Below are 144179 nucleotides of genomic sequence, written 5' to 3'. Positions count from 1 at the left end.
ACTATTAGAGATAAAATTCAGTAGATGCTTCCTATACCTGCAATAAATGAATCTTCTACTACAGTAGCTCTTGAATCAATCTGTAGGACCTCAGTTATGTTTAGACTGCTTCTCTCCCATAGATCTCTCTGAATTTACATCAGTAGTTGCTTCATCGAAATCATCAATGTGTCTCTTGGACCCCATCCCGACTAGACTGCTTAAAGGCACCCTGCCATTAATAAACTCATCTTTATTGGACTTGGTAAATTTATCTCTAGTATCAGACTACATACCACAGGCCTTTAAGACTGCAGTAATCAAACCTTTACTCAAAAAGCCTAGTCTTGATCCAGGAGTCTTGGCTAATTATAGACCAATATCCAACCTGCCATTTATTTCTAAAATCCTAGAAAAGCTGTTGCTAAGCAGCTATCAGACCACTTACACAGGAATGAACTATTTGAAGATTTTCAATCAGGATTTAGAGCACATCATAGTACAGAAACAGCACTGTTGAAAGTTACCAATGATCTTCTCTTAGCCTCAGATAATGGACTTGTTTCAATACTTGTCCTCCTAGACCTTAGTGCAGCATTCAACACCATTGACCACAACATCTTATTACAGAGACTGGAGCATGTGACTGGTATCAGAGGAACAGCGTTAAAATGGTTCCAATCCTATTTATCGGACAGATTCCAGTTTGTTCATGTCCATGATGAACCTTCCACTCGAACAAAAGTTAGTTATGGAGTTCCACAAGGCTCTGTGTTAGGACCGATTCTGTTCACCCTGTACATGCTTCCTTTAGGATATGTCATTAGGAAGCACTCTATTAATTACCACTGCTATGCAGATGACACTCAGTTATATCTATCTATTAAACCTGTTAACACAAACCAGTTAACCAGACTTCAGGCCTGTCTAACTGACATAAAGGCCTGGATGACCAGTAACTTTTTACTTTTAAACTCGGAGAAAACAGAAGTCATTATATTTGGGCCAAAAAATCTCAGAAATAACTTTTCTCAAATTATAGCTACTCTAGATGGCATAACCCTGGCATTCTTTCACCTGCGCAACATTTCCAAAATTAGGAACATCCTGTCTCAAAATGATGAAGAAAAACTAGTCCATGCATTTGTTACCTCAAGGCTAGATTACTGTAACTCATTACTATCTGGATGTCCCAATATCTCCATAAAACACCTCCAATTAATCCAGAATGCCGCAGCCAGAGTCCTGACAGGAACTAGCAAGAGAGATCATATTTCTCCTATATTGGCTTCTCTTCACTGGCTCCCTGTAAAATATAGAATAGAATTTAAAATCCTTCTTCTCACATACAAATCCCTTTATAATCAAGCTACTTCATACCTTAAAGACCTCATAGTACCATATTATCCCAATAGACCACTTCGCTCTCAGAGTGCAGGTCTACTTGTGGTTCCCAGAGTTTCCAGAAGCAGACTGGGAGGCAGAGCCTTTAGTTATCAAGCTCCTCTCCTGTGGAACCAGCTCCCAGCCTGGGAGCTTCAGGAGGAAGACACTCTCTGTACTTTTAAGGCTAGACATAAAACTTTCCTCTTTGACAAAGCATATAGTTAGGGCTGGCTTCAGGCAACCCTGAACCATCCCTTAGTTATGCTGCTATAGGCCTAGACTACCCGAGGACCATTGGTGCACTGAGCTCCCCTCCCCTCTCTTCCTCTCCTCCCACCTCATGTATATTCCACCATTGAATGTCACTAACCTTGTGCTCTCTCTCTCTCCCCTAGTTTGTGCTCTCTCCCTCTCTCTCTGTTCTCTCTGTACCTTCTGCAGGTGTCCCTGGTCCTGGAGCTGTATATCGCTGATGTGCAGTTACTGGTCCCACCAACCTGCAGTGTTTATCTGTTGTTTATTGTTGCTGTTCTTTTCTCTCTACTCTATCCACTCACCCCAACCGGTCGAGGCAGATGGCTGCCCAAACTGAGCCCGGTTCTGCTGGAGGTTTTTTTCTTCCGTTAAAGGGAGTTTTTTCCTCTCCACTGTCGCCAAGTGCTTGCTCATAAGGGAATTGTTGGGTTTTTAGTTTTTGTTTTTGTAAAGTGCCTTGAGATGATTTGTATTGTGATTTGGCGCTATACAAATAAAATTGAATTGAATTGAATTGAATTTAAGGTATGAAGGAGCTTGATCATGAAGGGATTTGTATGTGAGAAGAACGATTTTAAATTCTATTCTGGATTTTACAGGGAGCCAATGAAGAGAAGCCAATATAGGAGAAATATGATCTCTCTTGCTAGTTCCTATCAAGACTCTAGCTGCAGCATTCTGGATTAACTGGAGACTTTTTATGGAGATAGTGGGACATCCATATAGTATTGAGTTACAGTAATCTAGCCTTGAAGTAACAAATGCATGGACTAGTTTTTCTGCGTCATTTTGAGACAGGATGTTCCTAATTTTGGCAATGTTGCACAGGTGAAAGAATGCAGTTCTAGAGATTTCTTTTATTTGTGAATTAAAGGACATGTCCTGGTCAAAAATAACTCCAAGGTTTTTCACAGTAGTGCTGGAGGCCAAGGCCATGCCATCTAAAGTAGCTATAATTTTAGAAAAGTTATATCTGAGGTTTTTAGGCACAACTACAATAACTTCTGTTTTCTCTGAATTTAAAAGTACAAAGTTACTGGTCATCCAGGCCTTGATGTGAATTAGGATGGTTAACTGGTTTGTGTTAACGGGTTTCATAGATAGATACAGCTGAGTGTCATTTGCATAGTAGTGCTATGCAATACAATACAATGCAATACAAAAGAGTGCTTCCTAATAACATTGTCTAAAGGAAGCATGTACAGCGTGAACAGAATCGGTCCTGGCACAGAGCCTTGCAGAACTCCATAACTAACTTTTATGTGCGTGGAAGGTTCATCATGGACATGAACAAACTGGAATCTGTCCGATAAATAGGATTGGAACCATTTTAATGCTGTTTCTCTGATACCAATCACATGCTCCAGTCTCTGTAATAAGATGTGGTCAATAGTGTCAAATGCAGGTCTAGGAGGACAAGTATAGAAACAAGTCCATTATCTGAGGCTAAGAGAAGATCGTTGGTGACTTTTAAGAGTGCTGTTTCTGTACTATATGTTCTAAATCCTGATTGAAAATCCTCCAATAGTTCATTCATGTGTAAGTGGTCTGATAGCTGCTTAGCAACGGCTTTTTCAAGGATTTTAGAAATAAATGGTAGGTTGGATATTGGTCTATAATTAGCAAAGACTCCTGGATCAAGACTAGGCTTTTTGAGTAAAGGTTTGATTACTGCAGTCTTAAAGGTCTGTGGTACGTAGCCTGATACTACAGATAAGTCTAAAAAGATGAGTTCATTAATGGCAGGGTGTCTTTAAGCAGTCTAGTCGGGATGGGGTCTAAGAGACACGATGATTTAGATGAAGCAACTAATGATGTAAATTCAGAGAGATCTATGGGAGAGAAGCAGTCTGTACATAACTGAGATCTTACAGATGATTCAAGAGCTACTGTAGTAGGAGATTCATTTATTGAAGGTATAGGAAGCATCTGCTGAATTTTGAGTAAAACCAGTTGAATCTAATATTGAATTAAATGCAGTGCGGAGACTATTATTTTCAACATCTACATGAATATTAAAGTCTCCCACTATAATGACTTTATCTGAACTAAGCACTAAATCAGATAGGATGTCTGGAAATTCAGTTTGAGTAAGGGACTCTGAGTAAGGGACAGGTGGATGGTACACAATGACAAGAAGAACTGGTTTTTGTGTTTTCCAGTTTGGATGTGAGAGACTAAGAGTGAGGCTCTCAAATATAATATAAAACAATATAATTATTCTGAGGATGAAAGGTTAATAATAAGTTTGAGTGGAAGATTGCAGCTACTCTTCCACCTCAACCTGTGCTTCGAGGAACATGACAGTTTTGTGACCGAGTGGGGTTGATTCATTTAGACTGACATATTCATCCTACTGTAGCCAGGTTTCAGCAAGGCAGAGTAAGTCAATTTGGTGATGAGTTTTCAAATCATTTACTAACAGAGATTTAGATGAAAGAAACCTAATATTTAATAATCCACATCTGACTGTTCTGTTTTTCTGTTCAGTAAGATGAGTGGTCTTAATTTTTATTAGGTTTTAATGAATAACTCCTCTTCTGTTAACATCTGATTTATTTGATTTATATGTTCGAGGGGCAGACACAGTCTCTATGTGGTTTGAGGGGGGTGACGGCTCTAAGGAAACTGCAGAGAGGCGTTTTGGACTCAGTCTCTGCGTCCCGGTCCCCACTCTGGATTGTCAAATTTTAGGGTGGCTAATAAACTCAGTCAAATTTCTAGAGATGAGAGCTGCACCATTCAAAGTGGGATGGATGACATCCCTCGCTACCAGACCGGGTTTTCCCCAGAAAGTGGCCCAATTATGTATTGTTGAATACGCATATAACTTACCCAGGTCCGTTTGTTGAGGAAGTACACAAAGACGTCTGGAGTGGTTCAGCTGATTACAGGTTATATTTAAAACTATACAGAGCGCTCTGGAGATCAACCCTCATGGGACACACGGAGAGATCTGAGCTATACGGGAAAACTATAGGATAGATATAGCTGATGGCCACCGCCCCACATATCAGTACTTTTCCACAAAAGGAATTCGGACCATTACCTTATATGGTGTTGTTATTCCCTTTTGTCTCCCCTCAGAGTGAAGACATAGTGAAGAGCGGTGACCCTGTCACGTGTCTAAAACATACAGGAGTACACTTTACACACTATGCTGCATACTAGTCACACAAAGTGTGTCTGCATTCCCACAATTCCCCCTTTTGGGCTCTCCTAAGAGCCCACCCCCACTATGTAAATGTCAAAATTTGATATCCCCCTTTTGATCTCCCCTAGGAGATCACACATCAATAGGCCTCAGTATGGCAACACCACTATTTACATCATCAGGATCAGTAGCCAATAAAGGCATGAGGACCTTCGGGTCCTGCCTCTCTATGGCGGATGAAATTACCCGAAGCGCCAGGGATCTCATACAGGGAATGCAATAACCCCACATGTGACCAGTATGCCTACAAAGACAGAAACCGAAACCAATAATGACATAATAAGATTTTTCCACTGACCGAACATACCCGTCATCCATTCCTCCAGGGGATTATTGATACCCGAGTGTTCATGCATAGTTTGTGAAAGCGTGCGCAGCCCCTCCAGAGCCTTAGAAACCGACCCATCTGGTGCCGTACTGTTGGGAATGAAAGTGCAACACATGTCACCGAACATTGCGTATACACCTCCCTTCTCAGCCAACAACATATCCAGCGCCATACGATTTTGAACTGACATCAGGGAGGTAGGACCGGCTTGCTCCGCCAACCCCTCTACCGCATCCCTGGTCAGATTAGCCAAATGCACATAATGCGGTCAACGTTTTTACTCGGAGTTATAGAAAAAAGAGCTGAAATAATCGGGAGATTTTCAAAACCTGCTGAAATTTGGTCCACCAATTTATATTCGTTGGGAACCCCTCGGGGCACTCCGATCGCATCAATATACGTAGGAAAACCGACAGAAAGGTCAAAATATTGAGAGGTCACCTCCCGTTTAGACAAAACATAGCGTCGGCGTCGCGCAGTCAATGCTGGTGGGCTAACCCCCGGCCCTGAAGTTTCCCACCAGCACCAATGGCGCACGAAGTCGCACCATAGCACATATCCCTACACCAGCAGGGGGAAGACGAACAAGAAGACGTCGACCACCACAATAGTAATATAAACCTGCTCGTGCCCATGAACCGAGGACAGATCCACTCAGGGTATGGTTACACCAATCCCATGGGATCTGTCCCAGAGCAACGGAGGGACTCGGGTGCGTGATGGTAAAACATACATAAGAACCGTTCCCCTTATCCGGTGTAAAGGGGCCAGTTTTAGTCTTATTGTCAATCGGCGGAAAAATACTAGCCAAGGTAGTACAATTGGCGGGGGTGGCAGCTTGAGTTAACCCTATCATACACCCATAACCCCATTTGTCCTCTGGGAAAAGTGGAGCTGGTTCAGTTCTTAAGTGGGGGCGTGCGGAGGCACAGGCCACACAGTCCCCTACATGTTGTTCTTTGGCATTTTGTACCATCCAAGACAACCACAGGTTCTCCTCTGAATATCCAGTAGCGAATTCCATGATGTCTAGGGGTTTGAGAGTGGAATAATCAACTGCTATCACTTTATCTGTAATAGTCGAATTAGGCTCACTGGACGGAGCAGGCACAGGGAGGGATAAAAGACTTGTATTCTTGTTGGGAGGAGGATCTAGGAAGTTCACCCTGATTAACTCTAGGGGGTCCTTTCCGGTGATATCTACTCCCAAGAAGAAATACGCAACAGACCAATTATATGACGAGTTACTCAATTGGCCAAAAGAAAGGGACAGAGGGTTACTACTAGGACTAAAATCTCTTTGAAAGTTGACTTTGGACCACCACTGCCTGCGGGTCGAATCCAAATAGGAGAATGCCACCGTAGTGGGGTCCCAAAGAGCCTGTATACTTAGTCATCTGTCCCCAATCACAGGGTCCTCCTGTGATTCGCACGCCTCTCTCCTCGTAATCTGGCACTATGGTAGGAGGGGCACATAAATAGACATCGTATTCCCGCCAACTACTCGGATATCCGCCACAATTTATGACAGCGCACAGGTCAAATTTGAATAGCGTCTCAGACTGTCGCGTATAATTGAGGGTCAACTTAGGTACGCAATGATACCCTGTCGCAAACCTACGGCGATCCCTGTGAATGATAGTTAGGTCAGTGGAAGAAGAAAATATAACCAAACCCCAATACCTTCCCAAATCCAAACATCTTTGCTTTAACTCCCCAGTTGTTAACTAAACTATCTAATAATGGCTAAACATCCACAATAAACTAAATAAATCTAAAACTACCACACAAAAACACAACCAACAATCCCTTAACGCTGCCTCCCTCGGCGCTCTTATTCGTTGGCTGGAGGCTTGGCACGCCCCTTGTCAGAGAGGGGCGCTCTTTCTCACCCCCTCCCTTTTCGTACAGTTTCTTCTTTCTTCGGACTGAGGGTGGACTACCTCAGAACCTGACTCGCTCCCTGGGGATTATTCTGCCCCTTTCTGAGGAGGGTCCTTCTCTGCCTCAGCCGAGACAGAGGTATGTTGTTGCAGGTCCTCCTGAACCTTGGTCAACGATCTGGATGGCGGTTCTCCTGGTGCACACTGCGACCAGTGGTACCAGGTATCTCCTTTCCCCTTTAACCTCACTGCGTGGGATGTTCTCTCTGTCACCTGATAGGGTCCTGTCCACCGTGGCTCTGACCACTTCCTTTTTATCACCTTCAGCAGCACCCAGTCGGCGTCGGGTGAAGTTTGTGTTCCGTCGCCCTGCTGGTCCGCCACCTGATGGGAGAAAGCTGAAACGAGAGCTTGCAGAAAGTTAAAATATGCTTTGGCTGACAGACCCTCATTCTCTACTGTGGTTACTGGGCTAATGGTATGGGGCCCTGGAAAAGGTCTCCCTGTTTGGAGTTCGAAAGGTGTAAACCCAGTGGATTGGTTAACAGAACAGCGGATGGACATAAGTGCCAATGGTAATGCATCAATCCAGTTCAATTTGGTCTGTGCACAGATTTTTGCCAATTTGGTTTTTACAGTTTGATTCATCCTTTCCACCTTTCCTTGAGACTGTGGATGATACACCGTTCCAAACCCATGTTTCAACCCCATCATGGCCTCCACTTTCTGCAAATCCTGATTCTTAAAATGCGTCCCATTATCTGACCTAATTTTCTCTGGGAAGCCATGGTTGGGGATATAATAATTTATCAGGCATTTAATAACCGTGTTACTGTCTTCCCTCTTGGCGGGCCACGCTTCTGGCCACCCTGAATACACATCCACACACATCAGTACGTACCTGTACCCTCGAACGGTGGTGCCCATTTCTGTAAAATCAATAACAATCTCTCGTCCAGGCCTGGTGATAAGTGGATACCTACCAATCTCTGGTTTCACTGTGGGTCTGGTGTTGTACTTAGTACAGATGTCACATTCCCTGACCAACTCTCTGGCCATATCTTTGAGATATGGATGCCACCATTGCTCTAGGTTCTTCAACATTTGGGCTGTCCCAACATGCCCCACCCCGTGAGCTTCCAAAAGGGCTATCCTCCTGATTCCGGGAGGAAGTATGGGACGACCATCCGGCCCCCTCCATAACCCTTCTACCTCTGTAGCCCCTCTCTCTTTCCAAAGACTTCTCTCCTGCGGGGATGCCCCCTTTTGCAGTCTCTTGAGTTCCTCCAAATTAGGTCTTTCTTTCATCTCTTGTGTCACATCCAGGAGCATTAATTTAACTTGTTACCCGCTGCTTCCTTGGCTGCTTGGTCTGCAGCCCGATTTCCTTTTGCTATAGGGCTGTTGGACTGATCGTGTCCCTTACACTTGATCACTGCCACAGCTAATGGTTCCAACAGGGCATCTGCTAGCTCTCTCATCTCTTTCTCATGTTTAATGGGCCGATTAGACGCTGTTAGGAACCCTGCTCTAAGCCATTGTCCTAACTCAACATGTACAGCTCCTGCCGCATATGCTGAGTCAGTGTAAATGTTAACTCTTTGTCCCTTCCCTAGTTTCAAGGCTGCTATTACTGCCATCACCTCAGCTCTCTGGGCCGCCTGTTGTCCCTCCAATCTCTCGGCCACTCTTATTTCCCAGCCGTCCCCTGTATCCTCCACCACCGAGTATGCTGCTTTCAGTCCTTCCTTCTCGTCTCTATAACAGCAGCCATCCGTATAGAGATCTCGGGCCTCCAACAGGGGGTCGCTTGTAGGTCTGGTCGCACCCTCTCCTCCTTCAGGACCTTTTCCACACACTGATGTGGTTGTCCTGTTGCAATTCTATCTGCCATATTAATTCCCTCATGGGTGTACGAAATATGTGGTTCCTCCAGAACCTTGCTCAACCTTTGTTGCCTAAGTGGCGACAGAGTGAATGTTTGAGAATTCACATATGCCACAACACTGTGTGTCGTGAGGACTCGAAGTGCGTGTCCCATCACGATATGAGCGGTTTTTTTGATAATCTTTGCCACGGCTGCTGCATGTTCTGTACAGGCGTGATGTCTTTTCTCCATTGTATCCAGCATTACACTATATATCACTATACTACACTACATATATCAAAATTCTCCTCTCTCCCCCTTTTTTCTGGAACAGGACGCCATTGGCCACGGCGTCTGTGACAGAAACATCCAAAAAGAATGGAAGTGAATAGTCCGGAATGGCCAAATCAGCTGCTGTAGCCAATTCTTGTTTAAGGCGGATGAAGTTTTGCTCTGCCTCCGTCGTCCACACAAGGTGGGCAGAGAGGTTCCTCAGACCTTGGTCTTTCACCATCCGTCGGAGGGGGCTCGCGAGGTTGGTGTAATCCAGGACGTAGGAGCGGCTGTACCCTGTAAGGCCAAGGAAGGAGAGCATGTCCTTTACCAGCAGGGGTTTGGGGTGATGCAGTATGGTGGATCTATGGGCAGGGGACAATCCTGCCCCCTTTTGAGAGATCAAACGCCCCAGAAAGGAGACTTGTCTTCTGCAAGTTTGAAGTTTCTGTTTACTAACCTTGAAACCCCTCTCTGCCAGAAGCATCGAGACTGTCTTAGTGGCCTGTATGCAGACAGTCGCAGATGGTGCCACCAACAAGAGATCGTCTACATACTGAATAAGGGTGGTCTGGTCTGGCAATTGACAAGTGGAGAGCGCCTGCTTCAGTACCTGGTTAAATACGCTGGGTGAAAGAGCAAAGCCCTGAGGTAATCTAGTATACCGCAACTGGACTCCCTGATACGTGAAGGAAAAGATATCCCTACAACTCTCTGCCAATGGCAGACAGAAAAAAGCATTGGCCAGGTCAATACAGGTGAACCAATTCTGTGCTGGGTCGAGATTAGCCAGAGCAACGTAGGGGTTCGGCACCGGCACTTTAATCGTGAGCAGAATATCATTTATTGCTCTCAAGTCGTGGGCCATGCGATATTTACCGGTACCTTTCTTCTCAACCGGGAGAATAGGAGTATTCCAATTGGAATAGGAGGGTTCCAAGACGCCTGCCTGTAAGAGGCCTTCAATGGTGTCCCGGATCCCCTCTGCTGCCTGCTGTTTATGGGTGTACTGGCGGACCCACAAAGGGGGCCCTTCCCGTACCTGGAAAGTGACTGGCGCACAATCTGTCAATCCCACATCTGTGGGCGAATGCGCCCAGAGTGAGTCCGGCAGAGTGGCAAGCATGCTGGCAGCCAAATGATGGTCTGTTTTTTCTCTCCTGTGATACCTAGAAACCTCACAATGCTCCAATATCGCCGTGTCGGGAATAGCTGGATGCAAAAAGTCTGTATAGTGGGAGTGTATGAGACCTGCGGTATTGGGGTAGGCTTCCAATCTGAGTGAGTCAATGCCCTCTTAACGATACCTCCCAATTCTTTGGCCTCATGACTCGGGTGTAGTGCGAGAAACACATGGGGTGCAGAGTCCTCCTCCATTTGATACCACTGTTGTTGTTCCGGGAGCAGCTTCACCGCTGCCGCCACACCTTCTGGTGCCACATAAATATTTTCCGTATCGATGCTCCAAGAATCTCCTACGACCTGATCAAACTCTTCCCTGTACCAATCGGTTTGGAGCCTGTCATAGAAGAGGGTAACATGGAGAGGGTCCGGGGGAGGGACGTAGGGGTCAAGGAGCGAGATCCAGGGGCGCCACCTTTGATATGCTGACCAGATGCCTCCCTGGTCTGGTGGTTAAGGGCAAAGTATAGCCCAGTAAATATCTGCTCCCTCTTCCTCAGGGGGTCTAAGTAGGAACTGCGCACATTCCCCGGTAGAATACCGGATACAAGGCAAGCATGTGCCATCTGGTAGAGTCACACTCAGTCCTTCAAGGGAGCAGAGAATAGTAGCCCCCAGTTTGATCAGTAAGTCCCTGCCCAGGAGGTTGACAGGAGTGCCCGGAGAGTAGATGTAAGTGTGGCGGACGCACTGGTGGCCCACTTGTGTGAGTAGTGGCAGTGTCACCGGCAGAGTCTGTACACCCTGGACAGGTCACCAGTCCATCACAGGGCCACATATAGACACACAAAGACAGACAACCTCACACTCCCGAGAAGCCCATAACTGTGGTAATCTGTGTCGACAGCATAGATTCTGAGGTGGTGTTCAAAGTGGAGCATGTTGCCCCAGTGTCGACCAAAAACGACAACTTCATGTAATTGACCATCACGGGCAGCAGCGGATCTGCCGTAGTTTTACTGCTGTCCGGGCCTCTCGATGGGGTGTATCATTCTTGGTAGGGATCATCCCAGGCCGTCACTGGCATGTTGTAGGATCGAGGGCCACCTCGTCCACGATACGAACCGGCACCCTGTCCCCCCCGGGCTCTTCCTCGGGCGAAGTAACCTCTGTGAGGACAGTCTTTTACCCAATGTTCTGTGTCCCCACATAGGAAGCTTTCATTTGAAGTGCCTTGAGGTGGGCCCCCACGCCCCCCGCATCCTCTCCATCCATTTCCCCCCGTCGGAGCTCCCCTGTAGCCCCCCTTATTCACCGCTAGACGGCGATTCGGCTCCCAGGGCGGTATGGGAAACAGGTCCGGGGATTCCAGAGCATCCATTCCCCATTGCCACATCAATTTCTTTGGTTCCTCGTTTTTCTCCTTCTTTTTTTCTGAATTAACCCTTTGCCAGGCCTCTGACAGCTGTATTTTTAAAAGCTGAGTTTGGAGGCCCTTATTCTGCACGTCTTCCTTTTGCAATTGTTGCTGAACACGAGTCAGATGGTGCACCAGATGTCTCTCCCACACTACAGAGTCGGCCCCCTGTAAATCAGGATTGTCACACATAGCAGTTTTTAACTTCTCCGGTACTCCCTCCAACACCGCCTGTCTATACCACTCCCTCTGGGGCCCTGGTTTGCCAGGATGACACCCAGTATGACGCACCCACAGTTCCTTAGTCTGATCCAAGAAGGTCCTTGGATTTTCTTTCGAGTTCCATGCCAGTTTGGGCACGGCGGATGAAGTGGGTAATGGATATTTTTCTCTAATCACCCTGCTCAGGTCACCAGCCCATTACGCAAACGGCTTCTCATCCTGCCGTCACAAAGTCCCTGCTGCCCTCTCAAGGCCTCGTGCATCTATACTGGTCAGGCACCTCTGAATAACCGCCCTAAAGTCTCCCAATGCCAATCTCTGCCCTGCGGTCAGCTTGTCCAATTTGCCAAGCCACAAACCTCCTCCCTCTGCCACTGGGGGAAGTTGATCAACCAACGCCTGCACATCCCAGAGCCCTTACGGCCGATACTTCACACTTCCTCCCAAAGCCAACAAGGGTGCTTGAAAAGAATGATGCTGGTTTACCTCCCCGTCCTCCAGTCGGTCCTTTTCATCCTCACTGCCCTCAATGGATTGGGTGGACCGATTGGGGGGAGGTGGGGGACCCTTGGGGGGTCCCCATGATCTGAGCTTTTGGCAGTAGTTCTCACTAGGACCTGGATCCTCTAGTTTACCAGTCACCTTTCCAGCTGAGCTGTTCATTTCTTCTTCATCAGCCTCCTTTATCTCTGGACGCCATGTTCCTTCTGCCCAGAGGACTATCTGTCCTGTCTTTGGTTGTCTTTGTGGGGTGAACTTCAGCAAAACTTCCTGGTCTAATATCTGTGGGTCCATCCACCTATCAGTACTTACCTTTGTCTCAGGAGGCGTTTGAATATGAACGTTCCTGAGGCCTCCCTCTCTATGTGCTCTGTCTGCAAAAGGAACAGGTTCTACCGCGTGATCCGGGGAACTTCGTCCACTTCCAGAGGGAGTTAACTTCAAAGTTTCCCAATCAATATACTCTTTATAGCCTGATTTCTGTGGGTGGGCCTGTGGACTAGGCTGAGGCAGATCAGGCACTTGCAGTTCTCCTTTTTTGATCTCTATTACTGTATATAGAGTAGGAACCGAGGGTGCCGATGGACTACTTACGAAATAAGGTGGCGGCAAAGTCTTATCCTTGTGTAGATGCTGAGTACTCTGCCACAGCAGGGCTATATTAATCCAGGTACTGGCCTCTGTCTCCTCTTTCTGTTTTTTCTGTCTGAACTTACCTTTACGAAACATGGAAGCTTTTTCTCCTTCCATTCCTGCTTCCTTGGCCCGCTTCTTGTGTCCATGTGCCTTTTCTCATATCCATGGGATCAGGGCAGCTCGATCCTGTGGGTTTCTTCCTTTTTCCTTAATCAAATCCATTAACTTCTTCCTATATTGTTCTTCCATTTCTTCTTTTGTATTCTTCTGCCCCTGCTTCAGCCGACCTGCCGCCAGGGTTGATGCCACCTGAATTTCCAGTTTCACCCATTTTTCAGGCAGGCCCCATTCCTCATCACTTACCTGTTGGTCAAGGTGTCTTTCCATTGTTGTATTCGAATCTGCCTTCCAAATTAATGCGTGGTCTATCTTTATTTTATATATTTTTACTATTATTATTATTTATTATTCTTCTTATATTTATTTATTATCATTTATTCTTATATTATATATTTATTGTATTTTTTATTTATTTATTGTTTTTTATTATTGTTGTTGTTATTATTATTTATTTATTTTATTCTATCTTATTTTATTTATCTATTTATTTATTTTATTTTATTTTATGTTTTATTTTATTTTATGTTCTGTGGCGCCAAGTATATTGTCAATGCGTTCCTCAGGCAGTCAGTCCAATTTTCCTCATCCCCATACGGGCCACCAAATTGTTGAATACGCATATAACTTACCCAGGTCCGTTTGATGAGGAAGTACACAAAGACGTCTGGAGTGGTTCAGCTGATTACAGGTTTTATTTAAAACTATACAGAGCGCTCTGGAGATCAACCCTCATGGGACACACGGAGAGAACTATAGGATAGATATAGCTGATGGCCACCGCCCCACATACCAGTACTTTTCCACAAAAGGAATTCGGACCATTACCTTATATGGTGTTGTTATTCCCTTTTGTCTCCCCTCATAGTGAAGACATAGTGAAGAGCGGTGACCCTGTCACGTGTCTAAAACATACAGGAGTACACTTTACACACTATGCTGCATACTAGTCACACAAAGTGTGTCTGCATTCCCACACTATGAAGCCCATATCGTTTGCTGGACACCACCTAGACAGCCTGACATGCGGCTAAACATGTCATTGCTGGTCAGATTGGGGAGGGGTCCAGAGAAAATTATGGAGTCCGACATTAATTTGTCATTGCTTTCGACGTGAATAACAATTTTTCCATATTTACGATTAGCCTTAGCCAGCAGCTTCAGATTTGACTTGATGTTGCCCGCTCTGGCCCCAGGAATACATTTGACTATGGTCACTGGTGTCTCTAGCTTCACGTTTCTGACTATGGAATCGCCGATTATCAGAGTCTGTTTCTCAGCGGGTGTGTCACTGAGTGGGGAAAATCTATTAGAAACGTGAACAAGCAGGTGATGAGCCATGGGCTTCTGCTTAGGAGTATGTTTCCGTCGGACCGACACCCCGGCTAATTCTCCGGACCGCTAACAGACCCTGAGCTCGGTGGCTCCACACCTTCTAACAGGGCCAGGCTAGCTGGCTTTTGTTCAAAGGTGTGGAGCTGCACTTCCAAATCAGTGATCCTCACCTCCAAAGCTACCAGAACCTTGCACTTATTACAAGTATCATTATCCCTAAAGGAGGCAGGCAGAGGAATAACTAAACATGTGGCACACTGAGCAGGAAAGAGAGGGAGAGGGAGAAACCATGTTACTAGCTAGCTAAGCTAACTGGTAGGCTAACGAACGCTGAATCTGGAAATAGCAATAAATACCAGTGAAAATAGAAAGGTACTTGACTAGTACCAGAATGTGTAGCGGTTAATGAATTGTTTAGAGAGTTTAGTTAGTTTTTAGGTGTGTTAGACTAAAGCTAGTCTGTTGCTAATCTGCACACAAACTATTCAGCAGACATGGCATGGCACGCTTGCAATAGGAAGTGATTCACTTACCCGGAAACAGTTCCTCTGTCTGCTAAAGATGCACACACCCACAAATAGAATAAGATAACATGTATTAAGAAAATAGAAGAACATTAAGAAAACAAAGATGAGCAATTATGAGAACGCAGCAATAAACAACAGTGTTTCCAGGCCTGATTTAAATGAGGTGACAGTTTGAGCAGACCTCAGGTATTTGGGAAGTTTTTTCCACAGGTGAGGAGCATGTAATTGAATGCTGCTTCACTTTGTTTGGTTCTGGTTCTGGGAACACACAGTAGACCTGTCCTTGATGACCTGAGGGGCCTGGATGCTTTGACTTTAAGTCCTGCTAGATATGCTAAGTGGACACCATTAATAATCGACTTAAAATGATGGTCAAAATGGCTGTCAGTGACATAAGTGATAGTCCCTGGCTGTATGCAACATAGGTAAGTAGATATTAAATGTGAATGTATGTGTTGAGAATGAACAAGCACCGGCTATGAATGCATTCATGAGCGGTGAGTGAAGGAAGCAGGTACGTATGTAGAGCAAATGAGCATCAAATGTGAATGTGTGGATGTGTGAGAATGTTGGATGTAATGTGTTGCAAATAAGTGTGCGTTAGGTATGAATGGCAAGAATGTGTGTGTATGTGTGTCGGTTCACAGTGACAGGCCTACTCCGTCACATTGGGACACTCCATTAAATGGACTAAGGTGTTTGCTCATCTAAAATCAATGTTTTATGATGTGGTTTACCTGCAGGAAACACATAAACCATCTGAACAAGCCCACCTACACTGCAGTTGGGCAGGACACATTTATTATTATTTATTATTGTGATATTCGATTGGCATGTGGACAGAGCTTCAAAAAAAACAGTCAAGCCTATCAAATACCTCAGAGGTTTTAAATAACTTAATTTCCTCCACCAACCTTGTAAATATTTGGTACTTGCAACAGGGGGAGTTCCACAAGGCTCTGTGCTAGGACCAATTCTGTTCACCCTGTACATGCTTCCCTTTAGGCAATGTTATTAGGAAACACTCTATTAATTAGCACTGCTATGCAGATGACACTCAACTGTATCTATCTATGACTGTTACATACTGTGTGGAAGTGTGGGGTAACACATATAAAACTAATATAATGCCGTGTTTATTGCAGAAACGAGTCATTCGAATAATACATAAAGTTGGATATAGGGAAAATACAAATGCATTATTTATCAAGTCTGGCTTACTGAAGCTTGAATATTTGATAGAACAACAAACCTTATTAAGCATGTTTAAAATTAAAAATAGAGCAGTGCCAGAGAGTATACAAAAGCTATTTGTTTTTAGTTCTGAAGATTTAAATCATAGAAGGAGATATAATTTTAAGTATCAAGTTGCACGCACCGCTTTAAAACAAATGTGTTTTTCTTTTACTGGTGTTAAGCTTTGGAATTTACAACAAAATGATTTGAAAAGATGTACACATATTCTTCAGTTTAAAAAAACAAATCAACAGATCAAATTTGAGAGTTAGGTTAAATGTAATTAGTGTTATGTTGTTTTATTTTTCATTTTCTGATTGTGTGGGTAGTGAATGGCTAATGGTGGGGCTACCTAAGATATACTGTATATTCTTCTCAATTACAGTGGGTACGGAAAGTATTCAGACCCCTTTAAATTTTTCACTCTTTGTGTCATTGCAGCCATTTGCCAAAATCAAAAAAGTTCATTTTATTTCTCATTAATGTACACTCAGCACCCCATCTTGACAGAAAAAAACAGAAATGTAGAAATTTTTGCAAATTTATTAAAAAAGAAAAACTGAAATATCACATGGTCATAAGTATTCAGACCCTTTGCAGTGACACTCATATTTAACTCACATGCTGTCCATTTCTTCTGATCCTCCTTGAGATGGTTCTGCTCCTTCATTGTAGTCCAGCTGTGTTTAATTAAACTGATTGGACTCGATTAGGAAAGGCACACACCTGTCTATATAAGACCTTACAGCTCACAGTGCATGTCAGAGCAAATGAGACTCATGAGGTCGAAGGAACTGCCCAAGGAGCTCAGAGACAGAACTGTGGCAAGGCACAGATCTGGCCAAGGTTACAAAAGAATTTCTGCAGCACTCAAGGTTCCTAAGAGCACAGTGGCCTCCATAATCCTCAAATGGAAAAAGTTTGGGACGACCAGAACTCTTCCTAGACCTGGCCATGCAGCCAAACTGATCAATAGTGGGAGAAGAGCCTTGGTGAGAGAGGTAAAGAAGAACCCAAAGATCACTGTGGCTGAGCTCCAGAGATGCAGTAGGGAGATGGGAGAAAGTTCCACAAAGTCAACTATCACTGCAGCCCTCCACCAGTCGGGGCTTTATGGCAGAGGGGCCCGACGGAAGCCTCTCCTCAGTGCAAGACACATGAAAGCCCGCATAGAGTTTGCCAAAAAACACCTGAAGGACTCCCAGACTATGAGAAATAAGATTCTCTGGTCTGATGAGACCAAGATTGAACTTTTTGGCATTAATTGTAAGCGGTATGTGTGGAGAAAACCAGGCACTGCTCATCACCTGCCCAATACAATCCCTACAGTGAAACATGGTGATGGGAGCATCATGTTGTGGGGGTGTTTTTCAGCTGCAGGGACAGGACGACTGGTTACAATTGAAGGAAAGATAAATGTGGCCAAGTACAGAGATATCCTGGAAGAAAACCTCTTCCAGAGTGCTCAGGACCTCAGACTGGGCCGAAGGTTCACCTTTCAACAGGACAATGATCCTAAGCACACAGCTAAAATAACAAAGGAGGGGCTTCGGAACAACTCTGTGACCGTTCTTGTCTGGCCCAGCCAGAGCCCTGACCTAAACCCAATTGAGCATCTCTGGAGAGACCTGAAAATGGCTGTCCACCAACGTTCACCATCCAACCTGACAGAACTAGAGAGGATCTGCAAGGAAGAATGACAGAGGATCCCCAAATCCAGGTGTGAAAAACTTGTTGCATCATTCCCAAGAAGACTCATGGCTGTACTAGCTCAAAAGGGTGCTTCTACTCAATACTGAGCACAGGGTCTGAATACTTATGACCATGTGATATTTCAGTTTTTCTTTTTTAATAAATTTGCAAAAATTTCTATATTTCTGGTTTTTTTCTGTCAAGATGGGGTGCTGAGTGTACATTAATGAGAAATAAAATGAACTTTTTTGATTTTGGCAAATGGCTGCAATGACACAAAGAGTGAAAATTTTAAAGGGGTCTGAATACTTTCCGTACCCACTGTAAGCAAAGGGGCAGATAAGAATGTTATTCTTCTAACTGCTCCATTCCAGTCATGAAGTTGTAAAACAAATATGTTGTATATGGCATATGGCTTTGTATTTTCTGTTGCTTCATGAAAGAAACCTGTTAACACAAACCAGTTAACCACACTTCAAGCGTGTCTAACTGACATAAAGGCCCGGATGACCAGTAACTTTCTACTTTTAAATTCAGAGAAAACAGAAGTTATTGTATTTGGGCCTAAAAACCTCAGATATAACTTTTCTACCCCTCCTTGAACCTTATCGTGGTGTAGGGGTTTGAGTGCCTGTATGATCCTAGGAGCTATGTCGTTCGGGGCTATATGCCCCTGGCAGGGTCTCCCAAGGCAAACAGGTCCTAGGTGACGGACCACACTAAGAGCGGTTCAGTGACCCCTTATGGAGCGACAATCGAGGACCGTGATGTCGCCCGGCATGGCGAAGCCGGGGCCCCACCCTGGAGCCAGGCCTGGGGTTCGGGCTCGTAGGTGAGCGCCTGGTGGCTGGGTCTTCCCCCATGGGGCCCAGCCAGGCAAAGCCCGAGAGAGTGATGTGGGGCCACCCTTCTGTGGACCCACCACTGGGGGGGAAGGAGCCTGAGCTTGTGCGGGAGGTTGAGCGGTACTGACTAGAGATAGTCGAGCTCACCTCTACGCACAGCCTGGGCTCTGGAACCCAGCTCCTTGAGACAGGCTGGACTCTCTTCTACTCTGGAGTTGCTGGTGTGGGCTTGCTCATAGCTCCCCAGCTCAGCCGCCACGTGTTGAGTTTTCCCCCCAGAGTGAAAGGGTCGTTTCCCTGCGCCTTCGGGTTGGGGATAGGTCTCTCACTGTTGTTTCGGCCTATGGGCCGAACAACAGTGCAGAGTACCCGGCCTTTTTGGAGTCTCTCGGGCCTCCAGCACTACTGTGAAAAACCTTGGAGTTATTTTTGACCATGACATGTCCTTTAACTCACACATAAAACAAATCTCTAGAACTGCCTTCTTTCACCTGTGCAACATTGCCAAAATTAGGAACATCCTGTCACAAAATGACGCAGAAAAACTAGTCCATGCATTTGTTACTTCAAGGCTAGATTACTGTAACTCATTACTATCTGGATGTCCCACTATCTCCATAAAAAGTCTCCAGTTAATCCAGAATGCTGCAGCCAGAGTCTTGACAGGAACTAGCAAAAGAGATCATATTTCTCCTATATTAGCTTCTCTTCATTGGCTCCCTGTAAAATCCAGAATAGAATTTAAAATCGTTCTTCTCACATACAAATCCCTTCATGATCAAGCTCCTTCATACCTTAAAGACCTCATAGTACCATATTATCCCAATAGACCACTTCGCTTCCAGAGTGCAGGTCTACTTGTGGTTCCCAGAGTTTCCAAAAGTAGAATGGGAGGCAGAGCCTTTAGCTATCAAGCTCCTCTCCTGTGGAACCAGCTCCCAGTCTGGGTTCAGGAGGCAGACACTCCCTGTACTTTTAAGGCTAGACTTAAAACCTTCCTCTTTAACAAAGCGTACAGCTCGGGCTGGCTTCAGGTAACCCTGAACCATCCCATCGGTGCACTGAGCTCCCCTACCCTAACCCCCCCCCTTCCCCTCTCCTCCTCTTTTTAATAGGTGGAGGGAGGTGGATTCAATACAAACTGCATTTCCTGTCTTGCTGTCAAACCATGTTTCTGTTAAAAACATAAAATCAAGATTATAAGAGGAAATGAAAATATTTGTTAAAAATTTATTACATAAAGATCTGACTTTAAACCGCAAGTTTCAAATCCTTTGCCTAGGACCTGAAACTGTTTGTTTGCAAGAAATTTGAATTTGATTTCTCTGATTGGACAGTCTAACTGTCACTCTCTTATCTATTCTGCCACTTTTGACTGGAGCTATAGCACTAGGGGAGAGTGCTTCCTCCCTGGGCCTCAGGCCAATAAGTGGTTTATTATGGCTATAACTCTTGGAACAGTAGAGATGACTAGTAGCGGCATTGATGCTAGTGAGGGCCTTTGGAAGGGAACAGGTGGGGGAGGTGTGCGTGTGGGGGAGGGGGGTTAATGGGATGCTCTGAGGAAGGACAGATGTAGGTGTTCGGTGTTGCCCGAGGTGGTGGAGGTGGTGGAGTTTTAGTTGGTTGAGGGACAGAGGTCATGCTCTTTGGTGGCAAAGGGGGTGGTGTTTGCTGGGGGGATGAATTCAGTCATATTGATGATAGTACCCATGACCTTGCCAGGTTAGGAGTGAGGGGTACAATTTTAATTCCTGATTTGGCAATCCCATTGGTGAAGCTGGGGATGGAATGGACAATGACGAGTCAGCAGAGGGTGTGGACGCAGCTGGGGGGCCCACCAGTGGAAGTGCTGTCAAGGGGGGATCCTTGGCTGGTGAGGTGTGAGTGCTTTCCCTATTCTTCTCTTCTCTCAGAGGAGCCCTTGGCTGTTCAGTCAGCCATCCACCCATGTGCTCAGTGCAAGCAGCTAAATGAATTTATTAATCCTCCTGTCGATGTTTGGGAGAAGTCTATTGACAAATGACTGGATTTTCAGTTCATCAAGTTTCTCTAATAATTTAGAGAAGTCCTGTTTTAAAACTTCTGATTCTCCCTCTCTGGTGTCCACTGCACCCACATGCAGGATCAGCTGTTTGATTCCTTGGTGTTTTGAGATGACCTGGGGGAGGAGTGCTGCTTTATCAGTGACCATGGCACTTGGGTAGCTGCATGTAATAATTCTGCTGTTGTTTATGTCACTGATAGCAGTGTCTCAAAGCAGTAGGATATCTCTGTCCTTCACATTTGGCACAGACTCTTTGTCTCTCTCTCTCTCTCTCTCTCTCTCTGCCTAGTTTCATGGCTCCCATTTTTCATAAAATTACTATGTTTTGTGCTTGTTTCTCAGTCACAGCAGACATATCTTGCTCATCAGAATTTAGATCAGACAGTGGTTGAAACCTGTTACTGAGCTGTGTTTGATGATGCTATATATGCTCCTGGGGTGCCAGCATTCTTCCCTTCAATTCTGTGATGCTTTGGCTTGGCACCAAGTTTATGCCAGGTGGCTTCATTCTGATCAGTTCTCACTTGCGAAAGTTTTGGGAAAGACATTTTGTCACCACAGCATTTATTATTGATAGTAGGTTTTGCCTTTTTACCACTGGGTCTGAACAGGAGTGTGTCGTAAAGTCATTTTTCAGATTCCACAGGAAAAATCTTTGTTTGTAACACACTGATTTCCTGAAGATATTTCTGGCAGTAGGGCAGCATGGTGGCTGAGTGGTTAGCACTGTTCCCTCACAACGAGAAGGTCCTGGGTTCGCAATCCGGCCTTTGTGTGGAGTTTGCATGTTCTCCCCATGCTTGGGTGGGTTTACTCCGGGTACTCGTTTCCTCCCACAGTCTAAAAACATGCATGTCAGGTTGATAGAAGTGAGTGTGAGTGTTTGTGGATGTTTATCTCTGTGTGTCTACATGTGGCCCTGCGATGGACTGGTGACCTGTACAGAGTGTACCCCTGACCTTCCACCTGAAAGAGAGCTGGGAAAGGCTCCAGCAGATCCCCGTGACCCTGGTTAAGGATTGAGCGGCTATATATAATGGATGGATGGATGGACATCTGGCAGTTTTATGTGCCTTTCTCTGGTTGTAGCATTAGCTCAGTACAGGCTTTGAACATATTCTCCTCATGACACATCTCGTTTGGCACCTCAAGTTAATCTCCCTTTCTCTGCTGTCAGACCTCTCACTGTTCCTGCTGTTTCCCACGCTACAGTTCAAACTTGCACGTTCACGAACAGCTGCTGCCTTTTGCTTTCTCCTTCCGGTCCCGTCATGCGTTCTGTGGAGTCTCTCGCTGTCTTCAAGACTCTCGTGCTCTTCCCGTGTTTGGCCTCTCTGTTGTGAGCTCTGTTGGTTCATGACTACCAATCAGTCGGCATTTTCTATTTTAATCCATACTGTTTGCACAACAAAAGCACAGCAACATATTAAAAACACTGCAATAAAAATCAATAAACAAAATGCATGCAATAAATAGGACTATGTGAAAACAAAATTTTAAAAAAGGCTCTAAAAGGGTCATTCTCTGACAATAACTTAAGCTTTCTTGAATGTTGAGTGCTTGGCACAAAAGCCACCACAACTTCTCTCATTGTCCATCACCAATAACAGTCCCTCTGCAGGTAAGAGCAACTGGATACAACAGGCAAGCAAAATGTGAACAAACTTAACATCAGTTATAATTAGTGGCCATGGCTGTTTCTGTAAGGCTTACAGAAAGTAGCATAGTGATTTTGGCACAGGCATATGTGGAAATTGTGCCACTATGTATACAGAGGTCAAGAATGTCTGCTGCATCGAGATATGACAGTTAGCATAATAACTACTTAATGTATAGATATCAAAGTATTTACAGTCATATTATCATCTTGCCTTTAGTAACATGTTTTTCTAAACTAGGTCAGCAAAGAGTCAAGCAGTGTAAGCAACCAGCATCACTTACTTCAGGCACTCTCTCCTGTAGTTTGTGGTCTCGCTCTCTCTCTCTCTCTGTACCTCCTACTGGTGTCCATGGTCCTGGAGCTGTATATTGCTGATGTGCAGTTACTCGCCCCACCAACCTGCACAGCGTTCATTTGTCATTTGTTGGTATTGTTCTTTTCTTTTCTCCTCTATCCACTCACTCCAAGGTGGTCACGGCAGATGGCCACCCAAACTGTGCCCAGTTGTGTTGGAGGTTTCTTCTGTTAATGGGAGTTTTTCCTCTCCACTGTCACCAAGTGCTGCTCATAACAAATTTTTTTTTTTTTTTTTTGTAAAATGCCTTGAGATGATTCTATTGTAATTTGGTGCTACACAAATAAATTGAATTGGACCATCCTCAAATTCGTGTGTTTAAATGTCTTCTCCCTGTACAATGCATTCAGTATGTATAGAACTGACTATGAGCTGTTGCAGCTTTGGGGAATAGAGCAGTAATTATTTCCCATATTATTCTTTTACCATTTATTGTAAATGTCTATGAAAAACTTATAGACAAATTGAAGGGATAAATAGGAAATAAGAGGTTGATTGTAGAATATAAAAGCACACAAGGAAAGCAGCAGCAATCACTAATACTTAGTTGTTGGAAAACTAATTCAAGCAATTGTTTCCGGGTGTTTCTCTGGCCTTTCAAACTGAACACAGAGAGGCTTGGTGATGGGGTTCTTCATAACTGCCTCTGCATGGGGCTTGGTCCAGACACACCTTCTCAAAGATCCATAAAGTCATCTTCATACTCTGCAATAAAATGATTTGTTAGACCATTGTGTTGTTTACATGCTAACTGATTGTATGTGCACATCTTTTTATAAATGTTCTTTCACTGTGTATTTGTGCAGAGGTTTTTGGCATTTTAGTTATTTTACATTTTTATCACAACATCAGGTGTCTGATTGATCCCTCATTGTGCAGCCCATTGTGTTTTGTTCTCTTTACTTCACTTTGTTAGAACTTAACTGGTAAATATAAAACTATTTATTATTTATTAAATATGATCTCTCTTGCTAGTTCCTGTCAGGACTCTGGCTGCGGCATTCTGGATTAACTGGAGTCTTTTTATGGAGTTACTTGGACATCCAGATAGTAATGAGTTACAGTAATCTAGCCTTGAGGTAACAAATGCATGGACTAGTTTTTCTACATCATTTTGAGACAGGATGTTCCTAATTTTGGAAATATTGTGCAAGTGAAAGAAGGCAGTTCTGTTTTATGTGTGAATTAAAGGACATATCCTGGTCAAAAATAACTCCAAGGTTTATCACAGTAGTGCTGGAGGCATGGGCTATGCCATCTAAAGTATATACACTTACACACTGAAGCAACTTATAGATATTTTTTCTGTTTGACAAGGCTGTTTTTGCTAAAAGCTACTTATACTCTGGTGTGACTTATAGCCCGAACAGATGCTCAAGCCACCTCAGCTGGCTCCTCCTGATGTGGAAGAGCAGTGGCTCTACTCCGAGCTCCTCACCCTATCTCTATCCCTGTCACCCTGCGAAAAAAGCTCCTTTCAGCCGCTTGTATCCAAGATCTTGTCCTTTCGGTCATGACCCAAAGCTCACAACCATAGGCGAGAGTAGGACCGTAGATTGACCAGTAAATCAAGAGCTTCACATTTCAGCTCAGCTCCTTCTTCACCACAACAGACTGGTGCATCGGAAGCAGCAGTGCGGTCGACCCATCTGTCAATCTCCTGGTCCATCTTTCCCTCACTCATGAACAAGATCCCAAGATACTTAAACTCCTCCACCTGAGGCTCATCCCAGCCACTTCACACTCTGCCCCACTCTCTGCAAACTGCCCCAGTGCGCGCTGATGAAGGTCCTGGCTCAATGAAGCCAACAGGACAGCATCATCTGCAAAAAGCAGAGATGGAATCCTGTGGTCCCCAAACTGGACTCCCTCTCGCTCCTGGTTGCACCTAGAAATTCTGTCCATAAAAATAATGAACAGAACCGGTGACAAAGGGGAGCCCTGCCAGAGTACAACATGCACTGGGAACAGGTCTGACTTACTGCCGGCAATGTGAACCAAGTTTCAAGATCCCATACTCAGGGATCCGCCCTGAGTATCTCAAAGCCTTCTTGGCATCTGAGAGGGGGAGTATGGAGTGTGAATGATGTCCAAAAGCCTTCTGACATTAGAGAAAGAATTCCTTCCCTTTATGATTACTTTTTATTCTTATTTGTTGTATTTTTATACCTTTTCTCATTTCACTTTTTTAAACTCTCAATTCCCTTTTATAATACAGACAGTTGTATTTCACTGCATGTTGTACTCTGTGATTGTATATGTCAAATTTGAATTTAATCACAAGCAGGGTGAGTGTCCATGTAGTTAATGTTAGCTGAAACATCAGGCCAACACAGTCACTAATAGCCTAGCTACCACCAAGCTTTGTCTTTAACATTTGTAGTTCAGCGCTAAATGTGCTGCACAAACAGTAGTCTAAGATACTGGAACTAATGAGATAATTTAGATGTGCTTTTCTGGTGTGGTAAATAAAAATTGATAGAACTTTATTTAATAATCCATTGCATGCCTGTTTTGCTCAGCAATGATAGTGTGTGGGAAGTGTATGAGCATATACAAACAGTGGCCTACCTGTTTTACACATTTAAATATGAAAGATGAAAGACTTGGAGATTCTGTTGTCCTGGGCATGAGCAAGACACAAAGCAGGCCTGCTCATACTTATACTTGGTGTTCACTATTGGTGCCTTGCTAGTTTGAAGGGGCTCTAGGCAATCGTGGTGTCTGAATTACTGATTGGCACTCCTGCACTTTGGGGCTTTTAGTACTAGTGGGCTTTCTCCTTCCTCTCTGTTTCTACATTTACATCATATGAGCTGGTTGTGAATGTTTTTCATGGAGAGTCTGTGGTCTTTTGGGATGGTGTGGCAGGACATATTTCTCAGCAAGTCCTTTCTTTGGTGAAGGTTCTTCTGACGATGTCTCTTCATCTATCCATCTATTTACTGTGACTTTTAACTGTGTGTAATAAAACTTATGCACTTTGGCTGGCTTGCACTTATACACAGGAGTACAGAGTAGGAGTAGAAAGTAGCACAAAAAGTATGTGTGGACAGTGTATTTAAATTCCACAACAGTTTTTCTGCAAAAGTTAAAAAGAAAACATGATCACACCTGTATGAGTGCAACTCTATTTTCTAACTGTATCCAGGTTTAAAACTGAGGGTAACAGTTAGCGTACATAATTGTGCTGACTGGATAAAACACTAAATTTTGCTTTCTGGCCTACCTGACTATCTCTACAGGCTGTCAGTTCCAACCCTGCTAGCTTACTGAGTGTTGTGTAGCAATATTTCAAAATTCTACAGTGAGGCAAATACACAAAACCCTGTGTACAGGTCACAGCAAAAGCTACAAATTAACACCACACAGACCAATGGGGTTGGCCTACATTAACTAAACATATCTTACTAGACAGTAACTGGCCATTAATGATAGCAAGTAGCACTTTCAGTCGTCTGCTTATTGTTCATGTGTTGGCATCTTTGTCATCATTAATAAAATGAGGGGGTTTTGGCTTTCCCATGAATAAGGATCAAAGTCTTTTTCTGTCATTTATACTTATACTTATTTATACTTATTTATAGCAAAAAAGGACATTACTTCCTTCTCCTGCCTACTTAATTGCCAGCAATTTAAGTGAAATCATTACAACCTTGAGTAGTGTAAACTCACTTGAATGCAACAAAGATGAGCTTTCTTTAAACAGTGCTGACAGTTACTGGCTGAATAATGTTTTCCCCACTGGGTTTTACACTAGCTGTATGTATTTGCTTCTGAAAACATTTGATACTACAAACCTATACACTCCACTCAAGTTGACCTGGCTACTGCTAATACCATCTCTTGCAGCCTTTGGCATGTCCTGTACATGCTGAACTGCACCGCATATGTCAAAGAACACTTTAGGCTTGCCAGATTCATTTCTCTAGCAGAGTCAGATATTAGACTTAGCGCTTATTAGCTTGTTAGACTGTAAATATTATTCCTGAATCCTGTAGACTTTGAAAAAACTCACTGTCACAGTTACACAACCTTTCTTGCCTGTAAGTAATAATCAAAGTAATTGTTTTTCATATTGGCACTTTTAGTGTCAGGTTATTTTATACTTTTCCTTCTGCCACAATATAATATACATATGTGTTGATAAAGTGTTACTATTCATTCATTCATTATCTATACCTCCTTATTCCTAATTAGGGTCATGGGGATCTGCTGGAGCCTATCCCAGCTTTGCTTTGGGTCAGTGACATTTTACTTGTGGAACAAGAAGACATGATGACTAAAGGGGAGATGTACTAAATGGGTGACACACTAAGCCATTGACAGCAGGTCCCTAAAACTTTCTCTATCTGATAATTCATAGTTCTAAATGTAATTGCCCCCCCCCCCATTTAAGGCTCAGTGATTTCCCAAAACAGCTTGCCATTGTGTTTTTTAATAAAGGTCACTCAAACAGAAGGAAACTACTTTTGTTGGGGTCTGTTATCAGTGGAGGAGTTATCCACATTTGGTGCTACTATGAGTATCTCAGGCAGCTAATGGTGTGTTAGTATGCACAATGGCTCATAATAAACTTCTGTGTATGTTCAGTGTTATTGAGGAGCATCCCAAGCAGTGTATTGTTGTGGTTTTAACACTTTCTGAGCAGTTGAGCTCTGTGGCACAGAAAAAGAATATATATCAGGCTTTACATACATACTTGTTAGTAGGACAGACACATTTAACAAACCTCCCATACACCTGGATATACCTAATAGAATGCATATTAATATAAGCTTCTGTCACTATCACACTGGAAGATACCTGTCCTTTGATCAGGACCCGCAGGCCTTATATAAATGCTATGCTTTCAAATGCTGATGTCTTCTGTTGCAGAAACATGTCCAAGGAGAAGAATTTCAATCTGGGTTGTGCATTCAGACATCGAGAAAAATGATGTGCAGTACATCCAATGTGACAAACAATTTATCCAGTACTGTTTGCTCAAAAATCATTACAAATATTTCTCTATATGTCAGTGGGAAAATGCTTACATTTTTAGGCAAAAGTGCGACATTATCATCTCCCCGATGTTTTTTAGCACACAGCTTTATTAGATAGTGATAGGAGAGACACGGATTGACATTGTAAAAGCTGTGCTTTCACTCTCCATCCTCCATCCCCACCCCTACCTCTCAGTTCAAAGTTGCCATCAGAGGCATTATTTAAGATAAAAGACTGTCCCCTGACATATATTATTGGCATGGAACCCCGTTATGGAAAGTGCAAACTTAATTTTTACTGTCCACACTTTTTCTCTCCATCTGTGCCAATCACTTTGTCTGTTTTTCTTTGTGTCTGTCTCCCAACGGGTAGAAAAAAGGCAATGAGAGGGAAAGGAGAAGAGTGAGCTCTGTCAATTGGAATGAGTGCACAACTAAGACTGGCTACACTACAAAGGTTAGTAGATCTGACTGTCAATAGCGTCTTGTGGGTGGGGGGTGGAGGAGGTGAGGCAGTGGAGGCGTGTGGGGGGATGGGGCGATCGCTTTGAGAGAAAGAGATACTTTGATATTTCGGAATGTTAGAAGGGTGAATGTGGAGAACTGGAGGTTGGGGATCTAATTACCGGGCCATAATTGGGGGCTGGGGAATAGGTTGCCGTCCTCTCAACTCGCTGCAGATCAATTATGTTAAGAGAACATCTGTAAGTAGAGCTTAATGAGGTCCATTAGAGCAACATGCGCTGCCTTCCCTAACGGTGCTTGTCAGCTTCTTGGATGAGCTGGAGTGTGGTGCTGACTGGGGACCTGATGGAGGGGCTTAAATAGGAGAGGAGGCTCGTATCTCGACCGTTTTTCCCTGCCAGAGAACCAGAGAGACAGAGACAGACCGGGGTGGGAGAAAGTGAGGAAAGCAGCAAGGAAGAGAGAGACGCCTTCTGAGCCAGGTTCAGGACGCTCAGAAACAACAGGGTAGCCGAGTTTTAGGAGGATCTGACTTGTTAACAACTTATGCAGATAAACAACTGATCTTTAACGCCTATCACCAGGTTTTCGTTAGACTTTTTGGAGTAGAACGGGCTCTGAGAAAGTTGTCCTGAAGACACTTTGATTCAAAGTCAAGAGAACACAGAAGATACAAACCGCTGCAGTATCCCCGGCTGTGTACTTCACGGTACGTGTTTTTAGGTTGTGAGTTTTCGCTTTCAGCAGAATGAAGGCATGCGTTAAGTGTCGAGCGAGCTCTGTTCTTCTGTTTGAAGCATAGCATGTGAGGCCGTAACATCAAAGTACAATAAGCTTCTCCTGTAAAAAGACTCATCCTCTTGACCAGCCAGTCTGGTGGTTAAAACGAAGCTGCCGCCGGTGGACGAGCTGTGGAGTATCGCTGTAGGTCCTTTGTCATTTCGTTTTTTCAATGGAGACAGAATTGGAAGGCTGGGGTCACGCACAAACATAACAAGCTTATTCTCTCTTGTATGCGGGTATAGGGGAGTATTATTCCCATTCAACGAAGAAATGTTATCTATGCCACGTGACGCTCGCCTCCATTCTCTACCTTAACCGCTGCCTTCTGTCTCCTTATTCCATTCATATGGAGGATGAATAATTAGCGGAACACTGTGAGTGAAAGGAGGGTGGAAGGGCACTGGATAAAAGGTGGCTGTCTCACACACGCTTTACACACTCTACAGCAAATTACATGATTACAAGATAGGCCGCCTTGAAATAATTCAATCCATGACAAAACCTAATTACTGCCAGGTATTACTCTGTCCGCTATAATGCATCTCATCAGTCAAGACAATGGCGCATAGATCATTTTATGACCTATCCTATTATCGCTGAATTTAAGGCTGGAATGCCAACTATTGAGTTGTGTCTGCTCCTTCCACACAACCCCTACCCCACGATATTTAAGGCAATAACATATACTTGTCAGACAGAGATAGAACACTGTGAGGTGTGTGCTTGTTTGAAATAGGGAGTCATGAGGTAGTAGTGGGGAAACGAACATGCGAGGGCACCGTGCCATTACGCGCGGCCCTCTTCATTGTCTCCTCCAGTCAAAACAGGCCTGGTAATTGATGCAGCCAGCGCAATAACTAGCGGAAGAATAATTCCATTCTTTAATTACGTGAATGAAATAAATAGGCTAAAGATTCTGGACAGGAGCGCATACGTCCATAGCAGAGCTCGGGACCCTACAAGTCATGTGCGTGTAGAAAGAATTCCAAAAAAAGTAGAATGAGTGACCCGAGTGAAAATTCATGTCATTAGATCTGCTTTTTTGTTCTCTAAGATCTTGTTTTCTCAGGTAGTCACAGACTGGAATGCAAAATGGTAGACTATGCTTTACATTATTTTGCTCAAAAATAATGTTCTGGGCGAGGATGGACGAACAAAATCCATCCACCCATTATCTATACCCGCTAATTCCACTTTAGGGTCACGGGGATCTGCTGGAACCTATCCCAGCTCTTTTTGGGTAAAAGGCAGGGGTACACCCTGGACAGGTCTGGACGAACTAATTTCGTGATTTAAATCATGTCATTGTACGGTTGATGCGTTCTCATGTAGATTTGGAGGCCTGCTGTTTTGGCTATATTTGGCCTGAAACCCTCTCTCATACAACAGTCCTGGATTGTTAACGGATGTAAATAATCTGCTATGTTGTTTGTGATGGTCACATATCAATCAAATGTCAGAAGGAAAGCTGTTTTTAGTGCAATGTGGGGCCCTTTAAATCCATCTTAAATTAAGAAATTCCGATGACAGCTTGTCCCGATGTTGTCTCTATAATGTGCGCCATGCGTCTGCGCGCACCTACGACTCCAAGATTGAAGGACGCTGGAAGAAAAAGCAAGCATCCGAGAAGCGCGTACGCGATGTATGTTCTATTTGATTATCTCTGTTATTCCACTGTTATAGTGGAGCGGCTTGCAAAAGGTGAATTACCTCATCGTGGTAATCGGTGTAATGTCTCCCCGGAAGTTTGGAGATTTTAAGACTAGACTTCCCACATATGTTGTCACTCAGTTGCAGATATATGGGGACACCGGCCTGAACCCCACACACACTCGGCGTGCTCTACGACGGGCGGATAGACACCTGTAGCTGGGTAGTATCCTACAGACTGGCCGCTCTGATCCATATATTGCTCATTATTAATATCTTGAAAATCGGAGTTTATCAATGCGGGATGTCAGGTCCGTAAACTTTTTCTGCTCGTAGAGATCTGTAGCTGTAATTCCCTTCCAAAGTTTCTGGCTTCTGCTTAATGGTTGACTAAGGTGAGGCTTTGGCATATATTTACATTTTAAACAATGATCTTTGCTTGTAGGGTAAATCCTCCTAAAAACAAGACTGAAACAGAATTACAAGGATACAGCAGCCTATAACATTTGAATGTATTTCGGAGAGTTTTAGGAGAGCAGATTAAATGTCCTGATAGTGAGATAGTGATCCTGGGATAACGGATTGAGGAAGCGTCCCTGCAGTCGTTGTGTGTGCACAATTCCCGGTGACACGTCAAAGCGCTCATTAGTGAAGCAGTGTACAGCAGGATCCGCTGTGATTAGATGGCCAGTAGGATTTGGTGGTCGATGCGCCGCGGAAGAGAATCTTTTTCTTCCTGTCATTCGCTGCCTGGTTCTCTCTGCACTCACATCTGTGTACGACTAAACGTGCCCTTACACTGCGTGTGACGCCCGACAGCAACGAACTGCTCGCTATAGCACCTCCGCCTGTGTTTTGTTGGTCGGTGTTTTCCTCCTCTTTTCATTCCTCACTGGTCGTCGTGCTGGATTGTTCCCTCTCTAACAAAGCCTGATCCCAGTCTGCCTGAAGACAGCTGCTCTCCAGATCAGGCGGCTTCGGGTTGCATGGTGTTGCTTCGGCTGCTCCAGTGGCTAAACAAATGCAGAAAAGGGAGAAAAGTTTCGGTAAGACGCTTTCTTTGCGCTTTATTAGGGAACGTTTTCTTGTGTCTGTGTGCGCTGCGGCGGCAAGTTACAGCATCTTTCGGCGTCGAAGGCTTCCTGTCCAGATCAGACCTGCCGACGCGCTTAGCTGGTTGATTATCTGTTATTTCACTGATAGGCATTCATTAAACCATTAAAGGGATATGTTGTAGTGGTAAGATCATAGAGCTGATATGTGGCCACGCTAATAACGGCTCCAGTGTGTGTTATTTGTATGTCAAAACTGCATGGTATCTGTTAAATCCCTTACTGGCCTATGCCAGCACTCTGCTGCCATGGCAACAGTAATTAAACGGATAGGATGCAATGTGAGCATCTCGTTGCCGAACAGCTAGGTCTGAAATAGCAGGCTCTTCTGTGTCCCATTCCTCCATCATTCTCCATCCGCCCTGAGTTCAGATAATACATGTGGCCGAGGACGCACAGCGGCAGCAACCTGCAAGCTCACGGTGGAAGAGTGGAAATGAAGGATACGTACCAGTGAGCAAACGAAACGAGGGAGCCTGTCATTAGTGCATCTGTGAGTTCCCTTATTTGAAGGAAAACGAAGCTTTTATTCACCACACCCCATACTGAGTTAAGTGGCTAATTATTGCCACGCTTTCCCCCTTATCTCCTGAGTTTATTTCACAGTACAAGGGGAGAAACTCTTCCTTCCTTCGGTGTGGTAATCACTAGTGTTTGTAGTGTTAAAGAGGCTGGACGGATCAGTGCCGCTTAACAGGCGCAGCGGAGAGCAGCCGTGCAAAGGGCTCTCTAAATCCAGCCAATTAACAAATCAACAGCTCCAGTGCACTGGAACAGCTGAGCTGAGCTGAGCTGCTCACCACATTGCAACCTGTTTGATACTGACAGATTATTGCTTCAGCCTATTCGTTTTAATAGACTACAGTACAGGAGGAAAACGTGTAGGCCTAGTGACTGATTTTCAGTTAAAGGACCATACCAGGGTTTTACGTGTTTTAAGCCTTTTTAATAGCCTACAACATTTTCATTTACAAAGTCTAAGTACAAAACCCCAGAGGTGTAACCTGCTTGACGTGCATAGTTCATCCCAGTAGACAGCAGGGTTTCATAGCTGTGGGATAAAGAGGCCACAAACGGTTCAAATTGTTCCAAACTTTGTATTCACACACAATAACACAACAATAATAGACAGCACAGTGAGATGGGACAACTTTTAAGTCCCTGGACTGTAACCGTAGTGAAATTCATGGAAACTATTAGATTACAGGAAGAAAGAATAAACATTCAAAACAGTGAAAGACTAGCATCCTTTTACCATGCTCAGCACTGTTAGTAATTAGTAGTAAATGGGCTTAAGAAAAAAGGAACATTTAGACTAAAGTGTTGACTGTGTAATTATACAGATTAAAACTGTTACTGAATGAAACAAAAAACAAAAAACGTTACGGCATTTGAAAAGTTAAGACAAAACTAAATTTAAAAAATGCTGAGCGTGTGTGTGGTAAGTGGTGGACAAAGGAGAGTGGGGGTGTGGTTTTCCTTGGAGAATAGCAGGAGAATACCAATTCTAGCCTGGTGCAACGCCACATTTCCCTAACCACCCCTCCATTCCCCCCACACCCACCCCCACCCTGCTCCCCCAAATCCCCATTCCTCATCCCTTAGCGCCCAGTGGGCCAACAAAGCCTCGCCACAGTCCGCTCAGGCCAAACAATACTGGCTGCTACAAAGCTCCCTGCTTATAGCCACACCCCTTTAAACATAGGGGAGGTCAGTAAGAAAAAAAAAGAGTGCAGGAAGTGTGAAACTGTGGCATTGTGGCTGTGCAGTCTCACTTCGCATAAACAGAACTGTTGTTACTGGTTGATTTGTAGTGACTTTACTAGTCATAGCCCAATCTGTTGACCACCAAATAGCCCACATTCATTTCTTCTGTTTTTTTCTTTATATTAGTCCTTTGCTGTTATTTTAGAGACTAGTAGCCAAAAGACCATTTGATCACAACTGTTAAATTTACCTCATTACTTTTAAATTGTATTAATGGCAATTCTTCAAGTAACAATGAAATTACTTCTACATCTGTTTTGTGAAACCTAAGTTAATATATAGACCAAACATTTTACCAGAGCCAAACAAGACATGTGTCCCTTTTTTCTTTTTTCCACAGTGCGGAATGCAATGAACGTCTTTTCTTCATAGACAAAACTCTATGTCTAAATGAAATGCAAAAGTAGTGAAATAGTATTTGTTATAGCAAATTTATCTTGCTGTTAGTGTGCAGACAATAACCATACTTTGGCAACACAAAATGATATGTTACATAGATGCCTTTTTGGAGTTGTCTCATTATCATTTGCAATTTATTTACATTTTCAACTATGAGAAGTTCGTCTATTTTTCATGGCATTGCACCATTCTTGCACTCAACAATCTAATAATGTTTGGTGTACATACTGACCTCTTTATTACATTTAAAAATACTTACACTTGTACAAAAATACTTTATACAGTAGTTACACTGGACTAAATTTTTGCAGTTTCTTTTACTTTGCATAAAAATTTAGTCTGCTTACTGACTGAGAATACTTACTTTTGTTCCTTTTCTTCACTCGTTGAACTTTTTTTTTTTTTACTATTTAGACATATAGGAAGGTCATAGTCTGTGAATGTCATTTTGACTTTTGTAATTTAATTTTATCATTATTTCAAATTACTGTTAAACACATGCATATTGTACTTACACCACCACTGCTGCTTAAAAATCAAGAAGCATAATGAAAGTGAGAAATTGTATTTTGCTTGACATTTCAGGTGTATTTGTCCTCATTTTACTTTGTTCACAATTTTACTCTTTCAATGTTTTTCTTTTATTTCACCAAAATAATGTCACCATTATGATAATCTTCACCTCCTACTCAATCAGTGCACCAGTGTTCAAAAAATGTATAAAGTCTCTCTGTGCTTCTCCCAGGTATACAAATGCTCTCCGTCCAGCCGGACACCAAGCCAAAAGGCTGTGCTGGCTGCAACCGGAAGATCAAAGACCGCTATCTCCTGAAGGCTCTCGATAAGTACTGGCACGAAGACTGCCTCAAGTGTGCCTGCTGTGACTGCAGGCTGGGAGAGGTAGGCTCCACGCTCTACACTAAAGCCAACCTCATCCTGTGCCGGAGAGACTACCTACGGTAAGGAAGACTGCTGGCATTTTTGCAGTATTTGTTACTATGCTGTGTATATTTACTAAAGGAAGACCTTTAGATATTGGCCCATGACCTTATTTTAAGGCCTAATTTACCATAACCCAGCAATTTGACAGTGGGAAATTTAACATCTTATCATTTCATCAGTAGGGTATAGCATTTGTTTACCATTTACAGTTTAAGTTTTTTATAGGTACAATTTATCATTTTTTAGTTTTTCACTTTTGGCAAAAGTCAGTATAGACTAACCCTAATGTGACCCAATTTCCATAAATTGCATTTTTATATATTTTTTTCCTTTTATCCACCCCACAGTGTCTAATTTTCAAATATGGTTGTTATGGCACTTTTTCACCAAGATAACCAGAAAAAATTGTTGTACTTGCATTGAAGATTTTAAATGGATTATATATATCTTTAGGTTAGGATAATTCCAGTTTATTTCAACATGGTATATTTCCCATAAATGTGACTATTTTGCCTTTATTGGTTCTGCTAATTTTGTACTTGCCCACTTCTGTTTTAGAGATTATAGGAGGCACTGAAGCAACTTTTATAAGCCCTGTACAGCTTTTTAAATTAGTCATTTTAAACACTTAGATTTTGACTGAACATAAACACAGACAGAAGCCATCTGGAAAGGCTATTATACTAACTTCAGGCGATCTATATCTAGGTCAACTTTTAATTTTTCTCTTGGCTTGTATAGGGTCCAGGAATATAAACGAATATTTGCTAGTATTTATTGCTGAGGAGATACACATATTGTAATCTTCACATAGTGTTTTCCATTCGGTAATTGCTTTTCTTCAGTTAATTTTAAGGAGGTGAAATGAAAGTCTTAGAATGACAATGTTCACTAAACACTGAAAAAAATAATTTAATTTCTTTTACTTATTCTGCTTAAAATGATCATCCATGGATGATTTTTAAGAGTTTGCAATCAACAGATCTTTGCAGTAAAAAGTTTTCTTCTCACTTGGCTGGAGAGAGCAGTAACTGCAAGATCAGCATCCTTTGCATATCCTCTTTCATTTGATTTAGCTCCTGAACTGTTTACTCTGGTTTGGATATATATGATCAGTGATCAACGTGAAATAACTCATCCTCATATTTGTCCATGATCTACCGTTACATTTAGGTTTTTGTGTTTACTCATTTCCTACACACGTGAAGAAACTAGAAAATGCAGGGTGACAGGGTCAGCTGGCAGAATGTCAGCCCCTCAAAGTGTACATAATAGCCATTTTAGAATGCTACTTTAGGTGTTTACTATTGGGCAGATTCAGAGACAAGTGTTAGACATGATTCAAGTAAAAATCTTGAAAAGCTGTATGAGGGTTGCACTGGTAGCCCCAGTATACTGTACGCTGCAAGTCTGGATTTCTTGAAATCTCTGCAACCAGAGCATAGCTATATCAGAAACAGTAATCTTAATTATTTAACATACACAGAGTCTGACTTGCTTCATTTGCCAGTGTGCCAGCAGCCAACAAAGTCCTGTGTGTCAGGAGATGGAGGAGTAATGTTACAGCTGCTGCGGACTTCACCATACCATTACTCTGTGTAAAGAAAGGCTCAAAGATTTACTCTTCTTCTGACTTGCTGGGACTACTTTTGTTGGCTTCAGTGGTTAACCTTATGATTGGAGTTAGCCAATCAGAGGCAGAGCAGATACAGGCACGGACCCACCTTGACAAGAAGGTGACCATTTGCATTTCAATTTGAATTTTGACACTAAAACAGCAGGGTGACAATATAATGAAAATGCAAATGACTGGGGGCGCTGTTTCACTGGCACATTTTAATAAGGAGATAAAAATCCCATGGCAATATGACATGCAATTGGTTTAGCTTACCAGTGAATTGAGTATTTAATTGCCACTTTGCACATTTGCCAATTGCAAAATACATTTTCAAATTTGAATGACCAAATGGTACATTGAATTGCCAATTGCAAAATGAATAAATAATAAAATAAAAAAATTAAGTCTTAAAGTCAAAAAAACTTCCATAGCTGTAGGCCCTTGATTTAATTTCAACATTGTGGTGAAAGAGTTACTGATTGGTGCTGTAGACTAACAGGCTTTGATGAGAAGCAGCTGTGTAAGGGAAAACCAACACTGTGGGTGTATCTAGTGGGATTATTGTTTTATTATAAAGCAAAGATTGTATCCACTTACCTTATACATTTTCACATAGAAAAACGTGACTGAAAAAAATTGTTAAAGTAAGGATTGACACCTGGCTCCCCTGTCGATGTGAATATGTTTCCCTGAATTAATGAAATTATTAAACCCCAAATTGCTCACAGTGGGCATAAAGGGGTAAAAAGTAAGCTGTTTTTAAACGAAGCATTATTCACAGGCCTTTCAGGTAGCTATTTTGTATCAAACCTTTACAACAGAACTGTAAAAATAATCAGTTGATATGGGTACTGTTTGTCCAACACCAAACTGTAGTGCTACTGTTTGTAGTAGCTGGGAGTAGTCAAGTATTTCTGAAAAGGCTAAAAGGATTCCAATTCCAACATTTTTTTTTTTATTTTTATTTTATGGGGCGGCTGTGGCCCCAGGTAGAGCAGGTCACGCATGAACCAGAGGGTTGGTGGTTTGATCTTTGGCTTCACTGGTCCACAGGTCCAAGTGTCCGTGGGCAAGACACTCAAGCCCACGTAGCTGTTCCTGGGTGTATGAATGTGTGAGCGAGTGGGTGAATGGACAAATAATGTAAAAGCGCTTTGAGTACACTTGAGTTTAAAAAAGTGCTATACAAGTATAAGACCATTTACCATTAAGTCATCTTAAGGTGACTGAATTGATTTGATGCTCACTATCCCGTGAGTGGCCAATCCCAATGCGATTTACAAATTCAGTTCAATTCAATTTATTTCCATGGCACCAAATCACAATGAAATAATCTCAAGGAACTTTACATACAACCCAGCAAATCCCTTATGAGCAAGCACTTGGCGACAGTGGAACCGGGCTCAGTTTGCGCAGCCACCTGCCTTGACGTGTTGGGGTGAGTGGATAGAGTAGAGAGAAAAGAACAGCAACAATAAACAACAAATAGACACTGCAGGTTGGTGGGGCCAGTAACTGCACATCAGCAATATACAGCTCCAGGGATTCCTGTAGAAAATGCATATAGAGAGAGGTCAGAGAGAGCACAAATTGTCACCAAGTGCTTGCTATGTAAAATGCATTGAGATGATTGTATTGTGATTGGAAAATATGGAAATAAATTGAATTGGTGGCTGGTTCAACAGCAGTCTATTCCTCCCATTCTAATTTTGGAAATTCTAAGAATGACAAGTAGACCTGCTCTCTAAGAGCAAAGTGCTCTATTGGGATGATCATCTCAGAAACCTAATTTAGCATGTTGCGATTAACAACTTAACCTAACATTTGGGATAACTTTTTAATAAAACACAAAGTGGCAAAATATAGTTTTATGAAATAAACTCAGGCTCCAGCTTCAGATGACATATACACCATTACTGGATCCACTTTATTGATTCAGATAGAAAAACTTGCACCTAATTTTATTTTATTAACAAATTTTATTTTTTTATTTAGTTGACTTATATTGCTTCACTGGGGGGTAAATGAGACATGTTTTTGTTATTATTTTCACATTTTCTCCCTCTCGTTCTCCTTCTCCTTTAACATTGAAACATGTTAAACAGGCTAAATATGTGTTCTGATTTAAGTCTGTGAAGATTCTCAGTTGTCCAGGGATAGTTATCTAAAGGTTGAGTCATAGCAACTGGCCTTTCAACTGGAACCTCCAATTTATCTTCCAGGTTGGTTTCACTCCACCCCTAGTCCCATAGGCTCATTAGGTGAGCTATGTAAATCAAGTGAGATTTGTTAGTCCCACACTCCTGAGTTGGTTTCATTTCACACCTGGCCTGAATAGGCTCGTAAGGTAAACATAAGGAGTGAGCTCAGGTGAGGGTCGTTAGGATCTAATGGTAGATTCATGTGTCCTCCCTGGAAAACATTTACAGTGGTGTGAAAAAGTGTTGGCCCTCTTGCTGATTTCTTATGTTTTTGCATATTTATCACACTTTAATGTTTCAGATCATCAAACAAATTTAAATATTAGTCAAACATGAGTAACACAAGTATCATGCAGTTTTTAAATGAAAGTTTTTATTATTAAGGGGACAATGCTTCAGGACCTGGAAGACTTGCTGTGATAAATGGAACCATGAATTCTGCTGTCTACCAAAAAATCCTGAAGGAGAATGTCCGGCCATCTGTTCGTGACCTCAAGCTAAAGTGAACTTGGGTTCTGCAGCAGGACAATGATCCAAAACACACCAGCAAGTCCACCTCTGAATGGCTGAAGAAAAAGACCTGACCTGACCTGAATCCAATTGAGATGCTGTGGCATGACCTTAAAAAGGCGGTTCATGCTCGAAAACCCTCCAATGTGGCTGAATTACAACAATTCTGCAAAGATGAGTGGGCCAAAATTCCTCCACAGCGCTGTAACAGACTCACTGCAAGTTATCGCAAACGCTTGATTGCAGTTGTTGCTGCTAAGGGGGCCAGATGGATGGTGTTTGGATGGCGTTTGGATGGATAAACCAGTTATTAGGTTTAGTGGGAAAACACTTTTTCACACAGGGCCATGTAGTTTTGGATTTTGTTTTCACTTAATAATAAAAACCTTAATTGAAAAACTGCATGATGTGTTTACTTGTGTTATCTTTGACTAATATTTGAATTTGTTTGATGATCAGAAACATTAAAGATTAGATTAGATTAGATTCAACTTTATTGTCATTTAGCAGAGTACAGGTACAGAGCCAATGAAATGCAGTGGACATCCAACCAGAAGTGCAAAGAAGCATTAAGTACCAAGTGCAGGTAGAGTATGGTTGTGTAGACAATAGAGATGAATAATGTACAGTGTATAGATGAATAAATACAGGTTTTCCATGTAACTAATATATGCATGCAATATATATGTACAATATATTGCCCAGGTATATGGGCAGGCTATGGAATATAAAAAAATAAATATATCTATATATGTATATAAATATAATGTATAGTATGGGGTGTTAGCAGTGCAAGTCCTGGGTAAAAAGTAAACAGGTAACTAGTAATTGCTTAAAGTGCAAATGTTAGACAGGAGGTGAAGTTTTGTTCAGCAGTGCTACAGCCTCTGGAAAGAAGCTGTACCTGAGCCTGCTGGTGCGGGAGCGCAGGCTCCTGTATCACCTGCCAGATGGGAGTAGGCTGAAAAGACCATGATTTGGGTGGGTGGCGTGCTTGACAATGGATTTGGCTTTTGTTTGTACAGCGTTTATGATATGTGTCATGGATGGAGGGGAGTTGGGAGCCAATAATCCTTTGAGCAGATTTCACTACTCTTTGCAGTGCCTTGCGATCAGCAGCGTTGCAGTTGCCGTACCAAACAGAGATGCAGTTAGTGAGTATGCTCTCAGTGGTACAATAGTAGTAGTAGTAGTAGAAGTCTGTTAGAATCCTAGAGCATAGGTGAGCTTTCTTCAGGGTACGTAGGAAGTGAAGGCGCTGATGCGCCTTCTTTACCAGACTGGAGGAGTTGAAGGACCAAGAAAGATTTTCAGTGATGTGTACTCCAAGGAACTTAAAGCTAGACACACGTTCCACCTCAGCACCGCTGATGTGGAGGGGGATGTGTGCCCTGCTCTTGGCTCTCCTGAAATCCACAATGATCTCCTTGGTCTTCTGGATATTGAGTGCCAGGTTATTGTTTTTGTACCACCACAAAGCTAGTTGCTGAACCTCATCTCTATATGCTGTTTCATCTTCCTCTCTGATCAGGCCCACCACTGTGGTGTCATCTGCGAACTTGATTATAGCATTGGAGCCATAAACAGGGGCGCAGTCGTGGGTGAACAGAGAGTAGAGCAGAGGGCTCAACACACAGCCCTGCAGCATGCCAGTATTCAGGGTAATGGTGGAGGAGGAGAGACATCCTATTTTAACAGTCTGGGGTCTGTTAGTGAGGAAGTCCATAATCCAGCTGCAAAGTGAGTTGCTGATGCCAAGCTGGCTGAGCTTGGAGATCAGCTTGAAGGGGATCACCGTGTTGAATGCTGAACTAAAGTCAATGAACAGCATTCTGACATATGTATTGGGACTGTCTAGGTGGGTGAGTGCCAGATGGAGCACTGTGGAGATGGCATCCTCTGTTGATCTGTTGCGTCGGTAGGCAAATTGATATGGGTCCAGTGTAGCAGGCAGATATGACTTCAGTTTGGAGAGGACCAGCCTCTCAAAACACTTTGCAATTATGGGTGTCAGTGCAACCAGGTGGAAGTCATTCAGTTCTTTGGCTGTAGACTTTTTAGGCACCGGCACAATAGTGGCAGATTTGAAACTGTGGGGGACTGTTAAGTGGGCCAGAGACATGTTAAAGATGTTGGTGAAGACACCAGACAACTGCTCCGAGCAGGCTCGCAATACACGTCCGGGTACTCCATCATGTCCAGCAGCTTTCCGAGCATTCACCCTACCCAGAATGTCGCAGACCTCTGAGGTGGAAAATTGGAGTATGTCCTCATCTGGTGAAACGGCTGGCTTGAAGGCTGTCTCCTTGTCAAATCGAGCATAAAAGTGGTTCAGCTCGTCTGGGATGGAAGTAGAGGAGGCTAGGGGAGAGTTGCAGAGGGAATTGTTGGTGATTGTATGTAGGCCTTGCCACATACACCAGGGGTCAGAGGAGTTGAAGTGCTCTTCAATCCTTTCCCTGTAGGAGTGTTTGGCCCTGGATATTCCTTTCCTCAGGTTGGATCTGGCTGAGCTGTACGCCTCCTGGTCTCCCGACCTGAAGGCTGCATCCCTAGCCTTGAGGAGAAGGCGAACTTCTTTGTTCATCCAGGGTTTCTGATTAGGGAATAGTTTCACTGTTTTATGTGTAGTCACTCCCTTTACACACTTGTTGATATAATCCAGGACAGAGTTGGTGTATGTGTGAATGTTTGTTTGGGAGTCCATGGTGGCGTCAGAAGCAAACACATTCCAGTCAGTGTACTGGAACAGTTGTTGTAGAGTGGAGTCTGCATCTTCCATCCAGACCTTAACAGCTTTTGTTGTTGGTTTCACACGTTTAATGACTGGAGTGTACTTAGGCAGGAGAAACAAAGAGAGGTGGTCGGACTGACCAATGTGGGGGAGGGGTATGACTTTGTAGGCACCAGGCACATTAGTATAAACATGGTCCAAGGTTTTATTGTCTCTAGTGAAGCATGAGATGTTTTGGTGAAATTTAGGTTGAACAGTTTTTAGGTTGCAATGGTTAAAGTCCCCAGTGACAATAAAAGCCCCATCTGGGTGTTGAGTCTGAAGCTTGTTAATGGCAATGGAAAGTTCTTTCATTGCTGCTTTCACAGCAATAGCAACAATGCAGCTGAACTCACGTGGAAGATAGAAGGGCCTGCATTTGATGGCTAAATATTCCAGTTCAGCAGAGCAGTGGGTACTAACAGTGACGCAGTCCGTGCACCAAGTCTTGTTTACATAAATGCATAAACCGCCTCCCCTGCTCTTACCCGAAGCCTCTGCCGTCCTGTCCGCCCTGAAGACAGAACGGCCTTCTAGTTCAACCACGGAGGTTGGGATGTCTTTGTTAAGCAAAGTTTCAGTGAAAAACATGATGTTACAGTCCATAAGTCTTTTCTGTGTGAGGGTCCAGATCTTAAGTTCGTCCAGCTTGTTCAACAAAGAACGCACGTTGGCAAGAAATATGCTGGGGAGTGCAGTTCGGTGCGGGTTGAGCCTTAACCTAGCTCGCACTCCACCACGCTTACCCCGACGCTGTTTGTGGTCATGTCGCCGGCAGCGAGCATACCCGGTCGGGATGAGTTGTTCATTAGGTCGTGGCTGTCTGATCAACTCCGGAGGTAGATGGTCGAAGTTGAATGGGTCATCCAAAACAAAGTTCTTGCAGCTTTTATGAATATCCAATAGTGTATATCTGTCGTAGGTACGGTTCGCTCGAATGTTTCGAGTGAGAACAAGCAGAATAGCCAGGTAAATGAACGCTAGATTGCAAAAGCTGGAGAGACGTCAAGCCTCACATTGTGCACGCGCCGTAATTTTTTTTTTTTTTTTTTTTTTTTGACAAACATGCAAAAAAATAAGAAATCAGGAAGGAAGCCAAAACTTATTCACATCCCTGTAATTTGTTCCTTAATTTTCTGGGAACAGATGAAAGAGCAGCCTGGTAAATTGAAGACAGGTTATGTCTGAGCCCTCCACCCCTGTTAAGGGAAGGTTTTTCCACTTGGACTTTAGACAGCTTCCCTGACCCCTCTCTCAAACGACTTATCTTCTTTGTCCAAAATATGTACCTCACTGTCTTCAAATGAGTGTCCTGTTTCCTTTAAATGGAGGTGCACTGCTGACTGTGGTCCTGAGGAGTAATACCTCACATTACTGCTGATCTAAAGCATGTAGTTGTGTTACAATTGTGTGTTTCCTACCTTATGTAATATACGTATCAGATGATTATGCAGTGAAGGAGGTTGTTGGGCACTGCTTTTTTATGTAGAAAAGTAGAGTTTACATCCTGTGAACTGTAACTATGTTTTTTATTACTGAATATTAACCATTTCATAACTACAATCTGTTTACTGTTAGCCTATTTTTCTACCCACAGACCCTTACCGGTCACCGTCCTGCCTTTTGGATGCTTTGCACTGTGTAATGCTATTTCTGTCTGTACTGGACTTCATCTGAACACAATTTTGACATGCTAGCCACAGCTGTTTGAAAGCTTTCATTTTTATGATTTTCGCTATCTAAATATTTCTAGGTGCCCATATCACTGCAAGAGCTGCATTTCATTTTGCAGGGAAAGCACAGTGTAGCACACAATAACTGCACCACTGTTTTTGTAGGTTCAGCTTGAACGCCAGTGGTTTCACATTTCTATGTATGTTTCCATATAAAAATTAAAAAAATATAAGTGAGGAAAAACATCTTCAGTCATCTGTAAGTTGGTTTCAGCATACGCTGATACTGAATGACTGATAGTAATCCATAGGATCTGAGATCAGTAACAATTTGGTATGGCACTTTTGGGCCTGTGCACAGAACCCCTCTAAACATCTGGATAAAAAATATTCTGTCACCCATTTGTGAATCACAAGATGTGCCTCTTTTTGTGTGTGTGTGTGCACTTAAAAATTTGAGTGACAAGCTGCTGGAAAATGGTTAGAAATCATTTTTATCAAGCACTGGACAAATATTATTTTCATCCAAATGGTGGGAGTTTTTGAGGATTCTTAATACCATTGCTGGTAATCTTTTAAACAGGTTTTCAAAGATTGCCCCCTAGCTAAAGCCAATGGATGGCTTAACCATAATTTAGCCACATCACATAACACCAATGCCCAGTGGCTGGCGTACCTGAGAGCAGACCACAGGAACCTCCCTGAACAGGAACCAGTAACTATCACAATGGCAGATATCCAAGGAAGGGTCTCAAACATGAAGAACTGGATAGCACTGGGACCTGGCATGATCCACACCTACTGGCTAAAGAAGCCAACTGCAACTGCTAATGGATGGGACTCACCCAGAGTGGCTAACAGGACAGTCTTGATTCTAAAGAACCCCCAAAAGGGAGCAGCCCCATCCAACTACCTCCCGATAACCTGCCTCTGCACAACATGGAAGCTTTCTGTCAGGCATCATAAGATGAGTAAACACATGGCTCAACACATGAGCGGGGCCCAGAAAGGAATGGGTAAGGACACCAGGGGAGCAAAACATCAACTACTGGTAGATAAAGCAGTCATTTTAGACTGTAAGACCAGACAGACCAACCTGTGCACCATCTGGATTGACTACAAGAAAGCCTACGACTGAATGCCTCACACATGGATCCTGGAATGCTTGGATCTGTACAACATCAATACGACTCTAAGAACCTTCACAAGGAACTCAATGGGACTGTGGGAAACAACCCTAGTGGTCAACCTCAAGCTGATTGCACAAGTCTCCATCAAGTGTGGCATCTACCAAGGAGATGCTCTGTCCCCACTGCTGTTCTGCATAGGCCTGAACCCCCTCAGCCAGATCATCACTAAGACTGGCTTCGGATACTGACTATGAAATGGAGCAACCATCAGCCACCTCTGGGACATGGATGGCATCAAGCTGTACGCCAGGAGTGAGCAAGACATCGACTCACTGATCCACACCACCAGGATATACAGGAACGACATTGGAATGTCATTCGGACTGGACAAGTGTGGTCGAATGATAAAGAGATGGAAAGTTGTCAGGACTGAAGGAGATGAACTTCCAGAAGGCAGCATAGCAGATGTTGAGGAAAGCTACAAGTACCTTGGAATCCCACAGGCAAATGGGAGCCAAGAAGCTGCAAGGAAAGCAGCAACAGCCAAATATCTACAGAGAGTAAGGCAAGTCCTAAGAAGTCAGCTAAATGGGAAGAACAAGGCCCAAGCCATCAACACCTACACCCTGCCGGTCATCAGATACCCCGCTGGCATAATAAGCTGGCCAAAAGAGGACATTGCAGCCACCGATGTCAAGACAAGGAAGCTCCTCACAATGCTTAGAGGATTTCACCCCAAATCCAGCACCCTGAGACTGTGCACTAAGAGGAAGGAAGGAGGCCGAGAACTGGTGAGCATCAGCGCCACCATCCAAGATGAAACAGCAAAGATTCATGAGTACATTATGATGTAGTTGTAACAAACAATCACTATCATTTTAAAATAGTGCAACATTGGCACATACTTGTTTGACAGTCACACCTGATCACTTATATCAATTTTTGTGTTAGTAATAACTGTACTGTTCATATTGTATCACAAAATACTGAAATTTAGGAAGGTTAGTCAAACTGTCGTTTGTAAACACCAATCAAACTTTCCAGAACCACTTCCTAGCTGAACCTAGACCTCCTGTACTTACTATAATCATTTACTCACAGTTTTCCTATGAAAAAAATGTTTCCATTAAAATAGGTGTGCAAACAAGTTATTGTTACCAAAGCAAAAAAAACAAAAAAAACAAAAACAAATCTAATGATTAGACCACACTACTACAAAGCATCTTTCTTATAGGAACAGAAAAATAGTGCTAATTTTCTAATTGGTGACATAAGCGTATTTCTCAAAGCAGTCAGCATTAGTTATAGTGGAGCCTTCTGTCAGGCATAGTATAGGTCCAATAGACAGCATATTCAAGAAAGCATGAAAAAAAAGCATGTACCATTCGTCCAAACTGACCATATTTCTCTGCCTGCTGAGATCCCATTAGGCTGTTGCTTTTTGTATGGCCCTGAGGGCTGGCTAATAAAAAGCCTCAATGGGCTTATCTAATTCAGTATCCCAAACATATCAACCAGGGTAATGAAAAATTCATTGAGTAAGATACTTTGTGCAATTGAGCACACCCTTCATATCCTGATACTTTGTAATATTGTAAATCATGCCCCTCTGACCAGGCAGACGTCTTTGTAATGAATATTGACTTGTAATGGATTAAGTTTGTTCAAGCAATTTGAAATGTCAGAAACCCACTGTGCCCCATTCTGGTCATGGACACAAAAGTGTTAGCATCAAGCTACATTTAATTTTTAAGAAGTGTAGAAGTTGATGTTGGTAATTCCATTACCGGTTAAATTGACTCAGGCTAAATTTAACTTCCCTGCTCAGTGGTAGTTTATTTGTTTTCTTCTAATCCCAACTATTAAATACCCCGTCTTCATTGAATTTAACCTATATGATTTAACCTTAAATTGTCACTATTGACACTGCAAGGATGGAAAGATGTCCAGTTCCCTTCTCACCTAACAGTAATTGTGCCTGTCCGATTTGAAAGATGCTCTACTTTGTATTTTTAATTAAACACAAGTGTTAACTCAGTTTGGAGGATATTAGACCTTTTCTGCCTCTTTATGCTGACTGCCCTAGGTCATTTCCATGCATACACTATATTAATGGCCTTTTTCCTCTTAGGGAATAAACCGCAAGACATTACCAACTAAGGAGAAGTTTGGGTCTATGGTGCCAGAATGATGACAAAACCATAACTGAAAAATAAAGATTAGTATTGAAGCATTAATCCCTGCCTAGGCTCCAGGAGATCCCCGCGACCCTTCAGGGGGTATAGATAATGCATGGATGGCTATAGATAATGGAAGGATGGATGGATTTTTTCTCTCTCCTCTATCCACTCACCCCAACCGATCGAGGCAGATTTTTCCTCTCCACTGTCACCAAGTGCTTGCTCATAAGGGATTTGTTGGTTGTTTTTTTTTTTATAAAGTGCCTTGAAATTATTGTATTGTGAAATACAAATAAAATTGAATTTAATTGAATTTAATTTAGATGTAACATTTAGATTTAGAGTTACAGTTAAGATTTAGATTAAAAATTGAGATTTAGATTTAACATTTAGATTCAGAGTTAAGACTTAGATTTAACATTTAGATTAAGAGTTAAGATTTTGATTTGATTTCTGTTGTGGTGAAGAAGGAGCTGAGCCGGAAGGCGAAGCTCTCGATTTACCGGTCAATCTACGTTCCTACTCTCACCTATGGTCATGAGCTCTGGGTCTGTCTCCCGGCTGGCCTGGGAACGCCTCGGTGTCCCCCCGGAAGAGCTGGAAGAAGTGTCCAGGGAGAAAGAAGTCTGGGTATCCCTGATTCGGCTACTGCCCCCGCGACCCGGCCTCGGATAAGCGGTAGAAGATGGATGGATGGATGGATTTTGATTTGGACTTAAAGTTGAGATTTAGATTTAATACTTAGATTTAGACCTAAGATTTAGATTTAACATTTAGATTTAGAGTTAGGATTTAGATTTGAAGTTGAGATTTATATTTAACATTTAGATTTAGTTAAGATTTAGATTTAACATTTTGATTTAGAGTTAAGATGTAGTTTAAGTGACTTAAAAAAATCAGTCTACATTTATAACATGGTTTGACTATAAATGTGGTGAAATTAATCTATTGATCTGTTGATATGATCATGTGCTATTTTACGATTGGTGCCCCATGGTCACACTGACCTCTGACCTGAAGCTAAGTCTCCACAGGATGTGAGACTTAGCTAATGTTAACCAGAGATTAGCTATCTAGCTAAAACCTAGAATTAAGATACATGCCTACCTTACACTTGCTCCAGCAGACCACCACCAAACCAGTAAAATGTTATCAAGCTATCCTACCTACTTAAACTAACTTCAAACCAACTCAGTTCTGTGTGGAAAAAGTGCAACAGGACAGAGACAGACTTAGTTGTGGCTTGGGAGCTCCACCTGATCTCATGGAAGCCAATACCAGATGTCTACGGTCATGTGATATCCATCAGACTGGACAGCAGTATAGGGCCAGTCATCCTCTCCTTGCTGGGCAGATTGCTGCTCAGAGCCCTTCCTTCCAAAATAATGACAAAAACCAAACAAAAATAAATTAATTACTTTTTGGCATCAAAAAATGCTGAAAATTAGAACACGGGGAAAAAACAACTTTGGCATTGAAAAGGACATCAACAAAAATTATGGTCTTATTTTACAGTATTATTACTTTGTTAATGTAATTTTATTTACAGTTCTGGTTTTCAGTGTTTTATTTTTCAGTTCTGGTTTTGATTTCAGTGCCAAGTGTCATTTTTCACCTGCTGTGTGGAAAGCTCTTTGAGAGAGAAATAAGTTATAGATTTTAGTTAAAATACAAATACAAATACAATTAGTTTTGTTGATGTTGTCAGTTAACCAAGATAAAGAAATCTGAAGAGAGAAAAGGAATAAGATTTGGTCATTTAATGCAATTTCAAAATATGTCACAAAAACAAACAGAAATATAAAGGAACATATGAATAACAGTATACATAACAATACAAATAGACAAATTCAGGGGCACATTGGACACATTTTTAAAATAAATACCATGAATGATGAGAGTTTAGTGCACTGCTTTAATTAATGCTTTTGATAAAATGTACAGAATACAACAGGATTTGCAGTGTGCAATATACAAGAATTGGATGCAGTCAAAGAATCTTGATATGGATTCAGCTGTTCCACTGTATTTTCTGTAAATTTGATCTACCTAAAAAGCAAAGCTTTAACAAGTATTAATTATACTTCAGTTTTAGTTAAATTGCTATTTTGTATTTTAATGCAATAACATTTTAATGAATTTAGCTTAAAAACCTGTTTTTTTAATCTTTGAAAACAGTAAGGACATATGTGCTATTAGTTGTTACACTTGTGTGCTCATAATTTGATTTTTTGGAAGAAAACGAAGGAATCAGTGGTGAATTCTACAGTTTACACTTGCACCATGTGTGCTGTCCCGGCAGCACAGACCCTATGCATTGCCTAGAACACACTGCTGGCTGCAGCGCTGCCACATATTTGGCTGCCACCTCTCCTTTGCAGGCATGTGAGCGCATGATAACAGCCCCTTTGTTAGACACACAGTGATATGTAGCACACCCTCCCCTCCTCAGCCTTAGAGGCTTTGGCACACATTGGTTGTATTTGTCTTAGTGCTGTGTTTGGGAAGCATCCACTGTTTTCATTCTGTGTACGGTCACACATTTGTAGTTGGTCCAAAATTGGTAGAGATGAGGTGCAACTTGTCTGCCTGAGATGGTATACAGAACTCTCCCCTGTGACCATGCAGTTCGTTCTTTTTAATAATTGATGCTAAATACCTCCAAGTCACAAAAACAAATATGTTGCGGTGGATAGAAACAAGTGCAGTCGTGATTAATGTGGTCTGCCATGAGCAGATGAAGAGAGGCAGGGTTTATGTCTATCAGAGGACTGAGAGAGAAGATGGAGCAAAGAATGAAAACTTCGAGATAGACTACCTATTAGTCCACACCTAGTTTGACTTTTAAACTGTATGTGTGCAGTAGTGTAGTTACCAGATGAATGAAGGTCCAACTAGATGTGGTTTGGTCAAGGACAAGTGACTGTAGCCAGAGAATTCCATCTCTTGTGCCCATCCATTGTGCTAGAGGATCTGTAAATAACTAATCACTGGTGGTGCTCCACTGAGTGGGGGCCAAAACTTCATTAGGACCTGGGTTAGTTTGAACTCTGTATATGTATCAGAATATTATATATAAAAAATACCACACAAAGTTTAAATACGTTATAATTATTATTTGTGAAACATTTTATTGGCGTATTGTTACACTGTGGTAATGCTATTTTTAATTATTTCAGTAAAAGTAGCAATACTGCACAAACTAATATGAAATACTTTACCACCAGTGTACTGTATGGCACTAGTTTCAGAAAATGCACTAAATAAAACCAGTCTGAAAACATACACACCAGTCTATCCTGCACCCTGCTTGTGTCAGAGGTAGTGTTTCACCATATTAATGGAAATGTTTGAGGTTGTGTCAAGCTCTGTTACGGAAGCCTGAAAGCAGAATGTCTGCATGCATTACACTAAACCAAAGCTGCAATCAGTTAGCCGAGCTTACTAGCATTCGTGTGTGCTGCTGTATATGTACACTGTGGCACGTGTATATGTTGTAGGCTTCTGTTAGGACTTATGTGCTACCCCTGGTTAAAGAGGCCTACACGGAGATAACGTGTACAGGTAGGAGGATGAAGACAAGAATACTAGCTTGCGCAGCTGGGAGTGCAGCAGAACAGGGGGCAGTACTGTGGAAAACAGATTTCAAAATGCTGATTGGTTGGGGTCAGCCCCATTTACAGGTGCTTTTTGGATGGTATAGGCAGAGGTGTGGGCCTATGCTGAATCTATGAGCGAATTCTCAAATAGGGGATGGCCTTGTGGAACTGCCAGCCACTATTGTGCAGCCCATCATTAAGCCTGATCCAGCCACAGCCCAGGCCACACAGCAGCCAGATCTATCTAGTTAGATAGATAGATAGATAGATAGATAGATACTTTATTCATCCTCCATGGGAGGAAATCAAATTGTCCAGCAGCTCTTATATATATTTTACACAGAAATTTTACTATATGCAATAAACAGATAAAGGCACCCAGTCAATAACACATAGCATAAATATCATATCAATAGTTACTATTAAAAAGTCTGATGGCTGTGGGGACAAAGGATCTCCTCAACCTCTCAGTTCTACAGCACAGTGAGCTCCTACTGCAACTGCTACTCTATTTAATCAGGATATTGTAGAGGGGGTGTTTATTATTGTCCATTATAACAAACAGCTTCCTCCACATCTGTTGCTCCATCACAGGTCTTAGAGGGTCCAGCCCCCTGCCTAGCACAGAACTGCCCTTTTTCACCAGTTTGTCCAGTCGCCTACAGTTCCTGTCTATAATGTCACTCCCCCAACAGACTGCAGCATAGGCACAGTGTACTTGCCATGACAGTGTGGTAGAACACGCATAATATGTCACTGCAGACATTGTAAAAACTGAGCCGTCTCAAGAAGAAGAGGCGGCTCTACCCTTTCCTGTACAGTGCATCCACATTGGCAGACCCAGCCTGTTTTTCATCCTGGACAGTCTGCACAGTATTGTACAGTCTCTATGTCCTGTCCATCAATGCAGACTGACCAGCATGGTGCTTTTGATCTCCTGAAATCAAACACCCAGCTCCTTAGTCTCGGTGGTATTCAGGAGAATAGTTCAATAGTTCTTTTTGCTCCAGTCAGAGAAAACTTTTGTAAATGATATTTTTGGTAAACCATCAAATGGGAGAACACTGAAAAGCATTGCTGGACTTTTTTTTGTTTTTATAATGCAAAACATAATACAGTGTTTTGTTCTGTTCTTCATTCTGTGCTCAGAATATAGAAGTGTGAGAACTGAACCAGTTATAGTGCTATCCTTGTGTAAAATGAGATGTGACTGCAGGGGGTCTGCTGCTCTAATGATTGCACCTTCTACTGGTTTCCATACACTTTTAATCTGCAAAATGCTAAAGTGGTGCTCAAAGTGATACGTATGCTGTCAGAACAGCGTCTACATGTCAGTCTGGTGATTTTGCAGCTACAGCCATTGCGTTAAGCTGGCCTGATCAAGGGGTTGCAAGGCCTTCTACTGCACAGACACATCATCCTGCCAGTTACAGAAATCATTCTGCTAGCTGACTTCACAACATATCATACAGGCGGCAAATAAAACTCTGCTTACAACTATGGTGCAAGGATTTGGCATAATCACGTTAATTACTGTCTTCATTGATCATCACTGATGAGGTGATCATATTTTACAGCTTTGTTGTTAGATTTCTTGGTAAAACAATTTTCTGACATTAAAAATTAAAGAATATGACAATGAAGACAATGCAGCATGAACAAACCCATTAAGATATGGTAATATAATAATAGTAATAATAAAAACATCACAGCATTGGTCAAAGCAAGTCAGAGACACCAAGGAAACTGCTCACCCACCTAACACACACAGTCCAAATTAAGCTACATCAGTGCTATACAATGCTTCTTAGAACTGAATTGGTCAAGGTGTTTTAGCCTTCATTAATTTAATTGGCTGGCTTCAGTCCATTCATTGTCTAGATCTTTTTTATGCCATGGCTTGCCTGGCTTTTTTTCCCATCGCATTACAGCCACTATGCCCCAAGAAATTAGGTGTTTATGTCCATAATGGGCTTACTGTGATAGACAGATGTACTCGGTCAATAAGTCTGGGATCTTTTGAGATGTTGAAGAAAAATAAAATGAAAGTTGAAACTACTTTTGTCATTTCTCACCTTTTTTTCTTCGTGTTAGGAACATTTTTATCTCGGAGAGGTGACAGTGTGTCATTTAAACTGTGTCAATAAATGACTTATTTTTAAAGAAAAAATATCATCAAGATCATCAAACAAATTTTAATATTACATAAAGATAGCCCAAGTAAATATAGCTAGTTTAAATGCTATATTTGTGTTTTTGTTTTTTTTAGCTATTGTGTGGTGGAATTACTGGTGTGTTTTGGATCATTGTCCTGCTTAACCCAAGTGTGCTTGAGCTTGAGGTCATGAACTGATGGCCAGACCTTCTCCTTCAGGATTTTCTGGTAGAATGCAAAACAAAAGTTATACAATAAGAAAATAATAAATAAATTCTTATATGATATGAAAATAAAATGTATGTTAAAAGATATTGCTGCTGACAGCTTATCAGTGGAAGGAATGTTTATAATATTAATTTAAAGGTTTTAACAGTGTGTCATTCAACCAGAGTTGAATATTTGCCTGATCGACCATGTGTCATTCCAGATGCTAATTTGCAAGTATAATAACATCCTTTACCACCAGTGTTTAGGAGTGGAATTGCACTACATTTATATTCTATCAAAGGTATTTTTTAAGAAAAAATAACTTATATTTTTAGTATAGCCTTCCCTTGAAATGGAATAAGTGTAACGTTTGTGAACACATCACTCTTCAAAATTCTCTACTTGTCCTGTGTCTCTACTTGTCCTGACACAGGTTCAATTTGAAGAAAATATAATACAAAGAAAGGTGTGTGCCACCTCTGCAGCCTCCACCTCAGTTTGCAATTTAATGAGGTGACACATAGATGTTAATAGCTCCGAAAGCACCCAATAATTGTTTTGTTGTGTTTGGGAAAGCTTGCCTTCCATTAACCTCCCAATGCTCTGATTCTCTGCATGTCTAGCAATTACCTCACCAGTAATTCCTCACAGGCTTACAAATGCATCTGTTCTGAAGTTTCTGTAATTAAACAGAGCAGAGCTTTTCACATATAATCTGAAAATGCTAAAGGGTAAAATTTGGTGTGAGTGATAGAGTCTCAAAGAGCGTCGTGCATACTGGAAGGTCTTTTTCCATCCAGCACTTAATTGTCATGATGTGAAGGGTCACATCTCCCTGAGGAGAAGTCAAGAGTGTGGTGCCCTTGTTTTGTTTTAAAAATGACCATATCATCTAGCCTGTATTTGAAGTACAGCCTTTATCAGTTTTGGAGAAAGCTGTTAACCAAGGCGCAGTGGTCTTAGATCATTCACTATATCTAAATAAAGCAGCTCTGCTGTTAACAAATAGCAAAACCACATTCAAAGTGATGAACAGTGCTAACTAATCCCAAAAAATAAAGCCAGAATTCTGGTAAAAATGTGTAAAAGTTGATTCCTGACTTTTTTTAACGCATCAGATTTAAACTGTCAGCTTTTCGTTCAAATGAGGGAGATCTCAGGATAGGGTCATTTTACAGTTTGAACACAATGTTTTGGGTTTACATATCAGCTCTCATTTGTTTTTCATTCCCCATGGCAAATTTTTGTTTTCTTCCTTACATACTTTGATTAATAAAGCCACCATTTTGTTTCCTGCATATAATTTTTTGGATCATCCCTTCTAGTTGAGATTAGTTAAATTAGCTGTGAAGTACAGTGACTCATGGGACTGTGCATGTTTGGTGCAGATAATTGCAGAGCTACTCTGCTACAGTTTGGCATGCAGTTTGAGATTGCCTGGTGGGTTGGCGTAGGGAAGTGTCTATTGGACTACACATTTGGCCCCTGCAGGGGTCATAATCTTTCATTGCACCCTTTTCAAAATGGACCCAACAACTGCACTGCCAAAACTGATCTAAAATACTTTACTGGTGATTTCACATTCAAAGACAAAGAACGTGGGTTAACTCTGACCAGGGAAGGGATCCTTAGGAGAGGGGATTGGAGGTTAAAGATAAAGGATAATCTCTTAATGGGCGAGAGTATGATTTGCTTTTGAAAATAAAAAGTTCTAAAAGATTTTTTGATGCAGTATCTTTGAATAGAGCTAATATTTGACTCTATTTAAATATTTCATGACAACCAGTAGTTTATCGCGTCTCTTTTCTGTTTCAGAGTTGCATGATGTTTAATGACAAATGTTTTTCAGCTTTTTCAAGCTGTGTGGCTGCTCTTCACGTTGCCAGTTTCTCTATATGGTTGGCAGTCTCTCAGAAAGCAGGCCATAAATTATCATTAGGATATCAGAGTCCAGGTGCATATGAGAACTGATGGAGCCAGTAGCCAGGCAGGTCTGGGCACTCAAGGAGGAAAATCTTATCCCAGGGACAATTCCCAGGTCATGCCCACAGTAATTGAAATAAGTTTGCCCACAGAGTTGTTTAATCAAAGATAATCACACATGCAATGGGTGCTAAATTGAGCAATGCACAACAGTGATTACATGTGCCACTCTTGACTCTTTCCCCTCCCCCAACTGCCACAGTTTACATCACCACCTCCAGTTTCTAAAGCCTCACCTGGGTTCTTCAGCCCTTGTCAAGATGAGGCACTGATCATCAAATCATATCAATTATTTCTTGGCTGTATTGTCATTTTAATGGAGGGGCTACTAATATTGAAATATGAAGCTTCTTCTCAGTGTGATTCAACTCCAAGTGTGACCCCAGCATGGCTTCAGCCAGGATGGATCACAAAATGGACATAGCACACTGGCATTAAAAAAGCCTATGCTGAAATGCAACAAATCATTTTTCTGTTATTAACCCTGAGCCTGTAATTATGCAGATTGCCATAGATTTTCCCTGGGTGCCTGGAAGTGAGATCCAAGGGTTGCTTTCAGTGTGGCAGGCAGACGAGGGAATGGCTGTGCATTACTGAACTTGTCACATTCATCATGTTGACTGATGGCACAGGGACTCAGGCCCGGGTCCCAGTGGTTAATGTAGTGGGTAATTAACTGTCATTTGCCTAGTAATAGGCCGATGATCAATGGTTTGTGAGGAAACAAATTCTAATGAATGCATGCCGAGGCTAGAGCAATTCAAATGGTGGGAGAGATGGAAGAGATGGGGGTCAGAGGAGGAAAGAGGAGAGCAAAGCATTTTAAATGACTACTGGAAACAGTGATGTCACACCCTTGAAATCCTTGACAGCATGTGATGATGCATCCTCTTGACCAAAGTTTGTTCATTAAGCAGCCTGTCTTTGGGTGTGAGTGATAGAGTCTCAAAGAGCGTCATGCGTACTGGAAGGTCTTTTTCCATCCAGCACTTAATTGTCATGATGTGAAGGGTCACATCTCCCTGAGGAGAAGTCAAGAGTGTGGTGCCCTTGTTTTGTTTTAAAAATGACCATATCATCTAGCCTGTATTTGAAGTACAGCCTTTATCAGTTTTGGAGAAAGCTGTTAACCAAGGCACAGTGGTCTTAGATCATTCACTATATCTAAATAAAGCAGCTCTGCTGTTAACAAATAGCAAAACCACATTCAAAGTGATGAACAGTGCTAACTAATCCCAAAAAATAAAGCCAGAATTCTGGTAAAAATGTGTAAAAGTTGATTCCTGACTTTTTTTAACACATCAGATTTAAACTGTCAGCTTTCTGTCCATTCTTTAGTAAGACGTAATCACCATAGGGGTCAGTGTGTTTTAGATTTAGCTTGACAAAGCAGAGGAAAAGCTTAGGCATGACACCACTCCTCTAATTTCCACAGTGCCTTCACACTCGAATTATGTTTTGGTGTCCATTGGACAAAAGCGTGGAATAGTTTAAGTGACGTCTGTTATTCTCTCATCAAATAAGTATCACTAGGTCATACTGGGCTGTAATGCCCAGTGAATGAATGCCTTTTGATTGAAACAAGTTATTGGCCACTAACTGTCTTTTTCTCTTTCAAATTCAGATTTGTGCAAAGCATGAATTTTAATTTCAAGTCAGACCTTCAATCTTTGTAAAGATACATGCTACTATCTTATCAGCCATGGATATAACTTGTATGTCAGACACCATTAAATTCCTTTTTTTTTCAGCGCACCCATACTTTAGTTGCTTTCTACATATGGCAGCTGTACTGTGAGAGATGCGTTAGAAATATATTGCATATATTTATAACCAATTATAATTCACTGTTAAAGCCACTGAGTCGCAGGTGCTTGGTTTTGCACCCAGGGCCTCTAAATCATCATGCTTGTATTATGTTTGAGCCAGTTCTATTAAATTCATTACAACTAAATCACGCCTAATTTTCTCCTTCCTTGAGAACTATTAGAATCCTTGGCATCACACTGGTCCATCCATCTTCCTTTCCCATAGGGTGAGCCAGGGCTTTTTGTGTGCTGTCGATTGGAAGAATGTTTGCCACACAAGAGCATAGTGAGTCTGACTGGTTAGATGCTCTTGCTGCCTCAGATGCATTTTGGATAACTCTCTAAAGACATCAGAATTTCAGTAATTCAGCTTATCAGATACACAAGAAAGGTTGTTTGATTTGAAGAGGGGATGAATGTACTATTCTGATTAGTCAGCACATATGAGATGGTATTTAAAGATGTGTTTTTTTTAAAGAAGTTAAAGTTGCTCAGGAAGGTAGGGGATGAATTATGCAGCACAAAAATGGATAAGAAACAGCACAAAGTTTGGATGTTTTGTTTGGGATTCCTAGGGGTTGTTGGGATCTTTTTTACTAACTTGCATCTTATTGTGTGGGTCCTTTACATGAATTCCCTTTCTTTAGTAAAAAAAAAATAATACATTGGCTAAAAATATATAATTTATATTTAATACAGTTTCCTCTATGAGAAATTCCGTTAGATTTTTGTGCTTATTTCTATGTAATTTTTACTTTCAGTGATACTATAAATGTCCCAGATGGTTCATTCTGAATGTAATAACTGCTCAAATAATTCGTCAATCAACTAGATTCAATTCAATTCAATTCAATTCAATTTTATTTGTATAGCGCCAAATCACAATACAAATCATCTCAAGGCACTTTACAAAAACTAAAACTAAAAACCCAACAATTCCCTTATGAGCAAGCACTTGGCGACAGTGGAGAGGAAAAACTCCCTTTAACGGAAGAAAAAACCTCCAGCAGAACCGGGCTCAGTTTGGGCGGCCATCTGCCTCGACCATTTGGGGTGAGTGGATAGACCTGCACTCTGAGAGCGAAGTGGTCTATTGGGATAATATGGTACTATGAGGTCTTTAAGGTATGAAGGAGCTTGATTATGAAGGGATTTGTATGTGAGAAGAAGGATTTTAAATTCTATTCTATATTTTACAGGGAGCCAATGAAGAGAAGCCAATATAGGAGAAATATGATCTCTCTTGCTAGTTCCTGTCAGGACTCTGGCTGCGGCATTCTGGATTAATTGGAGGCTTTTTATGGAGATATTGGGACATCCAGATAGTAATGAGTTACAGTAATCTAGCCTTGAGGTAACAAATGCATGGACTAGTTATTCTGCATCATTTTGAGACAGGATGTTCCTAAGTTTGGAAATGTTGGGCAGGTGAAAGAATGCAGTTCTAGAGATTTGTTTTATGTGTGAGTTAAAGGACATGTCCTGGTCAAAAATAACTCCAAGGTTTTTTACAGTAGTGCTGGAGGCCAGGGTTATGCCATCTAGAGTAGCTATAATTTGAGAAAAGTTATTTCTGAGATTTTTTTGGCCAAAATATAATGACTTCTGTTTTCTCAGAGTTTAAAAGTAAAAAGTTACTGGTCATCCAGGCCTTTATGTCAGTTAGACAGGCCTGAAGTCTGGTTAACTGGTTTGTGTTAACAGGTTTAATAGATAGATATAACTGAGTGTCATCTGCATAGCAGTGGTAATTAATAGAGTGCTTCCTAATGACATATCCTAAAGGAAGCATGTACAGGGTGAACAGAATCGGTCCTAGCACGGAGCCCATAAAACTAGAGTCCATAAAAATAGCGGTGTTGTTGTTCAGTGGTGTGGTTGAGTATGACATGTGCCCTATCAGGAAAATTACAATTAGTGCAAAATATAGCTGCACAACTTGTTCTGACCTGTGATATAAGACCAAATATCCTGAGAATTTATGTAATATTGGATTGGCCCTGGTTAATCACAGGATTCTGGTTAGAGCTGGAGACTGGAGGCTGAAGCAGATTATCTTGGGTGAGGGGACAGATGAGTTAAACCAGATACTGACCAGGAGCAGACTGGAAAAGTGAAATGAGGCAGGCTGGTTCAAGGACATGCAAACAGGTCTACGTTGAGCTCAGTGAGTGATCAGGACTAGATTATGTAGACAGATTCTGGTGTAGGTAGGCAGCTAGGGGAGCTGAGTTGGGATGTGGATGGGATTTCGGGGCAGGGCAGACAGTTTACATGGAGTCAAGCAGGTAAGCTTATTGACTGGGACTTGATAGGAGGACTGGGTGGAGAAAGACCAATTCTGGTGCACATAGACAGGCATGGAGCTGAGTTACTGACTGGGAGAGACAAGGGACAGGAGTTCACCCAGCGTAATGGCAGAGGACCAGAAATGAGCTGAGATCCTGACTAGTATACTAGTGGAGTATATGGATCATTATTTTTGTCTTTTATTTTGTTTATTGGTAACTTGATTTTTTGTTTGTCTTTTTTAAAGTTATTTCAATTTGATGTAATTTGATGTAGTATTAAGATGAAGGGGACTCCAGGAAGAGTGATAGGGATCCAAATAAACTACAAAGGCACTGTTCCAGGCTAGGACACTGGAAGATAGGTAGCATTAGTACCTGGTTGTCTGCTATTTGAGCTATATGATTACATATTCATGTTGAAAACCTAGTTGGTTTTGAGTGTGAGTTCATCCTTTGTTTAGTCGACCCTAACATCAATGTGCTGTGCTCATTATTAGGTTTCAATATACTCAAATCTGTCTTCCACTGTCTCTTTCAGCTAATGCGCTACACCAACATTGAGATCTCAGTGTTAAGACTGAGTTAAAAAAGGAAATCTGCTTAAAGACTTGGGTCAGAAACCTAAACAATCTGCCCAATCTCATATTTTTTATTGTTCACATGCTCTGAGTTCTGCTACCTTTTTATATGTGTGGGTTAGCAGTTACTTAGCAGTCCTGCACATGTGCTTAGTTAGGGTTAGGCGGTCAGGCTTAGAGTAAGGAGCAGGCCCAGCATGTGCCCTGCTCATGCCTGGGAAAAATAATCTCCAATGTAAAAGTTAATGAGGTATTTTGGGCCTTCCCTTGACCCAGGGTGCGGATCAACTGACCTGGTTTTCTGCCTACAGTGGTGGCCTTGGTAAGGAGACAGCTCAGGTCTATTTGCCTCACCCCAACCGGTCGAGGCAGATGGCCGCCCAAACTGAGCCTGGTTCTGCTGGAGGTTTCTTCCGTTAAAGGGAGTTTTTCCTCTCCACTGTCACCAAGTGCTTGCTCATAAGGGATTTGTTGCCTTTTTCTTTTTTGTGAAGTGCCTTCAGATGATTGAATTGTAATTTGGCACTATACAAATAAACTGAATTGAATTTAATTATTTGTGATAACATAGCACAACTCAACATAGCAGCGCAACGGTGCATTATGCTTGGGCTCATTTTGCATATAACCGAGTAAGCATGAATCATGGAATGCACAATGAAGTTGAATTGAGATGCATTTTCAGGATGTTTTGTTAGAAGATATATTTTTCATAGCAGAGTATTCTTATATTCCTTAAGACATCTATGCAGGGAATCCTTAAAATGTTGAATTCCATCATCTACAATCCAGAGCCTTGAATCCATGCTATCTGAAAAAGATTCTGTTTAAACTCTCATCCTCATTATCTCACATTAACTCTATTATTACTTTTGATGGATTTTGATTCTCTTTTAATTTTTTTTAAATCAAGTATTCTGCTTTGTAATGTGTGAAGCCCTTCTAGCAATGCACATTAGTGGAGAAAAGAGAAAGGACAACAGCAAATACAGTGTATCTTAATTTGGATTGTGCAAAAGAAAAGGCATAAATCTTTTAATTAAGCCAGTGCTAATCCATTGAATGGGCACTCTGTTTTCGCCCATATATTAAGAGATAGCGTTCATTGTCTCAAGGTATGCTGACATTGGCCCTTAATTTTGTAGGTATTCATGAGGCCACACTCTATCTGCTTCCTTTGCCTCAGGGAAACATACTTTCTGAAGGTTAATAAACAACCCTGTGTGTCCCAAGCCCTGCGATCATTTATCAGATTGCGATGTCTTACAGACTGAGAGTGGCATGTCATTTTATCATTTTAACAATGATGGCTAAAAGTGCCTCTAGAAGTCTGCCTAATAGGTTATTTTGTTATATGATTTTGTTATCAGATATTTTTTTTCTTGGCTGGCCTGGTCTAGGTCACTGTGTAGTAACAGCTCAGAATCCCTAATGAATACTCCCATTAATATCCCTGGAGCAGCCAAAGAAATAATAGGGTCCTCAGCGAGGGCAGTAGTGATAGCCATGTCCCATTTATTTTTATGGCACAAGCTGTGGCTCTGCTATGTTGTATTGTGGTACTGAAGCCCAGCTCTGTCAAACCTATTTTTGCAATTGATTTAGAGACCCTATTTGTCTCAGCCGCTCTTGCTAGTGTATTTATCACTATCTCTCTGACAGCTGTCACTTTCATTCTCAAGGTCCCCAGTAAGCAGCAGAAGCAGTCATACTGTACTCCTATTTGGTGTGCTTCCAAAAACAAAGGCAACTCATAGTGACTCTGCCATTCTACTATTTAGGGTAGACTGTTCCAGAGTCAGGTAATAGCAGCAGCAAAGGCTCTGGGCACATCCAAGAGCAGCTGATTTGTTGAACTTAATATTGTGGAAGGAAAGTGTAGAGACAACAGTTCTGTCAGGTACAAGGGGGCCAGGCCATTTAAACATTTAAAAACAATCAATAAAATCTTAAAGTGAATCCTGTAGCTGACAGGGAGCCAGTGCAATGAGGCCAATACAGGTGTGATATGCTCATATTTCCTGGTACCTGTGAGCAGACGAGCAGCTGCATTCTGGACCATCTGCAGTCGATTTAAAATGGACTGGTCCAAACCATAATATAAAGAATTTCAGTAGTCCAAATGAGAGGTTATGAACGTGTGAAACGACTCTCTCAATTTCATTCAAAGGAAGGTAAGACTTTACCTTGCTTAGAAGGCACAATTGTTGGCCTGTTTTGACTACTGAATTTATTTGTTTTTCAAATTTAAAAGAACTATCCAGGATCACACCAAGATTCTTGACCAATGTGTGAGCGTAGGGAGTTACTGAACCAAGGACACGACCATCTAGAGAACTTGTTACCAAATATAATAATATTCTTTTCATTTAGGTTCAAAACGTTTTGTGCCAAACAATTTTTAACATCCTGTAGGCAGTTCTGCAAGGTTTGGATGGAGAGGATGATTTTAGCGGCAGATAGACTTGAAGGTCATCTGCAAAGCAAAGAAACAATATTCTATGTTTATTAAAAATAGATCCCAGTGGCAACATATACAAAGAAAAGAGGACAGGACCTAAGATAGATCCTTGAGGAACCCCACGAGTAAATGGAGCCTTTCCTGAGTGTGGGGCTAGATGAACAGAGAAGAACCTGTTTGTAAGATAAGAACAGAACCCTTTAAAAACATGTAAGAGTACTGTTTCTGTGCTATGAAAAGACTAAAACAACAAAAAACTATTTTAAAAAGCTGACTTAATGTCTTGACCATTTCATAGTTCAGCAATTCATGGCAAAAAAAACTATTGGGGCGGAGCCATAAAACAAATAATATAAAAAAAATTTGAGATTAGATTCAAATATAACTGCAAGGAACCTTAATGTCACCCATAGTCTTGGTTGTTATATTTGTTTTCCTTTAATATTGAGTAAATATAGAACATGTAAATTAGGATTCTTCCAGACTTACTACTGTGTACTTACATCACCACGTCTCTCCATTTTGTGCGTGTTTGTGTGTGTGTGTGTGTGTGTGTGTGTGGGGGGTGGGGGGGTGGTGGTGGTGGTGGTGGCTCAGTTTGTTTGGTGTAACAGGGAACTGCGCAGCCTGCAGCAAGCTAATTCCAGCCTTCGAGATGGTCATGAGGGCCAAGGAAAATGTCTACCACTTGGACTGCTTTGCATGTCAGCTCTGCAATCAGAGGTGAGTGATTGGACCACAATCCTGCCCCTGTCCTATGTCCGCATCCAAGCTGGTCACAGAACCAAAGCTGCATCTTAGTGAAGAGCAACAGTGTCACATGAATGACACATCCAGGCAGCAGCATCTATACATAGTGAACGCAAATGCCCATCTAAATGACCAAATAACCCAAATAGAATTTTCTTCATAGCAACCTCCTGGCTGCAACCCACTTCCTTCCATTCTCTGTCCAAGACTTCCTGGGTGCATGTGTCTATAAACTTAATAATTGTATGTATGGGGATAACAAAGCATACTTTTAGAGACTCTCACATAAAAAACATTGATAGTGATGCAAGCAGTAACAGGAAAAGTTGTGTTATCCACAAAGAATAAATACTAAATCTTACATAGAAATTTATATACAAAAAAATGTATTCCCTTTGGCTGGTAAAAAGTTTTCTTGTCATACTGTATTAAAAGCACTCCTGTACATATCTTCCAGGAACATTTTCCAGGCATTCTGGAGAGTCCTACAGGATACATGTTGTCAGTTAGTAGTCATGTTGGAATGGATGGATGGAATGCTAGGAAATTTTCTGAGCTCATTCTTGATGCTAACGAACAAACGAGCATGAAGCTTTTATGGAGCTCACAAGAAACACTGTCAGACAGAAAAACATAGGATAATATTAGGAAGGTTAAGTTTAGGCTTGGTTCCAGTGTTTCTCTCAACTTTTTTCCCCAAACTGGATATGTACCCATACACACACACACAAACCAGACACATTCTCATGCTAAAGGCAAAGAACCTGGTTGTGCACAATTAGCATGCGGTTATTGTCTTGCCACTTCAGCCGGCTGCACCAGTGAGCCCCTCCTAATGGAAGAAGTCAGCTAATTTTCATCAGTCAGAGCCAGGCAGGTCCGCCCTGCTCTCCTACATTAAAAACCATTTAAGTGTGAGTAAATCTTTCTTTTTAAATTAGGGCAGCTGTTGAACTGGTCAATAAAATTGACAATATTGTGTTTCACATGGCCTGTGGTGGCTTTGCAGGCACCGTTCAGATGTCCATCATAATTTTACCATGATTTGGCCAAGATTTATGGTGTCGCATCGGCTTTAATTGAAGTCATACCTCACCTCTGAAGTGTTTTCCATCTTGTTTCTTTACATTGGTAGAGCAGTTGAAGGACAGATATCTGTGCATTAACATACATTTAGAGGATAACCCCGTTTGCCTCAGTTCACATCCAAGAGGTACACCATTGCCAGAGTACCTGAAATAACTAATAACAATTATTTAGTAGAGATCTAAACTATGAAATCAAACTCTGATGTGCAAATCAGCCTACTGGCAGGCTGTTGATTTGAGAAGCACAGTTCTGACGTTTTATGCCACAATAATGATAAACACACCATTGTTGAGCCAATAGAATTTGGACTCTCTACTGACAATTAGCAGATCAAATTGTATGGTAATGAATTTTTAAAAAAATATTTCATATTTGCAATTGATGAGTCTCCATCCAGCAGCATGGTGGATTGGTGGTTCAAAACTGTTGCCTTACAGCATGAAGGTTCTTGGTTCATAACCTGTCACCTTTCTGTGTGGAGTTTGCATGTTCTCTCGGTGCTTGTGTGGGTTTACTCTGCGTACTCTGTTTGTCTCTATGTGGCACTGTGCTGGACTGGTGACCTGTCCAGGGTGTATCCCTGCCTTTCACCCAAAGAGAGCTCGGATAGGCTCCAGCAGATCCCCGTGGAATAAGTAGTTAGGGATAATGGATGGATGGAGTCTCCATCCAGGATTTTATACAAACTTCACAATTTTTCTGCTTTATTTATGTCAGCATGTATGTACTGCATATAAACTAAGCTGATGGTTATTGTCTGTATTTGTTTTGGTAGAATAAGTTAAGAAATTTGGAGCACTTGCAGAATTTGGAGGTTACCACAAACCTCCACTCGCTACCAGACATTGTTAAATGTGTTGTCCACAGCATTTAATCAGTTTTAATGTGTGTCCCTTCCTAAGTGTCAAGGACACAAAATCTGGCAAATTGGTGTAAATAATATTTAAGTATGGCTTGTCTAGTGTGTGTAGCTTTCAGCTAGCTAGGTTTTCTGTGTTGCTGCCTGAACATTTAATCAACATAACATCTCTGACATTTCTAATAACTATTATTTTTAATAAGATTTTGGGTTCAGACCAGGTTTAAGGTATGATGACTAGATTACTTAATAAGTCTACTTTAAAATTATTTCTTCACGTCTGTACTTATTAATTATTAATTAATATATTAATTATTATATTATTAATTATTATTATTGAATTACCTTTTTCACATTTTTCAGCCACAGCCTGACTTCTATCGGGAGATCTCACTTAAGATTCCCCAAATAGTTTCTCAATGTCTTGTTGCAACCAGCCTGAAAAAAAATTCTTCTGTTCTTTGTCTGGCATACCAATCTGCTGCCTTCTTCCTGTACAATATAACAGCTCTGGCCCCTTGTTTCACATCCTCAAACAAACATCAAAGTCTCCATCAACCCCCTCTTTCCACAGACCTGTTAAAACCATCTAATCCATCTCACAAGTGACCCAGAGATTTCTCTAGCCCTTAGAAGTCTAGGCCTATTTTGGCCATTTTTTAATATTTTTGATTAAACCTTTATATGTCCATATGTTTATATGGTATCCTTTTTTTCAGCACATGACCTACAGTGTGGCATGCAAGTGCCTGATAGCATCTGCTCTCAAAAGCTAAGCAGGGCCATGCCTGGTTAGTACTTGGATAGGAGACCAACTTGAAAGATCAGAGGCCACTATCCTCAGCTACTGAGGTGGTGTCAGAAAGGACATCCGGCATAAAACTTGTGTCAAATGCCAAATTGATCCACTGTGGTGACCCAAAATGGGAGAAGCCAAAAGAAAAAAAGGCCTATATCACCAAATATGTCTTATGTCAGATATGTTGTTACTGTATGTTGATACAGTACATCAAAATGAAAAAAATATTGTATAGGCCTTTTTGAACCCAAGAACCACATAAAAACACAAAATCCGATTTGGAAAATTATGTTTTTTTATATATATATATATAAAAACCATAAATATTCTCAACAAATCTTATTAACAGATGAAAATGTTATAAATAAATAAATTAAATTAATAAATAGACCAAACGATGGTAAAACTGAAAAAACAAAGCTGTATGTAAGTATTAATTTGTTTGTTTGTTTGTTTTGGTTGGCCATTCTTCACATCTTTGTATCTCAGCAATTATACAGAGAACTACAATACAGGCTTTGCAAACACAATATATAGAAGGTAACATTGAGACAAAAATTGACTATTTTCAAGAGTTTACAGCAAAAAACTACTGTGGTCATAGGTGTTTTTTTCTTTTTTACCTCTGCCACTCCTCAAGACAGTCTATGTAACCAGTAAGACCTAAAACACTGGTCTGATATTCCAAGTGTTTTCGTGCAAAAATACTAAATGAACAGGTAAAGCTGGGCTAAAATACAACTACATACAAGTATTTACAACAAAAATCAGGTACAGCCACAGACGTATTTTTGTTTTGTTTTTTTCATCTGTGACACTCCTCAAAAGAATTCCTGTCCAAAAGGATACAGAGGGCCACATCACAAGCCTTACATTTCCGTGATGTGAGGTTCCTTTTTTTATCCACTTGGTGGCAGCATTTGCAGGTCCTCCTGCCTTTTGTGTTTTTTTTCCCTGGGATCTTTCACCTTAGAAATGGCAACATGAACATGGTCAGTGCTCCTGTGGACAGTAACTCCTTTCTTGTCCAGTTCACACAGCTGGGACACCAGTTCAACAAGACAGTTCTTGTGTGTCATGTGCTCTTTCTGCTGTGCATTGCTGATCTCACAGTCTATGATGTATGAATTTGTTGGAGTGGTGTCAACAAAATGCTGAAAGAGTATGGTACCACCGAGCAGTTCTGCGGTGGGTTGAGTAGTACTGGATCAGCTGGTCAGACAGGTCAACCCCACCCATATTCTTGTTGTACCACCTAACCAGAAATGAATGGGTGGATTGTGGTGCACATTTCCACCTCCCATGTCTCCATCCACTTCACGAAGACCTGGGGCCCCTCTCTAATCCAGTTTACCGTCCCTCTTTTAGCCTTTCTGGTGAGGGCATTTGGTCTTTATGCGGGACATCCCTGTAGGTGCCACATTCAACAGACCTCTTTCAATTCAATTCAATTCAATTTTATTTGTATAGCGCCAAATCACAATACAAATCATCTCAAGGCACTTTACAAAAACTAAAACTAAAAACCCAACAATTCCCTTATGAGCAAGCAATTCAATTCAATTTTATTTGTATAGCGCCAAATCACAATACAAATCATCTCAAGGCACTTTACAAAAACTAAAACTAAAAACCCAACAATTCCCTTATGAGCAAGCACTTGGCGACAGTGGAGAGGAAAAAACTCCCTTTAACGGAAGAAAAAAACCTCCAGCAGAACCGGGCTCAGTTTGGGCGGCCATCTGCCTCGACCGGTTGGGGTGAGTGGATAGAGCAGAGAGAAAAGAACAGCAACAATAAACAACAAATAGACACTGCAAGTTGGTGGGGCCAGTAACTGCACATCAGCGATAAACAGCTCCAGGACCAGGGACACCTGCAGAAGGTACAGAGAGAGAGAGAGAGAGAGGGAGGGAGAGAGCACAAACTAGGGGAGAGAGAGAGCACAAGGTTAGTAACATTCAATGGTGGAATATACATGAGGTGGGAGAGAAGGGGGGGGGGGGGGGGGGGGGTAGGGTAGGGGAGCTCAGTGCACCAATGGTCCTCGGGCAGTCTAGGCCTATAGCAGCATAACTAACTAAGGGATGGTTCAGGGTTGCCTGAAGCCAGCCCTAACTATATGCTTTGTCAAAGAGGAAGGTTTTAAGTCTAGCCTTAAAAGTACAGAGAGTGTCTGCCTCCTGAACACAGGCTGAGAGCTGGTTCCACAGGAGAGGAGCTTGATAGCTAAAGGCTCTGCCTCCCATTCTGCTTTTGAGAACTCTGGGAACCACAAGTAGGCCTGCACTCTGAGAGCGAAGTGGTCTATTGGGATAATATGGTACTATGAGGTCTTTAAGGTATGAAGGAGCTTGATTATGAAGGGATTTGTATGTGAGAAGAAGGATTTTAAATTCTATTCTATATTTTACAGGGAGCCAATGAAGAGAAGCCAATATAGGAGAAATATGATCTCTCTTGCTAGTTCCTGTCAGGACTCTGGCTGCGGCATTCTGGATTAATGGGAGGCTTTTTATTAAGATATTAGGACATCCAGATAGTAATGAGTTACAGTAATCTAGCCTTGAGGAAACAAACGCATGGACTAGTTTTTCTGCATCATTTTGAGACAGGATGTTCCTAATTTTGGAAATGTTGCGCAGGTGAAAGAATGCAGTTCTAGAAATTTGTTTTATGTGTGAGTTAAAGGACATGTCCTGGTCAAAAATAACTCCGTTTTTTACAGTAGTGCTGGAGGCCAGGGCTATGCCATCTAGAGTAGCTATAATTTTAGAAAAGTTATTTCTGAGATTTTTAGGCCCAAATATAATGACTTCTGTTTTCTCCGAGTTTAAAAGTAAAAAGTTACTGGTCATCCAAGCCTTTATGTCAGTTAGACAGGCTTGAAGTCTGGTTAACTGGTTTGTGTTAACAGGTTTAATAGATAGATATAACTGAGTGTCATCCGCATAGCAGTGGTAATTAATAGAGTGCTTCCTAATGACATATCCTAAAGGAAGCATGTACAGGGTGAACAGAATCGGTCCTAGCACAGAACCTTGTGGAACTCCATAACTAACTTTTGTTCGTGTGGAAGGTTCATCATGGACATGAACAAACTGGAATCTGTCCGATAAATAGGATTGGAACCACTTTAACGCTTTTCCTCTGATACCAATCACATGCTCCAGTCTCTGTAATAAGATGTTGTGGTCAATGGTGTCGAATGCTGCACTAAGGTCTAGGAGGACAAGTATCGAAACAAGTCCATTATCTGAGGCTAAGAGAAGATCGTTGGTAACTTTCAACAGTGCTGTTTCTGTACTATGATGTGCTCTAAATCCTGATTGGAAATCTTCAAATAGTTCATTCCTGTGTAAGTGGTCTGATAGCTGCTTAGCAACAGCTTTTTCTAGGATTTTAGAAATAAATGGCAGGTTGGATATTGGTCTGTAATTAGCCAAGACACCTGGATCAAGACTAGGCTTTTTGAGTAAAGGTTTGATTACTGCAGTCTTAAAGGCCTGTGGTACGTAGCCTGATACTAGAGATAAATTTACCAAGTCCAATAAAGATGAGTTCATTAATGGCAGGGTGCCTTTAAGCAGTCTAGTCGGGATGGGGTCCAAGAGACACGTTGATGATTTCGATGAAGCAACTACTGATGTAAATTCAGAGAGATCTATAGGAGAGAAGCAGTCTAAACATAACTGAGGTCCTACAGATGATTCAAGAGCTACTGTAGTAAAAGATTCATTTATTGCAGGTATAGGAAGCATCTGCTGAATTTTATCTCTAATAGTTGTGATTTTATTTGTAAAGAAACTCATAAATTCATCACTGCTGAGAGCTAAGGGAACACTGGGCTCAACGGAGCTGTGACTTTTTGTCAGCCTGGCTACAGTGCTGAAAAGAAACCTGGGATTGTTCTTATTTTCCTCTATTAGTGATGAATAGTATGCAGTTCTGGCTTTACGGAGAGCTTTTTTATATGTTAATAGACTGTTTTTCCAGGCTAGAAAAATTTCCTCTAAGTTTGTGGAACGCCACTTCCTTTCCAGCCTTCGTGATGCCTGCTTTAAGGTACGAACATGTAAATTATACCATGGGGCTAGTCTTCTCTGAATCACTAACTTCTTTTTCAGAGGGGCTACAGAATCAAGCGTTTCACGCAGTGAGGTTACAGCGCTGTCAACAACATGATCAATTTGGTAGGGAGTAGGATTAAGGCAGCTGCCCTCCATTATGTTTATACTTGGCATAGATGCAAATAAAGATGGAATCATTTTCTTAAATTTATTAACAGCGTTGTCGGATAAACATCTGCTGTAGTGGAATTTTCTTCCAGACGCTGCATGATCCATCATTTTAAATTCGAAAGTTATTAAAGAATGATCTGACAAAACAGGATTTGGGGGGAAAATTATTAGATGTTCAATTTCGATGCCATAGGTCAGAACAAGATCAAGGGTGTGATTAAAACAGTGGGTGGGTTTATTAACGTTTTGAATGAAACCAATTGAATCTAATATAGAATTAAATGCAATGCTGAGGCTGTTATTTTCAACATCTACATGAATGTTAAAATCTCCCACTATAATGACTTTATCTGATCTAAGCACTAAATCAGACAGGAAGTCAGGGAATTCAGTTAAAAACTCTGAGTAAGGAACAGGTGGACGGTACAAAATGACAAGTAGAACTGGTTTTTGTGTTTTCCAGTTTGTATGTGAGAGACTAAGAGTGAGGCTCTCAAATGAGTTATAACTGTTCTGAGGATGAAAGTTTAATAATAAGTTTGAGTGGAAGATTGCAGCTACTCCTCCACCTCGACCTGTGCTTCGAGGAACATGATAATTTTTATGACTGAGGGGGGTTGATTCATTCAGACTGACATATTCATCCTGCTGTAACCAGGTTTCAGTAAGATAAAGTAGGTCAATTTGGTGATCAGTTATCAAATCATTTACTAACAGAGATTTAGAAGAAAGGGACCTAATATTTAATAATCCACATTTGACAGTTCTGTTTTTCTGTTCAATAAGAGGAGTGGTCTTAATTTTTATTAAGTTTTTATGAATAACTCCTCTTCTGTTAACTTCTGATTTGTTTGATTTATATGTTCGAGGGGCAGACACAGTCTCTATGTGGTTTGAAGGGGGCGGCGGCTCTAAGGAAACTGCAGAGAAGCGTTTTAGACTGAGTCTCTGCATCCCGGTCCCCACCCTGGATTGTCAGGCTTTAGGTCGGCTAAGAAACTCGGCCAAATTCCTAGAGATGAGAGCTGCACCATTCAAAGTGGGATGGATGCCATCTCTCGCTATCAGACCGGGTTTTCCCCAGAAAGTGGCCCAATTGTCTATGAAGCCCACATCGTTTGCTGGACACCACCTAGACAGCCAGCGACGGAACGACGACATGCGGCTAAACATGTCATCGCTCTTCTCACCAGTTCTGTAAAGAGTGCAGGACAGGTATAAAAATTGTCCATATAAATATGGTAGCCAGTCCCAAAATAAGATGGGCAGATAAGGTCCATGACAATATCATAGGCTATTCAATTAAATTCAGTTCAAGTCAGTATTATTTGTATAGCGCCAAATCACAATAGAATCATCTCAAGGCACTTCACAAAAAAAAAAAAAAAAGAGAGGGGGAGAGCACAAAGGCTAGTCCATGCACACTGGCTCTCTGGGATTTACCACCATACACACTAAAGTTGATGTTGTAGCCACTTTGTGATTTAGCCAGTACAAAAAGTTTTATTCCCCATTTGGAATGACACAGTACATGCAAAACAGACCAACCAGTTTTTCCCTTTGTGGCCACCATTCTTTCATGCAGTTCTTTTTTGCGGAGGTAATAAGCCGAACATGCATTGTGGGTCTCATCAATGAGGGGTTCAATCTGAACATTTTATCATAACTTGGTGTGGCCTTCAGCCTGTCATTTTGCACATCTTCCTTTGGGTCACTGAAATGAAGGTTCCACAGACAGTGACGGAGCCAGCCTTTTTTTTATAGGGATGGCACAGAAACTAGGTTCATTTTTTAAAAACTGTATTTAGTAATGTTATGTGCTCACATTGGTGGCTTAGTGGTTAGCACTGTTGCCTCATAGCAAGAAGGGCCTGGGTTCGCAACCTGTCAGGGGCCTTTCTGTGTGGAGTTTGCATGTTCTCCCTGTGCTTGCATGGGTTTTCTTCAGGTACTTCATTTGGTTTCCTCCCAAATTCCAAAAACATGTAAGTCAAGTTGATTGGCGACTCGAAATTGCGAATAAGAGTGAATGTGAGTGTGTGTGGTTGTTTGCATACATGTGGCCCTGTGATGGACTGGTGACGTGTCCAGGGGTGTACCCATGCCTTTCATGCAAAGAGAGCTGGGATAGGCTCCAGTATATCCCTGTGGCCCTGGTTAAGAATAAATGGGTATAGATGCTGGATGTGCTTACGTGTAGCTATACAATAAGAAATTTTAAAACCATCAATAGAACCATCAATAAAATTTTTTAAAGTTCTATTTATTTATATTCTATTTTATTGGATATATAGACTTAAAACAATTCTTTAAATAATAATCAATAAAACAATAAATGCAATTCCCAGCAAAAGCCTACAGAATTCCAACAACACATCTGTTTGACTGAACTATTAAAACAATTCTGAGGATTGGCTGTTTTTGACATATTTAATTAATTCATAAAACAAATATTTTAACTGCAGTCCAATATGTCACTAACAACCAAAGTGGAAAACATTTCAACCATTGTAACTTTGGTATAGCACTGTAACCTGAACTGCACAACTGCACACTGAGAAGGCCCTTAAAGCTAACCTTTTCATAAAAGCCATATGTGGCTATTTCACATAAACGCTTGGTTGTTTGTTTGTTCAAACAACTCTACAATAGTCATATTCTATGGTTGCTATGATTTAAGGTATACAGATTCACAAATTCATCTAAGTCAAGGGATTTGGCTCGTCTAGACTCCACACTTAAGACACCCAGGTTCGTCAACCTGGCACCATCCATGGTTGATCTCAGGTATGTTTGAATGAGCTCCAGTACTGACAAGCTCCTTTCACATGAAACTGTGCTCACAGGTGTCGTGACATCTATTTTACACAGTCTGAAGAGTTCATGAAACACCTCACAATATGGCTCAATGAATTTTGAATTGAATTTTTGAGTTTAACTGTGCTAGACGGTTGATTTACACCTGCTTTTTCTCTAGCATTCTTTTCATTTGGTGCAATTCATGTCTGAGATCTTCACAAAATGTAGCACTTGTAGGATTTAAGGCTTGAATGCCCTTCATTATTTCACAGTTTGGTTTAGACACCGTCTACTGATCTTGCTGAGCATGTTATCAAGGACAGGGTAAAATATATTTATGCGAAAAGTTTCTTTATTCTGCTTAGCATGCCCACCAACAGAAGATGTTACACTATGTCCATCCAGCTTTTTGTTCATGTTTTTTCTTTTCGACACAGGTTCTGTGTCAACATTGCACTGTTCAGCAGTATGTACTACTACTTTCCAGAGCTCTTCAAAGTAGATCTCATCTCTGCAGTGCTGCAGATTCTGAACAAGAGCATCTACCAAATCCACAGCTGCCCCTAAATCAAAGGTTTGGAGACTGGAGAGCGTCACAAAGGCATCTTGCCTCACCAAAAAGTTCAGTCAGTGTGACTAAAAGTCCTATAAACTGCAGGTCAATTTGAGCTAGCAGCCCTCGTGCATTACAATGGACTTAAAATGCATGTTTTGCCCCCTCTTAACATGGGCTTGAACACCAGAATTCTTTCCACTCATTACAGAAGCCCTGTCATAAGTTTGTCCAATCAAATTTTGTCTACATTCTAATCCATATCTCTAAGATATTTGTATAGCACCAAATCACAATACAATCATCTCAAGGCCATAAAACTCCCTTTAACGGAAGAAAAATCCTCCAGCAGAACCAGGCTCAGTTTGAGGCGGCCATCTCCATCGACCGGTTCGGGTGAGTGGATAGAGGAGAGAGAAAAGAACAGCAACAATAAACAACAAATAGACACTGCAGGTTGGTGGGGGCAGTAACTGCACATCAGCAATATACAGCTTCAGGACCAGGGACACCTGCAGAAGCTAATATAGGAGAAATATGATCTCTCTTGCTCCTGTCAGGACTCTGGCTGCAGCATTCTGGATTAACTGGAGGCTTTTTATTGAGATACTGGTATATCCAGCTAGTAATGAGTTACAGTAATCTAGCCCTGAGGTTACAAATGCATGGACTAGTTTTTCTGCATCATTTTGAGACATTCAATTCAATTCAATTCAATTTTATTTGTATAGCGCCAAATCACAATACAAATCATCTCAAGGCACTTTACAAAAACTAAAACTAAAAACCCAACAATTCCCTTATGAGCAAGCACTTGGCGACAGTTGAGAGGAAAAAACTCCCTTTAACAAAAGAAAAAACCTCCAGCAGAACCGGGCTCAGTTTGGGCGGCCATCTGCCTCGACCGGTTGGGGTGAGTTGATAGAGCAGAGAGAAAAGAACAGCAACAATAAACAACAAATAGACACTGCAGGTTGGTGGGACCAGTAACTGCACATCAGCGATATACAGCTCCAGGACCAGGGACACCTGCAGAAGGTACAGAGAGAATAGAGAGAAAGGGAGAGAGCACAAACTAGGGGAGAGAGAGAACACAAGGTTAGTAAGATTCAATGGTGGAATATACATGAGGTGGGAGGAGAGAAGAGAGGGGAGGGGAAGGGAAAGGGGGGGGTTAGGGTAGGGGAGCTCAGTGCACCGATGGTCCTCGGGCAGTCTAGGCCTATAGCAGCATAACTAAGGGATGGTTCAGGGTTGCCTGAAGCCAGCCCTAACTATACGCTTTGTCAAAGAGGAAGGTGTTAAGTCTATCCTTAAAAATATAGAGAGTGTCTGCCTCCTGAACCCAGACTGGGAGCTGGTTCCACAGGAGAGGAGCTTGATAGCTAAAGGCTCTGCCTCCCATTCTACTTTTGGAAACTCTGGGAACCACAAGTAGACCTGCACTCTGAGAGCGAAGTGGTCGATTGGGATAATATGGTACTATGAGGTCTTTAAGGTATGAAGGAGCTTGATTATGAAGGGATTTGTATGTGAGAAGAAGGATTTTAAATTCTGTTCTATATTTTACAGGGAGCCAATGAAGAGAAGCCAATATAGGAGAAATATGATCTCTCCTGCTAGTTCCTGTCAGGACTCTGGCTGCGGCATTCTGGATTAATTGGAGGCTTTTTATGGAGATATTGGGACATCCAGATAGTAATGAGTTACAGTAATCTAGCCTTGAGGTAACAAATGCATGGACTAGTTTTTCTGCATCATTTTGAGACAGGATGTTCCTAATTTTGGAAATGTTGCGCAGGTGAAAGAATGCAGTTCTAGAGATTTGTTTTATGTGTGAGTTAAAGGACATGTCCTGGTCAAAAATAACTCCAAGGTTTTTTACAGTAGTGCTGGAGTAGCTATAATTTGAGAAAAGTTATTTCTGAGATTTTTTGGCCGAAATATAATGACTTCTGTTTTCTCTGAGTTTAAAAGTAAAAAGTTACTGGTCATCCAGGCCTTGATGTCAGTTAGACAGGCTTGAAGTCTGGTTAACTGGTTTGTGTTAACAGGTTTAATAGATAGATATAACTGAGTGTCATCTGCATAGCAGTGGAAATTAATAGAGTGCTTCCTAATGACATATCCTAAAGGAAGCATGTACAGGGGGAACAGAATCGGTCCTAGCACGGAGCCTTGTGGAACTCCATAACTAACTTTTGTTCGTGTGGAAGCTTCATCATGGACATGAACAAACTGGAATCTGTCCAATAAATAGGATTGGAACCACTTTAACGCTGTTCCTCTGATACCAGTCACATGCTCCAGTCTCTGTAATAAGATGTTGTGGTCAATGGTGTCGAATGCTGCACTAAGGTCTAGGAGGACAAGTATAGAAACAAGTCCATTATCTGAGGCTAAGAGAAGATCATTGGTAACTTTCAACAGTGCTGTTTCTGTACTATGATGTGCTCTAAATCCTGATTGAAAATCTTCAAATAGTTCATTTCTGTGTAAGTGGTCTGATAGCTGCTTAGCAACAGCTTTTTCTAGGATTTTAGAAATAAATGGCAGGTTGGATATTGGTCTATAATTAGCCAAGACTCCTGGATCAAGACTAGGCTTTTTGAGTAAAGGTTTGATTACTGCAGTCTTAAAGGCCTGTGGTACGTAGCCTGATACTAGAGATAAATTTACCAAGTCCAATAAAGATGAGTTCATTAATGGCAGGGTGCCTTTAAGCAATCTAGTCGGAATGGGGTCTAAGAGACACATTGATGATTTCGATGAAGCAACTACTGATGTAAATTCAGAGAGATCTATGGGAGAGAAGCAGTCTAAACATAACTGAGGTGCTACAGATGATTCAAGAGCTACTGTAGTAGAAGATTCATTTATTGCAGGTATAGGAAGCATCTGCTGAATTTTATCTCTAATAGTTGTGATTTTATTTGTAAAGAAACTCATAAATTCATCACTGCTGAGAGCTAAGGGAACACTGGGCTCAACAGAGCTGTGACTTTTTGTCAGCCTGTCTACAGTGCTGAAAAGAAACCTGTGATTGTTGTTATTTTCCTCTATTAGTGATGAATAGTATGCAGTTCTGGCTTTACGGAGAGCTTTTTTATGTTAGTTGACGGTTTTTCGTGATGCCTGCTTTAAGGTACAAATATGTAAATTATACCATGGGGCTAGTCTTCTCTGATTCACTAACTTCTTTTTCAGAGGGGCTACAGAATCAAGCGTTTCACGCAGTGAGGTTACAGCGCTGTCAACAACATGATCAATTTGGTAGGGAGTGGGATTGAAGCAGCTGCCCTCCACTTGGCATAGATGTAAATAAAGATGGAATCATTTTCTTACATTTATTAACAGCATTGTCGGATAAACATCTGCTGTAGTGGAATTTTCTTCCAAACGCTGCATGATCCATCATTTTAAATTCAAAAGTTATTAAAGAATGATCTGACAAAACAGGATTTGGGGGAAAAACTATTAGATGTTCAATTTCGACACCATAGGTCAGAACAAGATCAAGGGTGTGATTGAAACAGTGGGTGGGTTTATTAACATTTTGAATGAAACCAATTGAATCTAATATAGAATTAAATGCAATGCTGAGGCTGTTATCTTCAACATCTACATGAATGTTAAAATCTCCCACTATAATAACTTTATCTGATCTAAGCACTAAATCAGACAGAAAGTCAGGGAATTCAGTTAAAAACTCTGAGTAAGGGACAGGTGGACGGTACACAATCTCAAGTAGAACTGGTTTTTGTGTTTTCCAGTTTGGATGCGAGAGACTAAGAGTGAGGCTCTCAAATGAGTTATAACTGTTCTGAGGATGAAAGTTTAATAATAAGTTTGAGTGGAAGATTGCAGCTACTCCTCCACCTCGACCTGTGCTTCGAGGAACATGATAATTTTTATGACTGAGGGGGGTTGATTCATTCAGACTGACATATTCATCCTGCTGTAGCCAGGTTTCAGTAAGATAAAGTAGGTCAATTTGGTGATCAGTTATCAAATCATTTACTAACAGAGATTTAGATGAAAGAGACCTGATATTTATTAATCCACATTTGACAGTTCTGTTTTTCTGTTCAATAAGAGGAGTGGTCTTAATTTTTATTAAGTTTTTATGAATAACTCCTCTTCTGTTAACTTGTGATTTATTTGATTTATATGTTCGAGGGGCAGACACAGTCTCTATGTGGTTTGAGGGGGGCGGCAGAGAGGCGTTTTAGACTGAGTCTCTGCGTCCCGGTCCCCACTCTGGATTGTCAGGCTTTAGGTTGGCTAATAAACTCGGCCAAATTTCTAGAGAATGCGCCATTCAAAGTGGGATGGATGCCGTCTCTCGCTATCAGACCAGGTTTTCCCCAGAAAGTGGCCCAATTGTCTATGAAGCCCACATCGTTTGCTGGACACCACCTAGACAGCCAGCGACGGAACGACGACATGCAGCTAAACATGTCATCGCTGGTCAGATTGGGGAGGGGTCCAGAGAAAACTACGGAATCCGACATTAATTTAGCAAAATTACACACCGACTCAACATTAATTTTAGTGACCTCAGATTGGCGTAATCGGGTGTCGTTGCTGCCGATGTGAATAACAATTTTCCCATATTTACGATTAGCCTTAGCCAGCAGCTTCAGATTAGACTCGATGTCGCCCGCTCTGGCGCCAGGAATACATTTGACTATGGTCGCTGGTGTCTCTATTTTCACGTTCCTGACTATGGAATCGCCAATGATCAGAGTCGGTTTCTCAGCGGGTGTGTCGCTGAGCGGGGAAAATCTATTAGAAACGTGAACAGGCAGGTGATGAGCCGTGGGCTTCTGCTTAGGAGTACGTTTCCGTCGGACCGTCACCCAGGCTAATTCTCTGGGCTGCTCCGGAGCTGCCCTTGGACCGCTAACAGACCCTGAGCTCGGTGGCTCCACACCAGCTAACGGGGCTGGGCTAGCTGGCTTTTGTTTGAAGGTGTGGAGCTGCGCTTCCAAATCAGTGATCCTCGCCTCCAAGGCTAACAGAACCTTACACTTATTACAGGTATCATTATCGCTAAAGGAGGCAGAGGAATAACTAAACATGTGGCACACCGAGCAAGAAAGAGAGAGAGAGAGGGAGAGGCCATGTTAGCTAAGCTAACTAGCTAGCTAAGCTAACCGGTAGGCTAACGAGCGCTAAGTCAGGAAATAGCAATAAATACCGGTCAAAATAGAAAGGTACTTGACTAGTACCGGAATGCAGCAGTTATTGAATTGTTTAAAGTTTAGTTGGTTTTTAGGTGTGTTAAACTATAGCTAGTCTGTTGCTAGTCTGTAGACGAACTATACAACACACACAACACGACACGCTTGCAAGACAAAAGTGATTCGCTTACCCGGAGAGCAACACCAGCACCAACAGAGTTCAGTGATGTTTTTCAGGTGGGCCAACACCAGTCTCTCAAAGGACTTCATTACCACAGATGTCAGAGCCACCGGTCTGTAGTCATTGAGTCCTGTGATCTTTGACTTCTTGGGGATGGGGATGATGGTGGAGTGTTTGAAGCATGCAGGGACTTCACACAACTCCAGTGATCTGTTGAAGATCAAAGAGAAGATGGTAGCCAGTTGGTCAGCACAGGTTCTGAGGCATGCTGGTGAAACCCCATCTGGTGCTGGTGCTTTCTTCTCTTCTGCTTCCTGAAGAGCCAACACACATCATCCTCACTGGTCTGAAGTATAGGAGCCGGGGAGGCGGGGGTTAATGGTTGGAGGTGTTAATGGTTGCTCTGGGAGACAATCAGAGTGGGTGGGGGGTGATTCAAGTCTACAATAAAACTCATTCAGATCGTTCACCAGGGTTTGATTGCCCATTGAGGAGGGGGATGATGTCCTGTAGTTATTGTCCTCAGGCCTCTCCGCACTGAAGCAGAGTCGTTAGCTGAAAACTGGTTTTCCAGCTTTTTGGAGTAGCTCCTCTTAGCTGCTCTGATCTCCTTATTCAGTGTGTTCCTGGCCTGATTGTATAAAACACAATCTCTACTTCTGTAGGCATCCCCTTTGGCTTGACGAAGTTTTCCAGAGAACCACGGTTTGTCGTTGTTGTATGTTAAAAAAGTCTGGGTTGGAATGCACATATCCTCACAGAAACTGATGTAAGATGTAACAGAGTCTGTGAGCTCATCCAGGTCTGTAGCAGCAGTTTCAAAAAGATAAAATTACATAAGATAATTCTTTATTGATCCCACAGTGGGGAAATTCAATTGTTACCACAGCTACAGGACAACAGTATGGTGCAAAGAATGAAAAATAAAGAGTGTGCAAAATGTGTGCAGAGATTAAACATTTTACAAATTTACAAATATTTACAAATAAGAATGCTATACATAATATGTCTAAAATAAAATAAAACTACACAAAATAAGTTAACATGAAAACCTCTATGTGCACAGTTGACTTTGTTAGATTGATTGGTTGTATAATCTAACAGCGGTACTGCCCGCGGTACTGCTACTTCCTACTCGGAGGGTGTAACAGTCTTCCACTGAAGAAGCTGCTCAGCGTCTCCACTGTCTGATGCAGTGGATGAGAGGTATCCATGATGGATGTCAGCTTCGGCATCCTCCTCTCACCCGCCTCCTCCACAGAGTCCAGTTGACAGCCCAGGACAGAACCGGGCCTCCTGACCAGTTTATTAAGTGTTTTTCTGTCCCGGTCTGTGCTGCCTGCTCCCCAGCAGACCATGGCGTAGAGGATAGCAGAGGCTACCACAGAGTCATAAAATGTCCTTAAGAGAGCCCTGCACACTCCAAAGGACCTCAGTCTCCTCAGAAGGTGGAGGTGTCTTTGGCCCTTCTTGCATGAATGGTGTTGAAGGCGCTCACAGTCAACAAAGGTTTAGGAGAGGGGGGTGGAGGTGGGGGGCAGAGATGGACTGGTTATGGAGGGGGTTGGTGTGGAGTGGTATGAGTGTGTGAGGGGAGTGTATCCGCTGTACTGTAGATGTGTGAAGTGGGGGGAGGAGGGCTGGAATCAAACCTATTGAAGCTTTGTCACAAAGGAAGGTTTTAAGTCTAGCTTTAAAAGTACAGAGAGTGTCTGTCTCCTGAACCCAGACTGGGAGCTGGTTCCACAGAAGAGGAGCTTGATAACTAAAGGCTCTGCCTCCCATTCTATTTTTGGAAAATCTGGGAACCACAAGTAGACCTGCACTCTGAGAGCAAAGTGCTCTAATGGGATAATATGGTACTATGAGGTCTTTAAAATGATCACCATGACAAATCTGATCAACCTTTTTTAGGTTGAACGGTTTGAACGGTGTCTCTTAGGTCCACATTCCATATTGTTTTTTGAATGTAATTTCAGATGTATTGTTACTAAATACCTAGGACAAGTTGTGTTTTGTACCTATACATTCACTTCCTTGGATGCTTGCTTGCTTCCTTGTTCTGTTCTCTGTTGTTCTGTATGTTCTTTCTGAGCCTCACTGTCCCCCATCACTCTGAAAGTCTACATTTGGTGTCTTACTACACTGACTGAAGTATGACATTATCTTTTTCTTCGTTTTGTCTTCTAACAAATACACAATAAAACATAACAACAAAAACATCACAATAATAATAATAGTACTGGTGTATTTATTCAGTTGTACTATCCTGAACATTATCATTTCTGTTTATGGCAGTGGATGTAAAATGATTACAAGCAGCCACGGCTGATAAATACGTTCAAACCGTTTTATTGTGGAGTAAACCAAAAGATTTGCCATCTCCAGATGGCTAAAAGAGTCACTGGCTGCTCAGAATATGATCAGATCAATGACAGATATTTTCAAACAAAAAAAATAAAGTTTGCCGGTTAAGTTTCAAGGAACACGACTTTTGCCTAATTGAACCGCTAAAACGTGAGCCATAACACATTACGTTAAACTAATGTTAAATACATTTGTTAAATATTTAAAACTTTCCTAAAATTATACTTTCTTGAATGACTTTTAATCCATATTTGAGGAGCTCTACAATGCAACGTCTTCAAAATGCTGCCAGTACAATGAAAACAGGGAAGCAATGAGTAGGCTAAATTGGATGTGTGCGCTGTTTAAATGTTTTCCCTTGAGAATGGGGTTATAAAATTAGTTATATCCTGGGAAAAAAAGTAGGACTCAAAAGTTTTTTGTGGGGTGGCAAATGGGGTGGCCAGACTTTTGTTTATGGTGGCCGCGCTGGCTCTGCCACTGTCCACAGTCTGATCCCAAATCTATCTGTGTCACAGAACCAGGAAATGGCACAGACAAGATTCTGTTCTGGACCCAGTAGACCTGGACGTTGGGCAGTGACTCTATTGATGTGTAGATCAAGAGACCGAGGAATTTGTAAAGCTCCTAAGCTTTCAGATCTTTCCAACTGTAGCCTTCTGTCCATTGCCTGGTTTTGTGCGTACTTGTTTGTGTGTTGACATATGGTTTTCATTGTGTCAACAGAAAAAAAATGACTGAAAAACATCCCTTGGTTTATGCATGTTATGTGTGTCCACTTGTACTCCCGATGTTCTGCGAGGTTGGAACCTGCATGTGGGCCAGTGTCAGGATGATCTCCTGTCTTCCAGGGCTCCAGGGCTGAGTTTTGGAGTGGGTGCTGCCCTCTCCGACCGTGTAGGCCTTCCTCGACCCCTTCCTCTAGCCCTCTGAGTCCTCATTGGCTGATTATCACCTCTGCACATGTACATGACAATAAAACATGAAAAAATCTTCACCTACCTACCCTGCTTATAAGTAGGTATTACTGCAGTATTGCAAAACAAAAGCAGTAAGTTCATAAGAAGATTATCTTACCTATTGTCATCTATAACAAAAGACAGATCATCAATTTCATTGTCCTCACCATCAGTCGCCGACTCAGAACAACGCAGTTCCTCCTCTTCCAATTGGAAAAACAACTGGGCAGCTTGTTCCACGTTCATAAATTGCTTCATGTTGCCAAAAAAAACTCTGCTTACCACAAACTTCAAACTCCAAGCTTCAAATTCCTAAAATCTACTGTACACAATGTCGATGCTTCTTTCTCTCCCTTTTGCCCCTCCCCCACTCCCTTAGCATGTAGAGCAGTGTCAGCAGATTTGATCACTTTTTCCATTTCCTTATATGACAAAAAATGATGAAAAAAATTTGAAAAATGCAAAGCCTGCTGCATGCAATTTTTTGCATGCATCAACATAATTTCATCCTTGCTTGAATAGCTCCTGTCCCTGATATTGTGAAAATATTGGATCAAACAGTAGATTTGCTATGATTGTTCATGTCTGCACCTGATATGGCCTTACTGGTCATAAGACTATCATTGTGACTTTCCCACCAATCATACCTGTTACTTTTACCAGAGGAAAGGAAGCATCAGCCTAATCTTAGAGCCAATGGAACAGGGAGCTGGTTCTGAGAAGAGAGGGGGTGTTTGTGAGGGAAGGGGGTTGGGATTAAGGATAGTGATATAAGACTCTATCCAGAAAGCAGTTAGCCACAGATCAGCTCTGGGGGACAGCTAATCGATGGGGCTGTCATCCAGCCTCATCATCTAGCCAATACTGGCTCAATTTCCCCGTGATGAGCTGAATGCCACAATGGAGGAAGGCTGGAGAAAAGTTGGAGTAGAGGTGAGCAGAGGAAAGCCACGGGTGACAGCACAGGGAAGGGTCAGTGTTGAACCAGGAGGAGGCTGCATATTGGAGCTTTGGAATAAAAGATTGACACCAATTGGGTGCAGCACAGCTAAGGTGTACTACTGCTGCCTTGTATGTCATGAGTTAGGCTTGCTGGACAGGGGCCTAATAGGCAATAAAAGACATAGTTGTCACTTAGTGTGTGATTGGTGTTGAAAACTCAGAGCTTGTGCAGCCAGCCCGCTAGGGTTCACAATTCAACTACACACTACTCTACTATTGCAAGAAAAAAAATTACAATGACAAATTTTATACAAATATAGAAGCCCTGTATGTTACATTTTTTTCTGCTTATAGAGTGCTTTGTAAATCGGCTGTACCATCACTGGCCATATCATGCATTTGAATATTGAACTAGTTAAGATATAAATTGAGATGCATTTGAAAGAAATTTAGTGTTTGGTGGCAACCAAACATTTATGCAGCAAAATCTATCCATATATCTTCATTATAATGATGGCACACTGTAAACTAGACAGTAAAAATTTTAAATCAGATTTAAATCTAATGACTGAGAAGGCCACTCAAGGCTGTTCCAGGATCTTTTTCTCAACCAAGCTGTGTGTGTGGGATCATTGTCTTGCTGGAAAGTCCAATGATCACCAAGTTTTAATTTGTTAACAGAAAGCGTCACATTCCACTTTAAAATGGCCTGGTATTTCTGGGTATTCATGATGTCAGGTACACAATCAAGATTGTCAGCTCCTGCTGAAGAAAAACATCATCAATGACCCATTTCTATGCTTCACAGCGGGGATGGTATGTCCAAACAGTTCCAGTTTGGTTTCATCAGTCTTCCATCATGTATTTCCTGTGTTGATTTTATATATCACTCAACTCATAAAGAAGTCACCCAAAGCAGAATCTTGCTCTTTAAAAAACTTTAATTGATAAATTGTTCAAATCTTTTGGGGGGGGGTGAATATTTCTGATTGGAACTGTAGGTTGTCTCAATGTAATCCTAGACTGATGCCTTGATGCTGAGATCACAGCTCTCTGAGGGCCACACCATCTGTTGCAGGATTCCACGTTTATTCTGGTCTCTGTAGATCGTTCTTTATGATTCTGGCTGTAGGTTTGGATTCTGTGTCAGGCTGCACAATGAATTTGGTGCCAATCAGATATCTCCTGATGGAGAAGAATCTAAACATTTAAATGCCTAAAACTCTTGCACAGTACTGTATATTCTTTTTCTGAAAGTAGAAAAGCCTCTAGAGAGATTGCTGTCATAGATTCGGTGCCAACACTACAGCAATCCTTTTGTGTTGACTGGGTGGAGAAGCTGTACAGTGATGCACCTTGGTGTTTATATATGTTTTGTTTTGTCTTGTTTAAAAATATAATTGAATAAATCCCCTTTCCAGCATTTACTACAATGTAGTCATTAATGTTTGATTTTATAAACGACCTTTACAAAAACAATGAAACCTACGATCAAAGTTAAAATACAATTCTGTCTGTATTATTAATTGCTACTGCATATATAGAGATATGCAGTTACATATATACAGTTATGGTACACGTTGCAAAATAAAAATAAAGGAGTCTTTACTACATTGTTTAGAGTTGTTGCAGTAGGATATGTTATTGTGGAGAAAGGAAGTATGGTACCAAACATGTTTTGAAAACTGATGTAGACTTGGGTGATACAGGAAAAAGCTATTGTTGCATTAACCCGTTTTTGTCTACTCTGGTTACAACTCTATGCCATATTCCTTTCTGCTCCCATTTGCACACTAATGGAACAATCACCAGGAGCAACTTGAGGTTTAGTGTTGTACCCAAGGACACTTAATGCTGTGGACTAGAGAAGCCAGGGATTGAACCACCAAGTGGATGACCGGCTCTACTTCCTGAGCGACAGCCACCTGCAAGTAGTAGACTGTAAAGCATTAAGTAAACTGTCAAATATTCATTGCCAGAAAGTTGAATGAACCAGGTACTTTTATAAATATCTCTTGGATTATACCACTAGTAGTGCACACGTCTCTGACTACAGATGGTTGTAAAGTATATTTTTTCACAGTGCAACATGCCAACAATGTTACTAAATCCTGGTTACCAGCATTAAACACAATTGTAAACATAATGGATATTGCTATGTGCTGTACATGGCTGGCATGAAATCCCCTTTGTGATTCATGACAAATTATAAACTCACCTGAATCTCAGTAAAATCAATGGAGTGTTCCTGGGAAAAATTTATTTTATAGACTCAGTTCATGGATCCTTAAAAAAAAACAGGGTACTGATCCTGGTCAATGCAACCAACAGCACAGCAGTTCTCATGCTTAGCTCTTAGCTTGGTCATGAAGATAGCAAGTTAGCTAAGACAAAATGCCGTGGGTGAGAGTGTATATTTACAGTTTGTGATTTACAGTTATTACACTAATTTATAGTTATTGCACTGAAACAAATATTGTACTGGGGGTTGTTTCCTGTATTCTGTTGGTATATTGCATGGATTAATTGCTCATCATAGTGATGTCACGGGAAAAGAAACTGTACAACAAACAAGGGAAACCTTGTGTCTGGTTGTTTTGGTCTACAGTTTTCTGTAGCATGTTCCAGTGGAGTTCAAACAGTTTGTGGCCAGGATGTGAGTGGTCTACAGAAATCACTCTGCCCTTCTTTTGAGTCATGATGTGTATAGGTGCAGTGGAAGGTAGGTTGGCACCAGTGATTTTCCTGTCATCCTGCAGCCAAAACTGTCTGCTGAAGTCTGTTCCTATCATGTTTGGTTGCTGAACCAAACCACACAGTGATGGACGTGGAAAGAACAGACTCAATGATCCCCCTGTAGAACTGTTATCAGGAGCTCCTTGGGCAGGTGGAACTTTCTGAGCTGACACAGGAATAACATCCTCTGCTGTGCCTTCTTGATGATGTTGCGGATGTTGGATGTCCACTTCAGGTCCTGGGAGATTTGGATCGCAGAAACTTAAAGGACTCCATTACTGAAACGGTGATGCTGAGTATGGTAATGAGGATAGGGTATCATGGGTTCCTCCTGAGGTCCACTGACATCTCCACTGTTTTGAGCATTATGAGCTCCAGATTGTTGCGACCACGCTACAGAGCCAGCTGTTCAACAACCAATGGTTGTTGTGTCATCCGAAAAATTCAGCAATTTAAAAGTGGGGTCCATTGAGGTTCAGTTGATGTAGAGGCAGAAGAGCAGGATGGAGAGAACACATCCTTGGGGGTTCTCCTGTGCCAATTGACTGTGTGCTGGATGTGGTTCTCCCCAGCATGATTTGCTGCCTACTGTTATCCACTGACAGGTAAGGTCTGGGACAGTGAGCTAGGTCAGTTTGGATCGGAGAATGTCTGGTATGATGGTGATGAATGCTGAGATGAAGTCCACAAACAGGACTTGTGCATATGTCCCTGTGGAGTCGAGGTGTTGCAGGATGTAATTCAATTTCAATTTATTATATTTGTAGAGCACCAAATCACAATACAATCATTTCATGGGAGTTTACAAAAACTAAAACAAAACCCAACAAATCCCTTATGATCAAGCACTTGAAAAACTCCCTTTAACAGAAGAAACCTCCAGTAGAACCTGGCTCAGTTTGGGCGACCATCTGCCTCAACCTCATCTCCTCTCCTCTCCTCAGGTTATTGGAGAGGGAAGGGGAGGGGAGAAGAATAGAAAGAGGAGTATAGAAAGAGGAGTGGAGAGGGAGGGAAGAGGAGAGAGGAGCTCAGTGCACCGATGGAGAGTCCTCAGGCAGTCTAGGCCTATTGCAGCATAAGTAAAGGACAGTTCAGGGTTACGTGAACCAGACCTAACTATAATATTTGTCAAAAAGGAAGGTTTTAAGTCTAGCCTTAAAAGTACAGAGAGTGTCTGCCTCCTGATCCCAGACTGGGAGCTGGTTCCACAGGAGAGGAGCTTGATAGCTAAAGCCTCCCATTCTGCTTTTGGAAACTCTGGGAACCACAAGTAGACCTGCAGTCAGAGCAAAGTGCTCTATTGGGGTAATATGGTACTATGAGGTCTTTAAGGTATGAAGGAGCTTGATCATGAAGGGATTTGTATGTGAGGAGAAGGATTTTAAATTCTATTCTGGATTTTACAGGGAGACAATGAAGAGAAGCTGGTATAGGAGAAATATGATCTCTCTAGTCCCTGTCAGAACTCTGGCTGCAGCATTATGGGTTAACTGATGTTTATGGCGTTACTGGGACATCCTGATAGTAATGAGTTACAGTAATCTGGCCTTGATCTAGCCAGAGTTATTTTGAGACAGGATGTTTGGCCATAATGTACAAGTGAAAGAAGGGATTTTTAGAGACATTTTTTGCAGTGTAATAACTTTGTTGAAAAAAAACCCCATGTAACTATAAGACCCTGACTTTTCCTAAATGTTTGCTGTTATTTTATTAAAATTGCAAAGCATAAATGAGTTCTCAGCATTTCTACCTTGAAAGGCTGTGTTCAGCCTGTGCGGCAGAAACTGAGGAGGTTACCTTTCTCAATTCACAATGAGGTGTTCAAAGAATTACAGAAACTTGTACAACAGTTGTACTTGTAATCAAACCTGTGAGTGGGTATCCCCAATAGTTGTCACTAGACGGCTCTGCGTCGACTTATGTGAGCCTAACAAGGCAGTGGTAGTGAACAGCTTTCCTCTTCTGCATATGGAGGAGATGTTTGTGAACCTGTGTGGAGAAACAGTATTTTCCACATTAGACCTCCAAAGTGCGTATCACCAGGTAACATTGCATGAGGACAGTCAAAACCTTACTGCGTCTATCATGCATGACGAATTATTTCGTTTCAAAGGGGTTCCATATGGACTGGCCTCAGCTCCAGTCTGCTTCAAGAGGATGAATGCGTAAAGATCAGTCTGGAGCTCATTGTTACTTGGATGACATCATGGTCGCAGGAGCAACACTCAAGGAACATGAAGAAAATCTGCAAGCTGTGCTGCAGTGAATCAGTAAAGCAGGTCTCAAACGAAACATGGCAATGTGCCACTTCAGAAAAGTAGAACTGTCATTCCTGGGTCACACCCTGTATGAGAAGAGACTACAACCTGATGCTCCCCATGTCTCCGCAGTAGCTTCATTTCTGGGTCCCACGTCATGGTATTCTAAATGCATACCAAATCATGCTGCAGTGGTGGAGCCATTGCATGTGCTTTTACAAGGCTCTACCCCATTCGTTTAGTCACCTAGGGCTCAGGAGAGCTTTGAGACAGTTAAGGGACTGACAGTGCGGCATAGTGCTGCCCTTGCACTTTTCAATCCAGAACTACCTACTATAGTCACCACAGATGCCTCAGACTACAGAATAGGAGGTGTTCTTAACCAGATACATGCATGCATACATGAGAATATGGAGAGAACAGTGATTTTTCCCTCACGCATCCACTGAGCCACAGAGCAATGGAGGACCTACAGATGACTGCTGACCACCCTTCTGTCATCTAAGGGTCAAGGAAGAGCAAGTATGTGCATAGCAAGATGGTCAGCTAGGCTGATGGCATTTACCTATGATATTCAGAATAAGCTGGGATATGAGAACTCTTACTGCAATAACCAGCTCTGAGTTCAAAGTGGCATGTGATTCTTCTCCTATCCAAACTGAGCTACGCAGACTGCTCGTCTCAAAATGGTCAAAGTGTGCAACGGCACTGGATCATGCTTTAGAGCCATATTTCCAAGTGTGGCATGAACTTTCACTCCAACATGGTTGTGTGGTGCGTGGAACCACATGCCTTCTGGTTCCAGAATGTGTCCAGCCCAAGTTCATCACACTCGCACATGAGGGCATTGTGAGGGCGAAAAGGAAGCTGAGAGAGCTCTACTGTTGGCCTAGCATGAACAAACAAGTGGAAACAGCTGTCAAACCTTGTCATTTGTCAGTTACATGACAAATCAGCTGTCACACACACCACACCATTCCAACCTGTACCTTATCCTACTGATGCCTTTTGACGTAGCTTTTTGGTCACTGTTGGACTATTACAGTAAGTGGCTTGAGATAGCATTGGTCTCACATCCTACCACCCAGGCTGTGGCAGGTCTTGGCTACAGTGTTAAGCAGAGAAGGGAACCTAAAAGAGCTGATTTCTGATAATGGAGTCCAGTTCACTTCACAAGACTTCAACATGTTCTTGCAAAACAGAGGAATCACACACAGGACATCATCTGTAAATTACCTAAGAGTGAACAGGAAAGTCGAACGTTTCAATTGCAGTTTAACCCTCTAGAGTCTAAGGGTGTTTTTGGGGCCCTAGACAAATTTTGACATGCCCTGATATTTGCTTCACCTGTGTAGTGTGAAGCGTGCAGAAAAAGTAAGTAAATTCTATAATGAAGCTTGACATTTTATGCCACTTCTCGGGGGCTTGTCCATAATTATCTGTCTCACCTCAGATCTTTTTCATATAAACAGTGCACTCAGTGCATGGGTGATCACATATACATATACAAATAAAACTAGACCCTTTACAGATTTGAATTATAACTTGCTCTTATCTGTATGATCAAAACTAACGGAGTAATTTAAGTTTGTTTCAGGCGTTATCAGAAGATGTCACAAAACGTACCGGTGCGTTCGTCGACCCTTGAGGGTTAATGGCGCTGCCTCGGTAGATTCAATGAAGGGGTTTGTGTTGGCGGGTAATTTTCATAGTGAAGTCAATTTGTGCATGGCTTCTCCCTGCACTTCTACAGGCTCATGGTAGCACAAAAACAGATTGTAGCTTTTACAGCCCTCATTCCTCCTCTTCTTGTTGTCCATTTTTACTTCTACATTGAGCACATTAGCTCGTCAACGTCATGAACGGATTTGTTACATGTCTGTGCACATCCTCACGCTCACTAGTGCCCGCCATTAGCATTAGCTTGTCGCAGAGTGCCGACTTTGTCTGTCTCTTTTCAGTTTATTTCAACAACTGTTATGCTTACTGCTGCAGATTTACTGACATGAAGCAAGTCACTTCATGGTCGTCAGTGTTAACCTTTCCTGCTCGCCGCCTTCAGACTCTAGCTGAGACACAGGGGAACTTTATCTAGCTCCACGACTGAAGTGATGCAGGCCTCCAGAGTTAACACCCCCCAAACCCCTTTCTTGCTTACAATGATTCAGGGAAGCAAAGGATGAGACAGGCGTCGGTTTCTTGGGTAGCTGTAGATTCTTAACACTGCAGACAGTACAAGTAATACTGCTGCCTTACTAGCAACTACTGTTTCTAGTCTTTTTTACGCTACCTGTCGGCCCCGAAGAGATTCTGGCAAACCGTCCGGCGTCTTAGGAGGGGGAAACAGTGCTCTACCAACACTGTTTACAGTGGAAGTGGGGACCTGCTGACCTCAACTGAGGATATTGTCGGACGGTGGAAGGAGTACTTCAAGGATCTCCTCAATGCCATCAACACGTCTTCCATAAGGGAAGCAGGGGCTGGGGATTCGGAGGCTGATCCATCCATCACCCAAGCCGAAGTCACTGAGGTAGTTCGGCAGCTCCTCAGTGTGGATGGGTACTGCCCCAAGTACCTCAAGTCTCTGGATGTTGTTAGGCTGTCATGGCTGACACGCCTGTGCAACATCGCATGGCGTTCGGAGACCGTACCCCTGGATTGGCAGACCGGGGTGGTGGTTCCTCTTTTTAAGAAAGGGGACCGGAGGGTGTGTTCCAACTATAGAGGGATCACACTCCTCAGCCTCCCGAGGAAGGTCTATGCCAGGGTGCTGGAGAGGAGGATCCGGCCGGTGGTCGAGGAACAGCAGGAGGAACAATGCGGTTTCCGTCCCGGTCGTGGAACACTGGACCAGCTCTATATCCTCTCGAGGGTGCTCGAGGGCTCATGGGAGTTTGCCCAACCAGTTCACATGTGCTTTGTGGACTTGGAGAAGGCATTCGACCGGGTCCCTCGTGACATCCTGTGGGAGGTGCTCCAGGAGTATGGGGTTCGGGGCCTTTTGCTGAGGGCTATCTGGTCTCTGTACAAATGAAGCAGGAGCTTGGTTCGCATTGCCGGTAGTAAGTCAGACCTGTTCCCAGTGCACGTTGGACTCCGGCAGGGCTGCCCTTTGTCACCGGTTTTGGAAAAGCAAGGCTCTGTGAGGGGTTGGGCGAAAACCTTCTGTAAAGGAAAAATTCCCAACCGGTCCCCAGGCTCCTGGGCGACCACCTCTGGTCCTCTGTCAGAGCACAATCAGTTACACATAATCAGTATTTACACACCTCTGTGCTTGCATAACAGACAATACTTAGTGTCCCTAAACACAGAATCAGCCAATGGAGAGCCATAGCTGGGAGTAAGGATCAGATGGTCTCTTCAGCAGCCAAGGGTTTTGATACCGGCCGACTTCCACCTTACTCGGCCCCTAGCGGCTGTAGTATCTTGCAGTGGCTCTGGTGAATCCACGTGGGTCTCTCCTGAATCTTTACTGCAGTGGGAGTGGTCAGGATCACTGTATAGGGCCCCTCCCACTTGGGAGTGGACCAGGTCTTCCTCTTGATGACCTTTATCAGGACCTGGTCACCAGGTTTGACTCTCTGCACCTGTGGAGACAAAACATCTCTTGGCAGATTATTTGCACTCATGACTTCTCTGGTTTGTAACATCTTGCTCATCCATTCAGCTAGAGTGGTTTCTCCTTGGGGTTTTTCACACACTTTTTCACAAATGGGAAGTGTAAAAGATCTTCCATAAAGGATTTCAAACGGGGTCAGGCCTCTGTCTGTTGGCGTGACCCTCATATACATTTTTACCAGGGGGAGGCATTCCACCCATGTCCTTCCCGTTTGCTCCATAGTTTTCCTCAGTCTCATCTTTATAGTGCCATTAGTTCTTTCCACCAGGCCTGCACTTTGGGGATGGTATGAACAGTGGTTCTTCAACTCAAAACCCAGATGTTTAGACATCTGCGTAACTACTTCATTTACAAAATGTGGACCATTATCACTGTAGACTCGCTGTGGGATTCCATGGTCTGGGATAATGTTTTTACACAGCGCTTTAGCCACCGTCAGTGCATCGGCGCTTTTGCTAGGCACAATTTCAACCCACTTAGAGTATGCATCTATCAGAACAAGACAATACTTGTATGTCTGACATTGTGACAACTCTATGAAATCCATGTGAATAACTTGGAATGGATAGTCCGGATTGGGGAATCTCCCTCTCTTTGGTCTGAGATTTCCCTGTGGGTTATGCTTACAGCAAGTCAAACAGGATTTACAAAAATTTTTTGAGTAGTTATTAAAACCTGGTGCGTGAAAATACTTCTCCACTGCATATACCATCCCTCCTGTTGACACATGGCAAGGCCCATGCGTCAAAATAGCTGCCGTATGATAGAGACTTCTAGGTAGGCAAAGTTTGTCTTTAATTTTAAAAAGGTCTTGCTCTATTATGGCTCCTTCTTTGAGCCAAAGTTGCTGTTCAGCCGGTGGAGCTCTTTCACTTCTTCCGTGAGGTACAGGTTACATTTTCCAAACTGTCCCTGCGCTGCTGCCTTTGCTATAGCATCTGCTCTATTATTTCCTTTGGACACTGGATCTATTCCCTTCGTATGGGCGGCACATTTACAGACAGCAAGTTGTTTTGGTAACATGACAGCTTGTAATAACTCTTTTAAGAGTGGGGCATGTCTAACTGACTGTCCTCCAGCTGTCTTCATTCCTCTGCGAGCCCATTGTGCAGCAAAGAAATGAAGAGTTGAAAAAGCATACTGGCTCTCTGTGTAAATTGTAACACTCTTCCCCTCTGCTAGCCTGCATGCTTGCGTTAAGGCTATTATTTCTGCAGCCTGTGCTGAGAAATGTGAAGGAAGTTGCCCTGCTGCACAGACATCCTGTTGTGACACTACTGCGAACCCACACATATTTTCTCCTTTGTCATTTTTAAAACAGGAACCATCTACAAACCACACTTCCCCTTCAGCTAAGGCTACATCTTTTAAATCATTACGGGGTTTACATGTCTCCTCAGTGTTTGTAATACAACAGTGTGGTGTGCCTTCTTCAGCTGTGGGTAATAATGTAGATGGATTGAGTGTAGAGCATCTTTTTATAGTCAAATGTGGCTGGGACATTAGGAGCGCCATGACTGACAGATGTCTGGCTGGTGACAAAAATGACATTTTAGTTTCTGTCAGAAGTAAGTCAACTGAGTGTGGGACCAGCAGTGTAAGTGGATGGAAAAGTACTACTTCTGCTGAGGCTTGTACTGCCATTGCAGCTGCACACACGGCTCTGACACAGGCAGGCAAAGCACAAGCCACAGGATCCAGCCTCTTAGAATAATAGGCTACTGGCTTCTGCTTTCCTCCTGACAACTGAGTTAGCACCGAGGTCATGAACTTCCCTTTACAATCTACAGTTTGGACAAAGGGTTTACTATAATCTGGAAGACTCAAGACAGGTGTGGTCACTAACTGTTCTTTTAACTCACAGAAAGCCTGTTCTCCTTCCGAAGTCCATTGTATTTCCTGCTTCATGGCCATCGGTGTTTCATAAATCAGATCTAACAGTGGTTGTGTTACTTGAGCATAATCTGGAATCCACTGTCGACAGTAGTTACATAAACCCAAAAGTTGCATCATTTGTTGCTTGGTGACAGGTTTGCAGGCCTGCTGAATAGCTGTTTTCCTACACTCAGTTAAGGCTCTGCCTTCAGGTGTCAGTTTATGCCCCAGAAACACAACCTCAGCAGCAGCCCACTGTAGCTTTTCTGGAGATGCTTTGTTGCCTGTTCTTTCTAAATGTTTGAACAGTGCTATCGCCGTGTCTTTATTGTGCTGCTGAGTGTCTGATGTAATTAAAATATCGTCTACATAGGTCAAAATTTGGCTATGCGTGGGCACATGGAATGTAGATAGGCAATTTTCCAATTCTGATGCAAATATAGTGGGGCTATCAACATAACCCTGTGGCAACCTGGTATAAGTGAGTTTCTTTCCCTCAAAGGTGAACCCAAACCATCCCTGTGAGTCTGGATGTACTGGGATAGAGAAAAAAGCATTACTAAGATCCACAACCGTGAACCACTTCATTTCAGGTTTTATATGGTTCAGCAGAGTGTGAGGATCTGGGACACACGGGGCCCTACTTTCAACTGCTTTATTTACTTCCCTTAAATCTTGGATCATCCTCGAACTCTTCCCATCAGCCTTTTTCACTGGGAATATAGGGGTGTTACACTGAGCCTCTGGTGCCCTCACCAGGATCCCTGCATCAAGCATCTCTTGTACCACAGGCCTGATTCCCTGAAGGGCGTCTGGTTTAAGGGGATACTGCTTTATCCTAGGTCTATAATCGGATTTGGCCCTAATAATAACTTCTGGAGCTATGGTCATTAGGCCTACATCAGTTTTGCTTCGAGACCAGAAACTGTCAGGCACCTCAGCCAAACACGGATCTAACTCCTCCAGAAGTAACACTCATTCTCGGTCATCCTCCCCCATGTGAGCACGGGGAGTGGCCGTTACAACCCAATTTAAGTTTTTGTAAAAACAGCTTCCCACACTATTACTAAACCAGCCTCCTTCTTCTTCTTCATGCCAATCATAAACACCTTCAGCTTCATTTAAGAACTGCTTCAACTCCTCCCAATGCATGTCATCCTTTTTGGATACTGACAAATGAGGATTAGGTGACCATCCCATCAAGAGGCGCTTAGCTTCTGGAGGAAGGCTAACGGAGCAGACTGCCTTTCCTTTCCTATCAGTATAAAGGGTCTTAAGCGTTATTCTCTGTGGCCCTAACTTCTCGAACTTCTGTACATAGTCAAAATCTTGACCTGGGGTGTGCTTATAATAGAGGGTGACATGCATCTGCCCTGGGGAGAGGCTTTCTGACATGTGGTGGTTGAGGATCAGGCAGCAGGCGCAGGAGCTGCTCTCCTGTGCGTCCAGGGTCAGGCATGGGCAGATCTAGGGACCACCAGTAATGTGGCGCCCCTTGTTTCAGCACTACATAAGAGGGAATCTCCTCCCCCGGGCCTATGGCTGCCATCCCGTTTGTAGTAGGCACTAGGGATATTTTTAATTTGTTCAACAAATATCTGCCCAATAAGTTCACAGGACAATTAGGAGACAAAACTGCCATTGCCTTTTCCCGAAAGCCGGATGCCTCATCCTCAATCACAAAACTTTGGGAGAAACTGCACGGGGTGACCTGTCCATTTGCTGACTTTACAAAAATATTTTTATCACCTCTTGTTACTCCAGGAATTCTATCCCTCAAGACTGTTCTGTCTGCTCCTGTGTCACACAAAAACTTTATTTTCACTCCGTTAATTTTTAACATTCTAATGGGCATTACCTTATTCCCTTCTGCATTATAATAAGTGTCTACAATTTCTTCAAGGTTCAACATTTCGTCTACAGTGGGGCCTAGTCATGGTTGGGGGTTAAAGGGTCCCGGTCTCCTATACTCTTCTGGTCGTTTGCCTTCATCTCTCCCTGAACTCTGGTTCTGCCCATCACAATCACGGGCAAAGTGTCCTGGTCTACCGCAATTATAGCATACATCATCCTTCCATTTCCTATTTCCAAAACCTCTTCTTGAACTCCCTCTACCTCTGCCTCTTCCTCTGAATCCTCTCCTGCTGTACTGTGAAGGACCTCCTCCTCCCCTGTCACTCATGACATCCAGTAGTGTAAACACTGCAGCTTTTGATTGTTGTTCTGATTTATGTTTCTGTAAGTCTTGGGCATGCTGTGCATAATTCATTTGAGTCACTCCATCTGTGGGTGTATTAATATTTAGCTTTCGGATGTGGTGGGTGATGGACGGAAGAAACCCACTCAGCAAGGCCTGTTTCAGTTGTTGCTGATAGGGGGAAGCGACAGTGTCAGAGGGGTCCAAACCACTGTTTGCCTTAAACACTTCCTCTAGCCGTCCTCTATAGTCCTGCACATCCTCACCTTCTTTCTGTTTACATTGGGCAATAGCTTGGTAATCAGGAGGTTTAACAAATGCATTTTTTACTCTATCTGTCAGCAATGTAACTTGGTTGTCTAAGGCTGGGTCTCCGGGGGCCAAAACCTCCCCCGCTGGAGTCCGCCCTGTATATCCTCCCCTCACTCCTCCATATCTGTGTCCTAAAGCTTTCCTGCACACTGAGTCAATTTCCTGCCCGTCCAAATTGTAAGTTTGTCTAAGTTGTTGCAGATTTACAATCCATTGACGAACATTGGCGAGGGGGTCCCCTAGCCCTTTTACTGCATCCTCCAGCTCCTTACAAGACCACGGTCTCCTTACCAGGAGAAGGGGCCTGTTGTCATTCCCTACTCCAAAATGGGGGTTAGGCACCTCTATGGCTGGAAAGATGCTGGCTGGGTCAGTCAATGGTGGCCAGGATCAGGACAGGGCCCCATCCTTAACCCATCGCCCTGGAGGTCCCTAAACGGACTTAATTTTGACATGGCCTCTGCCAGTCCTTGGACCTCATCAATTAAAGGACCATACAGATTTCCTGATCTAGTGTGGCTAGGACTGGTTAGGGCAGGTCCAGCCGTAGGAGGCGGGGCTGCAGCTGTCCTCGCTGCCCCCATCACAGGTGCGGCAGCCGCAGCAGCCGCAGCAGCCGCTTCTTCTTGTTGAATTAACGCTTGTGGGCGCCCTACAAAATCAGCTGGGTCCTCTTGGAGGGCTGCTATGAGGGACTTTTTATCTCTTCTCTTCTGCCTTCTCTTTTCAGCTTGCTCTTGCCACTTTACTGCCTCAATGAGCTGCAATTTAAATTTATCAATTTTCTTAGGTTCTACTATGGCCATTTCTGCTTTTAACTGAGTTACCAATTTATCGCATGCGCAGGTTTCCAATTTTCCAGGAAACTCATACTTTTTCTTCCATTCTCCTAAATATCTCGCTGATCCGGGAGAATAAGTGTTCATAAATTTAGGATCCCCCATTAATTGGGGTTTACTGTTTCCCTTTCCCATAGTTGCAACTTTGGCACAAGCAAACGATCAGTCACAACAGCGCAGGGATCGTCCACTGTATCAGGCTTCTACAGATACTAATTACCTGCGGATACAGCCGTCCACCACACTCAACTTTTCAATTTTTACTTGTGCCCAACAAAATACACAGTTTTACTAGGTAGTGACACTGCTCTATTCAGCCGACAATAGTCCGTCAACTACCATCAGTCACACGTTCTCATTCACTCACACGTGTTTCAGTATCCCTGATACTTTTCTTTTCGTCCCTGACGAATAGCGCTTTTACTTTTCAAGTGTTCCTGACACTACTATGTCCCTGACATAGAAGTCAACGCAGCTCACCTATTTCTGCAGATACGTCTCTTGTCCGGCTTCCGTCAAGCAGCAGAAGTGAAGAGGATCATTTCAGGCGAGTAGACACCGACCTCCCGTCGAATTCACGAGGATGGATTTTTCCCGACCCCCTATGGGACCGACTGTGCACAGTTTTCCAGCGTCTTCGTCTTCCTCTTCACCGTTGATGCTGTATTGGAAACCGGGCGGAAACACCAATAAATGTTGGTTCTAATCAAACATCTACACAGAGACTTTCTTTTCTTTGTTCTAGGTTGAGCTCATGACTGTTAGGAGATGCACAGTCAATGCTATCCCCGGCTGCAGCCCCGAGCCTCACCCAGCACTCTTTATTTATACAGTGATGTGGTTACATGACTTCCAGGCACTGTCTCACTTTACACAATAGGGGAGAGTTGAAGCATAGGCTATCTTCAAAGTTCATACAGAGTTCACATCCATATATTTACATGTCTTGGTGATTTGCACAGAAAAACAGGGAACATACTCAACTGTGACATGCCTGGTTGCACCCTTTGCATAAATCTGTCTGCAAAATGACAATTCTCATAACACAGTCAGCGATTTACAATGCCCTTATTCTAACAGCATCTGTTTCGGATGCCTCCTGGGCGCCTCCCTGGGGAGGTGTCCCGGGCATGTCCCACCAGGAGGAGGCCCTGGGGAAGACCCAGGACACGCTGGAGGGACTATGTCTCCTGGCTGGCCTGGGAATGCCTCGGTGTCCCCCCGGAAGAGCTGGAGGAAGTGTCCAGGGAGAAGGAAGTCTGGGTATCCCTGATTAGGCGACTGCCCCCGCGACCCGGCCCCAGATAAGCAGAAGAAGAAGATAGATGGATATATGTTTGCTCACTAAAACGGTTTGCTTTCTAAACAAGTTTTCCTAGAGTTCTGTGGTTGCCGATTGACTACCAATACTTTTTCAAGATTTAAAATCTTGTGTCCTGATGTTTATTATCCTAACATTACAGATCAATGTATATTTATATCTTATTTTAATTATTTGCAAATAATATATGATCAGTCAAAATAACTGCTATGACCATTCTTGTAGTTCTAGTGTTTTAGGACACATCTTGGTCAAAAATAACTCCATGGTTTTTCACAGCAGTGCTGGGGGCCAGAGCTATGCCATCTTAAATTATATTGTTCGAAAAGCTGTTTCTGAGGTTTTTAGGCCCAAATACAAATAACTTCTGTTTTCTCCAAATTTAAAAAGAAAGTTACTGGTCATCAAGGCCTTTATGTCCTTTAGACACACCTGAAGTCTGGCTAACTGGTTTGTGTTATCAGGTTTCATAGGCAGATAAGACAAGATAAGAAACTTTTATTTCTCCCACAATGGGGAAATTGCATTGTTGCAACAACAAAGTGCAAGTACACAGCAGAGTGCCAAAAATAGCAAAGATCCACAAAGTGACTTACTTTATACTACAGTATTGTACATGATTACAGCAGATGGATGACAAATGTACAGTGAAGGCATGCCAGGACCCTTCTGTCCCCCACCCCCCTCCCTGAGTCTAGAGGATAGCCCAGGACAGAGCTGTACTTCCTGATGACCTTGTCCAGCTTCTTCCTCTCCCTCTCCCTCTCCATGATGCTGCTGCTCCAACAGACCACACTGTACAGGATGACTGATGCCACCACGGAGTCATAGGTCCTCAGGAGCGCCCCCTTCACCCCAAAAGACCGCAGTCACTGGCTTTGGCCATTCCTGTACAGTATATCTGTGTTATGAGTCCAGTCTAGTTTGTTGTTCAGGTAAACTTATACAGTGCCCTCGACAATTATTGGCACCCCTGATTAAGATGTGGTAAAATTGGTCATTATTTGGTCTTTCAGCAGGATAATGACCCAAAACATGTGGCAAAACTAACAAAAGGTTCAGCAGACATAAAATCAAGCTCCTCCAATGGCCATCTCAGTCCCCAGACCTCAACCCAATTGAAAACCTATGGGGTGAACTGAAAAGGAGAGTGCATAAGAGAGGACCCCGGACCTTGGATGATCTGGAAAGATTGTGCAAAGAGGAATGGTTAAAGATCCCTCTCTCTGTATTCTCCAACCTTGTGAGATGTTAGAGGAGATTAAGTGCTGTCTTGTTGGCAAAAGGGGGTTGTACAAAGTATTAAGATCAAGGATGCCGATAATTGTGGCACACATGATTTCATATAAAGTTAATTATTTGTTAATGTTATTTTTGTTTTTTGCTGAATAACTGTACTTCAATTAAAGGATTTTTCTCTTTTTTCAGAATTTTGGTTCTATTTTTAAAAAGAAAATGAATTTATTAGAAGCTTAAAATCTAATCTTAATCAGGCGTGCCAATAATTGTGGAGGGCACTGTAAGAGTCCACTTTCTCAATATCCATTCCCTGGGTGTTCACTGTCGAGGGGAGAGTAGACCGACATCAGTGGAAGTCCACCACCATCTCCTTGGTCTTCCCCACGTTGATGAGGAGGTGGTTCTGCTGACACCAGTCCACAAAGTCCTGCTTCAGTCCTGTGTACACCCCGTCATCCTCGTCAGTGATGAGCCCAACAATTGCAGAGTCATCAGAGAAATTCTGCAGAACACAGCCATCCGTGTTGTGTCTGAAGTCGGCAGTGTAGAGGGTGAAGAGGAAGGGGCCCAGGATGGTCCCCGGGGGAGCCCCCACACTGCAGACCAGGATGTCAGACACACAGCTCTCACAAATTGGGGCCGGTTTGTGAGATAGCCCAGGATCCACTCCGCCAGGTCAAAGGGGGAGTCCATGGAGCTGTGAAGTGGTGGGGTGATGTGCTGGGCCAGAGGTGTGAAAAGCTGAGGGAGTGGGGCATTGTCCAGGTGTGGGGGAGAAGGCATGCAGCTGCATGTGGGAAGGAGAAGGTGATGAATCAAACCTAAGGAAATGCAGATTTAGATCATTAATCAACTGCAGGTCCCCCTCAGCCTGGGCGTGGGGTGCTTTGAAGTCTGAGATGGTGTTTACGCTCCGCCACACCCCACTGATATTCTGCTGCTGCAGCTGCTCCTCCATCTTCCTCCTGTACTGGCCTTCCCCTCTCTGATCTTCCTCCTCAGCTCTTTCTGTACAGCTGATACTGATACAGCTGCATAACAGTGCTAATTGATAGAGTACATCTTAATTGAGGTATTACAGATGATTCAAGAGCTACTATAGTAGAACATTCATTTATGGTAGCTACAGGAAGCACCTGATGAATTTTATCTCTAATAGTTATGATTTTATTTGTAAAGAAACTCAAAGTCATCACTGCTGAGAGCTAAGGGAACACTGGGCTCAACAGAGCTGTGACTTTTTGTCAGCCTGGCTACAGTGCTAAGTAGTCTAGTTGGGATGGGGTCTAAGAGACATGTTTACGATTTAGATGAAGCAACTGCTGACGTGAATTCAGAGAGGGAGAGAAGCAGTCTAAACATAACTGATGTCTTGCAGATGATTCAAGAGCTACTGTAGTAGAAGATTCATTTATTGCAGCTATAGGAAGCATCTGCTGAATTTTATCTCTAATAGTTGTGATTTTATTTATAAAGAAACTCATAACGTCTTCACTGCTGAGAGCTAAGGGAACACTGGGCTCAAGTGAGCTGTGACTTTTTGTCAGCCTGGCTACAGTGCTGAAAAGAAACCTGGAATTGTTCTTATTTTCCTCTTATTAGTGATGAATAGTACGCAGTTCTGGCTTTATGGAGAGCTTTTTTATATGTTAATGTTTTTCCACTGTTTTTCCAGGGTAGATAAAATTCTTCTAAATTTGTGGAACGCCATTTCCTTTCCAGCCTTCGTGATGCCTGCTTTAAGGTGCAAATATGTAAAACTGTACCATGGAGCGAATCTCCTCTGATAAGCTAACTTTTTTTTCCGAGGGGCCACAGTATCAAGCTTTTCATGCAGTCAGGCTACAGCACTGTCAACAACATAATCAACTTGGTAGGATTAAGATTAAGGCCTCCACTGTGTTGGCACATGGCATAGATGTAAATAAAGATGGAATCGTTTTCTTAAATTTATTAAGAGCGTTGTCAGATAAACATCTGCTGTAGTGGAATTTTCAGTTTCTCAGCAGGAGTGTCGCTGAGTGGGGAAAATCGGTTAGAAACGTGAACAGGCAGAGTGAGCCATGGGTTTCTCCGGAACTGCCATTGGACAGCAAACATTAACAGACCCTGTGTTCGGTTGCTCCACACCTGCTAATGGGGTTAGGCTAGCTGACTTTTGTTCAGAGGTGCGGAGCCGCGTTTCCAATTCAGTGATCCTTGCCTCCAAAGCTATGAGAATCTTGCACTTATCACAAGTACCATTATCACTAAAGGAGGTAGAGGAATAACTAAACATGTGGCACACCATTAGGAGAGGGAGGAAAAGCCATGCTACTAGCTAGCTAAGCTAAGTCTGGAAATAACAAGATGTACTGGGCAAAATAGAAAGGTACTTGATTAATACAGGAATATATAGTGGTTATTGATTTGTTCAGAGTTTAGTTAGTTTTTAGGTGTGTTAGACTATAGCTAGTCTGTTGCTAATCTGTAGATGAGCTACACAGTACAACATGTTTGCGACAGGAAGTGAATTCTCTTATCAGGAAACAGTGTCAAAGGGGTCACCAAATGCAAGAGTTTCATACAGTGAGGCTACAGCACTGTCAACAACATAATCAACTTGGTAGGGAGTAGGATTGAGGCAGCTGCCCTCCACTATGTTGGCACATGGCATAGATGTAAATAAAGTTGAAATCATTTTCTTAAATTTATCAACAGCATTGTCAGATAAACATCTGCTGTAGTGGAATTTTCTTCCAAATGCTGAACTGGGTTGCAGAAAGCTGAAGAAACAGATAAAAACAAAGCATGAGAGAGCGCTCAACCGAGACTGCTGTTTGCAGTGCCATACTGGATCAGCTTGAAGATTGACAACATGTTATCAGTGTTATAGAAAACAGTTTTTGGAACCTTCTATGCATCCTAACACTAATTTCATTTGGTGTAGTTAAGACTTTTATCTCTTTGACAATTTTCTTGTTTCTTTTATTTAAGTGAATAGTATACTCTAGTTAACATGGGCCTCTGAGGCAATACCTGGCATCACAACACATCTTATGAAAATGTGCCTGTGGAAGCCATTTTTCTCTTCCCCTCCCAGAGGTCTCTAAAGACTTCTTAGTTAAATTAATGGTTTATTGAGTGTAAAGGAGCAGCATGTTAAGGTGTCAGTAGCCATCAGATGAACAATTTATACAATGTATACAGTTGTCAGAGGGAGAACAGACCTAACGCAAGATAACCTCAAAAATTATTATAAATTATAAATAACATACATACATACTTCCTGTCGCTCAGAGAATAGACTTTAAAACAGCACTGCTTGTGTATAAGTCTCTTCATGGCTCAGCACCACAGCACATCTCTGACATTTTGATGCCATATGAACTATCTCAGACTCTGAGAACATCAGGAACAGGCCCAGAGTCAGGTCAGGACTGTCAGTTTTATGCAGCTAAAATCTAGAATAGTCATCCTGATGATGTTAGACAAGCCTCAACTCTGACAATGTTTAAGTCCAAGCTAAAAACCTTTGTTTTTAGCTCTGTATATAACTGAAAGTGTCATTCACCTTTAATTTCATTTCAAGTTAATCTTCTGCTATTTGCTGTTTCTTATTTTGATTTTTGCCTATGTACTTTTAAATCAACTTTTAACTTTTATTTGTGTAAAGCAGTGAATTACTCTGTGTATGAATTGTGCTATACAATTAAACTTCCTTGCCTGAAAAATTGATAATCCTGCAAGGTATGGCTTCCCTTTTAGCTCTATATTTATATTTACTAAATGCTTGTTTCACAGGGACTTTCCACTCAGAGCTTGTTTTTAAAGTGAGTAAAAAGCTACTCATATCAGCAATCATTGCAGTTTTTATATTCTAATACAGCTTAAACTGTATCACCCCAAAAGATTTTATCCCTATTAAATGTATCAGCACTAAGCAACACAAACTGATATTCATGTTTTTGCTGAAGGTTTATTTGTGCCAGAAATTAGTAGTCTGTAGAAGCTATATTCCATTATTGTTTAGAAAAAGTGTACTAATACTAAGGCAACACAAGATCCTTTATCATCACTGGTACACATATGTCACACATTCTACTGACATTTCAGCAACCAGAAACTATTTGGCTGTGTAAAATAAGTGTAGGACAGAAATAAGAACTTTGAGAAAACACTGAGGACAAGGATGATGAAAATGGATTGACTACTACTACTACTGCTACTACTAATACTAATACTGCCAGTGTCAAAATATGAAGTGGGTAAAATTGGGAGTGGGCTCAGTGTCTGTAAAGACAGACAGCAACAGATTCTGGAAAGAATGTGTTGTTTAAGCAAGACATTTTGTAGTAGAGTGGTCTTATGCTTAATCACTGTTGTCCTTTTTATGCTGTTATAGTCTATGTACAGCACAAGCCTATAGTCAAAGCTATCTGTGGGCAGTAACAGAAATAGACTTATTAGTCCACACCTTTAAGTTAATTGTTGTCCAACACCAGATGCATGTGAGTTTTAACAACCTACAGCAGACTGCAATAACATTTATATCACACATGGTGAGTTTTGATTGTGACTTTTTTTAATTTCAATATCATTATAAATATATTAGAAGTTTTAGACAAAAATATGTGTGAGATGACCTCTGCACTGACAACATAAATTGAGAATATGGTAAAACACATCACACCTTGGGAAAAAAACATTCTATATACTTGCACTTGTTTGGATCTAAGTCTGCTAAGCTTTCTGTTCTCTGAAGAAGATAAAGGGATTATAGAAAATATATTTGAGCACTTAAATAAATAAACAAGGTGAAATCAATTAAATATTAAAAATAATTCTTTGGGAGAGATACTCTTGACTTAGACAAAGCTTCCAATAAGAAGTTTGCAAGGTCCACTCTTAAAATCAGGTTGGCATTACCTATTGCTATAAAAGACTTAATGGAAAAGAATGCCTGCGATGGACTGATGGACTGATGGTGTACCCCTGCCTTTCAACCAAAGAAAGCTGGGATAGGCTCCATCAGATCCCCATGACCCTAAATAGGAATAAGTGGGTATAAATGATGGATGGATGGACGGATGGATGGAAAAAAATGTTTGTGTCATTCATCATGGAATCTTAAAAAAAGTTAATTACATCAGACTTTGCATCTTTACATAATTTTTCTTTGAAAATAAATGCAGTCTCTATTTCAGATCATTTGGCTTTATCTCCAGAAACACACTTTTTAGTATTTTGATCTATAGCTACAGTGTATTTGAATCCTGCTAACTGGCCACAAATGGATGTAACTTTGCTCTCAAACTGCCCTTCAGCCCTGGATAAATGCTATGAACAGCCCAAAAGCACATCAGGTACCTGACCTGATCTTGCCATGGTAGAAGGCTAGTGTTAGTGATGTAACACTACCTGTAACCTGTATAGTTTTTGTAACTATACTCACAAAGGTACCGCTGCAACTAGATCTAGTAGCTTACAGCTTAATACTAATGATTGATTCATTGTGCATGTGATTGTTGTAATTCTTGCTTTGATGTTTGTGTAAATGTTCATACCCCTTTCTGTCTCTTTGTGTGGTCCAGGTTTTGTGTGGGAGACAAGTTTTTCCTGAAGAACAACATGATCCTGTGCCAGACAGACTATGAGGAAGGGCTGATGAAGGAGGGTTATGCTCCACAGGTTCGCTGACCATCCTAGGCTAATGGAGGAAGAGGAGCAGGAAGAAGAGGAGTGGGAAAAAAAGAGAAACTGAAGGACAACTTGCAATCAATCAACAAAAAGCACTATTGCCTCCTTTCCAGCTCTTGTCCCTCACATGTACATAACTAAGCAAGACTCCCTGGAAAGAGACACACTCCGCTGTACAGAATAGCCATAGAGATGCCAGTGTGGCAGGGAATGACCCAGCCTACAACAAAGTATGAAAAGAATAACCTGCCCATTTCTTTGTTTCTGACTGAGAGATGCTGCCAACAAACACAGGCCTCAGAACAATTTCGAAGCAACAGGTGATTCAGATGTTGGGAAAAAAGAACTGCCCCTCCCAAAAATAGACTTTTTATCTTATTTTACAAGGATAGACACCATCCCACTTGACTGCACAATCCAACATCTTCTACTTGAATCTGAAATAAACTAGGGTATTGTCAATCAATGTAATTTTGCGATAAAGACCTTTTTACTGTATGTTTTCAGATTAAAAACGGTGAATGTAAGCTGAAGAGCAACAAAAATAATGCTTTTTATTACTGATTTGTTGCTGTATATGTATGTGTGTGTGTGTTTGTGAGCATGTGGATCTCTCTTCAGGTTGAGGATTTATTTGTCATCTATTCTCACAAGGCTTTGTCTGGTCTCTATAGCCCTTAGGATCCAAAACTGATCCCAAGAGAATAACACAGCTGCATTGGCTGACAGACAAACAATCAGAATTTGTGAAATAATCTGTGCTTTTCCCTGGATGACCAAAATCTTTCACTTCATACATAGATTTGATACCACTATACCAGTGGAAGACCAGTAAGCCTACTATTTACGAACCACTGTATGTAAATAGTAGGCTTACTGGTCTTCTACTATTAGTAACTTTGCTACTATATGTACTATTGTACATAAATAGTACGTAAATAGTAAATAGTACCTAAATTAAATCTAGTGTCACAGTTGTTTTCTTTTGCGCAAAATTTTAGAGTAAGTATGACTGGCTAATTTGAATCTCAATGAAAAGAGTGTTACACCAACTTTTGAAAAGATAAAAGTTGAACTAATCAGCATTTGTCTTTGTTATCAGTGGAAAAAATGACTACTGTTAATATGAATGGCACTCGTGGTGGTAATGAGGCCATAGAACAGGCTAACTCCAGTACATGAGGTCCACTGTCCTGCTTGTTTTCCAACTATCCCTGCCCTACGCACTGCTGATTACCTGGATCAGGTGTTTTCAGCCAATCAGAAACTGCAAGGGCAGGGATAGTTGGAAAAGTTGGAGCTGGAGACCCCTGCCATAGAGAATCATCATCCAACTTTGAACTGAGGTTTTTAGTTTCCTGCCTGTGCAGCACTAAATACCAGTTACAAATTTAGCAATTAGCTGCTGAAAAAGTTGAACATTCTGTAGCTAAGGATATTTTTCACAGAGATTAAAGAGACCAAACCAGAGCTGAAAGGAGATTGAATGTTGGCTTTGCAATCACCAAATGGACACAAACATAACTCCAATGAAATGTTAAAGTTTCTCTGTGTCTGCTGGATGTTTATATAGTTTTTTATATTTTTCCAGCATTTATATAGTTTGGTATGTTACTAGTCAACAATTTAATAAGGTAACAGTGCAGTATGTCAGATGATATGATTTCTGCTTTGTCTAAAGGCCCTGTATTGCCAAAACCAATTGAAATACCAATTAAAGCAGCTTTCCAAATTATGGACCACACTTAATGTCTGTAACAAACACTTGACTTTCATGAGGTGATGAGTCAATTTGATATGCCAAATGCATTCCATCAGAGCTACTTTCAACGGTTATTGAGCAATCTGGGTTTGAACTATGACTCCAGGCTGTGCTCATGTGAAGCAAGACTGTGTATTTTTTGCCAGAGACAGTCTGTCTATTTATTAAAACCTTATTTTACACTTGTTAAAACTGAAATATGATGAGATTCTTGTCATGGCAGAGATTGGTCAGGTATTGTGGGGGGGTTGGTTACTTTTTGTACACTTTAATAATAATCATCCAGTGCATCTTTTCTTGTCAAAATCTGGCGTTGCATGATGTGCTGATACTTGAATACAATCTGATGATTTGGCTTATATTGAGGAAGGCTGTGTTCAAAACAGCTTTTGGTTCAGTTAACTGCACTCTGCAATTAGTCTGTCATTTTAAAGAACTGGTATTATGGCCCTATTTGACAACATTTTATAAACTGTATGATACACATGTCTTTGACAGTTTATTCACACTGAGTTTTTTCTTTAAATCCATCTTTGCAAACAGCAGATTCCCCTAAGTCCTCTTGCAGCTGTCTGACAATTTAATAACATAGAATGTACATTATTTATGAGCATCTGTTAAGGCTTGAGATGATGACTTGTTCAACCCCCCAAACACACAGAGATGTAGTTCAGTAGTTTTTATCAGCAGAAAATGATTTCTGCCATCACGCTAATTCATCTTTTGTTTTTCATTATACTCTTTGAGACATGCTCACGTCTGTTATGATGTCTTATTACCACAGAGAAGTTACAACTTTTTCTGCTGAGAAAGACCATTAACCTTTCTAATATCAGCTTCTGAGTGTGTGGTGTGCAGTGGTGCTCAGCACCATTTCTTAGCTGGAAAAGAAAAAAAACTATGTAAATTATGGGTGTACATTAAAGAAATATTCATTTTTGCTTGCTGTTGTATAATGATTTTTTTATGTCATCCAGCATGAGATGTTTATTTTTAGGACGATGCTTGTAAATACTGTAATTGTAATAATTTTAAGCACAAATGTAATACAGTTTTATTGTGTTACAAGTGTGTATAGTGACTTTTTTTTACCTCATTCTTAGCATTCTTATTTTACCAGCAGTCAGACTGAGAAATAAGGAATTGCAGACTTCTGTTTTTTATATACCCACTTATAAGTCTCATTTGTTGTTGAAGAAACTAGTAAGTACAGTAGTAGCCATTAAGAGCCATTAAAGTGTCACTCTCTACCAGCGTAAGTTGCCACTTTAACCATAACATTTCATTATCTGCACCACAGTACAGCATACATTACACTATAATATCTGTAGGTGGCGCTCAGCTTACACTACCACGTACAGCAGCCTGTGCAACCATACTGTAGCCCATACTATAATGAATGTGTACTTAGAAACTGAAGTAAAGGGAAAGCCCCGTGGTCAGGGTTTGCTGTAAACTGTGATCATTGTGTGTGGATCTTTGTTACTTTACTTTTTATTTTCACGAGACAACATGAAAAAAACCCAACCCTTATTCCTAAAACATTAATTTACAAGTAAACTGCAAACATAGATATGTCTACAATTTGTTCATGTTCATGACGAACCTTCCATATACACAAAAGCTAGTTATGGAGCTAGGACCAATACTCTTCACCTTATGCATGCTTCACTTAGGCAATGTTATTAGGAAGCACTCTATTAATTACAACTGTTATGAAAATGATAGTCATCTGTATCTATCTATGGAACCTGATAACATAAACCAGTTAGCTACACTTGAGGTGTCTATGAAGATTCTCAGTCATCCAGGGGAAGTTATCTAGAGGTTGAGTCATGGCAACTGGACTTTCAGTTTTAAAGCCGAAGCGTTTCACCACCCATCCAGGTGGCTTCATCGGTCTGAGAAAGGCTGGACTTGAACCTCCAATTATCTCACAGGTTAGTTTCAGTCCACCCCTAGTCCTATAGGCCCACTAGGTAAGCTAAGTAAAGGTGAGAGTCGTTAGACCCACGCCCGAGTTGGTTTCACTTCACACCTGGCCTGAATAGGCTCGTTAGGTGAACGACTCTCACCTGAGATCCTGAGACAGGATCTCTCCCCTGACCTGGGGATGGCAAGCCACCTGTTTCCAGTTGAGGACCATGGCCTCAGATTTAGAGGTGCTGATTCTCTTCCCAGCTGCTCCACAGTTGGTTGTAAACTTCCCCAGTGCATGCTGAAGGTCGTGGCTCGATTGAGCCAACAGGACATTATCTGCAAAAAGCAGAGATGAAATCCTGTTGTCCCCGCACAGGACTCCCTCTGGCCCCTGGTTACACATAGAAATTCTGTCCATAAAAATAATGAACAGAACCGGTGACAAAGGGCTGCCCTGCTGCCGTCCGACAGGCACTGGGAACCGATCTGACTTACTTCGCAATGTGAACCAAGCTCCTGCTCTGGTTGTACAGAGACTGGATAGCCCTTAGCAAAGGGCTCCGGACTCCATACTCCCACAGGATGTCACAAGGTCAAATGCCTTCTCCAAATCCACAGGGCACATGTTGCCTGGTTGGACAAACTCCCATGAACCCTCAAGCACCCTGAAGAGGGTATAGAGCTGGTCCAGTGTTCCACAACCCACGAAAACCGCATTGTTCCTCCTGGATCCAAGGTTCAACCTTAACTAAATTCTCCTCTCCAGCACCCTGGCATAGACCTTCGCAGAGGGCTGAGGAGTGTGATCCCTCTACAGTTGGAACACCCCCTCCGGTCCCCCTTCTTAAAAAGAGGGACCACCACCCCAGTCTGCCAATCCAGGGGTACTGTCCCTGATCGCCATGCGATGTTGCAGAGGTGTGTCAGCCATGACAGCCCAACAATATCCAGAGACTTGAAATACTCGGGGTGGATCTCATCTACCCCTGGTGCCTTGCCACCAAGGAGCTGCCGAGCTACCTCAATGACTTCAGCTTGGGTGATGGGCAGATCAGACTCCTCGGCCTCTGCTTCCTCTATGGAAGAAGCGTCGGCGGGGTTGAGGAGGTCCTTAAAGTATTCATTCCCTGTAAAATATAGAATAGAATTTAAAGTCCTTCTTCTCACATACAAATCCCTTCATAATCAAGCTCCTTCATACCTTAAAGACATCATAGTACCATATTATCCCAATAGACCACTTCGCTCTCAGAGTGCAGGTCTACTTGTGGTTCCCAGAGTTTCCAAAAGTAGACTGGGAGGCAGAGCCTTTAGTAATTGTGGGAATGCAGACACACTTTGTGTGACTAGTGTTGAGTCCGCATATAACTTACCCAGGTCCGTTTGATGAGGAAGTACACAAAGACGTCTGGAGTGGTTCAGCTGATTAAAGGTTTTATTTTAAACTATACAGTGCGCTCTGGAGATCAACCCTCATGGGACACACGAAGAGATCTGGACTATAGGGGAAAACTATAGGATAGATATAGCTGGTGGCCACCGCCCCACATACCAGTACTTTTCCACAAAAGGAATTTGGACCATTACCTTATATGGTGTTGTTATTCCCTTTTGTCTCCCCTCATAGTAAAGACATAGAAAGAGCGGTGACCCTATCACGTGTCCAAAACATACAGGAGTACACTTTACACAGTAAGCTGCATACTAGTCACACAAAGTGTGTCTGCATTCCCACAATTCCCCCTTTTGGGCTCTCCTAAGAGCCCACCCCCACTACGGAAATGTCAAAATTTGATATCCCCCTTTTGATCTCCCCTAGGAGATCACACATCAATAGGCCTCAGTATGGGAACATCACTATTGAGATCATCAGGATCCGTAGCCAATAAGGGCATAAGGACCTTCGGGTCCTGCCTCTCTATCGCGGATGAAATTACCCGAAGCGCCAGGGATCTCATACAGGGAATGCAACAACACCCACATGTGACCAGGATGCCTACAAAGACAGAAACCGAAACCAATAATGACATAATAAGATTTTTCCACTGACCGAACATACCCGTCATCCATTCCTCCAGTGGATTATTGATACCCGAGTGTTCATGCATAGTTTGTGAAAGTGTGCGCAGCCCTTCCAAAGCCTTGGAAACCGACCCATCAGGTGCCGTATTGTTGGGAATGAAAGTGCAACACATGTCACCGAACATTGCGCATACACCTCCCTTCTCGGCCAACAACATATCCAGCGCCATACGATTTTGAACTGCCATCAGGGAGGTAGGACCGGCTTGCTCCGCCAACCCCTCTACCGCATCCCTGGTTAGATTAGCCAATCGGAGTACATTATAATGCACATAATTAATGCGGTCAACGTTTTTACTCGGAGTTATAGAAAAAAAAGCCGAAATAATCGGGAGATTTTCAAAACCTGCCGCAATTTGGTCCACCAATTTATATTCGTTAGGCACCCCTCGGGGCACTCCGATCGCATCAATATACGTAGGAGAACCGACAGAAAGATCAAAATATTGAGAAGTGACCTCCCGTTTAGACAAAACATGGCGTCGGCGTCGCGCGGTCAATGCTGGTGGGCTGACCCCTGGCCCTGAAGAGACCAAACGATTTCCCACCAGCACTTAGTCGCACCATTGCACATATCCCTACACCAGCAGGGGGAAGACGAACAAGAAGACGTCGACCACCACAATAGTAATATAAACCTGCACGTGCCCATGAACCGAGGACAGATCCACTCAGGGTATGGTTACACCAATCCCACGGGATCTGTCCCAGAGCAACAGAGGGACTCGGGTGCGTGATAGTAAAACATACATAAGAACCGTTCCCCTTATCCGGTGTAAAGGGGCCAGTTTTAGTCTTATTATCAATCGGCGGAAAAATACTAGCCAAGGTAGTACAGTTGGCGGGGGTGGCAGCTCGAGTTAACCCTATCATACACCCATAACCCCATTCGTCCTCTGGGAAAAGTGGCGCTGGTTCAGTTCTTAAGTGGGGACGTGCGGAGGCACAAGCCACACAGTCCCCCACGTGTTGTTCTTTGGCATTTTGTACCATCCAAGACAACCACAAATTCTCCTCTGAATATCCAGTAGCCAATTCCATGATGTCTAGGGGTTTGAGAGTGGAATAATCAACTGCTATCACTTTATCTATAATAGTCGAATTAGGCTCACTGGACGGGGCAGGCACAGGGAGGGATAAAAGACTTGTATTCTTGTTGGGAGGAGGATCTAGGAAGTTCACCCTGATTAACTCTAGGGGGTCCTTTCCAGAGATATCTACTCCCAAGAAGAAATACACAACAGACCAATTATATGACGAGTTACTCAATTGGCCAAAAGAAAGGGACAGAGGGTTACTACTAGGACTATAATCTCTCTGAAAGTTAACTTTGGACCACCACTGCCTGCGGGTCGAATCCAAATAAGAAAATGCCACCGTAGTGGGGTCCCAAAGGCCTGTATACTTAGTCATCTGTCCCCAATCACAGGGTCCCCCTGAGATTCGCACGCCTCTCTCCTCGCAATCCGGCACTATGGTAGGGGGGGCACATAAATAGACATCGTACTCCCGCCAGCTACCCGGATATCCGCCACAATTTATGACAGCGCACAGGTCAAATTTGAATAGCGTCTCAGACGGTCGTGTGTAATTGAGGGTCAACTTAGGTACGTAGTGATACCCTGTCGCATACCTACGGCGATCCCTGTACATGATAGTTGAGTCAGTGGAAAAAGAAAATATAACCAAACACAAAACAAAAATCGTTACCGTGAGGGTCGTAAGGACCCCCAATACCTTCCCATATCCAAACATCTTCACTTTAACTCTTATTAACTAAACTATCTAATAATGGCTAAACATACACAATAAACTAAACAGATCAACAACTAAAACTACCACACAAAAACACAACCAACAATCCCTCGACGCTGCCTCCCTCGGCGCTCTTATTCGTTGGCTGGAGGCTTGGCACGCCCCTTGTCGGAGAGGGGCACTCTTTTTCACCCCCTCCCTTCTCGTACAGTTTCTTCTTTCTTCGGACTGAGGGTAGACCACCCCAGTACCTGACTCGCTCCCCGGGGATTATTCTGCCCCTTTCTGAGGAGGGTCCTTCTCTGCCTCAGTCGAGACAGAAGTATTTTGTAGCAGGTCCTCCTGGACCTCGGTCAAAGATCTGGATGGCGGTTCTCCTGGTGCACACTGCGACCAGTGGTACCAGGTGTCTCCTTTTCCCTTTAACCTCACTGCGTGTGACGTTCTTTCTGTCACCTGGTAGGGTCCTGTCCACCGTGGCTCTGACCACTTCCTCTTAATCACCTTCAGCAGCACCCAATCGATGTCGGGTGGAGTTTGGGTTCCGTCTCCCTGCTGATCCGCCACCTGATGTGAGAAAGCTGAAACGAGAGCTTGCAGAAAGTTAAAATATGCTTTGGCTGACAGACCCTCATTCTCTACCATGATTACTGGGCTAGTGGCTGTTTGAAGTTCGAAAGGTGTGAACCCAGTGGATTGGTTAACGGAACAGCGGATGGACATAAGTGCCAATGGCAATGCATCAATCCAGTTCAATTTGGTCTGTGCACAGATTTTTGCCAATTTGGTTTTTACAGTTTGATTCATCCTTTCCACCTTTCCTTGAGACTGTGGATGATACACCGTTCCAAACCCATGTTTCAACCCCATCATGGCCTCCACTCTCTGCAAATCCTGATTCTTAAAATGCGTCCCATTATCTGACCTAATTTTCTCTGGGAAGCCATGGTTGGGGATATAATAATTTATCAGACATTTAATTACCGTGTTACTGTCTTCCCTCTTAGCGGGCCACGCTTCTGGCCACCCTGAATACACATCCACACACATCAGTACGTACCTGTACCCTCGAAAAGGTGGTACCCATTTCTGTAAAGTCAATAACAATCTCTCGTCCAGGCCTGGTGATAAGTGGATACCTACCAATCTCTGGTTTCACTGTGGGTCTAGTGTTGTACTTAGTACAAATGTCACATTCCCTGACCAACTCTCTGGCCATATCTTTGAGATATGGATGCCACCATTGCTCTAAGTTCTTCAACATTTGGGCTGTCCCAACATGCCCCACCCCATGAGCTTCCAAGAGGGCTGTCCTCCTGATTCCGGGAGGAAGTATGGGACGACCATCCGGCCCCCACCAGAACCCTTCTACCTCCGTAGCCCCTCTCTCTTTCCACAAACTTCTTTCCTGGGGGGATGCCCCCTTTTGCAGTCTCTTAAGTTCTTCCAAATTAGGTCTTTCTTTGATCTCTTGTGTCACATCCAGGAGCATTAATTTAACCTGATATCCCGCTGCTTCCTTGGCTGCTTGGTCTGCCGCCCGATTTCCTTTTGCTGTAGTGCTGTTAGACTGATCGTGTCCCTTACATTTGATCACTGCCACAGCTAACGGTTCCAACAGGGCATCTGCTAGTTCCCTCATCTCTTTCTCATGTTTAATGGGCCGATTAGACGCCGTCAGGAACCCTGCTCTAAGCCATTGTCCTAACTCCACATGTACAGCTCCTGCCGCATATGCTGAGTCAGTGTAAATATTAACTCTTTGTCCCTTCCCTAATTTCAAAGCTGCTATTACTGCCATCACCTCAGCTCTCTGAGCCGACTGTTGTCCCTCCAATCTCTCGGCCACTCTTATTTCCCAGCCATCCCCTATATCCTCTGTTGGTTCTAATCAAACATCTACACAAAAACTTTATTTTCACTCCATTAATTTTTAGCATTCTAATGGGCATTACCTTATTCCCTTCTGCACTATAATAAGTGTCTACAATTTCTTCAAGGTCCAGCATTTCATCTACAGTACGGCCTAGTCATGCTTGGGGGTTAAAGGGTCCTGGTCTCCTATACTCTTCTGATCGTCTGCCTTCATCTCTCCCTGAGCTCTGGTTCTGCTCATCACAATCACGGGCAAAGTGTCCTGGTCTACCGCAATTATAGCATACATCATCCTTCCATTTCCTATTTCCAAAGCCTCTTCCTGAGCTCCCTCTACCTCTGCCTCTTCCTCTGAATCCTCTCCTGTTGTACTGTGAAGGACCTCCTCTCCCCCTGTCACCCATGACATCCAGTAGTGCAAACACTGCAGCTTTTGATTGTTGTTCTGATTTATGTTTCTGTAAGTCTTGGGCATGCTGTGCATAATTCATTATTTGAGTCACTCCATCTGTGGGTGTATTAATATTTAGCTTTCGGATGTGGTGAGTGATGGACGGAAGAAACCCACTCAGCAAGGCCTGTTTCAGTTGTTGCTGATAGGGGGAAGCGACAGTGTCAGAGGGGTCCAAACCACTGTTTGCTTTAAACACTTCCTCTAGCCGTCCTCTATAGTCCTGCACATCCTCACCTTCTTTCTGTTTACATTGGGCAATAGCTTGGTAATCAGGAGGTTTAACAAATGCATTTTTTACTCTATCTGTCAGTAATGCAACTTGGTTGTCTAAGACCGGGTCTCCGGGGGCCAAAACCTCCCCCCCTGGAGTCCGCCCTGTATATCCTCCCCTCACTCCTCCATATCTGTGTCCTAAAGCTTTCCTGCGCACTGAGTCAATCTCCTGCCCGTCCAAATTGTAAGTTTGTCTAAGTTGTTGCAGATTTACAATCCATTGACGAACATTGGCGAAGGGGTCCCCTAGCCCTTTTACTGCATCCTCCAGCTCCTTACAAGACCACGGTCTCCTTACCAGGAGAAGGGGCCTGTTATCATTCCCTACTCCAAAATGAGGGTTAGGCACCTCTATGGCTGGAAAGATGCTGGCTGGGTCAGTCAATGGTGGCCAGGGCGGCGGATCAGGACGGGGCCCCATCCTTGACCCATCGCCCTGGAGGTCCCTAAACGGACTTAATTTTAACATGGCCTCTGCCAGTCCTTGGACCTCATCACTTAAAGGACCATACAGATTTCCTGATCTAGTGTGGCTAGGACTGATTAGAGCAGGTCCAGCCGTAGGAGGCGGGGCCGCAGCTGTCCTCGCTGCCCCCATCACAGGTGCGGCAGCCGCAGCCGCTGCAGCAGCCGTAGCAGCCGCAGCCGCTGCTTCTTCTTGTTGAATTAACGCTTGTGGACGCCCTACAAAATCAGCTGGGTCCTCTTGGAGGGCTGCTATGAGGGACTTTTTATCTCTTCTCTTCTGCCTTCTCTTCTCAGTTTGCTCTTGCCACTTTACTGCCTCAATGAGCTGCAATTTAAATTTATCAATCTTCTTAGGTTCTGCTATGGCCATTTCTGCTTTTAACTGAGTTACCAATTTATCGCATGCGCAGGTTTCCAATTTTCCAGGAAACTCATACTTTTTCTTCCATTCTCCTAAATATCTCGCTGATCCGGGAGAATAAGTGTTCATAAATTTAGGATCCCCCATTAATTGGGGTTTACTGTTCCCCTTTCCCATAGTTGCAACTTTGGCACAAGCAAACGATCAGTCACAACAGCGCGGGGATCGTCCACTGTATCAAGCTTCTACAGGTACTAATTACCTGCGGATACAGCCGTCCACCACACTCAACTTTTCAATTTTTACTTGTGCCCAACAAATAACACACAGTTTAAATAGGTAGTGACACTGCTCTATTCAGCCGACAATAGTCCGTCAACTACCATCAGTCACACGTTCTCATTCACTCACACGCTCTCATTCACTCACACGTGTTTCAGTATCCCTGATACTTTCTTTTCGTCCCTGACGAATAGCGCTTTTACTTTTCAAGTGTCCCTGACACTGCTATGTCCCTGACATAGGTTTCGTCCCTGACGAACTCTGCAGCTGCTTTCTAGTGTCCCTGACACTGCTATGTCCCTGACATAGAAGTCAACGCAACTCACCTATTTCTGCAGATACGTCTCTTGTCCGGCTTCCGTCAAGCAGCAGAAGTGAAGAGGATCTTTTCAGGCGAGTAGACACCGACCTCCCGTCGAATTCACGAGGGTGGATTTTTCTCGGTCCCCTATGGGACCGACTGCGCGCAGTTTTCCAGCGTCCTCGTCCTCCTCTTCACTGTTGATGCTGTATTGGAAACCGGGCGGAAAAACCAATAAATGTTGGTTCTAATCAAACATCTACACAGAGACTTTCTTTTCTTTGTTCTAGGTTGAGCTCGTGACTGTTAGGAGATACAAACTTGTTGCTATCTCCGGCTGCAGCCCCGAACTCGCCCAGAACACTTTAATTTATATGTGATGTGGTTACATGGGTTCCAGGCACCGTCTCACTTTACACAATAGGGGAGAGTTGAAACATAGGTTAACTTCAGAGTTCATACAAAGTTCACATCCATACATTTACATGTCTTGGTGATTTGCACAGAAAACCTGGGTTTCCTCAACTATGACATGCCTGGTTACACCCTTTACATAAATCTGTCTGCAAAATGACAATTCTCATAACACAGTTAGCAATTTACAATGCCCTTATTCTAACATCCTCCACCACCGAATATGCTGCCTTCAGTCCTTCCTTCTCGTCTCTATAACAGCAGCCATCCGTATAGAGATCTCGGGCCTCCAACAGGGGGGTCACTTGTAGGTCTGGTCGCACCCTCTCCTCCTTCAGGACCTTTTCCACACACTGATGTGGTTGCCCTGTTACAATTCTATCTGCCATATTAATTCCCTCATGGGTGTACGAAATATTTGGTTCCTCCAGAACCTTGCTCAACCTTTGTTGCCTAAGTGGCAACAGAGTGAATGTTTGAGAATTCACATATGCCACAACACTGTGTGTCGTGAGGACTCGAAGTGCATGTCCCATCACGATATGAGCGGTTTTTTTGATAATCTTTGCCACGGCTGCTGCATGTTGTGTACAAGCATGATGTCTTTTCTCCATTGTATCCAGCATTACACTGGTATACATCAAAATTCTTCTCTCTCCCCCTTTTTTCTGGAACAGAACGCCATTGGCTACGGCGTCTGTGACAGAAATATCTAAAAAGAATGGAAGTGAATAGTCCGGAATGGCCAAATCAGCTGCTGTAGCCAGTTCTTGTTTAAGGCGGATGAAGTTTTGCTCTGCCTCCGTCGTCCAAACAAGCAGAAAGATTCCTCAGACCTTGGTCTTTCACCATCCGTCGGAGGGGGCTCGTAAGATTGGTGTAATCCGGGACATAGGAGCGGCTGTACCCTGTAAGGCCAAGGAAGGAGAGCATGTCCTTTACCAGGAGGGGCTTGGGGTGATGCAGTATGGTGGATCTATGGGCAGGGGACAATCCTGCCCCCTTTTGAGAAATCAAACGCCCCAGAAAAGAGACTTGTCTTCTGCAAGTTTGAAGTTTCTGTTTACTAACCTTAAAACCCCTCTCTGCCAGAAGCATCAAAACTGTCTTAGTGGCCTGTATACAGGCAGTCGCAGATGGTGCCGCCAACAAGAGATCATCTACATACTGAATAAGTGTGGTCTGGTCCGGCAAGTGACAAGTGGAGAGCGCCTGCTTCAATACCTGGTTAAATATGCCGGGTGAAAGAGCAAAACCCTGAGGTAATCTAGTATACCGCAACTGAACCCCCTGATACGTGAAGGAAAAGATATCCCTACAACTCTCTGCCAAGGGCAGACAGAAAAAAGCATTGGCCAGGTCAATACAGGTAAACCAATTCTGTGCTGGGTCGAGATTAGCCAGAGCAACGTAGGGGTTAGGCACCGGCACTGTAGGCGTGAGCAAAATATCATTAATTGCCCTCAGGTCGTGGGCCATGCGATATTTACCGGTACCTTTCTTCTCAACTGGGAGAATAGGAGTATTCCAATTGGAATAGGAGGGTTCCAAGACGCCTGCCTGTAAGAGGCCTTCAATGGTGTCCCGGATCCCCTCTGCTGCCTGCTGTTTATGGGGGTACTGGCGAACCCACAAAGGGGGCCCTTCCTGTACCTGGAAAGTGACTGGCGCACAATCTGTCAATCCCACATCCGTGGGCGAATGCGCCCAGAGTGAGTCCGGCAGAGTGGCAAGCATACTGGCAGCCAAATGATGGTCTGTTTTTTCTCTCCCGTGATACCTAGAAACCTCACAATGCTCCAATATTGCCGTGTCTGTTGCGGAAAGCTGGATGCAAAAAGTGTGTATAGTGGGAGCGTATGAGACCTGCGGTATTGAGGTAGGCTTCCAATCTGAGTGAGTCAATGCCCTCTTAACGATACCTCCCAATTCTTTGGCCTCATGACTCGGATGTAGTGCGAGAGACACATGGGGTGCAGAGTCCTCCTCCATTTGATACCACTGTTGTTGTTCAGGGAGCAGCTTCACCGCCGCCGCCACACCTTCTGGTGTCACATAAATATTTTCCGTATCGATGCTCCAAGAATCTCCTATGACCTGATCGAACTCTTCCCTGTACCAATCGGTTTGGAGCCTGTCATAGAAGAGGGTAACATGGAGAGGGTCCGGGGGAGGGACGTAGGGGTCAAGGAGCGAGATCCAGGGGCGCCACCTTTGATATGCTGACCAGATGCCTCCCTGGTCTGGTGGTTCAGGGCAAAGTTTAGCCCAATATATATCTGCTCCCTCCTCCTCAGAGGGTCTAAGTAGGAACTGCGCACATTCCCCGGTAGAATACCGGGTACAAGGCAAGCATGTACCATCTGGTAGAGTGACACTCAGTCCTTCCAGGGAGCAGAGAATAGTCGCCCCCAGTTTGATCAGTAAGTCCCTGCCCAGGAGGTTGACAGGAGTGCCCGGAGAGTAGATGTAAGTGTGGTGAACACACTGATGGCCCACTTGTATGAGTAGTGGCAGTGTCACCGGCAGAGTCTGTTTCTTCCCCGAGAAGCCCATAACTGTGGTAGTCTGTGTCGACAGCGTAGATTCTGAGGTGGTGTTCAAAGTGGAGCATTTTGCCCCAGTGTCGACCAAAAACGGCAACTTCATATAATTGACCATCACAGGCAGCAGCGGATCTGCCGTAGTTTTACTGCTGTCCGGGCCTCCCGATGGGGTGTATCATTCTTGGTAGGAATCCTCCCAAGTCACGGGAGATCCCCAATCCATCACTGGCATATTGTAAGATGGAGGGCCACCTCGTCCACGATACGAACCGGCGCCCTGTCCCCCCCGGGCTCTTCCTCGGGCGAAGTAACCTCTGTGAGGACAGTCTTTTACCTAATGTTCTGTGTCCCCACATAGAAAGCATACATTTGAAGTCCCACGAGGTGGGCCCCCTCGCCCCCCGCGTCCTCTCCAACCATTTCCCCCCCTCGGAGCTCCCCTGTAGCCCCCCCTATTCACCGGTAAACGGCGATTCGGCTCCCAGGGCGGTATGGGAAACAGGTCCGGGGATTCCGGAGCATCCATTCCCCATTGCCACATCAACTTCTTTGGTTCCTCGTTTTTCTCCTTCTTTTTTTCTGAATTCACCCTTTGCTGGGCCTCTGACAGCTGTATTTTTAAAAGCTGAGTTTGGAGGCCCTTATTCTGGTCGTCTTCCTTCTGCAATTGTTGCTGAACACGAGTCAGATGGTGCACCAGATGTCTCTCCCACACTACAGAGTCGGCCCCCTGTAAATCAGGATTGTCACACATAGCAGTTTTTACCTTCTCCGGTACTCCCTCCAATACCGCCTGTCTATACCACTCCCTCTGGGGCCCTGGTTTGCCAGGATGACACCCAGTATGACGCACCCACAGTTCCTTAGTCTGATCCAAAAAGGTCCTTGGATTTTCTTTTGAAGTTCCATGCCAATTTGGGCATGGCGGATGAAGTGGGTAATGGATATTTTTCTCTAATCACCCTACTCAGATCACCAGCCCATTGCGCAAATGGCTCCTCATCCTGCCGGCACAAAGTCCCTGCTGCCCTCTCCAGGTCTCGTGCATCTATACTGGTCAGGCACCTCTGAATAACCGCCCTAAAGTCTCCCAAAGCCAATCTCTGCCCTGCGGTCAGCTTGTCCAACTTGCCAAGCCACAAACCTCCTCCCTCTGCCACTGGGGGAAGTTGATCCACCAATGCCTGCACATCCCCGAGCCCGTACGGCCGATACTTCACTCTTCCTTCCGAGGCCAACAAGGGTGCTTGAAAAGAATGATGCTGGTTTGCCTCCCCGTCCTCCAGTCGGTCCTTTTCGTCCTCACTGCCCTCAATGGATTGGGTGGACTGATTGGGGGGAGGTGGGGGACCCTTGGGGGGTCCCCATGATCTAAGCTTTTGGCAGTAGTTCTCACTAGACCCTGAATCCTCTAGTTTACCCATCACCTTCCCAGCTGAACTGTTCATTTCATCTTGATCAGCCTCCTTTATCTCTGGACGCCATGTTCCTTCCGCCCAGAGTACTATCTGTCCTGTCTTTGGTTGTCTTTGTGGGGTGAACTTCAGCAAAACTTCCCAGTCCAATATCTGTGGGTCCGTCCACCTATCCGTACTTACCTTTGTCTCAGGAGGTGTTCGAATATGAACGTTCCTGGAGCCTCCCTCTCTATGTGCTCTGTCTGCAAAAGGAACAGATTCTACCGCGTGATCCGGGGAGCTTCGTCCACTTCCAGAGGGAGTTAACTTCAAAGCTTCCCAATCGATATACTCTTTATAGCCTGATTTCTGTGATGGTGCCTGTGGACTAGGCTGAGGCAGATCAGGCACTTGCAGTTCTCCTTTTTTGATCTCTATCACTGGATATAGGGTAGGAACCGAGGGTGCCGATAGACTACTTACGAAATAAGGTGATGGCAATTTCTCGTCAGCTCCCTCTTTGGCCTTCCATGTCTTATCCTTATGTAGATGCTGGGTACTCTGCCACAGCAGGGCTATATTAATCCAGGTACTGGCCTCTGCCTCCTCTTCCTGTTTTCTCTGTCTGAACTTACCTTTACGAAAAATGGAAGCTTTTTCTCCTTCCATTCCTGCTTCCTTGGCCCGTTTCTCGTGTCCATGTGCCTTCTCCCATATCCATGGGATCAGGGCAGCTCGATCCTGTGGGTTTCTTCCTTTTTCCTTAATCAAATCCATTAACTTCTTCCTATATTGTTCTTCCATTCCGTCTTTTGTATTCTTCTGCCCCTGCTTCAGCCGACCTGCCGCCAGGGTTGATGCCACCTGAATTTCCAGTCTCACCCATTTTTCAGGTGGACCCCATTCCTCGTCACTTACCTGCTGGTCTAGATATCTCTCCATTGTTGTATTCGAGTCTGCGTTCCAAATCTCTATGTCTATTTTTATTTTATATGTTTTTACTATTATTATTATTTATTGTTCTTTTTATATTTATTTATTATCGTTTATTCTCATTACATATTTATTTTATTTTCTTTATTTATTTATTGTTTTTTATTATTATTATGATTTATTTATATATTTTATTTTATTTTATCTATAGTTATTCCTATGTATTCTATGTATAATTGTTATTGCAATCCCTAGTTGTTTCAGCAGAGGGAGCCAAATAATTTGTAATACAATTCCCTCTTCCTCCAGTAGAGGGAACCAAATATAGGCGGAGCCTTACTTACCTTACCTTCTCTCACTTCCGCCTTTCTCTCTCAGTCTTCACAAACCTTGCGCCCCGACACTTCCTGACTCTCTCTATCTCTGGCGCTTTCCACACACACACACACACTTACTGTCCACACCCCCCACTCTTTGATTCACACGGTCATAGTTTCACTCAAACTTCCTCGACATCCACACAATTGCACAAAAATTCTACACAACCTATCTAACACAGCGTCCTTTGTTTATGAGTCAATCCGACATGACTTATTATTTCGGGGTTTCCCAGTTCCCCGGGTCTTGCAACCCAGCTCTAACCAGTTCCCCGTCAAGAACTAGTGGGTCCGCCACGGCCGGGAAATAAAAACTCAAAGTTAACCGATCCTACACGGTTTTTCTATTATTACCGATCCAACACGGTTTTATTTTATTTTTTCGTCAATCGATCCAACACGAAATGACGACCTACCACCCCAAACCGTCCAAATTTATAACTATCCCGATTCACACATTGACAATTATAACTTTAGAATATGCCAATTATGCAGAATTCATGAAAAGGCTTCTGCTCACCTGTCTGTGGCGCCACGTATATTGTCAATGCGTTCCTCAGGCAGTCAGTCCAATTTTCCTCATCCCCGTACGGGCCACCAAATTGTTGAGTCCGCATATAACTTACCCAGGTCCGTTTGATGAGGAAGTACACAAAGACGTCTGGAGTGGTTCAGCTGATTAAAGGTTTTATTTTAAACTATACAGTGCGCTCTGCAGATCAACCCTCATGGGACACACGGAGAGATCTGGACTATAGGGGAAAACTATAGGATAGATATAGCTGGTGGCCACCGCCCCACATACCAGTACTTTTCCACAAAAGGAATTTGGACCATTACCTTATATGGTGTTGTTATTCCCTTTTGTCTCCCCTCATAGTAAAGACATAGAAAGAGCGGTGACCCTATCACGTGTCCAAAACATACAGGAGTACACTTTACACAGTAAGCTGCATACTAGTCACACAAAGTGTGTCTGCATTCCCACACTAGTATGCAGCATAGTGTGTAAAGTGTACTCCTGTATGTTTTAGACACGTGACAGGGTCACCGCTCTTCACTATGTCTTTACTATGAGGGAAGGTAAAGGGAATGACAACTCCATATATGGTAATAGTCCGAATTCCTTTTCTGGAAAAGTACTGGTATTTGGGGCGGTGGCCATCAGCTATATCTATTCTATAGTTTCCCCCTATAGCTCAGATCTCTCCGTGTGTCCCATGAGGGTTGCTCTCCAGAGCGCTCTGTATAGTTTTAAATAAAACCTATAATCAGCTGAACCACTCCAGACGTCTTTGTGTACTTCCTCATCAAACGGACCTGGGTAAGTTAAATGCGAACTCAACAATTTGGTGGCCCGTACGGGGATGAGGAAAATTGGACTGACTGCCTGAGGAACGCATTGACAATATACTTGGCGCCACAAACAGGTCAGCAGAAACCTTTTCATGAATTCTGCATAATTGGCATATTCTAAAATTACAATTGTCAATGTGTGAATCGGGATAGTTATAAATTTGGACGGTTTGGGGTGGTAGGTTGTCATTTCGTGTTGGATCGATTGACGAAAAAAAGAAATAAAACCGTGTTGGATCAGTAATAGAAATAAACCTTGTTGGATAGGTAATAATAGAAAAACCGTGTTGGATCGGTGGGCTTTAAGCTTTTATTCCCGGTTGTGGCGGACCCACCAGTTCCCGACGGGGGACTGGCAGAGCTGGGTTGCAAGACCCGGGGAACTGGGGAACCCCGAAATAATAAGTCATGTCGGATTGACTCATAAACAAAGGACGCTGTGTTAGATAGGTTGTGTAGAATTTTAGGTTTTAACCCTCTGGGGTCTGAGGGGGTTTTTGGGGCCTGGACAAATTTTGACATGTCCTGACATTTGTGCTTTTTTCAGTGTTTTTTAAACATATTAATGTCTAAAGTCTAATAACACTGTAATCAGCACAAAATTGGCTACAATAATATATGAGCTTCAAGTTTATACATTATTGTGTTTTTGAGAAAAAAGTGTTTATGCATGGCTAGTGAAAAACTACAATTTTTTACTCACTGAAATAAGACCATAAAACACAAACAGAACATTGGTTCACAAGACTTTGGAGACCAGCATGTTGTAGGCTAAAGTGTTTACTTCAGAGTGCTGTGAATGTCATCTTGTTCACACATTCACAGTAAACAATACACTGATTTAAATTTTCTAAGACACTTTTTGTCCAGAAAGGCCATATGGGTGTGTCTGAGGATGAATAGTCATGTGATTTACCTGAGAACACAAAAGACGCACTGAACGACCAGACAAAGCCGCGCATAATGAGCCTTTCAGTCAATGTAGATGGGACGGATTAGTGCAGCACAATACAACACAATGAGGAGCCAAACGATCCTCATTTGAGTTAAAATCAGTGTTTTTACTCTGAGGACAAGCTAAACTGTTTGTCTCTGTGAGGAGTGTAAGGAGCGCCGCTTCTTGTGCGTAACGCGCCATCATCCAAACGCGCAGAAAAAGTGAGTAAATTCTATGATGAAGTTTGATATTTTGTGTCATTTCTCGGGGGCGTGCACATATTTACCTGGTTCACCTGAGATTATTTACATGTGAACAGTGGACAGTGTACAAGGCGGGACCGCATTACCTGTAAGGAGGTGAGACGGGAAAAAACGGACTTCTCCTTACGTTCATACGGATTAAATAAAAAGTGATGATTTGTTTTTGACTTGAATTGTTTCACTCAAAAGAAAACATTTCAAGCTTTCTAGCCATATAATTCTTATTTTTATGAGCCAAGTATTCGCTGAGATTCTGGTTGTTTTATTTACGCGTCTGTGAAGAGAAATGGCAGAGACAGAAAAGTCCGAGAGCGCACCCTGTCGGCTTTCTTTATTTAAAAAAAGCACAACGTTTTGTTGTTATTATGATGGTATACCACTAAAACTAGACCCTTTACAGATTTGAATGATATACTTCTTTTATCTGTACGATCAGAATTGACGGAGTAATTTAAGTTTGTTTCGGCCTTATCATAAAAAGATGTGTCAAAACGCGCCGGCGCGTGCGTCGACCCCAGAGGGTTAAATATTGTGCATTTGTGTGGATGTCGAGGAAGTTTGAGTGAATCTATGTCAGTGTGAATCAAAGAGTGGGGGGTGAGGACAGTAAGTGTGTGTGTGTGGAAAGCGCCAGAGATAGAGAGAGACAGGAAGTGTAGGGGCGCGGGGTTTGTGAAGACAGAGAGAAACGTGGAAGTGAGAGAAGGTAAGGTAAGTAAGGCTCCGCCTATATTTGGTTCCCTCTACTGGAGGAAGAGGGAATTGTATTATAATTTATTTGGCTCCCTCTCCTGAAACAACTAGGGATAATAATAACAACTATAGATAGAGCCCCCTCTGGTGAGGAGGGGATAAATTAATAAATAAAATAAAATAAATAAATAAATAAAATAAGATAGAATAAAATAAATAAATAATAATAGTAACAATAAAAATAAACAAATAAATAAAAATAAAATAAATATATACTACAAGAATAAATGATAATAAATAAATATAAGAAGAATAATAAAGAATAATAATAGCAAAAATATACAAAATAAAGATAGACCATGCATTAATTTGGAAGGCAGACTTGAATACAACAATGGAAAGACACCTGGACCAACAGGTAAGTGATGAGGAATGGGGCCCGCCTGGAAAATGGGTGAAACTGGAAACTCAGGTGGCATCAACCCTGGCGGCAGGTCGGCTGAAGCAGGGGCAGAAGAATACAAAAGAAGAAATGGAAGAACAATATAGGAAGAAGTTAATGGATTTGATTAAGGAAAAAGGAAGAAACCCACAGGATCGAGCTGCCCTGATCCCATGGATATGGGAGAAGGCACATGGACACAAGAAACGGGCCAAGGAAGCAGGAATGGAAGGAGAAAAAGCTTCCATCCTTAGTAAAGGTAAGTTCAGACAGAGAAAACAGGAAGAGGAGGCAGAGGCCAGTACCTGGATTAATATAGACCTGCTGTGGCAGAGTACCCAGCATCTACACAAGGATAAGACATGGAAGGCCAAAGAGGGAACTGATGAGAAATTGCCGCCACCTTATTTCGTAAGTAGTCCATCTGCACCCTCGGTTCCTACTCTATATCCAGTAATAGAGATCAAAAAAGGAGAACTGCAAGTGCCTGATCTGCCTCAGCCTAGTCCACAGGTCCACACACAGAAATCAGGCTATAAAGAGTACATCGATTGGGAAACTTTGAAGTTAACTCCCTCTGGAAGTGGACGAAGCTCCCCGGATCACGCGGCAGAACCTGTTCCTTTTGCAGACAGAGCACATAGAGAGGGAGGCCCCAGGAACGTTCATATTCAAACACCTCCTGAGACGAAGGTAAGTACTGATAGGTGGACAGACCCACAGATATTAGACCGGGAAGTTTTGCTGAAGTTCACCCCACAAAGACACCCAAAGACAGGGCAGATAGTCCTCTGGGCGGAAGGAACATGAGGTCCAGAGATGAAGGAGGCTGAGGAAGAAGAAATGAACGGCTCAGCTGGAAAGGTGACTGGTAAACTAGAGGATCCAGGTCCTAGTGAGAACTACTGCCAAAAGCTCAGATCATGGGGACCCCCAAAGGGTCCCCCACCTCCCCCCAATCAGTCCACCCAATCCATTGAGAGCAGCGAGGATGAAAAGGACCGACTGGAGGACGGGGAGGTAAATCAGCATCATTCTTTACAACCGCCCTTGTTGGCTTCGGAAGGAAGAGTGAAGTATCGGCCGTATGGGCTCGGGGATGTGCAGGTGTTGGTGGATCAACTTCCCCCAGTGGCAGAGGGAGGAGGTTTGTGCCTTGGCAAATTGGACAAGCTGACCGCAGAGCAGAGATTGGCATTGGGAGACTTTAGGGCGGTTATTCAGAGGTGCCTGACCAGTATAGATGCACGAGACCTTGAGAGGGCAGCAGGGACTTTGCGCCAGCAGGATGAGAAGCCGTTTGCGCAATGGGCTGGTGACCTGAGCAGGGTGATTAGAGAAAAATATCCATTACCCACTTCATCCGCCGTGCCCAAACTGGCATGGAATTCGAAAGAAAATCCAAGGATCTTCTTGGATCAGACTAAGGAACTGTGGGTGCGTCATACTGGGTGTCATCCTGGCAAACCAGGGCCCCAGAGGGAGTGGTATAGACAGGCGGTGTTGGAGGGAGTACCGGAGAAGGTAAAAACTGCTATGTGTGACAATCCTGATTTTTTTCTGTAGTGTGGGGAAAGACATCTGGTGCACCATCTGACTCGTGTTCAGCAACAATTGCAAAAGGAAGATGAGCAGAATAAGGGCCTCCAAACTCAGCTTTTAAAAATACAGCTGTCAGAGGCCCGGCAAAGGGTTAATTCAGAAAAAAGAAGGAGAACAACGAGGAACCAAAGAAATTGATGTGGCAATGGGGAATGGATGCTCCAGAATCCCCGGACCTGTTTCCCATACCGCCCTGGGAGCCGAATCGCCGTTTACCGGTGAACAGAAGGGGGTACAGGGGAGCTCCGAGGGGGGAAATGGATGGAGAGGACGCGGGGGGCGTGGGGCCCACCTCGAAATGTATGCTTCCTATGTGGGGACACAGAACATTGGGTAAAAGACTGTCCTCACAGAGGTTACTTCGCCCGAGGAAGAGCCCGGGGGGGACAGGGCGCCGGTTCGTATCGTGGACGAGGTGGCCCTCCATCCTACAACATGCCAGTGATGGACTGGGGATCTCCCGTGACCTGGGATGATCCCTACCAAGAATGATACACCCCATCGAGAGGCCCGGACAGCAGTAAAACTACGGCGGATCCGCTGCTGCCCGTGATGGTCCCTGAAGTTGAAGTTATGAAGTTGTCGTTTTTGGTCGACACTGGGGCAAAATGCTCCACTTTGAACACCACCTCAGAATCTACGCTGTCGACCCAGACTACCACAGTTATGGGCTTCTCGGGGAAGAAACAGACTCTGCCGGTGACACTGCCACTACTCACACAAGTGGGCCACCAGTGCGTCCGCCACACTTACATCTACTCTCCGGGCACTTCTGTCAACCTCCTGGGCAGGGACTTACTGATCAAACTGGGGGCGACTATTCTCTGCTCCCTTGAAGGACTGAGTGTGACTCTACCAGATGGCACATGCTTGCCTTGTACCCGGTATTCTACCGGGGAATGTGCACAGTTCCTACTTAGACCCTCAGAGGAAGAGGGAGCAGATATTTACTGGGCTAAACTTTGCCCTAAACCACCAGACCAGGGAGGCATCTGGTCAGCATATCAAAGGTGGCGCCCCTGGATCTCGCTCCTTGACCCCTACGTCCCTCCCCCGGACCCTCTCCGTGTCACCCTCTTCTATGACAGGCTCCAAACCGATTGGTACAGGGAAGAGTTCGATCAGGTCGTAGGAGATTCTTGGAGCATCAATACGGAAAATATTTATGTGGCACCAGAAGGTGTGGTGGCAGCGGTGAAGCTGCTCCCGGAACAACAACCGTGGTATCAAATGGAGGAGGATTCTGCACCCCATGTGTCTCTCGCACTACACCCGAGTCGTGAGGCCAAAGAATTGGGAGGTATCGTTAAGAGGGCATTGGCTCACTCAGACTGGAAGCCCACCTCAATATCGCAGGTCTCATACGCTCCCACTATACAGACTTTTATGTACTGGCGGCGCCATCTGCGACTGCCTGTATACAGGCCACTAAGATAGTCTTGATGCTTCTGGCAGAGAGGGGTTTCAAGGTTAGTAAACAGAAACTCCAAAGCTGTAGAAGACAAGTCTCCTTTCTGGGGCGTTAGATCTCTCAAAAGGGGGCAGGATTGTCCCCTGCCCACAGATCCACCATACTGCACCATCCCAAGCCCCTGCTGGTAAAGGACATGCTCTCCTTCCTTGGTCTTACAGGGTACAGCTGCTCCTACGTCCCGGATTACACCAACCTCGCGAGCCCCCTCCGATGGATGGTGAAAGACCAAGGTCTGAGGAACCTCTCCGCCCACCTTGTTTGGACGACGGAGGCAGAGCAAAACTTCATCCGCCTTAAACAAGAACCGGCTACAGCAGCTGAGTTGGCCATTCCGGACTATTCACTCCCATTCTTTTTGGATGTGTCTGTCACAGACGCCGTGGCCAATGGCATCCTGTACCAGAAAAAAAAAAAGGCAGCCCAAATGTTGAAGAACTTAGAGCAATGGTGGCATCCATATCCCAAAGATATGGCCAGAGAGTTGGTCAGGGAATGTGACATCTGCACCAAGTACAACACCAGACCAACAGTGAAACCAGAGATCGGTAGGTATCCACTTATCACAAGGCCTGGACGAGAGATTGTTATTGATTTCACAGATATGGGAACCACCGTTCGAGGGTACAGGTACGTACTGATGTGTGTGGATGTGTATTCAGGGTGGCCAGAAGCGTGGCCCACCAAGAGGGAAGACAGTAACACGGTAATCAAATGCCTGATAAATTATTATATCCCCAACCATGGCTTCCCAGAGAAAATTAGGTCAGATAATGGGACGCATTTTAAGAATTAGGATTTGCAGAAAGTGGAGGCCATGATGGGGTTGAAACATGGGTTTGGAATGGTGTATCATCCACAGTCTTAAGGAAAGGTGGAAAGGATGAATCAAATTGTAAAAATCAAATTGGCAAAAATCTGTGCACAGACCAAATTGAATTGGATCAGCTTTTCCTCAACAGGTGGCGAACAAGGGGGTCTCCGGACAACAGACGGTCCCAGAAGCCGACTGGGTGCTTCTGATGGTCATCAAAAGGACGTGGTCCGAACCACATTGGACAGGACCTTATAAGGTCACAGAGAGAACATCTCACGCAGTGAGGCTGCAGGGAAAGGCGATACCTGGTACCACTGGTCGCAGTGTGTACTAGGACAACCGCCATCCAGATCCTTGATTAAGGTCCAGGAGGACCTGTAACAACATACCTCTGTCTCGGCTGAGGCATAGAAGGACCCTCCTCAGAAAGGGGTAGAATAATCCCCGGGAGTGAGTCAGGTACTGAGGTAGTCCACCCTCAGTCCGAAGAAAGAAGAAGCCGTCCGAAAAGGAAGGGGGTGAGAAAGAGCGCCCCTCTCCGACAAGGGGCGTGCCAAGCCTCCAGCCGATGAATAAGAGCGCCAAGGGAGGCAGCGTCGAGGGATTGTTGGTTGTGATTTTGAGCGGTGGTTTCAACTGTAGATCTATTTAGTTTATAGTGTATGTTTAGTTATTGCCAGATAATTTAGTCAACGAGTGGGGAGATAAAAGGAGATGTTTGGATTTGGGAAGGTATTGGGGGTCTTTACGACCCTGACTGTAATGATTGTTGTTTTGTGTTTGGTTCACTATGGGTTTCGATTTTTGTATTTGTAGGCATACTGGTCACATGTGGGTGTTGCTGCATTCCCTGTATGAGATCCCTGGCGCTTCGGGTAATTTCATCCGCATTAGAGAGGCAGGACCTGAAGGTCCTCATGCCTTTATTGGCTACTGATCCTGATGATCTTAATAGTGGTGTTGCCATACTGAGGCCTATTGATGTGTGATCTCCTAGGGGAGATCAAAAGGGGGATATCAAATTTTGACATTTACATAGTGGGGGTGGGCTCTTAGGAGAGCCCAAAAGGGGGAATTGTGGGAATGCAGACACACTTTGTGTGACTAGTATGCAGCATAGTGTGTAAAGTGTACTCCTGTATGTTTTAGACACGTGACAGGGTCACCGCTCTTCACTATGTCTTTACTATGAGGGAAGGTAAAGGGAATGACAACTCCATATATGGTAATAGTCCGAATTCCTTTTCTGGAAAAGTACTGGTATTTGGGGCGGTGGCCATCAGCTATATCTATTCTATAGTTTCCCCCTATAGCTCAGATCTCTCCGTGTGTCCCATGAGGGTTGATCTCCAGAGCGCTCTGTATAGTTTTAAATAAAACCTATAATCAGCTGAACCACTCCAGACGTCTTTGTGTACTTCCTCATCAAACGGACCTGGGTAAGTTAAATGCGAACTCAACATTATCAAGCTCCTCTCCTGTGGAACCAGCTCCCAGCCCGGGTTCAGGAGGCAGACACTCTCTGTACTTTTAAGGCTAGACTTAAAACCTTCCTCTTTGACAAAGCATATAGTTAGGGCTGGCTTCAGGCAGCCCTGAACCATCCCTTAGTTATGCTGCTATAGGCCTAGACTGCCCGAGGACCATCGGTGCACTGAGCTCCCCTACCCTAACCCCCCCCCCCCCCCCCACCCCCCCCCTTCCTCTCCTCCCAACTCATGTATATTCCATTATTGAATGTTACTAACCTTGTGCTCTCTCTCTCCCCTAGTTTGTGCTCTCTCCCTCTCTCTCTGTTCTCTCTGTACCCTCTGCAGGTGTCCCTGGTCCTGGAGCTGTATATCACTGATGTGCAGTTACTGGTCCCACCAACCTGCAGTGTCTATTTGTTGTTTATTGTTGCTGTTCTTTTCTCTCTGCTCTATCCACTCACCCCAACCGGTCGAGGCAGATGGCCACCCAAACTGAGCCCGGTTCTGCTGGAGGTTTTTTCTTCCGTTAAAGGGAGTTTTTCCTCTCCACTGTCGCAAAGTGCTTGCTCATAAGGGAATTGTTTGGTTTTTAGTTTTAGTTTTTGTAAAGTGCCTTGAGATGATTTGTATTGTGATTTGGCGCTATACAAATAAAACTGAATTGAATTGAATTGAATTGAATTGAATTAAAATTTTCCCCGCTCAACGACACACCCGCTGAGAAACCAACTCTGATAATTGGCGATTCCATAGTCAGAAACGTAAACCTAGAGACACCAGCGACCATAGTCAAATGTATTCCTGGGGCCAGAGCGGGCGACAGTGAGTCAAACCTGAATCTGCTGGCTAAGGTAATTGTAAATATGGGAAAATTGTTATTCACATCTGCAGCAATGACACCCGATTACGCCAATCGGAGGTCTCTAAAATTAATGTTGAGTCGGTGTGTAACTTTGCCAAATTATTGTCCGACTTCGTAATTTTCTCTGGACCCCTCCTCAATCTGATCAGCGATGACATGTTTAGCCACATGTCGTCGTTCCGTCGCTGGCTGTCTAGGTGGTGCCCAGCAAACAATGTGAGCTTTATAGACAATTGGGCCACTTTCTGGGGAAAACCCAGTCTGGTGGCGAGGGACGGCATCCATCCCACTTTGAATGGTGCAGCTCTCATCTCTAGAAATTTGGCCGAGTTTATTAGCCAACCTAAAGATTGAAAATCCAGAGTGGGGACCGGGACGTAGACTAAAACACCTGCCTGCAGTTTCCTTAGAGCCGCCGCCCCCCTCAGACCACATAGAGATTGTGTCTGCCCCTTGAACATATAAATCAAATAAATCAGATGTTAACAGAAGAGGAGTTATTCATTAAAACCTTATAAAAATTAAGACCACTCCTCAGACAGGAGGAGTGTTTTTTTGGACAGATAAACAGAACAGTCAGATGTGGATTATTAATCATCAGGTCTCTTTCATCTAAATCTCTGTTGATAAATGATTTGATAACTGATCACCAAATTGTCATGATCTGCACTTTGGACTTCCTGTTGGACTTTTATTTTGGCGGGTCATGACCGGATCTGGTTTTGTTTGGTTCTGTTTCTCTTTACTTTGACCTAATTAGTTATCAGTTTCACCTGTGCCTTGTTTTGTTGATTTTCTTTATATTCCTTTGTTCAGCCACTGCCACTGCTTCCTGACAATTGTGCCTATAAAGATTCAGCACTGGCACTGTTTCAATCCCATGACAGCAATAAAAGTTCAGACCTCTTGAGATCAAAATGACCCCAAACTTTAGAACGTCGTTTATTGGTGGGACTCGCCGTGAAACTTGCCAAAATACTCTCACTCTCCATGTCTTGAAGTAGAATGATGCATCTTATATAGCTGGTATGGCACCAAACCACTCAAATCTGTCAAACCTGTCAAGCTGTCATTGCCTCAGAATGCATTGAAACACCATGAGCCAATGACACACACTGAAAGACTATGAGCGGCTGAAAAGCTTTGAAACATTTTGAAGCAATGAAGCACGAAGCGAAACAGCGATGCCGTTCGAAGCTTCGAACATCATCAGTCATGTGACACTGGTGTTTTGATACAAGCTCCGACACAGTGTTTCGAATCACTCCGCTTCAGGAAGAGTAACACAAGCTCCGAAGCCTCGGTATCATTTGCCCATCACTACTTTTGTTTTCTCACGTCTGGTTTTCCTTCTTGGTTTCAGTTCATGGATCGCCTTGTTTAAATTAAGTTGTCTGCCTCTCCTTTGTATGTGTTTTCAAGTTCTTCACCATGTCTTGTGTTCTTGTTCAGCTCCCTCGTGTTCATGTAGTGGTGGGCAAGTGAAGCCTCATGAAGCACTGAGGCTTTCCTAACAAAGGATTCTAAGATTCAAAGCTTCAAGACTTCAGTGACAGTGACATCTGGTGGAAAACTGAAGCCATAGCAACCTCTAAAGAGTACGACTGAAGCACTGGCACTGTTTCAGTCCCATGACAGCAATAAAAGTTCAGAAAAGTCTGTGTGGTCATTCAAGTGTTTTGTTCATTCATACCAAATAATGATTATATCATCATTACAATAAAATATGCAGATGCTCTCCCCATACTCTAAAACACATTCCAAATTAACCCAAAGAATCAATGCAAATTATATTAAGGGTTAAATGTCCCTAACAGGATTAGAGATACTTCCAACGTTGTTAAATGATCATGGTGTTGAATTCAGAAACATTGGGTTTTTTTGTGTGAAGTGTTTTGAAGGAAAACCTTTAAAGCTAATGGTTTGTCATTGGGGGACTTGTATGGTTGATTTGGAATGATTATTCACAGAAGTAGACAAGTTATTTGTCTTCACAGGTTTTTATTGAGAAATATAATTTTGTCTACTGTCACAGGCTTCAGTCGGCTCCTCTTCTGGCTGACCAGCTCCCCAGCTTTGGAAAATATCCTTTCACAGGGAACAGATGATGCTGGAATGCACAGATACTTGCATGCAAGTTTCCACAGCATAGGATATAAAGTCTTTCGTGCCACCCAGTACTTCAGGGGATCCTCTGCTCTTGTCAGAATTTGTTCTTTCAAATATCTATGACACAGACAGTAAGACAATGAATGACTGAATAAAACAACTGATGTGTCAACAGTAATCAACATGCATACCTCTGGATCTCCACTGCAGCGCTGGCAGATGCACTGCTGGTGCAGTGCTGAGACTCTACATAGTTGTCCAGTAAAGCCCACAAGTTGTAATTTTCTTCACCAGCACTGGCAGATGTTGCAGTCTCCAGTGGCACATCTTTTGCCAACCCATCAATAAGACTGGCACACTCTCATGTTATCCTTTCTACATCAGCCTGAGCATTGCTTTGATTAGAGCAATGTAAAATAAAGGCAGCCTGTTTAAACCGTGGATCCAAGATGGTGGCCACAGACAGGGAGTTCACCTTTTCCAAGCCACTGAATTTTTCATTCAAATTAGTTTTCAAATGGTTGGCAAGCATGGCACTAATACAAGGAGCCATTTGGGCACATTCGGCAGAAATTACGTCTCAGCATTTTGGCTATAGGAATTGCCTTTGACCCCCGACACTCTCCTTTCCTCAGAAAGCTCAACAGTTGCCTGATAGAATGGCCTTAAAACTGTCAGGCACTTGTTGATTGCTGCATAGTCATCAGCAATGACTGGGAGCTGATTCCACAGGAGAGGAGCCTAATAGCTACAAGCTGCCTCCCATTCTACTTTTAGAAACTTGGAAACACAAGTAGACCTGCACTCTGAGAGCGAAGTGCTCTATTGGGATAATATGGTACTATGAGGTCTTTAACGTATGAAGGAACTTGACCATGAAGGGATTTGTATGTGAGAAGAAGGATTTTAAATTCTATTCTGTAGCCAATGAAGAGAAGCTAACATAGGAGAAATGTGATCTCTCTTGCTAGTTCCTGTCAGGACTCTGGCTGCAGCATTCTGGATTGACTGGAGGATTTTTATGGAGATACTGGGACATTCAGATAGTAATGAGTTACTAATAAAATAATAAAATGACTTTGTTTCTTTATAAATAAGATCAGATATGATCACAACTGAATAATCACAACTATTAGGGATAAAATTCATCAGATGCTTCCTATACCTGCAATAAATGAATCTTCTACTACAGTAGCTTTTGAATCATCTGTAAGACCTCAGTTTTGTTTAGACTGCTTCTCTCCCATAGATCTCTCTGAATTCACGTCAGTAGTATAGAAATGGTTTGGGCTGTGGGCACAAGCGGGAGGGGTCACTTTTGATGATCGTTATTTATGACAGTCATAAAAATAATAATACCATAAAATCGGCGTCACGCTCTCCACCCACCGGGTGGCGCAATTTTCCTCTTGGTCATGCCGATGTTTGTGGGATGCGGCGTGCTGACGCGGATGCCGCTGTGTGTGTGTGTGTGGGTGTATCATGTGTCGCGGGGTATTTAAATACCTGCAGAAGGCGCCTGAGGGTCTTTTTTACCACTTGTTTTATTAGCAAGAACTGCAGGGAACAACAATGATTGATCTTTCCGTCAGGTACGTGCGTCGTTTGTTCCTCGATTTAATAGCGTGTATATCAGATCGTCTGCATTGAATACAATGTATTTCAAAATAGCGTGACTCCGTCAGGTACCGCAACCCTTTCGTTGTTGGATGAGGATTCTCCACAATCAGCAGCATCTGCTGGAGGTATGTATCCGTTTTTTATATATTTTTATAATATGTTTTATCTCGGGGTGGTGCTAAACAGTCAGGGTGAGTATGCATGTGATGGTGGGTTTATATTTAAAATAGTATTGTATCATCGGGGATGTGTAGATGATTATCTTTTGTTCAATCTGGTAATGTAGCGGGTGTCGAGAGCTCGGTAAGCGGAGGGACAAGAGGAAGCCCCAGCGGCCCTGTGCTAGCCAGCCGCTTGAGAGTCGCTGAGCATCCGGTTGGGCTGCAGAGGAAGGACGAGCTCCCCGGGCCGTCGAATCTGTGTCGTGAGCGTGTGATAAGCAAACAGCTCAGTGATTACGATAGTGAGGGTATGAGATTGATATAAAATGCATTTCAACACGTTTAAATAAACGGGTTGTTTATAACACTGTTTTTAAATGGTTTTCAAACGGTTTGTCTGTGTTTATATCTAGATGATTTTCATCCGGCCAAGAGACTGAGAGCCGCCTCTGCAAGATCTGCAAAGAAGAAGAAGGAGGAGGAGCAGAAGAAGACCGATACTTGTGTTACAGTGACACTGGTGGTCGATAAGGAGAGCGAGCTGTGGGGGTCGGAGTGCAGAGACTGCAGCCGCCACACACTTTCTGGAGCAGCAACAGGTGGAGCCACAGTTCACGTGTCCTCAGGTGGAGGACGCTACAGCCTGGCCACTGCATCTTCAGGAGGATTCCGCAGCATCTGACTCAACTCGAGGCGTGCAGGAGGATGCGGCTGATTCATCTCAAGGTGATGTGGCTGTGTGTTTTCCTACCATAAACTTTGACGATTTGTTGCTGTACAGTCAGGACGCCACACCGTCGGCTGAGGCGGTGCGTGAGAGGTCACTGTTGTATACGCCTAATGTTACTCCTCCTACTCCTGTTGATCCAGTCCTGAAGGGTGGCAAACAGATTTCTATGCTTAAGTGGCTAGCTGATGCTGCATACACGAGTGACTCTGAGACTTGTCCTCCTACTCCTCCTGTTGATCCGGTCCGGAAGGGTGGCAAGCAGTTGTCTATGCTTAAGTTGCTAGCTGGAGCTGCATACACGAGTGACTCTGAGACTTGTTCCTCATCAGTGAGTCAGACGGTGATTCTTATTCTGTGGCTTCAGAGATTAGCGGTGTGTCAGCTCTAGATATTGATTCTGCTGATGCTGTAGCACCTGCTGCTGGTGGTGCATCAGATGCTAGCACGCCGACCAATGATGATAACACGGCCCTGGTAAACCAAGCAGTGTTAGAACTATTGTCAAATCTCTGTGCTGCAGTGAAGCACAATGATACAAAACTCACACGTCTAGAATTGCATGTTACGCATGCAGTACCAGTGTTAGCCGACTGCATAACAGACACACAAACTCTGTATTCCACCTCTCTAGACAAAAATGGCAGGGTGTGATAACATGTTTGGCGGTGCTGCTGCTGCTGATAATGGTTCAACAATGAAAGCAATGACACATGATCACGCTGGGCTGTTGAGATGCGTGCCAAAAACACACAGTTCATGAACATGATGAACATCCATCCACCACCAAAAACAGAATATCTCAATGCCTCATTAAGCACCACAGATTTTGACAGATGGGCTGAAAACACACGCCAAAAGTTTGTGCAGCTCAAGAGAAGAATTGGCCTTCTTCCACAGGGCGGTTTTGAGGCCCAGTAATGGTTATGACGTCGACACCTTCATTGATGAAGTGGCTCAAGCGATTCAGAGCAATGACGATTCATTGTCAGACGGGGACCTAGAGTTTGTGGTGAGCGTGGCGCAAGAAGGTCGGGGTGGAGCCACCCGGCGAAATTCTGTCTAGGAAGGGAAAGCATTTGTATGATCCTGATAATGACACCTCAGACAACAATTTATGTTTCAGTATGTGCATTATCAGAACCGAAAATCCCTCAATGGGGGCTCTGGAAATATTACACAGAGCTAAAGAACTACAGGAATCTGTAGGTCTTTCCACCAAACAGCAGGTGGGTTTTAGTGATGTCATTAGATTTGAGAGGGAAATAGAAGCAAAGATAATCATTTTTCATCACGGCGGCGGTGGTGGTGGTACTGTTAGAAAACGGCCAATCTGTTTCCAGACACATGGATCCCCACATCCCCGCACCATCTGGCTTTATCTACATGCTGAGCACTATTACCTGATAACCAACCCTAAAGGTTTTTTTGGTGGCTCGTATGTCTGTGAACTTTGTTATAACACATATGAGCTGCAATTATGCAGCAAGGGTGGCCCCACCCTAACCTGGCCCCACAATCAAATGTGATGTATGCAAGCGCATTTGTAAATCAATGCTGTGCTTCCAGAATCACAAATTACCTGACCCTAAACACAATATGATTCCCTGCGCTACAGTTAAATATTGTGAGGGGTGTGGAAAAATTTACAGGATATGTAGAGAGAGCCCTAGACACAAATGTGCAGCCCCGCGGTGCAGACACTGCGGTGCTCTTAGAGGGGACATGGTGCATCAGTGCTACATCCAGCCGCTGCCATCCTGTTTTGCCATCTAGGTGCCATCACAAGCTCATGTTCCCCCTCTGTCGCAAGTGTTGCGAGGAGCTGAATCAGGACACTCCCTGCAGTCACACCAACTGTGAGAGACAGCTGACGGGGACGTGGGTGTCCTTCGAGCTTGAAAAAGCTATTGAGAAGGGCTACCAGCTTGTGAGCATTGATGAAGTGTGGCATTTTCCGAAAAAGACTAACACGTTATTTCGGGAATATGTTAAAACCTTTTTGAAATGTAAACAGGAGGCCTCGGGGTACCCCAAAAATGTCAAGACAGAGGAGGAAAAGCAGAAGTATGTCCGGGACTACGAAGCCCATGAAGGTATAAGACTAAATCCTGACAAGATTATGGTCAATAAAGCAGTAACAAGCTACTGCTAAACTCATTGTGGGGGCGTTTCAGCATGAGGACCAATATGGGCACATGTGAGTTGATCACTGAGGCTGAGCGATTCACAGAGCTCATGTTTAGTGACCATTTTGATGTCAGACAGTTTTGCTTCATATCTGATGAAGTAGCTATGGTTCAGTGGCGTCATAGTGATGACCGAGATGGCAGGGCCAGTGATGTGAATGTGTTTATTGGGGCTGTGACAACTGCCCACGCCAGACTCATGCTATACGAGCTATTGGACAAGTTGCAGGAGCGTGTACTGTACTGTGATACTGATTCTGTCATTTTCACATCTAGACCCGGTGAGTGGATGCCAAGTCTAGGCCCTTACCTAGGTGACTTGACAGACGAGCTGTGTGTTGATGATGACTGGGAGGATGATTTTATCACAGAGTCATCTGTAGGACCTCAGTTATGTTTAGACTGCTTCTCTCCTATAGATCTCTCTGAATTTACATCAGTAGTTGCTTCATCGAAATCATCAACGTGTCTCTTGGACCCCATCCCGACTAGACTGCTTAAAGGCACCCTGCCATTAATGAACTCATCTTTATTGGACTTGGTAAATTTATCTCTAGTATCAGGCTACGTACCACAGGCCTTTAAGACTGCAGTAATCAAACCTTTACTCAAAAAGCCTAGTCTTGATCCAGGTGTCTTGGCTAATTATAGACCAATATCCAACCTGCCATTTATTTCTAAAATCCTAGAAAAAGCTGTTGCTAAGCAGCTATCAGACCACTTACACAGGAATGAACTATTTGAAGATTTCCAATCAGGATTTAGAGCACATCATAGTACAGAAACAGCACTGTTGAAAGTTACCAACGATCTTCTCTTAGCCTCAGATAATGGACTTGTTTCGATACTTGTCCTCCTAGACCTTAGTGCAGCATTCGACACCATTGACCACAACATCTTATTACAGAGACTGGAGCATGTGATTGGTATCAGAGGAACAGCGTTAAAGTGGTTCCAATCCTATTTATCGGACAGATTCCAGTTTGTTCATGTCCATGATGAACCTTCCACACGAACAAAAGTTAGTTATGGAGTTCCACAAGGTTCTGTGCTAGGACCGATTCTGTTCACCCTGTACATGCTTCCTTTAGGATATATCATTAGGAAGCACTCTATTAATTACCACTGCTATGCGGATGACACTCAGTTATATCTATCTATTAAACCTGTTAACACAAACCAGTTAACCAGACTTCAAGCCTGTCTAACTGACATAAAGGCTTGGATGACCAGTAACTTTTTACTTTTAAACTCGGAGAAAACAGAAGTCATTATATTTGGGCCTAAAAATCTCAGAAATAACTTTTCTAAAATTATAGCTACTCTAGATGGCATAGCCCTGGCCTCCAGCACTACTGTAAAAAACCTTGGAGTTATTTTTGACCAGGACATGTCCTTTAACTCACACATAAAACAAATTTCTAGAACTGCATTCTTTCACCTGCGCAACATTTCCAAAATTAGGAACATCCTGTCTCAAAATGATGCAGAAACACTAGTCCATGCGTTTGTTTCCTCAAGGCTAGATTACTGTAACTCATTATTATCTGGATGTCCTAATATCTTAATAAAAAGCCTCCAATTAATCCAGAATGCCGCAGCCAGAGTCCTGACAGGAACTAGCAAGAGAGATCATATTTCTCCTATATTGGCTTCTCTTCATTGGCTCCCTGTAAAATATAGAATAGAATTTAAAATCCTTCTTCTCACATACAAATCCCTTCATAATCAAGCTCCTTCATACCTTAAAGACCTCATAGTACCATATTATCCCAATAGACCACTTCGCTCTCAGAGTGCAGGCCTACTTGTGGTTCCCAGAGTTCTCAAAAGCAGAATGGGAGGCAGAGCCTTTAGCTATCAAGCTCCTCTCCTGTGGAACCAGCTCTCAGCCTGGGTTCAGGAGGCAGACACTCTCTGTACTTTTAAGGCTAGACTTAAAACCTTCCTCTTTGACAAAGCATATAGTTAGGGCTGGCTTCAGGCAACCCTGAACCATCCCTTAGTTAGTTATGCTGCTATAGGCATAGACTGCCCGAGGACCATCGGTGCACTGAGCTCCCCTACCCTACCCTACCCCCCCCCCCCCCCCTTCTCTACCACCTCATGTATATTCCACCATTGAATGTTACTAACCTTGTGCTCTCTCTCTCCCCTAGTTTGTGCTCTCTCCCTCCCTCTCTCTCTCTCTCTCTCTGTACCTTCTGCAGGTGTCCCTGGTCCTGGAGCTGTTTATCGCTGATGTGCAGTTACTGGCCCCACCAACTTGCAGTGTCTATTTGTTGTGTATTGTTGCTGTTCTTTTCTCTCTGCTCTATCCACTCACCCCAACCGGTCGAGGCAGATGGCCGCCCAAACTGAGCCCGGTTCTGCTGGAGGTTTTTTTCTTCCGTTAAAGGGAGTTTTTTCCTCTCCACTGTCGCCAAGTGCTTGCTCATAAGGGAATTGTTGGGTTTTTAGTTTTAGTTTTTGTAAAGTGCCTTGAGATGATTTGTATTGTGATTTGGCGCTATACAAATAAAATTGAATTGAATTGAATTGAAATTGAGTTTGTCTCAGGTGGACCCAAATGCTATGCTTACCACACTCAGAGAGGGAAGAGACATGTGAAATGTAAACGCATCTGCTGTGACTCAGGAGTCTCTAGCAGGGCTTGTTAAATCATTTGTGGCTGACCGGGAGATGACTGCTGTTTTATATGACCATGGGGTTGATGTGCATGAGAAGGCCAAAAAGTATGCTGCGATCCTACAGAGGTATCTCACACTGGTGAGACAGGGTGAGCGTGAAAAGGGGGTGTTGACTTTGTCGCTGCCTCCCATGCAAGGGTCTGCAGGAGGTAGTGATGGTGGTGATGATGATGATAGTAGGGTGCGTGATTTGGTGGCTGACGAGGTGCTGAAACATGTTCCCAAGAGACAGAGAAAAAATGCAGAGCACATCATGTCTGCACTGTCTAGATCACCAGATGTGTTTTCATGGTCAGCCCAGGGTGAAGTCAGAATCAACAATCAGACGATCAGAGGCACACACCTATATGATTTAATTAAAAGAGTCACTGCACCCCATCGTGTCTCAGGGTCTCTGACTCCTCACGGTTGGGAGCAGTTTCTAAAAACACTTGCAGATCTGAATGTACCATTATCAGCAGTATCAAACACCCTGGCACGATGGGTCATACAAGAGTATAAGACTAGCTAGAATCTAGCTCCTCATACACCAGTGAAAAGAAAAGCAGAACTGTCACAGCACCACCAAGGCCCATAACGGCTGCACGTCACAAACATTCCTCTGTGCCCTGGGCTCAATACTGACTCATTTAAGACTATTCTGCCCTGTTATTTGTAATGATGATGATCTGACATATTGAATGTATTTTTCATATTGAATGTGTTTGTAATAAATTCCTGACATGCTAAATGTATTTGTCATCTGTGGCTGTATTTGCAGGGCTACTGTCAATGTGAGATGTGTTTGTGATGTCACCACCATATTGAATGTATTTACTATCCTGCTGAATGTATTTTTGAAATATTTTCTGACCTGTTGAATGTATTTTTTGAAATATTTACTATCCTGCTGAATGTATTTTTGAAATATTTTCTGACCTGTTGAATGTATTTTTTAAATATTTACTATCGTGCTGAATGTATTTCTGAAATATTTTCTGACCTGTTGAATGTATTTTTTGAAATATTTACTATCCTGCTGAATGTGTTTTTGAAATATTTTCTGACCTGATGAATGTGACCTGTAATAAATTTCTAACATTTTGAATGTATTTCTGTGTACAAGGTCTTTATTTTATCTCATTGTTAAAATAAAAACATACTACAAATCAATATACACACAACATATCTTTATTATCATCTCAGAAATACACATTGAATACATTTAAACATGCAGTGTACTGGGTCATTACACACACACACACACATTATCTTTAATATCATTTTATCATCTCAGAAATACACATTGAACACATGTAAACTTGTTGTGCACAGATGCAGGTCTAATTCCAGCGACAAAGCTTGAGACCATCTGATAATTGCGAGTGAGGTTGGTACCATATTTTTTAATAAACTTGTTGTAGCTCATGCCTTTCTGGATATGTCTCAGGAAAAACAGACAGTGCTCCCCAAAGGTCACTGAGAAGGGCGCCTGAATCTGACTACGTGAATAAAGTACCAAAATCTTCCCGTGTAATGGACAGCGACCTGTCTTTAAGATGGCGTCCTGTTGTCTGGATTAGCGGATAATATTCGCGTGCGTGCTGACCCGGGGAAAGTGGGGCCGAAACGCCTTAGCAGGGTGGGCCTGGCTGTCAGCATAGAGACATAGATACTCTAGGTCCATATGTTCAAAATTAAATGGGTTTCTGGTAAAACTCCCTGTATACCCCTCATTGTCGACAAACCCCAGGATGACAAATTTAGGTATGTGCCCCAGATAGAGATTGTCCTGACAGCACACCCGGGTTCCGGGAGGAATCAAGTGTGTTTTCAGCGCCACTCAGTCGACGCTGTATTTTGCGTTAGCGTGCTGCAGCATTCGGCTGTGTGCGAGTTTGATCTGAGGTGAAAGCGTGACCTTTTTCACAAAAAGACTGGCGCTCAGGATTTTAACACAGAATTGTGTGTTGGGTGCGGCCATCAGGCAGAATTCGTCTTTCGCCCTTATGAATTTCATGGAAATGTCCAGTCCGTTTAGCAGGAATTTTTCCTGAAAAAACAGGTCCACGTGTACCGGTGCAATTAATTCCAGAATCCTGCTGTTTTCTGTATAGCGGCCTCTGATCCCTAAGCCCCTGTTTTCACCGTCCAGGGTGTGGTTATTCATATGTCCGCATGTATCTTTCACAAATAGAGCAATGCTGAACTGGGACTCCAGTGTGTCCCTGCCATAATTGATTAAGCATTCAATCACACCCTGATATGGATATGTGTTTGAGGCCTGGGTGATTAGTCTGTCACCTAGCATCACATCCACCTGCGAAAACAGTGTGCATCCTGGATAATTCACAAACCCCACGTCTACACCATTTCCAATGTTTGTCCCATCTGGATTTGTGATTTTCACGCGTAAATACAAATGAGTATCATTTAGATCCAGATAATCCTCTGCATGAGATGAAAAAATCAATAGGTGCCGTGTCGTTAATCGCAGAAACCAGGGGGATTTCAATAAATGTGTATTTTTTGATGCTCGTCTGTGTACATGGCACCGTAAACAGATCCAGCTCCGTCTTTACACATTCAGCGGACTGGCTGTGAATGAGTGACATC

The 144179-nt window shown here is 43.0% G+C and overlaps 1 protein-coding gene across 1 annotated transcript; it reads left to right on the top strand.

The window, feature by feature from the left end:
* The first annotated feature begins 31794 nt into the window (after positions 1-31794).
* lmo3 (LIM domain only 3) lies at positions 31795-105378 on the top strand. The gene is made up of 4 exons (XM_026326938.1): positions 31795-31826; positions 34804-35017; positions 62768-62893; positions 104868-105378. The coding sequence occupies exons 1-4, from the start codon at positions 31802-31804 to the stop codon at positions 104971-104973; spliced, it is 471 nt and encodes a 156-aa protein (XP_026182723.1). The 5' UTR covers positions 31795-31801; the 3' UTR covers positions 104974-105378.
* Positions 105379-144179: the final 38801 nt, after the last annotated feature.

This window comes from Mastacembelus armatus, chromosome 23 (assembly GCF_900324485.2).
Source record: "Mastacembelus armatus chromosome 23, fMasArm1.2, whole genome shotgun sequence".
Classification (NCBI taxonomy): domain Eukaryota; kingdom Metazoa; phylum Chordata; class Actinopteri; order Synbranchiformes; family Mastacembelidae; genus Mastacembelus; species Mastacembelus armatus.
This window is presented reverse-complemented; position numbering and strand designations above follow the sequence as displayed.

What these genes read in the sequence shown, in the direction of transcription:
- lmo3 (XM_026326938.1), top strand. Translation starts at nt 31,802, where the DNA reads ATGCAGAAAAGGGAGAAAAGTTTCG. An exon ending in GAAAAGGGAGAAAAGTTTCG is followed by an intron (nt 31,827 to 34,803) that starts GTAAGACGCTTT and finishes TGCTTCTCCCAG; the next exon opens with GTATACAAATGCTCTCCGTC. An exon ending in TGTCAGCTCTGCAATCAGAG is followed by an intron (nt 62,894 to 104,867) that starts GTGAGTGATTGG and finishes TGTGTGGTCCAG; the next exon opens with GTTTTGTGTGGGAGACAAGT.